Below are 144,179 nucleotides of genomic sequence, written 5' to 3'. Positions count from 1 at the left end.
CTAGGGATCATAGAACTTCCAATGAGTGAAAGAACATGCTCGTAGAACCCATGTACAAGAACATGAGCTACTGGAATTTGACTTCAATCCTACAACCAAAGTCTATGGATCATAGACTCCCCTATAGGTCTTAGAGACCTTTTATCCTGCATACTTTTGAAAAACCCAAAACTGTAGTCTCTGATTCTCCTTCTACAAGTCATCCTATGGTTCGTAAAACTTTCTATGGTTTGTAGGACCCTCTCGTCAAGTGGTTTGATACATGGAAAATTTTCCAAATCTCAGGGCCTTTCCTATGACCCCCTTCAATGATACATAGAAGCCATCCGAAACTCAGACCCCACACTTAGTAAATTTCCAACTTCCAAACCTTGCCTACGAGCCCCTTATACGGTAACACCATAGGTTAGCTTGTGGGACTCGCACTAGATCACCTTTTCTACAACTTTTCTTTTTTTTGACTTTCCAACTTCTAAGGTCTTACGCTATATCCCCTTAGGAACATCCGTCCTTGAGTGAGACTTAAGCCAACATGAATAGAGTATGGAAATAGATCTAAAAAACCGACATGAATGTAACAACACATAAAAATGCATAAACCAAGGAGTAATCAACCCAAGCAAAAACATGACTTAAAAGTCAATTTCAGGAAAATGTATGCATACGAAAACATGAGAATGACTAAAATGCATGAATTCGAATGGGTGTATGTGAGGAAGCTAAATACATCAAGCTGGAATAGAGGGTAAGAGATGAGGATAATGACACATCATATTAGCTTAGTTCTTATAGTCTAAGGAGTACCACTTTATTGGTACTTATACTACGCTTCTTCACCATGTAGGTCATAGTACAATTTCTCATCATTGACATGTTCCTCGTGAAAAGAAGGTTCTAGATTCGGAGCCTGGAGTGAGATCTTGATGTTCGGAGCTGCCATTTTTTACTAAAACTAGCCTTTATTTTTTATTCAGAAATAGTTTTGTAAATATATATTGGTATTTACTTTCATGCTTTGAGAGGGTACCCTAGGCATGGATGACACTCGAAGACCATTGCTGGTCTCCAAGCGAACCATTTGGACCGATCACACATTCAATCACTCAGTGAAAGACTCAAAAGGAATTTAAAAGACATTCAAGTGGGCCAGAAGGTGCCAATAACAAGTCCATGGCCACACAAAAGAATACTCAAAGAAAAGATAACTAATCCAGAGTGCCTCCGGATGCAAGGAGGACTCACCATATTTGAGAGTAGAAGTGATTGTCAATGATGCACCTATTGAGAATATCTAACACATGTATCTGCATCATGAAATAATGCAAGCCAAATAGTGTCAGTACATAGAATGTACGAGTATGCAAAATAGAGGGAAGGTAAAACAGTCAACAATACTTACCTCAAGCTTATCAATTAACTCAAAAGATATGCAAAAATTTAGAATTTAGGAAATATTTCTCTAATCAACTCAATCATATACAATCTCAATCAAACAATTCTATCATGCAAGATCATATCTTTGTTGGGAGTTTCTCTAACTAACAACCATCACCTATGATCCGGTGATGTACAGTAAAGCGGTGTCGTTGCCACACCCATCAAATACCTTTCCAGAGTAAAAGACGAATCACTACCATTCGATCCACAATCAATCAAAGTCTATTATTTTGAGACTTAAGAGGTTTAACCCTACATCTGATGTTGGTGATGTAGTTCAAGGGGATTGAGTTATAACTACACTCTTACCCAATTCGATAGCCGTGGGGATTGAGTTATAAACATCACCAAGGTTAGATTTTTGGCCTAATAAACCCCATATCAAGGAGATCTTTAATCTTCTCTTTCAAATATTTCAACTTGGCAAGAGCCATTCTATATGGCGGAATAGATATAGGCTACATTTTAGGAAGGACATCAATCCCAAAATATATCTCTCTAATAGGAGAGACTACAAGAAGATCCTGAAGAAACACTTTTGGTAACCCATTTACAATCAGTACTAACTCAACAGTAGGAGACTCAATACTATCATCCTTGACTCTAACGATGTGATAAATACACCCTTTAGAGATCAACTTCCTGGCTCAAAGGTAGGAGATAAATTTACCCTTTGGCATGACAAGACTACATTTCCACTCTATGACAGGCTCATTAGAAAACTGAACTTAACCATCTGAGTCCTATAATTGACAGAGGCATAACAAACGTAAATCCAGTCTATGCCAAGAATCACATCAAAATCAACCATATCTACCTCGACTAAGTCAGCCATGGTATCCTTGCAATGGATTGACATAATACAATCTCTATATACCATCGTTTTCACGACCTAACCCCGTAGGCCATGAATGGGGTCCGACGTGGACCCCCATCTACCTATCTGTCGACTATAGTCAAATTAGACTATGTATAATGTGATACTGCTCACAAAAACCTCAATAGGTTAAAACTTTTTCATGTTTATATAGCGTCCTAGATATAGAAACCAAACACATGAACCTAATGGGTGATAAAATATTCATATACGTGTAGCCTCTTTCATTTGCATCATGTCAGAAAAGGGAAAGCCAACCAATAAGGCTGCCATAACATAATAGCTTTTACAACATATCGCATAGGCATAACCGAAATAAACTCCTAAACAACCCACACACATATGTCTACAGACCTCTAAGAATAGGAACAACAACATATAGCGGGACAGGGCCCTGTCGTACCCCTACATAAACTAATATATACATCGCAGGACCAGTACCCAAAAGCTAGGCTCCGAAATAGTGGAGCACTTCCAACATAGCTGAGCTGAAATCCTAAGTTGGCGGATCTCCGAAATGAACATCTGTACATGCGGGCATGAAACGCAGCCCCCTAGAAAAAGAGAGGTCAGTATGATACAGTACTGAGTATATAAGCATACATAACTGAGATAACAACTAAGACAGGGATGCAGGAAACCAAGTATAGCATTTAATATGGTACTGTACTTGCATCTCATAAAACAAAGTCATGTATACCCTTATCACGTACCGTATCCGGCCCGCTCAAGGACTCAGTGTTACAAACACATCATCTATCATAATAGGCATATGCATATTATTAGCACTGTGGGACGTAAAACCCGATTCATGTATACAGTAAGCACCTGCCGAAGAACGACGGTCCGAACCATATATCATATGATAATGCTGAGGTACGATGGCCCAATCCATATATTACATGATGATGCTGAGGTACAACGGCCCGATCCATATAATGCATAATAATGCCGAGGTACGACGGCCTGATCTATATAATATATTAAAATGCTGAGGTAAGATGGCCCGATCCGTGTAATGCATAATCTATCGTGGAACGTACGACCCAATCCTTACATAGCAAAATATGCCGAGGTACGTCTGGCCCGATCCATATATATCATAATGCATATACGTGCATGAAAAACTCTGTAACATATCAAACATCCCTTAGATATCATCATAAAGCATGTTCAAGAGCCCCTAGGTATAGGAGCTTACACATCCCAACACTATTCAACCTATAGGAGGCTCAAGGGTCGTAGTTCAACTACTTCAGGGCCCTTATCATTCAAAAGTGGGTATAAGTCATGAGTTACATCCAGAATCTATAAATGGGGCTATATCCAAATCCATGTCCTATAGAACATTTAGTCTAGTCTTTCTAGAAGCAGGAAAAGACAAACTTTACATGCACCACTTCCTATCACATGGAAGACTTGAAAAGTAATGACTCAACTTGTTACAGGAGTTCTAATCAGTAGGAAGTGAACAAGAGTTTTAACTCACCCTCCGAGTTTTAAGAGTGGAATAACTTCAAACTTCATATACACAATACTTACATCTAAGTCATGCCAAAAGAGAGGAATAATAACCTTACATACACTACTTCTCAGTATATAGAAGACTTGAGGAATGGAAGCTTAACTACTTTAAGAGTCTTAACATTCAACAGTGAACACGAATTATGAATCATGAATCATGTTCATAGCTCATGAATAGAGTTACCCCAAGATTCATACACATATCACTTGTCACTTAGATCTAAGACATGCCCAAAAGAAAGAACAGATAGGATTTACATACTTCTACCAAAATATGCCAAAAGAAGGAATAGCTTTACATACCTTTTACGGATTAATGTTTACCGCGTTTGCCTCGTCGTCCTCTAAACCTATTTAATATGAAAGAAATATGAATGTCAACAACCCTAGACTTTTCAGCATCTTAAGTTATACATGAGTATTCGTAGAACTCCTTTCCTCGCTCGCTTCCTAGACTAGTTCCTTAGTTAGCTAGAAAGTTAACGGAAATCGGGCAGCACCTCCCCTATAACATGCCCTATCCGAATTTTCAATTATATCCCTAAGAAATACAGCCAACCAACAACAACAACCTGCAACATATATATAAGAAATTCACTTCAACATTACTTAATACAAACTCCAAGCGACTCGCTCAAAGCTACGATATCAAAATAGGGTTTTTAGTTTCTAGTTCGTAAAACCTTTAACCGTACGAAGCTGAGGGTCGTGTGGCTTCAACCAGAAGCTTCCCCACATATTTTAGAACACTTTTAGGCCCTGCAACACATCACCACACACCTGCATTCACACACCACAAGCACAACACCTTGCTTCGACTACAATTTAACTATAGCAACTCCAATTTGGTTGGTTTCGAACGTCAAGCATATTTATGGAATTTACCTATTTCCAGCCATTTACACAACATATAATACACTTCATAAATACACCATAAACTCTATATTTAAAGGAAAACCCTTACCTTAACCTAAACTCGTCAAACTCGCCAAAATTATCAAAACGTGAATTCTGGACAGCCTATTGTCTTGTATTGTCGCTTAGTTTCGAAGGGGTAATTGAGGGAACCGGGATTTGTATCCTCAATGAAAGTTATAGACCTATGTATTATGGTCGCATATAATTTTGAATCACCCCTACAGAAATTTTGTACAAAACGATATGCCCAAAATACCAACAGCAGTCCTTGTATAATTTCTAAACCAAAATCTGGGCAGCAGCTTCCCCATGCTTCACCACCCTTTTTCGAGCATATAAAAGCAAAACTGGGTTTTAGAGTCTAAATAAAAGTTATATGCCTATGAAATATCTTTACAAAACATTTTGAATCACTTGAAATGAAGCCTTACACAAGGAGTTATACTCATTTTACTAACAACAGTATCATTCAAAAACGGGTCTGTTAACAAGAACAAAAACCTCCTCTTTTCCCTAACGATAATTTTTATATTGTTAAACACCATCATATCACCGTAGGATACCTTAAATAATTAATTCACAGAAAGAAATTGGGGAACTTACCTCTTTTTTCCTCCTAAGCCGTCACCCTTTCCTCTCTTGGATTAGGGTTCTTATTTCATGTTGCTGCTAATTTGTTTTTGGCTAAGGACTGAAGCTAATAGTCATCATAAGGCATATATATGTACCTCTTTAGAAGGTTCCATGTGGCGGCCCCCTAAGGGTGACACATGGCAGCCTCCTAGGGTGCCACCTCAACCCATACGGCCAATCACATGCTGCCATATGGTAGTGGGGTCCACCCCAAGCAAGATGCATCACCCACTTGAGCCTAAGTAGGTGCATCACCTACTTTTCCAAGTAGGTGCATCATCTACTTGCTTTGAGTAGGCGCGTCATTTCCTTATTTCTCTTTTGTGGGTTCGTATTTTCGTCTTACTTCAAGAGCCTATGCATTCCTTTCTATTTAAGCTCGACGTGTACTCAAGTAGCTTAGTATGCAAAATGTTCTAAGTAATAGCTTTCACAAGTACGTAGAATCCTACGACTCACATGACGACTTCTAAGAAACTTAAAAGCCTTCCCAGACTTAAAAGGCTTACGAAGCATTCCAAGGTACTAAAGTACGGGGTGTAAAAATCTCTGCTAGGATAGACTCATCAATAGGGGTGGACATACTAAAAGGCTTAAGAAGACACTCAGGGATTCTATCAAACTTATTAGCTACATAAGGGGTCACAAATGACAATATGGCACCTGGGTCAAATAAAGCATAATAATAGAAAGAGAATACTCGAAACATACCAGTAATAACATCGGTGAATTCTCCTAATGTTGGTGATTAGACATAACATATGGGCGGTTTGGACCTCCACGCGTACCTATAGTGGTACCTCTCTAATTACCTCGAGTTGGGGGGTATTATAATAGAGGATTAGGCTCTATCTCCCTACATTGAACACTGCCATGGAAAATGGCCTATTTTCCCACATTTGTAGCAATCATTACTTCCATCTCAACATTCTCCTAAGTGGAGTTTGCCACATCTACTGCAACGTGGCTTTCTACTCAAACTAGGAGCCACACTAGCTTGGGATTGAGAACCCAGAGCTCTGAAGTTCTGGTGGTATTGTGCCTTTTGATCATACCTGTGGTTGGGGGAAGATGTACTTGTTGTCGACTTACATAGTTAGAAGACCTCTTTTGGAAGAAGGACATGTTGACCTTACCTTATCTCTGTTCATTCTCATGTCCAGCTGATTTGGCATTCTTGCTCAAGTGTTCTTCTTTTTATTTCTTCTTATCTTTCTCAACCTGATGGGAATACACCATCAACCTAGAAATATCCATATTAGAAATCAGTAATGATTCCTTACACTCTTTCTTCATATGCTTGCCCAGGCTGGAGATAAACTTTCTCATCTTTGATCTCATATCTAGGATCATTTTCGTAGCATATCTGGACAGCAGGATAAACTTTAGATCATATTCTCTCACTTTCAAAACCACTTGCTTCAAGTTCACGAACTCTTCTCCTTTCGCTTCCCTCAATTCTCTAGGAAGAAGTGATCAAGAAATGTTCCCTCGAACTTATCCCAAATAGCAGGCTCTGCATCCTCACCTCTACCTTTTTCCTACTGGTTATACCACACATTCTCCACATATTTGAGGTGATAGAAAACCAACTCAATCCCCTCAATCTCAGTAGCATGCATTACTTTTAATATTTTCCACATCGTATCAAAAAAGTTTTGGGGGTCCTTCTCAGCCTGAGAAACCAAGAAAACTGGTGGGTTCATCCCCAGGAAGTCTCTAATAGTCGTGGCAGGAGATGACTCTTGAGAACAAAATCTAGGAGCTAGTGAACCCTGGCTACCATTTTGGGCAGCTACTAATTGAGTGAGAATAGAAATCGCTCCTCAAAAATCGGCCTCTCTAGTTGGTACGGGATGAGTAGTAGGCACTTGGGTTTCCTCCGCAGATCAGGCAGGTCGACCCCTAGTTCTCACTCTAGAAGGTGAGGGCATCTCAGACTGAGGGATCTCAGTGCTGGTGGCATTTCTCTAACCAGCGGTACATTTTGGAGGCATTATTTGCAAATGTGTAATACACAGATTAGGAAGGGACTTTTTATAGTTATATTATTTTGCACAAACTCAAAATATGAATAAGTGAAACAATTCCTAATGTCCTATAGCCTCCTTAAAATATAAGTTTGGTGAACGACATACCCATAAGCAATAATCTACTATACATGGCTTCATAGACACCCTAGAACTCTTGAGCTCTGCTTTATGATATCAAGTTTGTCACGCCCCGAGAGGGTACCCTAGGTGTGGCTGGCACTAGAAGACTATTATTGGTCCCCAAGTGAACCACTTGGTCCGATCACATATTCAATCACTCAGTGGGAGACTCTAAATGAATTTAAAAGACATTCATGTAGGCTAACCAAATCAATATTTCTAGGAGAATAATGTAATTAAACAATTGTCAAATCAACTCCATATCACAAGGATATTTTTTAAAACTAAAACATCTACTCGACACTATCATCTATCTCTCTATGAAGCCTCTAGTACTATCCAGAATGTGCCAATGACAACTCCATAGCTAACCAAAAAAAATACTCAAAGAAAATATAACTAATCCAGAGTGCCTTCTAATGCAAGGAGGACTCACTATATCTGAGAGTAGAAGTGATATTCAATGATGCACCTGTTGAGGATCTCTAACACATATTTCTGTATCATGAAATGATGCAGGTCAAATGACATCAGTACATAGAATGTATGAGTATGTAAAATAGAGGGAAGGAGAAACAGTCAACAACACTTACCTCAAGCTCATCAATTAACTCAAAGGATATGCAAAAAATTAGAATTTAGCAAATGCTTATCAAATCGACTCAATCATCTACAATCTCAATCAAACAATCCTATCATGCAAGATCATATCCTAATTGAGAGTTTCTCTAACCAACTACTATTACCTATGAGCCGGTGATGTACAATGAAGCGGTATCGTTCGTACATCCCTCAAATACCTTGCCAGAGTAAATAATGAATCACTATCATTGGATCCACAATCAATCAAAGTCCATCATTTTAGGACTTAAGAGGTTTAACTCTTCATCCTACGCTGATGGCATAGTTCATAGGGATTGAGTTATAACTACACTCTTACCCAATTTAGTGCTCAACACTCCTCCCAAGACTCAATATGCTCATAAGACTCAAATCAATTAGTTTATACAAGTAAGTCCACTCAGATGTATTGGAATCTAATCAACTCAATCATTATCAAAATCATTTCTCCTTTCAATTACACATTCTTTTCAAGACCCATTCTTGACCCATCAGAACTCCAAATCAATAATCATTTAGACTTTTACTATCCAACTCAAGTTCAACTCATGCTCATTCAATATTCACCAATCAAACTTTTAGACTCGGTCATTGTGTAATACATTAAAATCTAATACTCAAACATGGTTCATGTAGGGAGAAACAAAATCATTTATTTTAAGTATTTAATTCATCAAAACTATCAATCATGCAAAGTTATGCAAAAATATCCTAGGATTTAAAGAGATCTTTCAAAGATTCATTCGTGGGTGACTTATATCACTTACTACTCAACCAATCATATACTTAGGGTACATGGGAGAACTTAAAACATGCTTTAGTTACCCTTACATACCTGTAACTCGAAGAGCAATCAAAAGTTTGGAAGATGGGAGTAAAAGCTTGAACCCTAGCTTCTTTCTCTTCTCCAATCCTGGCATTCAAATAAACTAAGTATTAATGAAGACTTAGGCACATAGAGTACTATTAAGGGTCAAAATAGTCCTAAAACATTGAGGTTTTAATTGAGAAAGGGTGGAAAAGGACCAAATTATCATTCATAAAAATCAGATTTTGGAAGTATATGGGTCATTTCTACGAGTCGTCATCTTTAATCGTGGAAACTGGGCTGAAAAATATTGGTTCCTATGACTCAAATCAACGTGTCATAAATCTGTCGATGAGTCATAAACATGACTCTTCCTACAGGTTTCTCAGAAACCTGAAATGATGAGTCTCTGAAGTTTCTCTATAGGGCATTTATACGACTTTTAGGAATTTCTACGGCTCATTATTTCAAATCGTAGGAGTGACTTCCCTTTCTAAACTTTAACCGTGTTAAGTGGATTCTACGAGTCATTTCTCGACTCGTACTCTTTCCTACAATTCATCCTGTCGAATCATATTAAAAGTATTGAGGCTAATATTTCTTAGAAGTCAAGCAACAATTTTATGACTGAGTCCTATAAGAGTCAATATCTTTACGAGGCGTAAGGTCAATTCATATGGAGTATTTTCAATTACAAAATGTCACTAAGTGTTGGAAGGATCTACAAGTCTTCTCTACGACTCGTAGAAACCTTTACGAATTGTAGAGGACACTCGTGGTCCTCAAACTCAGTCCTTGTCCTTAACTTTTTTCATCTTCATCAAGCCTAGTTTGGGTTAGGACAACACGGGGTGTTATATTTACCTTGTTCATATTGAAATTAGTAGCTCGGCTACCAACTGATACCAGGTCTTCGGGGTATTCTATGTATAATTGGATTTTGTATCTCTTTTTTAGTTGATATTGGGTCCTTGCTTTCCTAATGTTTCTTTTCCGTGTGATAGCATGTTACTTCTAGTTTTGGCCTATAGGTTCGGCTGGCCTACTTACAGGTGGGATATTGGTAAGTGCCATCACGACCAAAGATTTTAGGTTGTGATACTATTCCTATAAATATTTTAACTAATTTAGTGAGAAAAGTAAAAATATTATTGTTTTTACACAAAAAAAAAGTAAAAAGTTTTCCAGTATATTAGCGAGAATCTGTTTCCCACAATACATTTTTCTAGTGAGGTTGATATGTCTAGAAAATTATACTTTATAACGCAAATTTCACATTGATTCACGGTGGAAAAAAATCTCCATTTCTAGTAATTATGGAAGAAAATAAACAAATGAAATAAATTCAAAATTTCTAATAGTTGTATGTTTCTCTATATATGGATATATGGTTAGTTTTGTATTCATCAATATCATCTGTAAGTTTAATGAGTGATTTAACCTTTATTTACTTGAAATGCATGCATTTGATTTCTTTGTTGGTTGGTGAATACATAGGTTTTTTAGGATTGTTAGCTGATTTGCTATTTAATTACACATGTATTATTATGTCAAGCGTGTATTGATACCCCTTATTTGAGGATAATACTTTTATAAAAATACTCCAAATATAAGATATATTCTACATAAAGGGACCAAAGTCGTACAATTTAAATTAATTGAAGATTTAATGTGGTAAGTCATAAACCACAAGGACTAAAAGTTTGTTTGAGCTAAACTTAAGAATTTCAATAAAGTGAACCTCAATATTTTGATGCTCCTTGAAATTTTGAATAATAATTGAAAGACCTTTTAATAGGTTGTTCATACAATATATTATAGTAAGGGTAAGTTGGAAAAAGGAAAAATATTAAGTGTTCTTAATTTTTTAGAAATGACATTTATTTTGTAATATTCTTTATAAATGGCTTTAAAAAGTCATTTTGGAAGAATGCTCGCTAGAAAAAATTGAAATTATTTAGTGGGCTAAATAACATGAAATGGAGGGAGAGTATATGCCTTTAACTTTTCTGTTGAAAATGGTAGATATAGGAGTGGAGTCGGATAGGTTCATGTAGCATCCCCCAAGTTTGTTCCATTTTCATATTGCCTTCTTTGCCCTTTTTAGCTTACAAATGAAGTCATTTTCTCTTTAAAATGAGGAAATCATTTGGGAAATATTCCGTTACTTAAATGTGTGTTTTACGCTTGAAAAATGAAATGTATAACGCTTTGAAAGGACTTCACATTGAGATCCACACTGCACCTATCACCAAACTTTAGAGAGTGGAAAATATGTCGAATATAGGTATTCTACGCACAGCCCGCATCTCTAAGATGGAATAGTGTCAAGATGTTAAGGTTTGTACTATAGTCTAGCAAGTTGATTAAATATTGAATTTGATCTTTGAAAGTTGTGATAGAGAGCAAAGGAATGATTAAGTACATAAATATTGATATACTAAAATGTATACTATTCAATATGGGAGCGGAACATGTCATGTGGAAATCCATAAACGTCGAAGGATGGTTGCCGAAATCTCCATTTTTTCCAATGAAAAACATTGTAGATAAGTGGAAAAAAAGGAAAAAAAGAATTAGGGAAAAGATTAGAATGAACAGAAAATGAAAGTAAATACATTTAGTAATTAGATAAACAAATTAACTTTTTCCCTGACTGCGGGGGGGGGGGGGGAGATGGTTTGGCCGTGGTGAACCTAACAATATAAGCTATGTCGGAGGGGGGATGGGTTTTAGTTATGTAAGAGGATATGGTGCTGCCAGAAATGGAGTAACATTTTTGTATTCTCACGATCTCTTTAAGAAATTGAGATACACTTCCTTTGTTATGCTAGTGCTATAGGAGTAAGCCATTACACATTAAAATAGTTCAAGGGGTAATAGGATTTCCATACAAAAATGTGTGTCCCTGATATTTCAATTATTGTTTAGGGGAGTCTTATGCCTTTTCCCTTTTTTATTTAATTAAATTGTCATGATTTGTTGAATGTTTCATGTGAGGAATTCTATAATATACTCGTGAAATAATAAATAAAATGATCAAAGTTGGCTGGTTAGATTCATGGGCAAGAAGCATGATATATCATGTTTTGATTCTAACTTTCAAATTTTATCACATCGAGTTGCTTGAAATCTATCTAATGTGATAAAATGGTGAAGTCATATTCACAAATTGTTGCATTTAGGAGAATGTTTTTTTATAAGACCCCGTAAATATGAAAGATCCTAAACCAAGGAACCAAGGATGAATTTTCAGATAAGTTGCAGAAACTGGCACCTGAAGCCGACCGTGTAAGTCATCACGGATCGTGGTAAGGACCACAGACCGTGGTGAGCACCACGGGACGTGAAGACCTCCGTGGTGAGCCTTTCCCCACAACCCTCAGGAATTTTCTTAAGGCAGGATCCACGGACGCCCACCATGGTTTTGAAACTTTTCACAGAACGTGGTGAGTCCCCGTGGTGGACACTCTGCAGGTCCACTTGCAGACCTGCACCACGGCCACATTTCACGGCCCATAGTAAATCTTTATTGACCCTGAAGATGTCCCATGGTGAAACTTCAGAGACTACCCCTGCAGGCCCTTTTTGAGTTTTTCTTAGTCCCTCATCGCGGGACTCCACCACGGACCTTAGTGAGCACCATAGACTTTGAAGGGTCCCCGTGAAGTCCTTTCCGACCAAATTTTTAAAGGGGCATTTTAGTCTTTTCCTGCATTTTAATTCAAAATGGTGTCATTTTGGAGGCTGAATCATTCTATCTAAAGACCCTAAAACCTCTAAACCTTCATTCTTTATATTTAGACCCAATATACTAAATTCCCCTTCTCTCAAACTCTCCCAAGAGCTTCAACGCAAAGTTAGTGTTTCCAATTCAAGGCATTCAAGTCTCCATTCTTCCTCAAGTTCTTATAGGGATTTTGTGTCCCCAAGGTATGTGGGTTTTCAACCAAGGGTTTTTCCACCCATGGAGTCCAAATATTTTCTCAACTTAGCATCTTAATCTTTAATGATGAAATCTTATGGGCTTTTACATGATGATTCAAAATGCATATATTATGATATATTTGAAGTTTATTTACTTATATTGATATATATATATATATATATATATTGACTCTCAATTTCATGAAATGAATGATTTGCTAAAGTGCCTACATGAAGGCTTAAAGGTACGTTTAAAGTGTATATGGTGGGTTGTTTTAAGATGTGTAATTTGATACATTTTCCAACACTCTCATGCATGCAAGATTCCTTTATATACATTTGAAGGTTTTATGAAATGAACCCACCTAGTTTTGCTTACCTTAAAATAAAGTTGAATTGAAAGATTTGTCTCTAAATTAAAGTTTATGAAGAAAATGCCTATGTTTTGATTAAAGGGAGTCTTTATGAAATGATTGATTGGTGAAAGGGATTCTTAGCCAAAGTAAGGTTTCAATGTGAAAGGAAAATTCTCGCATTGAATGATGATTTATGTTAAAGTTATCCAAATGCTTATGTTATTATGGTGGCACACCGAATGTAGCATATAGATAGGGAGTCGGCCGAAGGGGTCCTTAAGTAAAGTCTCATTTTGCATTAACTATGTGCCACCATAGGGGCCCTTGTAGGCTATTTTAGGCTAAGTGGATCCACAAAAGCCCTTAAAGTTAAATTTGATGTTAAAGATTGAAGGAAAGATTTAATGGAGTGCTCCCTAGAGAGGTAACCTCCCTTTTCTTGGTGAAGGAGTTATCCACCTGCCCTGATGCAAGAGTCATTGGATTCCATATAATAGCTCACATGGTCTTAAATGTCGGTTATGGTCACTTTCCCATAAAATGAATGTTTTAAGGGTTTACACGACAATTTATCATGCATGCATCCACTTATGCATATTACTTATAAATGTCTCTCTTTATATTTCTTCATTTCATAGCATACTCACATACTTAGTACATTTAAAGTACTAACACATACTTTTGCCTATATAATATCACCATGTAGGAACCGACGTTGCCCCACACTCTCCTCCTCATGGATAGATTAATCGTCAAAGGCTACTACTAGTGGTGAGTTTCCTTGATCTGGGAACAATATTCCTACCTTTTTTAGCTTATATTATGTTGAGACATTGAGTTTCATTTTTGTATACTTGGTTAAATCTTGAGGGTGAGCTAGGGACATGTCTTATCCCCCCACAAGTCTTAAAATGTAGAAGGTATTGTTGGACATAGTAAGTGATGTTATGTTGTGTTTGACTCTTGTGTAATGTGAAGTCCCTTAGTCATGATTATCACCTTTATGTTTCCGCTTGCTGATTATCATTGCCGATGAATTGCTTGATAAATTTTAAGAGGCTTGGGTGAGGTACCTCCGGATGCTTCATTACCTTGTGATCTCTAATTTTTGACGTTGCTCCTATTAATCTAGACTCTAGAATAATATGGCATGTCAAGCTTTCCTATTTTGTGATAATTAAATTATATTAATACAAGGAAAAGGGGGAAAATGTACCCCTTAACTTTATAATTTAGAGTTGCTATAACCCTAGTAAAAAATAGCATGCATACACTGATCTTCTAAAACATTGAATATATTACTTTTTTCATTAACAAACTCATATTTACAGAATAAAAAAGATCTTTAATTTTTTCTTTTAATTTAAAAAATGCAACGTGGATTAAAAAAGTTACAACATGTAATGACTCTCTAGGTCATTTCTTTCATCTTCCAACCTTTTTAGCTTATTGATCATTCTTGTAGAGATCCCAAGTCATTTATAAATTGATGATATTGACTATTCGGTCACTTGATCTTTCGTTTGGATTTTAGGTTTATTTATCTATTTTGGAGATTTTATAACTTAATAAGTTGAGTTCGGTCATAACTTCAGGTAAATGACCATAGAATGCAATTCTAAAACTTTCATCAACTCTGGAATGATTAAATTATGCTAGTAGCATGGTCGGCACGAGTATTGAGACAATCAATATGAGTTTGGGGCCATTTAGCACTTTTGCCTTTGAAATTTAGCCAATGATTGACTTTGTCAATATTCTTTGAAAATGCGCTCGAATGAGAATTTCGTCAATGTAGTTATCTCCAGAATATCGAGTTTGGTCTAGAACGACCTTCTGTGTGGTTCCCAAGGCTTCCGATCTCATTCCAAGCCTCTTTGTGGATTTTAGCTGGAATTGGCGCTTGGGCATGGGACCACTTTTTGCCAAGATGAACTCCGATGAAAATTCTGAGTGCGCCATTGAGTCTAGAACATCGAATTTAGTGTGTTATCATATCTGGTTTATCTTTATCGAGTTCTAAATGAATCTCGAGGATTCGTTCGGAGACTTTAAATATAGCAAAAGCCGAAATCTGATGCAGCCCTTTTAGGGACCAGATTTTGAGCTTTTAAAGATAAGATTTTGACATTTTGCGACCAGATCCGTTTTTATTTAAAGCAAAAAATTAGCATTCGACCTTCATTTTCACAACACGATTTCTTGAACATTTCAAGTCCAAATTGAGTGATTCAAATGGCTATCTTGGTGGTTTTTTGAGAAGAACACCATGTAGTATCAAAATTGATCATGGGTGCTCTGTTCGAGGTAAATTTCAAGTTTTTACTAATGGTTCAGATGGTTTTTGATCTGATCTTTTTGAAAACTTGAGAAATTTATTATCAGGGCATTTCAGGTCTGAATTGAGTGGTTCTTGGGTCTAAATTGTGGTATTTTTCGTGAGTAACACATTGATAGGATCAAAAAGTGAATTAGGAGCATCGTTGGGGGTGATTTTCAAAATTCTAGTTGCTGCATTGTCCATTTTTGAATTGGAATTTGAGGGATTTTTGGAAAATCATATCTTGGTCAATATAGGTCCAAATTGGGTGATGCAAAGGTCCAAGTTGTGGGGTTTTTCATGAGGATCATCGTAGTGTGGATTCTTAAAACTTTAGGACCTTTTTTGAACTAATTTCTCAGTTTTAGTTGTTGTTCCTCTTTCTTGATTTTTTCTTTCCATTATTGAAGAACTATTTTGCATGGACCAATTTCTTCCATTTTGAGCTTTAAATTGTACCCCATTTTGGGTTACAAGTTTCTTTTTATTCTTATAAACTTTTTATTGAATTGATTTTAGGGTTTCCGTCGCAGGTCCCCCATTCCTATTTTAGACCCAATTTTGGGCCTGTCTCCGAAAAATGTGATATTGGTGTCAAAACATCCGTATTGATTAGGTGATTAATATTTTCTTAGCATGGCGGTGATTGGAGGTGATTCGAATGGTCGAGAGCTTTATTCTGGTAGATTCAGAGAGCCTGTGTTCTTCATGGAGGTAGGCTACGGTCTCCCCCTTTTAACTGAGTTCTTTTAGATATCGTCTAGTATCTTTTGCATATGATTTAGGTTTGTATTGGCTGGTTTTAGGGCCTTCCTCCTTTTGTGTTATTTCCTTGACTTCGGTTGGACCTTAGAATAGTGTAGTCTCTTGAGATTCTTATTTTAGGCTTGTGGTTTCGGTAGCATTATAGTTGGGTGAGATTATCCTTTTTAGGATTGGTATTAATGGTCTTGGGCTAGGGTTGAGCCTTAGATGCTTTAGTTTGTGTTCTAATTTCCTTATAGCTAGGTCCAACTTTCGATAGGGCTTGTGATGGCTGGTGTAACTTACTGCTATTGTTGGAGACTTCATCGTAGCCATAGGTTTCTCTTAGTTGTGCTCGTTAGGAGATGAGAAGGAATATTTTGGAGTAAGGCATCATTTCTAGAGATGGTTCTCCCCTATCTAATTATGAGTCATGTCTCGATTGTTTGCTTTTGGTTAGTGTTAGGATTATGATATCTTCTTATCTATTATTCCTTATTGGGCCCGAGGCCGTATTCGAGGAGCGATTGGACCCCAGGTTAGTTCTTTTGCCTTGTAGAATGGTATGACTTGTTGTACTTTTTAGACTCTGTGTACCTTGTTTGAATAATGGTGATGGCATGCTTCCATTTATTGAGAATATTCACTCATTTTATGGTATGATTTTGCATTCTTTATGGATTTTCACTACTATTTTGAGAAGACTTTCTCATGATTTTACCACTTTTAAACTAGTTTTAACGGAAGTCATACCACCAGGTTTACTTGGACAGTAGTTTTGAAACTTATGAGGCATTGAGGACTTACTCCTTTTTCTACTTGAGGCATTTGGGATGTACTTAGTTACTTGGATATTTGGCACAACGTCGCCCTTTCTTTACATACTGATGCCCCCAGATTTACTCTTACAATTTGGGTCGATGCCCCTGGAGTTTACTAGCTAGTTGAGCAGCCCCTTTTTAAGGTGCTCACGGTTTAAGATTACTTATTTACTGATAGCTGGCACGTCATCGCCTTTTCCACCTAATTTGACTACATATTCCTCCAGTACCATCGATAGAGATGACTTATATAAGACCTGGTTTGGACCCAGGCAGTGTATACAGACTTTTTGCATCCCTTATAGGTCTTTCTGGCCATGAGAACTTGTACAGGATGAGAGAGTTGTATGATTCCCACCTGGCTGGCTGAGAGTCAGGGTGGGTCTATATACTTTGGGTTAAAGGCCCTGATTAAAATGACATTTTGGGTTAAAGGCACTAGTTATAGATGACACAATGGGTTTTACTACAAACTTGCATACATTAGCATCGCCTATCACCACTATACTTGTATGGTGTGGTCCCTCAATTTATAGGGGTATATTTTCATTGTTTGTACCTCCTGGGGATATGGGCATCTGGTCGATTATTATTTGATCTTACTTGTACTTACCTTTGGTTGTATTTGTAGTTGGTCTATAAGTTATTTGAGTTGGATTATGGTTTGTACTTCTTACTAGGTTCACTTAGATTAGTTCTTAGGTGATTACGTGGTCAACATTGCTCGTTGGTAATGTATCATTATTTAGCAGACTCCTATGATGTCTTCTTCTTGTTAATAGGTTGTTGGATTGCATTTCAGGTGCGTTATTTGACTCGTCTCCTTTATCTATATCTCTAGTCTCTTTGTATTATTTCTTGTCATTATTGTAATAATTCTTGATTAGTTACTAGTGCAGTATTTACCTTTTTATATGTTATTTATATTTTCTTTATCTGCGGAGCTTAGTAAGACTATGCCTACTAAGTACTATTCATTTGTTACTCATACTATACTTCTGCCATAAGTATATCATAGTACAGATTTTCGCCATTGATTTGGACTAGTACAAAGCAGCTTTTGGTTTGAGATTTGGTGAGCTCCTGGATTTCCATCTATGACGGATTAGGACTAGTCTTTACTTTCTTTTGAAGATTGTCTATATTTATTTTATTTAAAAAAAAACCTTGTACTCCTATTTTAATTTAGATACTCAATTACTGAATGATGTCAGGCCTTGGGTTGGTTTCTTGTGTTTGTTTCAATTATTCTCTTTCTTCTTATTATTACTTGCTTTCTACTTTATTTATTCATCTTCCGCTTTATAGCCCATTGCCTCTGATTTCGGGCTAAGGGTTAAGGGTTAGGCTTATATATTGGTGGGTGTTACCGAGGGTCATCACGGTCTGAGAAATTAGGTCATAAAAAGTTGGTATCAAAGCTCTAGGTTGACCTACATCATTGGTGTGAGGGCAATGTCTAGTAGAGTTCTGTAGATCGGTGCGGATTAGTCTGTATCCTATCTTTGGTGACTATAAGGATATTTAGAGGAATTCTATTCTTGACTCCTTCTCGTATGTACTTTCTTTAAATAACCTCTAAACTAGTCATTTGTAATCCATTCGTTCTTAGATAAATAAGATGAGATTTTTGGTAGACGTGGTCAGAGCATCAGCAGGTTCTACCAGAGTTTGGAAAGATAGTTCTCAGGCTAGTGTTGGGTTGGTGGTTCCCCAATAGGGTCAATCATCAGTATTAAGTATGTCATGGAATTTCTTAAGTGGGCTAGGAATAACCCACATCATCCCTTATAGATTGAGATATGAGTTGGGAGTTTATTAGGGGATTGTCTTTGCTACTCCGACTGGCATTAGAGCACTTAATAGAGGTTGGGTTTACCTTCTCTCTGGTGGTTGGTCATGCAAAAGCCCTGGAGCAGGCATATTTTGGGGATTAAGGAAATAGTGGAAAAAATCCCCTCCATCAGTACAGTGGTGACGTGCAACTGGGTGGTTCTCTAGGCATTAGAGATGGACCATATTTCATTAGGGCCGCCAGAGGAATTCACCACATTCTTCACACCGAGCTTCAGACTTTAAAGGATGCTATGAATGTGGAGAGTTTGACCACTGGTCTAAAGAATGCCCCAAACGAGATTTGACATCTCAGACATTTTAGACTCTTCCTACTCACTAGGCTAGAGCCTTTAGACCTTGTCGTACCTGTGGAGAGATTAGTCATTGGTCTAGATAGTTCCCCCAGTGTAGGACTCATGTACAGTTTTATTTAGTCGGGTAGGTATCGTGGTTTTATGCTACCTCCAGTCAGAGGTAGTGCTGCTGGTGATGCTTCAGGTGCTCAGGGAGAGGTCGGTCATGATCCATTTCATACTTCTACAAGTCAGTCTAAGGCATAAGATCCAGGTATCTGTTGTATTTTCTTGATTTCCTTGTTTTCTCTATATTGCTCATTTTTGTGGTTTTGGAGTTTTCATACCCATACATGTCTATTTGTATTGAAAGTTACCTGCTGACTATTGTGGCTACCTTATATGGACTCATGTGTATGTGTTTTAGCTCTGTAGTTAATTTCTTTTAGTAGTGGATGGACTAGGTCAAGTTCCTATATTAGATAGTAGTGCTTGAGTAACTCCCTGTGCCTTGTCTTGGTTGTTTTGTTTCTAGTTTGCGGCCAAGCTAGTTAGCTTTCCCTTTTGCCTCCCTTATCGTTGATTTTATTGTGGTATCGATCATTGTTAGATAGGTGGCTAGACCAGATTTATTAGTTCTGAGAGCCGTGGTGCTGGTGGATTTGGGTAGATTAGAAGTTTGTCTTAGTTGCAGGTTGTCCTAGTGGGTTAGTGGTTTGATGGCATTTCTTACCATTGTGCATAGCCATCTTTTCTTTGTTTAGTAATCCTCCTCTGCCATTTTGGGTTTTCTTTGCTTAGACAACTGTCTCCATTGCTAGGCATTGTTTGTTCATAGTTGAAATATTGGTTGATGAGGTATTATATGAATGGAGTTATATCATCTTTGGGGTTGTGGTAGATTATGCATATTGATTCCTCCCTATACCTTATTGGTATTTTCAGCCCTTAGGTTGTGAAGTTGAAATGCTCTTGTTTGCCTACTTGGTTGGTTCCTTTGTAGAATTCTTAGGGCTTGGGTTTATTGGTCGCTAGGAGGAGTGTGACTGATGAGTTGTAAGGAAGGTTGTGTAGACTTTGGTGGTATTGTGGTAATCCTAGTTGCCCGCCTCTCCCCTCTGCCTTAGTCTTATTTTCGATTATATTACGATACTCTATTCGTTCAACCATTTGAAATCCTCTTTGTTGAAAGTTTTGGTGCCAGTTTTGGCTAGTTCGGATTTGGAAACATAGAACTTTTGTTGCATCTTGTTGTTGTTATCGTTGGTTCTTTACGTTTGGGTTGGTAGTTCTTGAGGTCTGAATTTTTTTATGGAGTACGAATGGTGGTGTCCCTTAGCAAGTTCATACTTATGCTTCGGTTGGCGAATTAGAAGTTGTTAGAAGGTTCATGTACAATATGGGGTCAAGTAAATCATGAAATATGGGATTTTGTACTTTGTTTAGGATTGAAGTTTTGCTTTTGGCATATTTTGTAGCTAGCGGTGTTTGTGAGTGAGAGTAAGTGCCCTTGGATCTTTACGGATCAGTTCTCCATGTTTGTACGCCGCCTACCGGCTTGATTTCCCTTGGACTAGGATGGTTGGCTCAGACTTAAGACGGCAAAGCGATTTGTGGGCACATGATGCTCGTTTTTCAGAAGTTCCTATGGTAGAAGCAAGTCACTGAGGTTGAACTCAGTGCGGTCTTGTCATTCGCGGAATAATCGTCTTTTGGAGTGGAGTGTTCATTTTCAAAAGGTGATTTTCGTCTTGGGGTCTTGGTTTTTGAAGTTGAGATTGGAATTTTAGGCTATGCCACGGGTTGGTTTCCTGGTCTTGGTTGTTTTCACCCCTTAAGGTTCAGTGGAAGTATGTGGCTTCCCTAAGGTTTGTGCGGTGTGTTCGGTAAGCAAGTATCGGATGGCTTAAGGGTTTTTAGGATAGCTAAGTACCGGGAAAACGCCCTTAGTGGCTTTGAGAAAGGGATTTGGAAGCATAAGACAAGTAATTGGAATTTTGAGTGAGTTGCATCTGCCATGGTCATGTATTGCTCATTTCGATGGTTTTTGATTAGTTTCGTCATCTTCAGTTGAAATCCGATGTTTTTAGTCAAGTTCGGGCTAAGCGAGCGAGAGTTGGAGCCCAAGAAGGAATTGTTGGAGTTGGAAGTGAATTTGAGGATTTTCCTCTCAACCTGAGTTATGTGATGGCATTGTTCGACCTGAGAGTGTGTCCGAGTGTCACGATCTGATTTTTCAGGTCATGATGGCGCCTACTATGACCCACCAGTAGGCAAGACGACCCATATCCCAGAACTATGAATAATGAGATGTCAGGATAGAAGACCAATAATTCAATCTAACAAAAGTAATGAAATAATAGGAATATAAATGAACGGGCAAAAGCAAAGCGAAATATATACAAATGAAAGTCTCTCCCAGAACCTAGAAGTCATATGTACAAAGCTACTACAAAAAGAGTACAAGTCCCAAAAGTGGACCACAGAAATAGGGTTGTCTCAAAAAGCAAAAGATAAGCAAAATATATGTACACAAGGAGATGGTTAAATCTAGAAAATGTAATAGGCTCACCATCTCCTCCGATCATGACCGCAGCTGACTCGAATCAATGTCGGTAGCTAGTACTCTGACCTGTATCAAAAAAATAGATGCAGAGTGTAGTAAAAGTACCAAAACAACAGGTACCCAGTATGCATCATAGGCCGACTGAGCAAGATAAGCAAGAGCAAACTGAAATGCGAGAAAATAACCACAACCAAGGACAAAAAAAGAAGTAAATGAAGGTATGTGCACGAGCGTACTCAACAAACAAGAGAATCAACTAGATAAATCCGCCAACCTCCCATAAACCCAATGGGTACGCTCGTGCATAAGTCTAATGTAACAACCTGAATGGGCCCCTATAAGCCTGACAGGAGCAAAGATAGTTGAAGTAAAAAGAACAAAGCCAATGGAGTTCCAATAATACTACAAATTTCCAAGACTTGAACCGAACTATCCCAAAAGCTTGAATTTGTAACCCAAAGTTGAGAGTAGATAAAGTCTTTAACCAAAGATTCATCAGAGAATGAGGGACCCAAATCTAGATCTTGAAAGCAACACAGACTTGAACTAGGTGACAGATAATTGTTGCTTTGATCCATATGTATGCTGGACCACAGACATGAATTGGGTAACTGTAGCTAGAAAGTCAAACACAAGTAAGATGGACCACGAACTTGAACTGGGTACTGTAGTTAAGGATTCGATCACAAGTAGTCTAGACCACGCACTTGAATCGGGTACTAGAGCAAAAAAGTCGATCACAAGTAAGCTAAACCACAGACTTGAACCAGGTACTGTAGCTAAAGAGTTGAAAAGAATTAGGATCAGCAGCCAACCAAGCATCATGGGGAGTGCCCCCAAATCAAGTACCATCAATACATCACTCTTGCCCGAACCATATTTAACCAAAATCATCGAGAGGACTCCAGAATCAAAAACCAAGCAGAACAGGACCAATAGGAGAATAAGGCATTATGGAGGTAAGGTCACTAGGTGTGTTACTGCCTAGCTAAAGCTCAAACTATCAGACTCAAGTCTGCTATATCAATCTATAGGGAGCTAACTATTTGAAATGATATCGGAGAAGTTCTAAGGCCTAACAACACAAATATTGTGCAAGTATAAGGTGACACTCTACCCCTATACTAAGGCCAAACATGCTTCAAAATATATAACCAAAGACACAGCACACACCAAAAGGTATGGATGATCAACAATAATCGAAGACATGCTTTAACAGTTCGACATTACCTTGAATATAACACCTAAGGCATGAAATCTAGGAATTAAGCATGCTCGACATCCAAAACCCATAAAACTCATACAATTCAATATACAAATGCCTAAACACGCTTAGTCTAAAGAGGATAAAACCTTAGCCTACCTAAAGTCCGGCCGCGCATGCTCTAATTCATGGAATCTGAGCTTTTCCCATCCGAATAGGCTCAGAACACTACCACGGTGTCAAATAAAAAATCACAATAGTGTTACGATCATTTTGACATTAAATGCACAATTTTCGAAGACAAACTAATTTTGAGGTCCAAAAGGGAAATGTGAGACCCACATTCGAAATTCCAGAATTGACCCCAAAAATTAGTCCAAAAAAGTACCCCAAGCTCAAAAATAAAATTAGAACACTGTCCGGAGTTGAGAAACAACATGAAATGAGCATGCAAAGAAATTCCAACATTTTCAACCTAAAAGAATGAATGAGGCAGCATCTATATGAAGTAATTTCTCAAAAACGAAACCCCCCCAACCCAAACCAAACATACTATATGATGTTTCTTGTGGAAAAACTCACAAGTTAGCCTCAAGAATTACTAAAAACTGAGCTAAGATGATTAAGTTACAAACCTCCAAAAACTCATGAAACTTCCAATCCAAAAAATGACAATAGCAGCAGCTAAAATAGACATATACCTCACACGAAGCTCCGAAATCACTTTTCGATAACACCAATGGATTCCCCACGAAATTCTCTTGAGTTTAGACCTTTTGAACACAAATTTGGTTGAGGAATGTAGGAAAAATCGAAGTTTGAAGAGGTGAGTTATGATAGAATTCGTCCTTAGTTTTTTAATAAAAGACCAAGGTTTTGGCCTTCGCGAATGCAGAGGTCAGGAACTTGGCCTTCGAGAACACGGACAGAGGCCCGCGAAAGCGGAGCCAAAAGAGACACACCTCTGTGAATGTGACCAAAGACACACAAAAGTGGAGGGATATTTTTGGGACCTCCACGAACACGCCCAAGGGCCCACAATCGCAGAGAACAAACTTGGCTTTACCAGATATCAGCTGAAATATTGATTTTCACCAAGTTTAAATATTTTGACGGGGTGCTCGAAATTTGTTCAAAATCCCGTGCGTGCAAACGAGATAAGCTACCCCACAAAATTTGATATTCCGCACTCAATGGCACATTCAAAATTCATATACAATTTTATTTTAATGAAAAGTGGGGCCAACACCCAAGTGCCATTTTGAGCCAAATTTTACTATAGGCCTCGAAATTAGATCAAATATCTCGGGAAGCAAATGAAGGGTCATTCTAGACCAAATTTAACATTCCAGAGCTAACTGCACTATCAAAATTTTCATCCGAGGGCATTTTCTAAGAATGCTGACCAAAGTCAACCATAGGCTAAATTTCAAAGGAAAAAGTGGTCAAATGGCCCCATGCTAGTACCAATTTCTTTGGTACTTCTGCCGACCATGCTACTAGTCTAATTTAGCCATTTTGGAGCTAATGGAACCGTTAGAATTCCATTTTGAGGTCATTTTAAGAATTTATGACCAAAGTCAACCTTTTAAGTTATAAAAGCTCCAAAATAGGGAAATGGGCCTAAAACCCAAACGAACGACTAGGCAATCGAACAATCAGTGCCAGAAAGTCATAAATTACTTGGGGTCGCTACAAGAATGCTCTAAATGGTGGAATGAATGCTTTAATTCAAAAATAAACTGGAGAGTCATTACAATATCCACTACTAAAAGAACTTTTGTTCGCGAAAGTAAGAGTCAATAAGTACCTAAAGGCTCAAATAAGTTGGGGAGTTGTGCCCGCATCTCATGCTCAGTCTCCCAGGTAGCCTCCTCGACTTGATAATGCGTGCAACGACCTTAACCATAGGAATGGATTTGGATCGCAACTACCTGACATCTATAAAAAAAATAGCAACTAGTCCTCAATATAGCTCAAATAATCATCTAAGTGAAATGCGTCATACTAAAGCACATGCAACTCATCTGGAATATATCGGTGCAGCATCGAAACATGAAAGACTGGGTGAATAGAATGAAAAGGCCAGAGGCAAAGCTAACTCATATGCAACCTCGCCAACTATCCTCAATATCTCAAAAGGGTCAATATACCTGGGGCTAACCTTCTCGTTCCTCTCAAATATCATCATTCCCTTCATGGGCGATACACGGAGGAATACTCTATCACCAATGACAAATCTCAACGGCCTACACCTATGGTCCGCATAACTCTGGTATCTACTCTGAGTTGTCCTGAGTCTATCCTAAATCACCCTCACATGATCTAAGGCTTCCTACATCAACTCTGTACTACATGGCCTAGGTTCAGTAAAATCAAATGAACCAACCAGAGAGTGACAATACTGCCATATAAGTCCTTAAATGGTGCCATCTGAATACTAGAGTGGTAGTTATTGTTGAACGCAAACCCCACAAAGGGAAAAAACTGATCCCACTGACCCTTAAACTCCATAACACAAGCCCGCAACATTTTCTAAAGCTCGATTACTAACTAATGTCAGGTCCTGGGATGGTTTCTTGTGTTTGTTTCAATTATTCTCTTTTTTATCAAAATATGGATTAGGGGGTCAAAACCTACGGAAAATAGTCTCGATGGATTTTTAGGACTCGTAGATCGAAAGATAGATTTCTCAAAGAAACTGCGCAAACCAGAAGATGTGCGGCAAGTCCACGTCATGAACCTAGCAATGGTTTTTTAGCCGAATTTAGTTTTTAGTAAGGGCACTTTAGACTATTCCCTAATTGTTAACTAATGAACCTAGATGTTTTTAGGACCTAATTCAGCTCTATGAATTGACCTAAACCTCTAACTCAATTCATTCTTCTACAAATCACCTACCCATATATTTCTCTCTACAAAAGATTCTCAAGGGCTCCATTGAAGATTTACCTAAATTCACTCAAGCTCTCCATCAAAACTCTCAAGTTCTTCAAAAGTATTTGTTTTTTTACTTAAGGTATGTGAGTATTGATTCATGGATTCTTTCATCCATGAAGCCCAATCAATTTCTCAAGTTTTCTATCAAATTGAAGTCTGGTATTTTATGGGTTTTATGATCTCTATTCCTATTGCATGAATTATGATTCAAATTATGATCATGAGTCTATTTTGATATAAATTGATGTTTATTGCCTTAAATTGAAAAGATTTTCCATTAATTCTCCTATTTTAATCTCTAGGGTTCATGATGTAATTATGAGTATTTTTAATTATACTTTCTAATGATACTATCTATATGAATTATGTATGGGATGATATAAATTTTATGATCATGCATGTTTTCAAGTCAATTACATGATTTTTCAAAGTCAATTGATTATGCAATAGAGTTCTACTCTAAGTTCTAGGTATGAATTTCATTCAAGTTATGAAGTAAGGTGACTTAGGGCCCTATGTGATGACCTAAGGCCTAAAAGAGGTGACTTAGGGACTTATGTGGTGAACTAAGGCCTAAGAATATGAATTATGAAAATATGATTGTAATGATGAAAGGACAATTCTCACATTACAAGTATGTTATGAAAATGAGCTACTCTTTGATTTCAAACCTATGATCATGACTATGATATATGTAATAATGATTTTTATGCTATGCATGTATTCCGTGGGATTTGACTTAACACCGAGTGGACTTGAGGTGGAGGCCCTACCAAAAGCCTTAGTAGCAGCCTCATGTCCCATAAACTACGTACCACTGTAGGTTGCCTTCATGGCCTAGCTATTGAATCCAGATATAGCATATGTATGACCCGCCTAGTAGGTAGAGTCTACCTTGGCAAGTAGATTCCCCTTTTTCTTCATTGTGTGAGGAGATAATAGAATTCTATATTATAGCTCGCATGGTCTTATTGTCGGTTATGGTTTCTATCCCACATATATATGATCTTGTATGTATGCTACGATTTTAAATTATGCTTTTTAAATGCCTTGGTCAATATGATTTTTCTCATGACTTTACTTACCTCATCTTATCATGTGGTTTACTTGACCATTGCATTCCATGATTTACGTTGCATGTCACGCCCTCATACTTAGTACATTCCAACGTACTAATACATACATTTTGCCTACATTATCTCATAATATATGGGTTGAGGTTAAAGATCATACTCATCTACGTGGCTAGTTAAGCTTTCCTATCCAGCGGTGTTTGTGGTGAGTCCTTATTTATTGGAGACTAGTTATCGAGTTAGTTATTGTTTTTAAAGAATTTTTCTATGTTTCATAGTGAGGGTGAGCTAGGGACATGTCTTATCATCTTCCCATATTCATGAGTAGAGGCATCTAGTTGGACAAATATTCGATTTTATGTTGTCATGTGACATTTTTAAATTTCTATTCATAGTTTAGACTCTCTTATGATGTTTCTGATTTTTCTTTATCTTATGTAAGCTTATGATATGTACAAGAGGCTTAGTTGGAGCTCTTTCAAGATTTTAATCATCGTGTTACGACTACGCCCTAGGTTGGTTCATGACAAACTTGGTATTAGAGTACAATATTTTTTTCAATTGTCCTAGGGTATCCAACATGCCGCGTCAAGTAGAGTGTCTTATTCATGGGTGTGAAGCGCACCACACTTATGAGTAGGAGGCTATGAGGCATTTTAGGAATTCTCACTTCTTTCATGATCCATGTCGTGCTATAGAGTTTACCGTAAGACTTTTCTTCCCTAACGGTCTTTTTTTACAATTTTTAGAAAAATGGCTCCAAGAAGACCACCATTTCCAATGGGAAGTAATGTTGATGAAGCCCAAGCTCCTCCGTCTCCTTAAGGCAATGGTCCCATACCGGATCAAGTGACTAATGCGGAGTTCTGAACCACCAATACTATGCTAGCCCGAGTGGTGATCAACCAAGGTATTGTGACTCATCCTAATGTTCCTACTCCGGCCTCAAGAGTAAGATACTTTGCACGAATGAATCCTCCGGAGTTTCATGGCTCAAAAGTTGATAAGGATCCTCAAGAGTTCATTGATGAGGTCTACAAGATAGTGAGTATTATGGGGGTGACTTCGGAAGAAAAAGCAGAGTTGGCGACTTACCAACTTAAGAGTGTTGCCCATGTTTGGTATACTTAATGGAGGTTGGAGAGGGTGGATGAAGGACCTATTGAACGGGATGCTTTCAAACTTGCTTTCCTTGATCACTTTTTCTCTCTTGAGAAAAGGGAGGTAAAGTGTTGGAGTTCATAAATCTTCGACAAGGCAATATGGGGATGAGGGACTATGCCCTCAATTTACTAAGCTATCCAAGTATGCTACTTCATTGGTTGTCGATCCACGTTCTCGAATGACTAAATTCATATGGAGGGTGTCTGACTTAGTTGTTAAGGAATGTCGCACTGCTATGCTTGTTAAGGAGATGGACACATCTCATCTCATGACTTTTGCCAAACAAATTAAAGGAGAAAATCTCAAGGAAATAAAAATGAGGGATTCTAAGAGGGCTTGGTATGAAGGTGGGTTCTCCAATACTAGGATCGTTGGTAGTAGTGGACGCTCTCAACAAGGTCAAAGCTCGAGGATGAAGTTTTCTAAATATATGGTACCATACCCTAAAGCTTAGGGAGAATTAGGTGTAAATGCTAATAACCCTTCTTTTCCTAAGTGTGAAAGGTATGGAAAGAATCATGGAAGAAAGTGCTTGATGGGAATGGGTGCTTGCTATGGATGTGGCAAGATGGTCCATAAGCAATCCGAGTGCCCTCTTGTTGCCAACAAGGGTGGAGAAGGTCGTCCTCTAGAAGTCCAAGTGCAACAAGGAACCCAATACCAACCTAAGGGTGGCCAATGCAATAACTGATTCTATGCTCTTCATGCTAGGCAAGAGGTTGATGAGGCTCTCGATGTGGTCATAGGTATGTTACGAGTCTTTAAATTTGATATTTGTGCATTTCTTAATCCGGGTTCCAACTTGTCTTTTTTTACTCCTTACATTGCTATGAGATTTGATGTGTGCCCCGAAATGTTAATAGAACCTTTTTTGGTTTATACTCCCGTTGGTGATTTGGTATTAGCCAACAGAGCTTATAGAAATTGTCTCATATGGGTTTTGCACAGAGTTATTCCATGTGACCTTGTTGAACTTGATATGACTAATTTTGAAATCATTCTTGGTATGGATTGGTTACATGCCACTTACGCATCTATATATTGTAGGACTCGTGTGGTTAAGTTTCACTTTCCTAATGAGCCTATTCTTGAATGAAAGGGTAATGATTCAGTGGTTAAGGATCGATTCATCTCATGTATTAAGGCCCGAAAAATGATTTCCAAAGGGTGCATTTATCATATTGTGAAAGGTAGGGACATCGATTTTAAAACTCCTACTCTTGAGTCGGTCCCTATAGTTAATGAGTTCTTTGATGTGTTTCCTGATGATTTTCCCGGTAGTCCTCTCGAAAGGGAAATTGACTTTGGCATAGATCTCCTTCCTGATACCTAACCTATTTCTATTCCTCTTTACCGTATGGCTCTAGCGGAACTTAAGGAGTTGAAAGAACAATTGAAGGATTTATTGGATAAGGGTTTTATAAGACCGTATATTTTACCATGGGATGCTCCTGTGTTATTTTTTAGGAAGAAAGATGGGTCACTCTAAATGTATATAGACTACCGGCAATTGAATAAAGTCACCATAAAGAACAAATATCCAATTCCAAGGATAGATGACTTGTTTGATCAATTACAAGGAGCAAGCTACTTTTCTAAGATTGACCTCTATTTCGGTTATCATCAATTGAGGGTAAGGGAGTGTGATATTCCCCAAATGGCTTTTCGGACAAGGTATGGTTATTTTGAATTTGTAATAATGTCATTTGGTTTGACTAATGCTCCCGCTATATTCATGGATTTGCTGAATCAGATTTTTAAGCCATATTTGGACATGTTTGTAATGGTGTTCATTGATGATATCTTAATTTATTCTCAAAATGAGGAAGATCATATGGGTCACTTTAGGATTGAGTTGCAAACATTGAGAGAAAATCAATTATTCACTAAATTTAGTAAGTGCGAATTTTGGCTGAGGGAGGCTGCATTTCTTGGCCATGTGGTGTCCGGTGATGGGATTAAAGTAGATCCAAAGAAACTGGAGGAGGTTAATAATTGGCCTAGACCATTATCTCCTTCATACATTAGAAGCTTTTTGGACTTAGCCGGATACCACAGAAGGTTTGTTTGAAGAGTTATTATCTATTGCTTCGCTTTTAACTAAGTTAACACCAAAGAAGGCAAAATTCCAATGGTCGGAAGAATATGAGAAAAGTTTCAAAATATTGAAGGATCATCTTACGTTGGCTCCTATTTTGACATTGCCCGAAGGTTTAGATGGGTTTGTTGTTTATTCTGATGCTTTGCTTGTTGGTTTGGGTTGTGTCTTGATGCAACATAGTAAGGTTATAGCCTATGCCTCTAGACAACTTAAAGTGCATGAAAGAAACTATCCAACCCATGATCTTGAACTTTCCATGATTGTGTTTGCATTGAAAATTTGGCGCCATTATCTTTATAGGGTTCATGTTGATGTGTTTATTGACCATAAAAGCTTGCAATACGTGTTTAGTCAAAGGGACTTGAACCTTAGGCAAAGGAGGTGGCTTGAACTCCTAAAAGACTATGATATGAGCATATTATACCATCCGGGTAAGGCAAATATTATAGCCGATGCTCTTAGTCAGTTATCTATGGGTAGTGTTGCACATGTTGAGGAACGTAAAAGGGAATTGGTTAAAAAGGTCCATAGATTGGCACATTTAGGTGTGAGTTTGGTTGATTCCAATGATGCAGGCGTTCTTATACATAATGGTTCGGAATTGTCTTTTAGGGCAGACGTTAAGGCCAAAGTAGACAATGATCCAATTTTTGTCGAATTGAAGAAGTCGGTTGCCAAAAAATCCGTTGAGGCTTTCTCCCTAAGAGAAGATCGGGTACTACATTACCAAGGTCGTTTGTGTGTTCCAAATATTGATGGATTAAGAGAGTTGATATTGAATGAGGCCTATAGTTCTCAGTATATCTTGGATCCACCAAGATGTATCGTGACTTCAGAGGAGTGTATTGGTGGAATGGCATGAAAAAAGACATAGCAGAGTTCGTGACTAAGTGTCCTAATTGTCAACAAATGAAAGTTGAACATCAAAGGACGGGAGGTCTCGCTCAAGAAATCGAAATTCCTACATGGAAGTGGGAAGATGTGTATATGGACTTTGTCACGGGTTTGCCTCGTACTAGAAGACAACATGTTTCTATTTGGGTCATTATGGACCGAATGACCAAATCGGCACATTTTCTACTAGTCAACACTTTTTATGGTGCTGAAGACTATGCTAAGTTATACATTCGTGAACTTGTGAAACTTCATGGTGTTCCTTTGTTGATTATATCGGATAGAGGTACTCAATTTAGTTCACATTTTTGGAAGTCATTCCAGAAAGGTCTTGGCACTAAAGTCAAGCTAAGTACCGCTTTCCATCCTCAAACCGATGGAAAAGCCAAAAAATAATTCAAACCTTGAAGGATATGTTAAGGGCATGTGTGATTGATCTTAGAGGAAGTTGGGATGACCATTTTCCATTGATTGAGTTTGCCTACAATAATAGTTATCACTCTAGCATCCAAATGGCTCCTTTTGAAGCCTTGTGTGGGAGAAGATGTAGGTCCCCGGTGGGGTGGTTTGAAGTAGGTAAGATGGCATTGATTGGTCCATATTTAGTAGTTGATGCAATTGAGAAAGTAAGCCTCATAAGAGAAAGATTGAAAATGGCTCAAAGTTGTCAAAAGTCCTATTCGGATACTAGGAGGAGAGAGCTTGAATTTGATGTGGATGATATGGTGTATTTGAAGATTTCACCTATGAAAAGGGTAATGCGGTTTGGTAAGAAAGGAAAGTTGAGCCCTAGATAAAAAGGGCCCTATAGGATATTGAAGCGCATTGGCAAAGTAGAATATGAGTTAGACTTGCCACTTGAGTTAGCTATGGTTCATTCTGTATTTCATGTGTCAATGTTGAGGAAGTTTATGGGTGATCCAAATTCTATTGTGCCAATGGATAATATAAGTATTGAAGAGAATTTGACTTATGAGGATGTCCCAATTGAGATTTTATACCGGCAAGTGAAAAGGTTAAGAAATAAAGACGTTGCATCCGTCAAAATGTTATAGAGGAATCAACAAGTAGAGAGTGCTATGTGAAAAGCAGAATCAGACATGATGAAGCATTATCCGTATCTCTTTTCTTTCACTCGAGCCTAAAGGTACTAAGATTTTCATGATCAAATCGATTAAACTTATATGTTTCAGTTCTATATCTCATCCATATGCATGCATGATTCATGAAAATGATTTTTTCTCAAGGACTATGTCACGACCCAACCCCGTAGGCCATGATAGGTGCCTGAAGTGGGCACTCGCGTATATCCCTGCTATCTGTAAGTAAATCTATCCCCTATTTAAGTTATAGCACATCAACAGGCAGAATAACATATAAGCCAATGAGGCTTATCATAGGCACCACTATACATACATGCATATACAACCCATACACAACCCACATACATGTCCACAGATCTCTAAGAGTAAGAACAGTAACATAAGATGGGATAAGGCCCCCACCGTCTCCGTGAAAAAATAAATATATACATCGAGGGTTAATACCAAAACTAGGCTCCGGCACAATGGAGCACTTCTGAACTGCTGAGTGGAACTCCTACACTGACGGATCCCCAACGTGTGTATCTGTACCTGCAGGCATAAATACAGCCCCTCCGAGAAAGGAGGGGTTAGTACGATATATGTACTAAGTATGTAAAACATAGATATCATAAGGAAATTACAGTTGGAGTAGGGATGTAGGGGGCAAGTATAACATTTAATCATTTATCGTACTCGCATCGTATAAAAGAAAGTCATACATATTACTATCACGTACTATGCCCGGCCTATTTTGGGGACTCGGTGTACCATCTACATCACTCTATCATCATATGCACATATATATTATTAGCGTTGTGGAATGTACAACCCGATCCATATATATAGTAAGTACATGCCGAGGAACATACGGCCTGATTCGCACATCGTACAATAATGACGAGGAATGTTCGGTCTGATCCACATATCATATAGTAATGCTGAGGAACATTCGGTCCGATCCAGATATCATATAGTAATGCCGAGGAACGTTCGGTCTGATCCTGATATCATATAAACATACGTGCCCGGCCCTCTAGTGAGGGACTCATGAGTTGTTCATATCATTGCATCATCATTTTCTCATATAGCATACCCGGCCCTTTAGTGAGGGACTTGGTGGATAATGCAGTATACTACGCATGATTACATACCCAGCTCGGGACTCAGTGATAGAAGGATTACTGTATACACGAGTAGAGTAGTGAGTAACCATATGCACTGTAGACCATCATTGGAGACTTGTTGAAATAATCAAGATGAACTATCATTCAAACATTAAGACAATAGCCAAAACAAGTACCTTTGGAGTGTCATTATGGTTTGCATCAAAGTAGCACTTTTGGAATCATCTACTTGTATCAAGGCATAATAAAATATCTTTTGGAAGTCAAGAAAATGGCCATCTTAGTGGCTTTGAGAATGGGGGCTTCCTTGGGAACACATATACTTTGTCTATATGTTTCATAAAGTTCATACCAAAAAAAAAGAAGATAAACTTTACCTACTTACTGCTTTCCATGGAATAGAAAAACTTGAGAAGCCTTAGTTCAATTATTGAAAGAGTTATAGCTTAAAGGAGTGAATAAGAGTCATGCTTTATACCACAACATAAATTATACTAACTTAGGATGGTTGGACACTTTCACATGAATCGAGGCAAAAGGACATAAGTTCTAGGAAATTAAAAACGTTAGCCATCATAGTGTACTTAAGAATAAGAGCTTCTTGTAGACTTTGTGCATTCTTCGTCCATTGGATTTCTATGGGTCATGTCAAAATAAGAAAGAATATAAGCTTTAAATACCCTCTACTTTCCCTCATACAGTCATTATATACATATATCATATCCGGTCCATCATGAACTCGGTATTATAACTTTTTCATTGCTTTACCATACCATCATATAACATACCCGACCCATGATGGGACTCGGTGAGTAATTATAGAATTATAATATCGTACATACGTCAAAGACATATCAAGAGGGAAGAAGGGTAGTTTTACATACTTGTGCCAAAACATGCCAAGAGAAAGCTCACATACCTTTTTCGGGATTAATTGAAATCCGGCTTGCCTTGATACCTTCTTAACCTATTTTACATGAAAGTAATACTAAGATTAATATCCTTTCACTTTCAAATATCCCACTCTACAACCAAATACTAATAGGAGTCATTTCCTTATCCATTACCCTCGACTAGTTTGTTACTAGTTTCGATGCTACCGAAAATCGGGCAGCATTTCCCCTGTAACTTCAATATCCCCAAGGTTTCAACTCGGCTACAATTCTAAAAACCATATCAAAAACAAAAACCAGCAGCATATATACAAGTAAACCACCTCAACATTATACAATACAACTCCAAACAACTAGCTCAAACTACAATACGAAAATAGAGTTTTTCATCTTTATTTTACAAAATCTTTAACCATACCAAATGGAGGGTCGTGTGGCTAAAACCAGAATCACCCACACATTTTTAAAAAACATTAAATCCCTATAACACGCAACCCAACCAGCTGCACCCGCAGCACCACAACGACAACCCACTACTCGACTTCGATTTAGCTATAACCACTTCAATTTAGTTTGTTTCTAACATCAAGAATACTTATGCAATTTTTCAAATTCCAACATTATTGAAGACTTTTAATATATATCTAACAACATCATAAGCCCCAATTTGAAAGGGAATCCCTTACCTTGCCCGAAACTCGTCAAACTCATTGAAATTTTCCCCAGAAGTTCTTTTAGCGCGACTAAAACTTTGTGTCTGTTTGCTATCATTTTGGGGCTGATTGAAACTATAAATTTACATTACTAACACCTTCATACCCTCTTGGTATACCCTATATAATTAATTCATGAAACAAAATTGGAGAACTCACCTTTTTCTCCCTAAAACCGTAGCTCTCTTTCTCTAGCTTCAAGTTTTCTCTTCTCTTCTTCTTTCTAGAATTTTCTTTTGATAAAGATGAACTAAAATATAAGGATGGGCTAAAAGTTATCAAACATACATATATAGGCTAATTTAGGGGTGACACGTGTCAACCCCTAAGTGGTGACACGTGCCAAGCCCTAAGTGGTGACACGTGTCAAGCCCTAAGTGGTGACATGTGTCAAGCCCTCATTGGGCCAACACACCCCTTTCCTCCAATTACAGGCAGCCATATGGCATGTGAGGTCACCACCCTTGCTCCAGCAAATACCATATGGGACTCTCTTATGTTGCCATATGGCACTCTCTCATGCTGCTATGTGGCACTCTCTCATGCTGCCATATGGCACTCTCTTTTCCCCCTAATGGGTTTGTAATCTCGTCTTACTTTATAAACTTATGTAATCCTTGCTACGTAAGCTTGGTAAGTACTCTAGTAGCTTAAGTATATAAGATTTCTAAGTAGGTAGCTTACTTAAATAAGTCGTGTCCTACGACTCATTATTCGGTCTCCAACTTCTTCTGAATTCTTATAACTCTATTTTTAATCTTCTCTACTATAGGGTATCGCATTCTCCTTTCCTTAGAGTTTGTTGATAGCCTTATAGATTACCCGGCTTAAATGGTAACTCTTAAGAAGGCTTAAGAAGCTTTAATAAGCTTTAAGAAACTTTAGAAAACCTTAAGAAACTTAAGAGGCTTACGATCCTTCCCAGAACTTAAGAGCCTTTCAAAAGACTTAAGAACGCGTTCCAAAGTACAAAAGTACGGGGTGTAACAACCTTCCCCCCTTTAGGACATTTATCCTCTAATGTGAACGAAAACCTTCCTTAAGATCTTATACAGATTATATGGAAACTCCTGTCTATTGCAATAACACATACTTTTATCAAGCTATCACTATTAAAGTACCAAAGGTTAGGATTACCTGTAGCGTAAGGAGTAGGTACGGATACTTGTGTTTCATTTCCTCCTCCACTTCTCAGGTCATCTCTTCATGATTTTTATTTTGCCACAATACCTTGATGGAAGCTATGTCCTTAGTTTATAATCTTCTACTTCGCCAACCCAGGATGGCGATAGGTTGCTTCTCATAAGATAACTCCTCTGTGACCTGGATACCCTCTACAGGATATACCCGAGTTAGATTACCAACATACTTTCAAAGTATTGATACATGGAAGACTAGATGTACCGCTTCCATATTCGCTGGTAAGTCCAGCTCATAGGCAACCTTGCCTATTCGGCAGAGGATCTGATAAGGTCAATGTATCTGGGACTAAGGTCCCCTTTCCTACTGGATCTCATTACTTTCTCTGTGGATGACACTTTTGAGAGTGCTTAATTATAACTTAAAACTCTAGAGATTGACATCGATTATCTACGTATGACTTCTGTTGACTCGGAGCTGCTAATAATCTCTCCTGAATAAACTTCACCTTTTATACCGCTTATTAAAACACATTTGGGCGTATTAGTCGTGTTTTACTATCATCAAACCAATTAATTGGTGACCTACACTATCAGTCATACCAAGTCTCGTACGGGGCCATCTGGATACTAGAATGATAGTTAATATCATAAGTACATTTGACAGGTAGTAGGCAATTGTCCGAGCTACCTTTGGAGTCAACCATATAGGCCTGCAACATATCGTCTAACGTTTAGCTAGTAAACTTAGTCTGTCTAGTAGTTTGAGGGTAAAATGGTGTACGAAGACCTATCTGTCTTCCCAATCTTTTCATAAACTGATCTTCGATAGTTAACTGTAACTTGGTCTCCTTCATCTAGGACAATAGCTATGGGAATTCTGTAAGGTCCTACCACCCTCTTGGCCTATAATTTCATACAATCTCGGCTGAGCAGGTAGTCTTTGATTGGAGGAACATGGGTTGATCTTGTTAATTTGCAGATAACATTTCATATAGAATTATCTATCTAGGGAGTGCAAGGTGAGTCTTGTAGCCAAGGTCGTGTTGTGGAATCTTCAACCTCGAATATTACTTATTGCCTTCTTTAGATAACATCAACTCGTACCCTCGCCTTTTGGGGTTTTGCTTTTTGCCCATCAGAGTCGGCTACTAAGTTGTGCTGAAGTCCCATCACACAATGACCTGTATAGATATTTCGTGGTTTGCCTATCATTAACAGGTATTATGTTGAAGAACTATGGCATACAAGTGCGTTATTTGTTAGTAATCAGCTAATCCTGCTTGCTTTGCTTAAGCCCTTTTTTAATTCCCTTAACATAATTTATAACACTCTAGATACATAATCTCATATCGTTGCTTCACCGCTAGTTCGGATTCTTCCATTTCGTACGATCATAGTAGCACTAACACACCCGATCCCACCAGAAATTTTGAAGTTAAATGTGCTTGGGCAAGAGTAGTACTAGGATGGATAACCCTCCCGGGAAGTCTTCGTGTCACATTCCATTGCAATCCTTGCAATAATGTGCGAAGGCACTCAACCTAGCCCAAGATTTACCTTAGCATCTTCTCGCTAGTCTTCATGCTTTGCCTTGGCCTCTCCTCTTTAATCTTACAACCGGTATTGTGGTAGATCTTTAGTTCCACCACGACCATGTCTTATTTCTCCCTTAGTACTAATTCCATTTAGGTAGTTTGTCTTAAACCCTTTTTGCATCTCTCTATAACGTGTCCAAAATATCATAACTATATTGTCCTTCTTGAACCCTTACTCCTTTTATCATCTACTTACTCACTTGGCCCTATACGTAACACATATATATTCATAGGTTTCATAACCATTTTGATACAACTTGTATGAGGTGAACGTACTCTTTTCGTTTCCTGGATCATTCTGCTGTATTTATCTTATTTACATTGAAACTCGCTCATCCCATCTTATCATACTTATTTCTCTTCCTTTATTCACTATTTGCTCATCTCGCCTCCTATCATCAGAATTTTTCTGTTCCATTTCCTTGGTTATTTATCCATCACAACATCATTTGCGACCAACTATATAGCCAACATCTTAGCTTTTGACCCAGCATGGTATTGGTATCCTTCATACGATCTCTTGAGTTATTCGATACCATTTCCTAGTCGTACCTTTTCCTTTGTATACACACTCGTCTTTTAACATTATGTCATGCAGGGTCTTGCCAAAAACTTCTTAACACCGCCCTAAATACCATGTTGACTTCTACCCGATTATTGGTGGTTTTCAGACCTTCCTAACTGGTTTCAGCAAGGGATCTTATTGAAGTTTCAGCATCCATGTCCAATATATTGTAGTGTCCATTGTTTCCATCTCACGCTTGCATTTCCCTTACCCACTTCCCCCTTTTAAGGGGTACTTATACCTTTATCCGTTTATACCTTTCTCTATGTCTCTATATCTAGTCTTAAATTTATCTAATCCGTCTCCCCATCTACTTGGTACTATATCACACACACATCTTTCTTTACAAATTATAACGTGATTATCCACGTGCGAAGCCTTGACTAAATCACAAGGTGACGAGAGCCTTCCCATACATAATGTGATATCTCATCCACAACTCATCCAAGGCCACATTCTCCTTATCTTTGTCAAAGGTTAATTCACACTTATAATCATTACCATTTTAATTAGGCAACACTTGTATTCCGACAATGATTGTCCAAGGTTCTCTTAGAGTAGTAGCTTTATCCCAATCTATATGCTTTGTTTCTTGGGGTGAACGTAAGTTGCACTATTTATTTCTTAAGTTTTCCTTCTTTTTCTCTTAAGGGTTCCATTATTTTTGGGGCGACATTGTGTGCACGCATCATTCCTTTATACCTTATGCCCCTTGCCCTTACTGTGTACCCAACACAGGTTTTTTAATCTAGTCAACACATACCACGTGTACCTTACTAGCAGTCTTACCTTATTCCCGTATTTTTGTACCACACCTTTAAACTCATACTTGCATATTCAATTACTGACATCTATCTGGGGTGCTTCTGTTCAAATTTCCTCTCATAGATTCCATCTTCAATTAGTTGGTGAAGGGCTAATAAAGTGTTATCCTAAAGCATATTCCAATCACCATCAGCAGGGAACTAAAATCCAATGAGCATCCCAGTGCTCCTTAGTGCTTGACTCACATGGACTCCCTCTAGATCTATTCTTGAGTCGTAAATGACTTATCTTGTCCTCAAATAATAGTTGAGGGTTCTGTACTTTCCAATAAGAATGAAACTCCATCATCGGGCATATTGCCCCTCAACATGAGCTTTCCCTAAGGTGAAATACAGCTGAAGATACCTTAGTCTGAACTTTGCTGCTCAAATAGGCTATTGTTTCTTCGGAAAAAAAATCTCAAGTAAAAAGGGTGCCCCTTATCGATGACCTGGAGGGTACTTTTATAGCTTTAGTTCAACATAATAGGGGTACTCGGTATCAAATTCCAAGACATATTAAGAATCTATGTTTCATTCCCCTTTTTTTTTATTCTGGGAAAATTTCGGCAGAGTTTCCTCTATACTCCTTACTATCCCCAAAACCTGCACACAGGAAATACCAACAATGCCTCACAGGGCCAACATATATATATATATATATATATATTCATATCATATCACATCCACACAGGGCTTTCAATATCAATAATAGTATGAAAATGATGGACTTACCTCATGTGTCTAACTCAACCTGCATCTGTTACACTTTCCGGTCTACTTTCCTTTTAGTTTTTGAATTTACATTTCAATCATGTGTCAATACCTTACCTAACAGATATCTTTCATTCCTTTGCTTACTTGTGTGCTTCGTAACTTCCAATGTCGTCAATTACTTCCTCCGGTTGATGTCGTTCTTCTGCTAAAATCCAAGGTTAATATAAGGACTTTTCCTATGACTCGGATCTATAGCACGATCTTAGATATAAAAGAAAGGTAACACCCTAAATGCCCTGTAGCCTCCTGTTTATAGATGTGGTGTGCAATACACTTATAAATAAGACCCTACTAAACACAGTCTATAGACATTCCGAGGAAGGACCACTCTGATACTATTTTTGTCACAACCAAACTCCATAGGCCATGATGGGTACCCGAACTGGGCACTCGCGTATATCCCTGCTATCTGTAAGTAAATCTGTCACCCGTTTAAGTTATAGCACATCAACAGGCAGAATAACATATAATCCGGCGAGGTTTATTATAGTCACTATTGTACATACATGCATATACAACCCATACACAACTCACATACATGTCCACAGACCTCTAAGGGTAAGAACATAAGGCAGGATAGGGCCCTCACCGTACCCATGAATAAATAAATATATACATCGAGAGTTAATACTAAAACTAGGCTCTAGCACAATGGAGCGCTTCTGAAGTACTGAGTGGAACTCCTACGCTGACGGATCCCCAAAGTGTGTATCTATACCTGCGGGCATGAACGCAGCCCTCTGAGAAAGGAGGAGTCAGTACGACATATGTACTGAGTATGTAAAGCATAGACATCATAAAGAAATTATAGGTGGCGTAGGGATGCAGGGAGAAAGTATAACATTTAACCATTTACCGTACTCGCATCGTATAAAAGAAAGTCATACATATTACCATCACGTACTGTGCCCGGCCCATTTTGGGGACTCGGTGTACCATCTACATCACTCTATCATCATATGTATATATATATTATTAGCGTTGTATAATGTACATCCCGATCCATATATATAGTAAGTACATACCGAGGAACGTATGTCCTGATCCGCATATCGTACAATAATGACGAGGAATGTTCGGTCCGATCCACATATCATATAGTAATGCTGAGGAACATTCGGTCCGCTCCAGATATCATATAGTAATATCGAGGAACGTTCGGTCTGATCCAGATATCATATAAATATATGTACCCGGCCCTCTAGTGAGGGACTCGGTGAATCATAATTGTATGACCATTATAGGTTCTGGCGCCATTACCACCTTATCACATCACATCATCATACATATATATATACATACGTACCCAGCCCTCTAGTGAGGGACTCGTGAGTTATTCATGTCATTGCATCATCATTTTCTCATATAGCATACCCGGCCCTTTAGTGAGGGACTTTGTGGATAATATAGTGAACTGCACACGATTACGTACCCGGTCCGAGTCTCGGTGATAGAAGGGTTACATATACACGAGTAGAATAATGAGTAACCATATGTATTTTAGACCATCATTGGAGACTTGTTGAAATAATCAAGATGAACTATCATTCAAAAATTAAGACAATAGCCATAACAAGTACCTTTGGAGTGTCATTATGGTTTGCATCAAAGTAGCACTTTTGGAATCATCTACTCCTATCAAGGCGTAATAAAATATATTTTGGAAGTCAAAAAAATGGCCATCTTAGTGGCTTTGAGAATGGGGGCTTCCTTGGGAACACATATACTTCGTCTATATGTTTCATAAAGTTCATGCCAAAAAAAAGAAGATAAACTTTACCTACTTACTGCTTTCCATGGTATAGAAAAACTTGAGAAGCCTTAGTTCAATTATTGAAAGAGTTATAGCTTAAAGGAGTGAATAAGAGTCATGCTTTATACCACAACATAAATTAACCAACTTCGGATGGTTGGACACTTTCACATGAATTGAGGCAAAAGGACATAAGTTCTAGGAAATTAAAAACGTCAGCCATCCTAGTGTACTTAAGAATAAGAGCTTCTTGTAGACTTTGTGCATTCTTTGTCCGTTGGCTTTCTATGGGTCATGCCAAAATAAGAAAGAATATAAGCTTTACATACCCTCTAATTTCCCTCATACAGTCATTATATACATATATCGTATCTGGTCCGTCATGAACTCAGTATCATAACTTTTTCATTGCTTTACCATACCATCATATAACATACCCGACCCATGCTGGGACTCGGTGAGTAATTATAGCATTATAATATCGTACGTATGTCAAAGACATATCAAGAGGGAAGAAGGGTAGCTTTACATACTAGTGCCAAAACATGCCAAGAGAAAGTTTCACATACCTTTTTCGGGATTAATCGAAATTCGGCTTGCCTTGATACCTTCTTAACCTATTTTACATGAAAGTAATACTAAGATTAATATCCTTTCACTTTCAAATATCCCACTCTACAACCAAATACTAATAGGAGTCATTTCCTTATCCATTACCCTCGACTAGTTTGTTGCTAGTTTCGAATCTACCGAAAATCAGGCAGCATTTCCCCTGTAACTTCAACATCCCTGAGGTTTCAACTCGGTCACAATGCCAACAATCATACCAACAATAAAAACCAACAACATATATACAAGTAAACTACCTCAACATTATACAATACAACTCCAAATAACTAGCTCAAACTACGATATAAAAATTGAGTTTTTAATCAACATCAGAAGCCCCAATTTGAAAGGGAATCCCTTACCTTGCCCGAAACTCGTCAAACTCATTAAAACTTTCCCCAGAAGTTCCTTCAGCGCGACTAAAACTGTATCTATTTGCTATCCTTTTGGGGCTGCTTGAAACCATAAATTTACATTACTAACACCTTTATACCCTCGTGGTATACCCTATATAATTAATTCACAGAATGAAATTGGAGAACTCACCTTTTTCTCCCCAAAATCGTAGCTTTCTTTCTCTAGCTTCAAGTTTTCTCTTCTCTTCTTCTTTCTAGAATTTTCTTTTGATAAAGATCAACTAAAAAATAAGGATGGGCTAAAAGTCATCAAACATACATATATAGGCTACTTTAGGGGGTGACCCATGTCAACCCCTAAGTGGTGACACGTGCCAAGCCCTAAGTGGTGACATATGTCAAGCTCTCATTGGGCCAACCCACCCCTTTCCTCCAATCACAGGCTACCACATGGCATGTGGGGGTCCACCACCCTTGCTCCAACTGCTGCCACATGGCACTCTCTCATGTTTCCATGTGGCACTCTATTTTCCCCTCGTGGATTTATAATCTCGTCTTACTTTATGAACCTATGTAATTGTTGCTACGTAAGTTTGGTATGTACTCTAGTAGCTTAAGTATGTAAGATTTCCAAGTTGGTATCTTACGTGAATAAGTTATGTCCTACGACTCATTATTCGGTCTCCAACTTCTTCTGGATTCTTATAACTCTATTTTCAATCTTCTCTACTATGGGGTATCGCATTCTCCTTTCGTTAAAGTTGTTTGATAGCCTTATAGATTACCCGTCTCATATGGTAACTCTTAAGAAGCTTAAGAGTTCCTAAGAAGCTTTAAAAAGCTTTAAGAAACTTTAGGAAACCTTAAAAACCTTAAGAGGCTTACGATCCTTCCAAGAATTTAAAAGCCTTTCAAGAAACTTAAGGACGCATTCCAAAGTACAAAAGTATGGAGTGTAACAGACTATGTCTTATGTTAAGTATGATGTTTACATGTTCTATGCATTTTTTCAAAGTGTGCTCATGTCTATGTTAGGTTTCTAAGTTCTTTTTCCATGTCCTTCCTGTATTAGTTAGATCTCATTCGAGGACGAATGTTCCCGGGGGGTATTGTAATATCCCTCAAAATGCTCATAATTATCTTAAGAATGCCTTGGAAATAGGCCACTCATTTAATGCATTATTCTTAATCTTTTTGAAAAATTCAAGTTTGGAATATCGATCAGGGGGTCAAAACCTACGAAAAATAGTCTCGGTGGATTTTTAGGACCCATAGATTGAAAGATAGATTTCTCAAAGGAACTGTACAAACTAGTAAGGTTTTCAGCAAGTCCGTGTCACAGACTTACTTGCCTCCGCATCGCGAACCTGGCAGTGGTTTTCTAGCCGAATTTAGTTTTTAGTAAGGGCACTTTAGAGTATTCCCTAATTGTTAGCTAATGAACCTAGACATTTTAGGACCTAATTCATCTCTATAAATTGACCTAAACCTCTAACTCTATTCATTCTTCTACAATTCACCTACTCAAATATTTCTCTCTCTACAAAAGACTGTCAAGGGCTCCATTGAAGACTTCAAGTAAATTCACTCAAGCTCTCTATCAAAACTCTCAAGTTCTTCCAAATTATTTGGTCTTCTCACTTAAGGTATATGGGTATTGATTCATGGATTCTTTCATCCATGAAGCCCAATCAATTTCTCAAGTTTTCTATCAAATTAAAGTATAATATTTTATGAGTTTTATGATCTCTACTCCTATTGCATGAATTATGATTCAAAGTATGATCATGAGTCTATTTTAATATAAATTGAAGAGTTTTTCCATGAATTCTTCTACTTTGATCTCTAGTGTTCATGATGTAAATTAGGAGTATTTTTAATTATACTTCCTAATGATACTATCTATATGAATTATGTATGGGCTGATATAAAGTTTATGATCATGCATGTTTTCAAGTCAATTACATGATTTTTCAAAGTCAATTGATTATGCAATAGATTACTACTCTAAGTTCAAGGTATGAATTTCATGCAAGTTATGAACAAGGGTGACTTAGGGCACTATGTGATGACCTAAGGCCTAAAAGACTTAGGGCCCTATGTGGTGACCTAAGGCCTAACGATATAAATTATGCAAATATGATTGTAATGATGAAAGGACAATTCCCACATTACATTTACGTTATGAAAATGAGCTACTCTATGATTTCAAACCTATGATCATGACTATGATATATGTAATTATGATTTCTATGCTATGCATGTATTCTATGGGATTTGACTTAGCATCGAGTGGACTTGAGGTGGGGTCCCTACCAAAAGCCTTAGTAGCAGCCTCATGTCCCATAAACTATGCTCCACCGTAGGTTGCCTTCATGGTCTAACTATTGGATCCACATATAGCGTATGTATGACCCGCCTAGCGGGATAGAGTCTACCTTGGCAAGTAGATTCCCCTTTTTCTTCCTTGTTTGGGGAAACAACGGGATTCCATTTTATAGCTCGCATGGTCTTATTGTCGGTTATGGTTCTTATCCCACATATGTATGATCTATTATGTATGCTATAATTTTTAAATTATGCTTTTAAAATGCTTTGTCAATATGATTTTTCCCATAACTTTACTTACCTCATCTTATTATGTGATTTACTTGACCATTGTATTTCATGATTTTCGTTGCATGTCACGCCCTCATACTTAGTATGTTCCGACGTACTAATGCATACTTTTTACCTACATTGTCTCATAGTGTAGGGGTTGAGGTTGAAGATCATACTTATCTACGTGGCTAGTTAAGCTTTCCTTCCAGTGGTGTTTGTGGTGAGTCCTCATTTATCGGGGACTAGTTATCGAGTTAGTTATTATTTTTAAAAACTTTTTCTATGTTTTATATTGAGGGTGAGCTAGGGACATGTCTTAGCCCCCGCCCATATTCATGCGAATTGCATGTAGAGATCCGTAGGGGCCCATATTCATGAGTAGAGACATCTAATTGGACAAATATTCGAGTTTATGTTGTTATGTGACGTTCTTAAATTTCTATTCATAGTTTAGACTCTCTTATGATGTTTTTGCTTTTGTTTTACCTTATGTATGCTTATGATATGTACAAGAGGCTTGGTTGGAGCCCATTAGGGATTTCAATCGTCGTGTTACAACTAGGTCCTAGATCGGGTCGTGACTGTAACTTTCTTTCCTCATTTATTAGACAAATACAATGCTTTGCTTGTTTGTTTTTCAATGTAATGTTTCAGTTCTTTGTAGTTAACTATGGAACTTTAAGGAAATAATGATTGTCTTGTATGTGTTTAATTATGTGTGCTTGAATTCATATAAAAATAATAATTATTATTTTTGGATATTAAAGTTAAACAAGTAATTAGAGGATATAAAATCTAGCTAAAAACAATTATAATGAAATAGGGATGTTCACGGTTTGGATAAAAATCAATTCAAATTGAAAAATCAAATCAAATCGTTTTTTTATTTAGTTTGGTTTGATTTGGTTTCACATTTTTAAAAAACAATAATATTTATTTTGATTTTGGTTTCGTTCAAAAGAACCGAAGAAATAATCAAAATGATCGACAAATTATATACATTTTTTTTTATAATTATATATACATAATATATTATTTCTTATGAATACTTTTTTATGCAAAAAAATGCAGCACAATAATTTAAAATAGTAAGAAATGATTCATCTTTTATTTGTATAATCATATCATTAGTTTATGCCTAAATCAACAATTTATGTTGTTTAGTACATTGAATTAGCAAATAATATAAGCAGAAAGTTAAACATAATTAAAGTTCTGGTATAACAATTATAAGATCAAAAATGGCACAAGAATATTTTTTTTTTCTCTTTTGAATGAATTGTTTCTTTAATTTTATTTTTGTGTATGGTTAATAACCGAATAATTGAACCAAACCAAACCGAAATCGATAACAACCAAACCGATGGATGTATGTTTTATTTGGTTTGGTTTTATTTGGTTTGGTTTTATTTTAATAATTTTAAAAACTGATTAAATTAATTTGGTTTTGATTTAAACCAATAATCAACCCAAACTGGCCCGTGAAACACAACCCCCCCCCCCCCCCCATAATGAATTGATTTGCTATCTCCACTAAAGGATTTTAACAGCTAGAATATTAATCAAGGAAGAAAAAATTTGGTCAATAAAAATGGAATATAACAATCGAAATTTATGTCATCGTTAAAGAATCTCTAATGACCAAATCCAATAATTAACTTTTAACGATCAAATTTCTTCTTCTTATTATCATAAATCTCTTGAGCGTTTTTAGGCTCTTAAGAATAATTTGCGTGTGCAATGCTTTTTGAATATATGTGTATCTTCTCAATTTTTCTTATCCAACTCAACTAGGCTAGCCATGGACCTCTTTTTTTTTTTTTTTAACACACTCGACAAAAGAAAATTTTATTATTCATTAAAATAGGCACACAATTAATTAGTTATCCATTTTAGTCATATTAGTATGTGTGCATTAGATTTTATATTTGTTAGAGATTTATATGTCAATTCAATTATTTCGACATTTAATTACTCATAAAACATTAAGTTTGTACATTACCTCATGTTTGATGATAATATAGTTTGTAAATAATTAAAATAACATATTTTTCACATGAAACGATAAAAATTAGACATTTTAATTTATTAAATGTTCAAATGCTACATCGTATATTATAAAGATAAAAAAAATCAATAATTTAAGAACAAAAAATGTTACAAAAAAAAATTAAATCTTACAATATTAAACATATATCATTCTCTCATAATAAAATACTTCTTAAAAAAAGGATAAAAATTTTAAAACAAAGAAACCAATGTATATTAGTCCAGATGTACGTAATACTCCTTTTTTAAATGTTGAACGGTCAAAGCATTTTGAAACAAAATAACCTATGTATATTAGTCAAGATTTACGTAATACTCCTTTTTTAATTGCTGAACTGTCAAAGCATTTTAAAACAAGGAAACCAATTTGCGAGGCATCAAAATCATGGCTTCCATAGAGTTGAGACATGAGAAGAAGACAATGGAAGAAGCTTAGACGACAGAATCAGTAAGCTGCCGGATTCACTCCTCATTCAAATTCTCTCTCTTTTGCCGATGACAAAGGATGCATTCAGAACTTGTCTTCTCTCAAAAAGGTGGAAGTATCCCGACTTTAATTGATAGCTTGAATTTCTCTTGTTTAAATTGTCGGCCAAGAGAAAACATCTTCTTTATTGATAATGCATTAGCTCATTCCATCTTCTCCAAATTAAAAAAATTCCAACTCAAATTCACTGACTGCAACTTGTGTCTGTTAGTCGATCGTTGTTCCAATCCCTGATCTGAATATGATTCCCTAGTCGATCGTTGTGTAAGTTTTGTTGTAGAGAGAAAAGTGGAAAATGCTGTGTTGTGGTTATATGGTAACGGGTGCACATTACCTGAATCTCTATACACATGTCCATCCTTGGTATCTTTATATAGATGTTCAACGTTGCGGCTTTGGACTTCCCCGCGGTCATATCATGGAACTCTCTAAAGAGCATAAAGTTGGGGTATTTGGTGATAAATGATGACCAAATTGTGAAATTATTGTCAGGTTGTCCTGCATTGGAATCTATGGAATTATATATGTTTGAGGGTTTCCATTTCTTGAAAATTAATTCTTTAAGATTAAAGAAATTGAAGCTGAAACATTATTTTTTTTGGGGAAGATGGAGAAGACTTAGAAATTTTGGCTCCATATCTTAAGTATTTGGAAATATCTGTAGATTTTTATAATCTCAAATGTAGACTTGTGGATGTGTCGTTTGTGGTTAGTGTAAAGCTTACTTTCAACATCATATGCATCAGACTACAATTTTATTATTCATGAAGAATTAGATGAGGAAAACGGTTGTCGTGACTATCATCAAGATTTTAGGACCCTTGTCCAAGATTATCTTCAGAAGTTATCTCATGCAACTGAGCTATATAACAATTGGAACTTGGTTCACAGAGGTTAGTCTTTAACTCGAAAATCCTTAGAAAGTTAATCTTTTGCACATAGATGTACAATCTATCTCTCTGATGTGAAGTACATCTTTTTGTTGTTGTTACTTTCTCCTTTCTTCTACTAGTTTCATTGGGATTAATGTAACAGGTCATGTGCATGTTGCAGTTCAAAGGGGTGTTGATTCCATAATTTAAATGCAAATATCTAACACTGGATTTGCATATGAAAAAATTTAATTTGTACGGAGTGGCTGGCTTTTTGAGAGCCTCGTCTCATGTGGAGACACTCAACATAAATATGGAAACTACGCCGGTAATCTCTTCTTTTTACATCGATTCATTTGGTTAATTTTTTAACACCCCTCCACTTTGCTTCTAAAGAAGAATGCAAATATGTCCTTAATTATCAGTAAGAAGCTTTGCTAACGTCACTGTAAAGCTTCATGTTTCCATGGTTATTATTTTTATGATAGGAACACTTCCCAAGTACCACTAATAATTGTTGGATCTAAAATTTTTACCGTAACGAATACTTCTATGGAATTATTTTTTTTCTTATTTGTGCAATTTATATTCATTGACCTGCATTTGACCCCAATTATATTCCATGTCTCCAGTCAGATGAATCCCTTAGCCACTTTGTCGAAAATTCCCTCTGCAAATTTGAGTTACTTGATTTGGCCAAAGGAGATAATATGGATTTGCAAAGTTGGGTTTCAAGCTTTAATTTTCCCAATCTCAAGAAGGTTAAGATTGTCATCTCCTCGGAGCGGTGCTTGAAGGATCATGTCAAATGGGGCTTTGACAAGCTCTTTAACCTTTTGGAAATTCTCCTAAAGAATGCAACTGTTTTGGAGAAGTTTGATATCATATCAATGAGAAGAATGTGCAACATATGTTCAATGAACTATTTGTCCCAATATTTATCTCGATTGGTTGAGAAACTGTCATGTTGCCCTAGATCCTCCACCAAGTTTATGATTATCTCCATGTTACTAATTACTGCTCTTTTGGAGTTACCTTTATGCATACCAAATGTTATGGTTGCTTGGTTTCTCATTAGGATTTTTGTTTGTTGCACATTAGGTGTTGTTGATGTGCATTGGGACCTGGTAAGCCAAATCCCAACATAACTACATGTACAGATACATTAAAAAACATGAATGAAATGTTTCTAGAAGAACTTTCCATGCTGGCTATTTGGAATACTTGGTTGACGTTCAATGGTATTACACCCTTAATTTCTTTTTCTTCGGTATAAATGGAAACATTTTCTTGTGATAATATTTGTAAAATAATTGTTTGACGGGTGCTTTCTTATTTGAGCTTCATCAATTAGAAGGAAAAATCAAACAACTGGAAAAACTACAATATACAATTTGGTGTGGTACCTAATAGAGAGCTTAAAAACCATACTTTTCGTACAATACCTCCTATTTCTCAATCAATCATTTCTTGTAAAGGCTTCACCAAAACAGAAACAAAGTGATCTCTGGATTGGATTACCCGTTCAAAATATCTTAAGCCTTTAGAGTTTATTGCACCGTCAGTAAACAAGATTTTTTTGCACCATCGGATAACTGAAAAGATAATTGCCATAATCTTTTCATGTAATTAATATTTGCACCTTTTTAAAAAAATTATAAGTTTATGTTTAGAAAAACATTAAAGTAATTTGAATCCTAACTGTACTATAATCCATATTTATTCCTAGTTTTTAGAAATTTTTTTCTAGTCCACCATTTTTTTAATTTCAAAAAACCTTAATTAATGAAATTCACATTTATATTAATTATAATATAATTTCAGGTTCTTAAAAAATATTATAATATAATGTGTAACCAGGAACAAGATTTGAAAGAGATGAAAGATGAAGGGAATTATCCAAAAAAAATCATGTTCTATGGGAAATACAACAATGGAAAAATGAAATTGGCACTTCAAAAAACACTTAAGTTTCATGGGAAAATGTTGGGTTTTAAAGGTGCGAATGAAATTAAAAGGTTGTAACCTTTATGAAAAGTTGTATTTTCTAAAGGATTGTGACCGTTCTAAAAGGTTGTGACTTTTCCAAACAGTTGTGACTTTCTTGAAGAGTTGCAACTTTTCTGAAAGGTTGTGACTTTTCCGATAAGCCACAATAAGCAATTGTTCACACTACCCTTTGTTGTTTATAAATAGAGGATTTTCCTCTCATCATTGAACATCAAATTTCTCCCTCTTCTGCATATATTTTCTTACAAACAAAGTTGAGTCTTTGTGTAATTTTGTTGTTGGCTTTTGAGTTCGTTGAAATTATTGAAGTTTGAGGTACCGCTACTTCTTTAATAGTTTATCCATGTTATCTTGTGAGGAAATAATCCATAACTTCTGATACAATGAGGGGACTAAATTCCTTAAGAGCACAAATTGAATTTTATGAATTCGGATATTGTTTTTTATTTCAGCTTTATTATTTCTGATTTGCTGACTTTGATACAGGAATAACAAGTTTAAGGAATTAAGTATTTTTTTCCTTTATCTGAAATTTTTGATTGGGGCACGATAGATCTTAGAAGCTATTTTCATGGTATTTATATGATTCTGCTATGTCTAAGTAAGTACAATATGAAGGAATCTTAGACTTGATACTACAAAGTAGAATTTGTTTTTCTTACCATAATCTTGGTCAAATTAAAGATGATTAAGTTAAATAATGTGTTATTGTCTTAATGGTTTTCACAAACTATTTTCAAGGTTTTTTTATCTGTTGTGATAAAATTGGGTGTATTGGAGGCATCTTTCAAAGATCTTAATCCAAGAATGTAGATGGCAAGACTTTTTTCAGAAAAGAAGAAGAAAAGAAAATTTTAATATTCGATTTGAAGAATATAAAAACTTCGTCGAATATTAATATTTTTCCAGAAAAGAAAATATTATTTGTTATGACTAAGTGGAAGCTCTATAGAATTTAACATTCATAGATTTGAAGTCAGTCCAACAAACTTGGTAACGAGGGAAAGCTTTTCGAAAAGAAAATCATATCCTTATGATTTTCTAATTCTGTTTTGGAGACTAAAACTTGTGTAGTTTTCTACTCCGTATGAAGTTAGATTGTGTCTGATGTTTGGAGACTAAAATCTTTTAATTTTCTACTCCTTTGGTTTGAAGAATATAAAAACTTCACCAATTTATTAAACACTCTGTTTGAATGAGTGTTCCGATTTCAAAAATATAAAATCTTCATCGTTAACTAGAAACAGTATTTTATTTTTTATTTCTGGAGATTAAAACCTCTTGATTTTCTGCTCTGTCTAAATTTAAAATTAATTTTTTTTATTTTAACGATCCATGAGGGGGTCAGGGATGAGCAACACCCCCAGGTCTTAACATAAATTAAAAAAACAAATAAAAATACAATGAGGGGGACATAAACCTTACCTCTTATCCTAGGGTGGTTCATAAGTCGACTAACCTACTAAGATCGATCGACTTATCCCCAATACTATGAAAATGTAAACCTAGAAACTATGCACCTAAAAGAGAGTACTCCTCTCGATGCAAGAATTCTTGGAAAACATAAAAAAGGGAGACTCATCCATTACAAAAGTAAGAAAAGAAAAAACTACACTAATCCTATTCAATATAGCTATATTCTTCAACAAAATAGACAAACTGAAAAGGGGGGAGTTGAAGCAAAAGATAGTACAGAGAACATCTATACCAATACTAAAGAGAATACGAAAAAGTTCAGGGAGGTTTCTTCACTCTCTTCAACTTTCTTCTCCTGAAGTTAGCTATTCCTAACTTTTCCAGCATGTAACTTCCTTTTGCCTCTGTAGGTAGTTTCTGCTGAGTATAAAAGTATTGTGGAATGTCCAGTGTGTGGCTCCATTTTGATAGATAATCTGCAGTACTATTACCTTCCCTGTATGTGTGTGTACATTGGAAGAAATCAAGTTGAGTGGTGAGCTCATATATTTGCTGTTGAATCTTCCATGGTAAAGTGGTCCTAGAACTGATCCATTTAGTGAGAAGTGTTGAGTCAACCTCAAGAATTATTCTCCTATAACCATGTTGATAACACCATTGAATCCCAAAAGTAGCATCTTTTATTTCAGCCTGGTTATTGGAACCTATTCCCAGAGGCACTGCATAAACATAGATCATATTCCCAAGGTGATCCCTTAGGATTCCTCCCACTCCTATTTTTCTCGGATTATTAAGAGCACTTCCATCTATATTGAGCTTAAAAATATTGTTAGGGGTCTACTCTAAGTGACTGTGAGTATCCTCATTTACTGTTTGCATCTCTCAACCATAATAATCAGATCTCTCCAATTATCAGGCCACTTCAGATAGGGGAACACAATAATAGGAAGTTGAGTAGTGTCCCTGAGAATTAAGTAATTGATCCTAGATATGTTTCATGTTTTTCCTCCATACTTTGCTGCACACCTATTCTTCCATAGGTTCCAGCAAATAAAAATGGGAAGGGCATGAAGCAAAATTTTATGCACTTCATTTAGAGGTTTCATAATCCACCATCTCATTAACTAATTTCTCAATGGAGTGTGACTGTGAATAACTCCAAAATATGCAGAAAATTGAAGCCAAATATGGTTAGCAAAATAACCAGTGATGAAGATATGATCCACAGTATCCAAACCAGGTTTGATGCAACAAGAACACCTAACTAGTTCCTTTCCAAAGGTAATAACTTTTTCATTGGTGGGGATCTTTTCTCTTAATACTCTCCACAACAAAAAGAATACCTTGAAAGGAATATTCTTCTGCCATATATAGGTATTGGTCATGGTCCTATTTCTCTTTTTTCTGATGAGTTCTCATGCTGAAGCACATGTAAAGTCCCCTTTCTCATTAGGATACCATATAGGAATATCATGGACCACTTCTTAAAAGTGAATAACAATGTTAAGGATTTTTGGGACCAAAAGGGGAGGGACCTGCTATCTTACCAGAATTTCATTCCAATTTCCATTCATCAGGAAGTGAGAAACTTTGGTGTATTAAGTCTATTGTTGCTGGTACATTTTTTGGCCAAAGCTCCATCTCTCATCCAGTCATTTCACTAGAAGTAGCTATTACCTGACTCAATTTTCCACTTGATTTATTCTTCTACAGTTTGTTTGTTCCTTTTCATGTAATTCCACACTAGAGATTGTCCAGTGTGCCACTTCTTGGCAACTGGATTAGCTCTTAGACAATATTTAGCCTTTAAAAATTGCCCCATAAAAAATTCTTGGTTCTAAAAATCCACCATTGCTTGTATTGTAAAGATATGCAAATATCAGTAAGCTGTCTTACACCAATACCTCTCTCCTCATAAGGATAACTCAGCGTCTCCCAGAAAGTCCAGTGATATTTTTCTCTCTCTTTGTCCCATCCCAGAAGAAATCAGTTGTCACCTTCTTAATGTATTTGATAGTAGTTTTGGGAGCTAATATTGCAGAGAGGGTATGAATAGGAATGGATTGAAGGACATGTTTCACTAAAGTGACTTTTCCTCCAAAACTTAAGATTCTAGATTGTCATCCACTAATCTTCTTAATCACTTTAGCCACCAACTATAAATAGTAGATAATTCTTTTTCTATCAATTTATAAAGGGCAACCTAAGTATGTAATAGGACTCTCCTTTTGCGAGAAGCCAATAATTTCCTTGATCATCTCCATAGTGTCATGTGGAGTTTTGGAAGTGACCATAAAGTGACTCTTCTTCTTGTTGACCAGTTGATCTGAAATAGCTTCATAGGATGACAGTTTTCATAATCAACTGAATAAAATTCCTGTTTGCAAAAGTAAATATGATGATATCATCTACAAAGCTGAGGTAATTTATCTGAGAACCCCTGCTCTCCATGTGGAACCCTTTATACAATTAGTTCTGATATAGGAAGTTTAGCATCCTTGGTAGAACTTCAGCTCCCAATATGAACAATGCAGGGGATAAAGGATCCCCTTGTTTGAGACCCTTGGTAGAATGGAAGAAACCAAGCCTTGTTCCATTAATAATGATGGAATACCAATTATTACTCATGATCCTCTAGATCATATCAATAAAACACTCCCCGAAACTAAATTTTCTCAAAACCAGACAAACGAAAGCCCATGAAACCCTATCATATGCCTTAGTCATATCCAGTTTGATAACCACATTCTCACCTTTTTTTGGTTTTTTGATATTATGAATAATTTTCTATGCAAGCATAATATTCTCATAAATACATCTACCTTTGACAAAACCAGATTTGTTTGATGAGATAAGAGTTGGTAGTATAGGAGCCAATCTGAGACATAGAAGTTTTGAAATAAGTTTTTTGGATGCTCAACTTTGGGAAGCAAAACTAAAAAGGCATGTGTCATGAATCTTGGCATGATATTACCATAAAAGAAGTAATGAACAGCAACTAATAGATCATCTTTAATGATTTTCCAGCAAATTTGAAAAAAAATTCCACTCATATCATTAGGGCCAGCAGCTGAGTTTGGATTCATAGAGAACACTACATGCTTCAGCTCTTCAATACTAGGCACTATCTGCAAAATCTGATTGTCTTTAGGAGTAACTAGTCTAGGAATGCACCAAAGAATATCTTCATTAATCTTAATCTCTTTGCCAGTAAAGATATGTTGGAAATGGTCACATATTGCTTTTGCTATGTTATCATCCCTTTGTATCTAGTTTTCATTATCACCACAGATTCTATGGATGAACAATTTCCTCTTTCTCCCCCTCATAAGAGCATGAAAGTACTTTGAGTTGACATCCCCTTTCTTAAACAACTAGAGCTGAGTTTTCTGCCTGAGAATAGACTCTTCAATCTTCAAGTACCTGATATATTTAGCATTGACTTTGTGGAACTTTATTCTATTCTCTTCAGTGTTTTTATGATAATTTCCTCTTCAGCAACTTTGACCCTCTTTTCATAGTCCCTGACAGAAGCAAATATGCCTCCAAATTCTATCTTGGACCAGCTGCTAAGTATGGATGATAACCTCTTCATTTTCTGATGCAATATCCACATGAGATTACCAGATGTCTCTCTAGTCCAGCACTTGTTCACAATGTCCATAAAATTCTCATCATCAACCCAGAAGTGTAGGAATTTGAAGTATCTAGTCCTAGTATCTTGTCTCACCACCATCTCCATTAATAAAAGACTGTGATCAGAAGCTACTGTTGGAAGGTGTGAAATAACTGTTTGAGGCATAGTTTTCAATCACTTATAATTCACCATGGACCTATTTAATCTCTTCCAAACTCTAGCTACCTCACCCCTTTGATTGCACCATGTGAAAGGTTGACCATTGCAGCTAAAATCAATCAAATCACATGCTTCTATCACACTGATAAATTCAAAACTTATTTTCATATTATACAATAACCCCCCTTTCTTCTATTCAATGGAAGTAATAACATTAAAATTTCCAATAGCACACCAAGGTGTGTTTAGGTTTGAGAAATGAAGCAACCGTTTCCACAAAGTCCTTCTCAGTTGTTCTCTACATTTTGCATAAATAAATGAAACTAAGAAGATATCAGTAAACTCCACATGCTTCAAATTACACGTGACTTGTTGTTCATCAGATTCCATCACACTGCAAGTGTAGTCATTGGTCTAAAAAATCTAAATCTTCTCATTTTGATTACAAAAGGCATTATCCATATTAAGATGTATCATGAAGTTATTGAGTTGAGAACTATCTGAAAATGATTCAAAAATAGAAATCAAAGTTAGATTATAGGCTTTTTTGAGATTTAGGAGTCTTTCAAGATATCCTTTGGTGTTGATGCTTCTAGCATTCCAGCAAATAGCTTTAATCATTAAATACCTCTGCTCTTAGATCTATTGTGGTGTCTTCTAGGATTAGCAGATGTACTAGTAAAGATTTTTCTATTGTTCTGTCTTTGGATTTTTCTACCCCTTGATTTGAAGTCAAAAAAACTTCATTATCATTCAAAGTTCATTCGGTTGACGATTTGAAGAATATAAAAACTTCACTAATAAGTAGAAACCAATCGTACAAAAATGCAGTCTTTACTATTAGTATTTTAAATACTAAGCGGTCTGTCTAATTGTGACAGAAGGGAAAAAAAACATACTAGTGACATAAAATTAATGATTTTATGCCTACAATGGATGCCTCTATGAATTAAACTTTTACAATATGTAAAGATTGTTAAAGGAAATGGAAGCACTACAATTCTTTTGTAGAATATTATCTTTAAAAGAGGCTTTATGTTGCCAATATGTATTTTGATAGTATACATTTGAAAACATGAAAAAACAAATATGTGAAAAATTATTTTCAATTACTTAAAAAATATTTTTGATATCATATTTAAAATGTGGGGGTTCTTTGCTTGTGATAGAGACAAAATTAGAATTGGTGTTTAATCTAAATGTGAAAGCACAAGATATAAAATTGAATGACATTCTTGTATTATATTAGATCCACAAAATTCTTGAAGTATATTTTGGTCATTGAGTTTCTCTTCTACTAGTATATAATATGATATGACTAGTATGAAACTATCAAATTAAATATTTATATATATATATATATATATATATATATATATATATATATATATATATATATATATATATATATATATACATACTTGTTCAAAAGAGTTGTGTTCTCTTATGAAAATGTGCCACTTAAAATGTTGTGATCTTTCATGAAAATACATGTCTACTAAAATACAATTATTTGTATAGACAAGAATATTTGTTAAAAAAATCATTTGTCATGTCGTTTTTTGATCTACCTCTGAAACCTAAGTCCATCTTTTTAAATGGCTAATGCCTAGATTAGATCTGGTTCATATGCTCTTATTGGACCCGATGAGACTATGTTCATGGGTAATTCTGCAACAACCAAAATTGAAGGTTATGGAAAAGTCCTCTTGAAAAGACATCTAACAAGGTGTTGACTTTAAACAATATTTGTATTTGACAAAGTTGTAACAAGTAAGAACAAAATATTTGGAGGAAAAGGTTAACCTCACGGAGTGTCTTTTCAAACTCAATATTTTTGGTCTTTCTTACTTTCTTGAGTCAAATTGTTTATGGCATTAATGTTTGATAATGTCAATTAAAAAACCTTATGAGAACTGATCAACTTAGAAGTTTTACCTAATTTTGAGTGCAATAAATTAAAATATCAAGTTTGTGTTGAATCTAAGCATGCTAAGCATCCTTATAAATATATTGAAAGGAATTTATATCCCTTAGAGTTGATTCACACTGACATTTGTGATATAAAGTCAACACCATCTCGTGGTGAGAAAAAATATTTCATAACTTTTATTGACGATTGCATTATTGTTATATCTATTTGTTGAATAATAATGATGAAGAAATAGAAGTCTTTAGGCAATACAAAACTAAAGTTGAAAATCAGTTGGGTAAAAACATAAAAATGATAAGAAGTGATAGAAGTGGAGAGTATAAATTTCATTTTGCCTAAATATGTTTGGAAGATGAAATCATTCATCAAACTACTGCCCCTTACTCACCTCAATCTAATGGAATTGCAGAAAGGGAAAAATAGAACTTTTAAAAAAATAATGAATGTCTTACTTATATGTTCAGGTTTACTACAAAATTTGTGGGGGAAAGCCATCCTTACAGCAAATCAAATACTCAATGGAGTTCCCTATAGCAAAACACAGCCTACTCCATATGAGAAATGGAAAGGGAGAAAGCCCAACTTGAAATATTTCAAAGTGTAGGAGTGTCTAGCCAAAGTCCAAGTTCCTAAACCTAAAAGGGTCACAATAAGACCTAAGACAGTGGATTTTGGCTTTTGTTGGATATGCTACAAACAGTAAAGTATATTTATTATTCGTTCATAAGTGTGAACATCCAGAAATTCATGAAAATACAGTAATTGAATCAGATAATGCTAAATTCTTTGACATATCTATCCATATAAAACTAGAATTGAATTGTCTAGTGAAGGGTCTAAACGATCTCGAAAAGAACCAAAGGAGAACATACATGATAAAGAGATTCCAAGACATAGTAATCGTCAAAGGACATCTACTTCCTTTAGATTTGATTTCGTAACATTTTTTCTGGAATATGATCCTTAAACATTCAAAGAAGCTATGTCTTCTACGTACTCAAAATTTTGGAAAGAGGCTGTCAATAGTGAGATTTGGTCAATATTGAGCAACCATACTAGAGAGTTGGTTGATCTTCCACTAGAAAATAAACTTTTTTGTTCAAAATGTGTAATGACCTTCAGGGTCATTTTCATCTCTTTCCAACCTTTTTAGTGTTTAGAGTCTTTCTATAGTGACTCTAAGTCATTTATGACTTGCTTCATTGACAATTTGGTCGACTGGTCGTTCGTTTGGGTTTTATGATCGATTCTCTATTCTGAAGCTCTTGGATCTTGAATGGTTGACTTCGGTCAAAAGTCTATATAGACGACCTCAGCATGTAATTTTGACAATTTCATCAGCTCTGAAATGGACAAATTAGGCTAGTAGCCTAGTCAGCAAAAGCATCGAGCCTTACAGTGTGAGTTGGAGCCATTAGGCATTTTAGCCTTTAAGCTTTAGCCTAAGGTTGACTTTGGTCAACATTCTTACTAAATGCACTCGGATTGAAATTCCGTCAACGCGATCAACTCAGAAATATTGAGTTTTGTCTAGAACAATCTTTTGTTCATGTCCTGAGTCTTTCGATCTCATTTCGATCCTCTTTGTAGAATTGGCAAAAATTATGCTTAGGTGTGGGACCCATATTTTTTTCGAGACGATCTCGAATGGAAATTTTAATTGTGCCATTGAGTCTGAAAGGTCGAATTTGGTGGGGTAGCATAGTCCGTTTGCCCGCACAGAATTCCGAACGAATCTCGATCACCCTATCAGAATAGTTTCCAACTCCAAGTTAAGCTAGTGCAGCCCTTACGAGTGCACCTATGATTTGGTTTTTGCGTTCGCGGACATTTCCACAGGTTCGCGGAGAAGAAGAAAGTTTTCCTCCACATTTACATACCTGGTCCCCGCGTTCAAGGAGAAGAATGAACTTTTCCTCTACATTCGCGAACCTGGTCCCCGCGTTCGTGGAGATTTGTTGGCTGGTCTTTTAATTAAGACCAACAACCTTTCAACCCCGATCCCCCTTCTCTCTTTTGCTATATTGTAAGCTATAGAGCTCCAAATTGAGCTATTCCAATGCTACAGGTTCGTATTAATCATGGCTATGTGTTGGTAGGTTAGGGGAAGAGTGCAAGGCAACGTTTTGAGGTAAATTCCACCCCAAAGGGGCTGCCCTAGCTTAGATTTAAGCTTCAATAGTGAAATTTATTGTCGGACTAATTTCTCTTATTTTGAGCATCGATTTGCACCCCATTTTGGGGTACAAGCTCAATAATACGTTTAGAATATTTTCACGGAGTCATATTTGGGATTTCCATCGTGAGTCTCACAATCCCGTTTTAGACTCAATTTTGGGTACATCTTTGAAAAATACAATTTTGGTGTCAAAATGTTTGTAATGACGAGGTGATCAATATTTTGATAGCGTGGGGGAATTTGGAGTCATTTTTGGAGTGAAAAAATAGTGGAAAGTAGATTTGGAGCGCGCGTGTTCGGCTTTGAGGTAGGCTACAGTCTCGTATTCTTTGATTGAGCTTCAATAAGTATTGTTTAGTATAATTTTCTTATGGTTTGGATTGTATTTGATGGGTTAGCCTTGACTTCTAAGTTATTGTCTTGTTGTCCCGGTATGAGTCTTAGGCTAGTTTGCCTTTATGAGATTTCCCGTCTAGTTAGTAAGATTATTGATTATGACTTAGCATAGCCTTGATTAGCCTATTTTAGGTGACATGATTGATGTTTATGGTGGTTGGCAGATTTTCTCCTTAGGATTGATTTTTGTATGCAACTTAGTTGATGTAGCCGTTGTTGGTTGGAATTTATGAGACTTAGGGTCCTTCACTATTATAGCACCTATCTTAAAGCCTTAGTGTAGAGATTTCCACTGGTTAGGCTTTTGAATTGTTGTTGGATCCCATTTCTTAATTTAGAGATAGAATCCCCTATGCTTTCTGTTATCACTTGGCGGGTCTAGCTTTGTTCGAAATTTTGAGGTTGTATTCCCAGCTGGATCTTGAAGTATTGATTGACTAGCTGAACACCTATTTCCTCATTCCCTCTTCCTTGTTACCCAGTTAGGTTGAGTTCTCTTTTGGGTTTTGTGGTTGAGTTAGAGGAGTAGATTTGAGCTTTAGGCCCTGATTAGAGGTCGATTGTAATTGTGAGCCCTATTTGTATGCTCTAGAGGTTAAGGTGCTTGTGAAGTCATTATTGTATGCGATTGTGTGTATTGTTTAGTTTTTGGTGATAGCATGTATAATATTGGATCATTGTTTTCTCGATGCATGCATTGGTTCATAGTATTAATTTGAGCAAGCTGGGTTGTAACACAAACTATTTTATACTGATTTTTGAAGAGGGGTCATACTACCTTTATTACTAGTATTTTTAGAGGACTAGAGGCATCGAAGATGCACTCATTTTATGATACTAGCCCGGTTGTAGAGATTTACGACCCTTTCTATACTGATTTGATTATTTATCTTCGGTCATCGAGATGGAGTGGATTTTGTAATCGGATACAGATATATTTAAGACCTAGATCGGGACCAAGTAGGTATATAGGGGCATTCCCGAGCCCCCTATAGAGATCCCATAAAAACACATGGGTCCTACTTTCTGGCCAAAATTGGAAGTAGGTATATATATCTTGGTATGAGGCACCTGGCATTAGTGGTACTACTAGTTTTACTGCATGACTTTCATTCGTAGATGCATTGCCTATCACCAGCATAGTTGTTTGTACCTGTCGGTAGTATGGGATGCCATGCCGATTTACTGTTTGTGAGTGAACTTTCTAGGCACACAGGGGTTCAGGAGGTATTGTCTTACTATTTTCGAACTTGTGGCGGTATAAAGGGTGGTCTTTGTTTAAAGGTAGTTACTGCCCTTGTTCTTATTTATCTATCTTTTGTGCAGGGATTTAGTGATACGGTCCTTTGGGCCTTTATGTGATATTTGTGTTTACTTCTATTAGTAGGGTGTCACTTAGTTATTCCCCCTTCATAGTGTGTCGTCGTGTTTAGGTCTTGGGCTGACTCCACCAGCTACATCCTTGCTTGTTTCCTATTTTCTCTCTTTTCCTTACATCTGATGTTTCTTATTGCAGGTTTTCGTATTAATCCTGATAGTTACTTGTGATATATACTCTTTTCTTACATGCTCTTTATACTTGCTTTATCTTTGGAGCTCAGTCGATCGATGCCTACTGAGTTTCACTTGTTGGTACTCATACTACACTTCTGCACCCTGCATATCATAGTACTAGTCTTCATTACTGATTTGGATATTGTGCGAAGAAACTCTTGGATTTTTGAAACTTGGGTAAGCTCTTGGCGTTCGGAGTTGCCTATCTCTCTCTATTTTTGCCTAGACTAGTCTTTACTTGGTATTCATAGACAATATGTACTATTATAATTATTATTATTATTGTATATGTATAAATCTTGTGCTTTCTTATTTGGTTTAGTGGCTTGACTACCAACTGATACCAGGTCTTGGGACTTATCTTGTTGTATTATTATTATTATTATTCATTTCTCTTCTTTCACTTGTGATGATCTGTTGCCTATGGTATCAGACTGTGGGGTTAGGCTTACCTACTTGTGGATTAATAGTAGGTGTCATCATGACTAGAAAAATTGGGTTGTGACAAAATGGATCTTCAAAAAGAAAATGAAATTTGATGGAACTATTGACAATTATAAAGCAAGACTTGTTGACAAAGGCTAGACAAAAAGAAGGTCTTGATTGTTTTCAACATTTTCCCGACAGTAATTAGGATTACATCCATTCGGATGTTAATTGCATTAGATGTGGTATATGACCTTTAAATTCATCAAATGAATGTGAAAACAACTTTCTTAAATAAAAAATTAGAGGAAGAAATTTATACGAAACAACCCAATGGCTTTATGGTTCCTGGTAAATGAAAGAAAGTGTGCAAATTTGTTAAGTCACTTTATGGACTAAAACAAGCACCCATACAATGACATGTAAAGTTTAACCAAATCATGTTAGCAAATGGATTCAAGAATGATAAGTATGATAAATGTATTCACATTACAGACACTCCAAATAACAAAATCATTGTTTGTTTGTATGTTGATGACATGTTGATCATTATAAAGACACTTATGACATAAATGCTACTAAATGTATGATAGAAACTAACTTTGATGTAAAATATCTTGGAGTTGCTGATGAGATCTTAGGTATAAGAATCCTTAAAACTCCACAATGTTTAAAATTGTTATAGTCTCACTATATTGTAAAAGGTACTTACACAAGTACAAGAATTTGAATTTTTAGTACTTCTAAGACTCCAATAGATGTGAGCTTTGCACTTAAAAGAATGAAGGTGAAGGTGATTCACATTGGATCAGGCAGGACTATTAAGAAGTATGATGTATATCATGAAGTGTACGCAATAAGATATAGCATGTGCTATTAGCAAATTGAGTTGGTTGACGAGTAATTCAAATAAACTCATTGGATGGCAATGAAAAGAGTTTTGGTGTAGTTAAACATATTCAAAACTATGTTTTGCATTATAATATCCACTAGTATTGAAAGGATATAGTGATGCAAATTGGATCACTGGGTCAAATGAAGTAAAATCCACAAGTGGATATGTATTTACTCTTCGTTGAGGAGCAGTCTCTTGAAAGTTTCCAAACAGACATGTATCGCTCGCTCTATAATGAAATCTGAGCTTATCACTCTAAATAAGGTAGGTGAAGAAGCTCAATGGCTCTAAAATTTCTTGAAAGATATTCTTTTTTATCCCAAGTAGTTGGCACCAGTATGCATGCATTGTGATAGTCAAATTACAATATGTAGGGAAGGGAGCATAACATATAACGAAAAGTCTCGTCATATACGAAGAATACACAATACCATTATACAACTACTCTCTAGTAGAATTATCACAATTGACTATTTAAATTCAAAGGATAATATGTCAGATCCACTTACAAAAGGCCTAACTAGAGAGGGAGTTGAGAGATCATCAACGGGAATAGTACTATGGTCGAGGAGAAATCATCGTGGCGGTAACTCTACCTAAAAGACTGGATATCCCAAGATCTAGGTTCAAGGAGATCAAACAAAATCATTGATCATTGTTCAAAATTATCAAAATAATTTATAATTGTCTATTCTCATGATGAGACAATGTTCAGTAACAAGGATAAAGGTATTAAGACTTTTTAATAATTTTTAAGTTTGATACAGGGTATATCAAATGTTGTATCTACGGTATAACATATTTACAAATCACCTATGTAAGTGTGATGTGTAATCCGCTTTAAGGAGAATCTAGTTAGGCCAATTCTCTACACACTTATGAACTAAGAAATGTTCATGACTAAAACAAACAAAACAATGAGAACCAAAAATAATTAAAGGGTTGACTGTGTGACTTATGTTGTCTAGGTATACACCAAAGCTCGACGGTTCAAAGTTATCAAATCTACCGATTGACTGAGTATATCCGATATATGTTCACAATAGAAAGTTCAAAGGAAAACCTACTTATCCAGATGCAATTACTCCTTACTTACAAATAACACAGTTTTTCATGCATATGTTTTAACAATAGTCATTTTCCATTCATGTGGGGGATTGTTGGGTTTTAAAGGTGTGAATGAGAAATAAAAGGTTGTGCCATTTACGAAAGGTTATGCCATTTCTAAAGGGTCACACATCATATTAGGGCAGGATGGATGAAATGGAGGATTGCTTTTGGTGTACTATGTGACAAGAAGGTACCACCAAAACTTAAGGACAAGTTCTACAAAGTGGTGGTTAGACCGGCTATGTTATATGAGGCAGAGTGTTGGCCAGTTAAGGTCTCTCACGTTCAAAAGATGAAAGTAGCCGAGATAAGAATGTTGAGATGGATGTGTGGGCATACCAGGAGTGACAGGATTAGAAATGAGGCTATTCGAGACAAGGTAGGAGTGGCCTCGATGGAAGACAAGATGCGGGAAATGCGATTGAGATGGTTTGGGCATGTGAAGAGGAGAGACACAGATGCCCCAGTGCGGAGTTCTGAGAGGTTAGCCATGGATAGTTTTAGAAGAGGTAGGGGTAGGACGAAAAAATATTGGAGAGAGGTGATTAGATAGAACATGGCGTAGTTACAGCTTAAAGAGGACAGGACCTTAGATAGGAGGGTATGGAGGACCCATATTAAGGTAGAAGGCTAGTACATAGTCTCGTTATTCTTCCGTATTAGTAGGCACATTAGCGCACTATAATTTCTTGTGCTCTGACTTCTGTTATTATCTCTCTATTACTTTTTGTACTTTGATTACTCTATTTTATCTGTGTCGCTTTCGTTATTTGCGTTATTCGTTATTTGCTTTCTCATATCGCTTTGAATTTCTTAGCCTTATCTGACCTCTTTTTATGCTTCTTTTGAGCCGAGGGTCTCTCAGAAACAGCTGTCCTACCTTGGTAGGAGTAAGTTCTGCGTATACTTTACCCTCCCCAGACCCCACGTTGTGGGATTTCACTGGGTTGGTGTTGGTGTTGTTGTTGTTGTGCCATTTCTAAAGGGTTGTAACCATTCTAAAAGGTTGTGACTTTTCGAAAGGTTGTGACTTTCCCAAAAAGTTATGACTTTCTTGAACAGTTACGATTTTTCTGAAAGGTTGTGACTTTTGCAAAGAGTTCTGACATTTTTCATAAGCACTTGTTCACACTACCCTTTGTTGTCTATAAATAGAGGATTTTCCTCTCATCTTTGAATATCAATTTTCTCCCTCTTCTGCATATATTTCTTACAAACAAAGTTGAGTCTTTGTATGATTTTGTTGTTGGCTTTTGAGTTCGCTGAAGTTTGAAGTACTGCTACTTCTTTAATAGTTTATTCATTTTATCTTGGGAGAAAATAATCTATAACTTCAGGTACAGTGAGAGGATTAAATTCTTTAAGGACACACAGTGAATTCTGTGGACTCAGATATTATTTTTATTTTCAACTTTATTGTTTCTGATTTTCTAACTTTGATACAGGAATAACAAAAATTACTAATAAAACCTTGGTATTTAATCCTGAGGAAGACAGATGGAGAAGAAAGAGAAAAAAATATCAATGTTTCATTTTTTTACCAAATAAATGAATAAATAAAAATTACTAAAAAAGAATTAGTAACTTGTAATAGCAGATCAATATTACTTGATGGTGTAAGAAAACAATACACTGACAGCGTACTAAAGTTAAACGCTAAGGCTTTAAATGATGTGATCACACAATCATTGCCGGTCAAAGATGCCTTCCATATATAGGCAAGGGTCCATGGATTTGCTAACCAGATGAAGTTGTTGTTGCATCCTCGTTATTTACTGTTAATTATAGCATTAGCTTAGTTTGATCTCTTCCTAACTTTCTACTAAGCCATTAAAATGAATGATTAACAGATTGATGTTATATTACTCAACAACAATGTTGAAGTGCAATCAGTCTTCTCGAGCTAGTAATCAGTAACCCCACAGGTTGATTCAACTTTATGATGTCCACATTCACCAAGTTTGCGAGCTAATGGAAATTGAAGCATCACTAAATTATTCTCAATAGATGAATATGAAACGATTTAATACAGAAAATATCTCATTAGCATATATCCTTATAAGTTTCAGCTTTCACTTTAAGGGTCGTTTGGTTTGAATACAAGTTATGTTGGATAAGTTATGATGGGATAAGTTATGTTGGGATTAGTTATACTGGAATTGGTTATCCTGCCTTTATTTTTTATTGACTGTTTGGTTTATTGTACTAAAAATAATATTTTCTAAAAATAAGTTAAATGTTCACAAAAATACCCTCTTGTTTAGCTTTTTGTATATGTTTTTTTGTAGATCTTTAGTTATTCATTCTTAAAAACAAAACCTCCACCTTATTTAGTTTAATTATTTTTATGTGTGAATTCTCATGAATTTTCTTTGTGTTGCCAATTTTGGAGGAACGACGCTTATTATTTTTCGGATTTTGGAACTCTAGAAGGAAGAACTATGCCTTCGAATATCTTTACAAATTAGCTATAAAAATGCCTTCTTTTCTTTCTACTTTCCCAGCTAACATAAATGCTATATACAGTGCATTGTTGTAAGTTTCTCCTCAAGTATGTGTTGTTAATTTCAGGTTCTTCAACCATCAAACTCAAATATGAGGAAGGTTCTGGTAGCGCATATACCGTGGCTTCTCACAATAACTAATTATGTTAGCATTTACATCGAGAATTCATGTACTATATACATCCCATAACAATGAACTTGCAAAATTGACTTGTTTATTATAATGAGATTCGTCGTTCCTAACCATTTTCAGATGCTTCTTTGGCATATCAATAGTTTCTCTTCTGTGCTTTAACATGTAAGAACCATTCATATAGAAGCTGGTCAAGTATTTATCTTTAATTTCTGTTGGGATGTCCGATAGATGATTATAGATGGAAAATATATTCGATGAGTTTCTTAACATAAATATATTGTTTGAGCAAAACTTAGTGAGTTCGACTAAATTCATATCTGAGCTTCAAGCTCCGCTCCTAAACAAGATCTTGATATTTCTCTCTAAGATCAAAGTTATGGACTTACTTATGTAGTAAACAAATCTCATTTTGATAACAATAATATGAAAAATAATAATCACACACGTAAGTTAATGACGTTATATAATGAAAAAAATGAGTGAAAAATAAAAATATATATTAAGATAATTTGCTCATAACGAAATTCGAAAATTTATCTACGCAATTGAAAATAAAGAAGAGTGAGAAGTCTATAAACATATACTCATGCAAAATTTTCTTACAAGAAAAAGAACAGAACAAAACAACAAAATAGCTACTACTATTACATACACTAGAGAAAGAATTATTACAGTGAAACTGATCATAAGAACTAAAGCAAATGGAAATTAAGACAGAGAAATGAATCCACACTTGGACATGGTAAAAATTTACCAACACCTAGACGCAACTGCCCATGGTTAACTGATTTAAGGAGGTAAAAATATATATTAACCATAGTTGAGTAAGGAAATTCGATGTGCAAACACATGTCATGCATTCATTGATTTGGGGTAAGCGCCTAGTGCGAGGCAAGTTTTTACTATTTCTTCTTTGATTTTGATCCTCCAACAGCTTTCTTCTCTTCTTTGTCTGGCACAAACCTTGTTAATGTCATTACTGTGTTCACACGAGATACCCCATTGAGAGCAGACCATTCTTTCCCAGTCTTAGGTAGCAACTCGTCCTGTTCTGAGGCTTCCTCGTTGCTGACTGCTGAAACCTCCTCACCTTCTCGAACAGTACAGGAACGACTCAATGCAGGTGGACTAAAGGCACCATCTGTATTGTTGCTAACTTCATTCGTTTCCATTGAGACGAAAGTCTTGTCATTTTCTTTTGTAGTAGAAGCAGTAGAGAAATTATTTGAGTTTGAATCGAGGAAGAGGCAGACAACTGCTCAGTCATCGACTTTAGAAGTTAGGTATGTGATCTTCCAGGCTCAAACGGCTTCTTCAACAAGTGATCGAGCTGCATATGAATGAGATGAAGCCGAATCCACAATATTTACTACTTCATCATTTGAAGGCACGTCCCAAATCTGTAATCATATCAAATTAATTCAACTAGCAACGAGATAAATACTGAATCTAAGTAATGCTAAAGCAGGATTCAAGTGCCATACCCCATCTGTCTCCGGAACAATGAGTTCATCTTTCTCGGATAAATGCCTATAAGAAATTTCAGGCACTGAGATGACACCAAAATCCTTGAGGCAAAAATCTCCAAAAGCAAGAGCCATGGCTTAGTCCAGGAGAGTTGCTATTTGGTATCCACACTCTTGCAACATCCGGTTCGTCTTGAAGAGAAAACACTCGCCCTTTACATTTGAGAATCCTCTCAAACTCCGCTGTAAATTTAGAAAGCAGATTTAACAAAACACTATAGTGAGGCAAGCATTAGTAGAAAGCAGTCAGCATCACCTATCAAAAAAGGAAAATTTCTGCTTCCAAGAATACTGTTGCATGGAAAAGAATTCTAAAGAATTTATCGCAGTATAATATATTTGGTAGTTATTTGATAATATTTGGTAGCATATTTGTAAGGAAATAATTAGTTTTCCTTAATATTTGGTAGCATGTTTATAAGAAAATAATTAGTTTTCTTATTTTAATATTGTATCACATATATTTTTCCTTGGAGGAATGAATCAAAGCAAGTCAGATTGTTAAGTTCTTTTTATGGTATCAGAGCCTCTACGATCTTGGTAGTGAATTAAAGAGCTTTCGTTGTCGGCGGGCGGCTATTACCCATATATGCTGCCCGTCTGGCCCATGGTTATGTTAACAAAAGTAGGATCAATGTTATATGTATGAATCTCATATGCAAGGAAAGAAAATTCAATCAGACAGGTCACTGTGCATCTTTTCAGTGACTATTTTCTTGTTTCAATAGGGTCGTGGCATCAAGCCGACCCTATCCATATAATTTCTTAGGTTGTTTTGTGTCAACCCTATATCCCTCAGTGTTTGTGTAGCACCGTGCCATCTTTCCGGTTACTACTTTCTCATATCCAATTGGCGTAGCACCGTGCCATCTTTTTGGTGACTATTTGCTTGTTTCAGTAGGATCGTGCCATCAAGCCGATCCTATCCATATAATTTCTATTTTCTAGTAAGGTCATCCCACCAAAGTTTTTTTTTCATCGTAAATTTTCATGGCTGGTGAGGACGTACCTCCTCCACCACCACCTAAAATTGAGTTTAATTCTCCCTATTTTTGGCCCTCAAGACCGACCCAGGAACTGTATCACGCCTACTCATTTCAAGGACGACAATTTTAATGAATAGACAGCCGACATACAATCAAAGCTCTCGGCAAAACTCAGTTTGACTTCTTGCTTTCTAAGTTGGGCATTTTTTATTCCCATGCTCCAACTTGAAAGGGGGTATTGGAGTATAATATATTTGGTATTATTTGATAATATTTGGTAGCATATTTATAAGAAAATAATTAGTTTTCCTTAATATTTGATAGCATATTTATAAGGAAATAATTAGTTTCCTTATTTCAATATTGTATCACATATATATTTTCCCTTGAAAGAATGAATCAAAGCAAGTCAGATTGTTAAGTTCTTTTCAAAATTGTACCACATTCCTTTTGTTTTACATGTTTACATTGTGATAAAACAATTGCGCAACATAACTGTGATTGAAGTACATAATTAATCATAGAATAAAAGGCGGTATAACTACCTATTCACTTCTCACATCAAAGAGAAGTCGAAAAACTTTTTGAAAGGGAGAGGTGTTGGAATACATCCCATGCCACAAATATTTTTTTCTTTGTTGAAAAGTTTAAAATTAGATAGTAAAAAAATATGGATTTGGAAGTTGGCAAATTTCAAAAGATCACCATGTTTGTTAAACCAAATCTCACTATTTTTTCTTACTGAGAAACCTAACATCGAATTTTTGTTTCTAATTGATGTCATCAATGACATCAAAGGTAACAAATTTTCCCTATAAATAGGGCACACTTTCTCATTTGTTAAACACACCAAGATAAGTGAGAAAAATATTAGATAGCAAAGTGAGGTATTTCATAGTGTAATGACCTTGAGGGTCATTTTCAGAAATTTATGTGAAATTACCATTTTACCCCTATCATTAGTACCCTGAGTATTATTTGCTTAGTTTGTATGGTTGAATGTGTTAAAGTCTTAATAGATAGTGAATTGGGCAAATTCTTGAGTTCTATGGAGTTAAGTTATGAAAAAATGGTTTTTGGGACCAAACGGAGCTACGGGTCTCGGAATGGGATCTCGTCGGTTCCATCAGCTTCGAAATGTAGAAATTGGTCTAGAAAAGTCATTTGAAATCGATTTGGGGTTGATATGTGAATTTGAGGTCTTAAGTTGAAAAGTGACGTTTTAAATGAGTTAGTTTGACTTTGGTAAGCAAATCGAGTTCAGCGATACAAATTGAATTTCTAATGATTTCAATGGTTTCGAGGGGTGATTCTAATGCTAGAAATAGTTTTTTTTATTTTTTAGAGATTCTGAGGGCATTTTGGGTATTTCAAGTGCCAAAACTAGTTTAATTGTGACTTATCGAATTCCAGGTCAAAGAGACCTCGAATTCAAAATCTGATGGTTCCATTGAGTCTAGAACATTGAATTTAGTAGGAGTGCATATAAGATTTGTGTTTACAGGATTCCGAATGATTTTCGAGGTCCAACCGAGAGCATTTTAGACTTGGCAAAAATTGCAAATTTTCATCTTCTAGTGCAGGCATTTTGTTCATCGCAGTGCGACTTCAGGTCACACGATCGAATGAGTCCGAACTATGGTCTTCGCGATTATGATGGGGTAATTCATGATCGCGATGAGTTAGTCCATCCCATGTCTTTCGCGATCACGAATTTAAATGGACCGCGATTGTGATGTAAATTCTCGCCTAAATAGTGTTCAACTTCTGGAGAAACCCCATTTTCACCATTTTTGAGTTCTTGAGCTTGTTAGGGAAATTTTGAGAAGAGGTATTCGAGTAAAATCATTGGGTAAGTGATTTTTAATCTAAATTTTAGTTTCAAACTTCAAAACCTCTTGTTCTTCCCTAATTCGAAGTTATGGAAAATGGACGATTTCTAACTCATTTTGAACTATATTTTTATAGGTTTTTCACCTGTGAACTCCAATTTTTGTGTAGAAGCTGATTTTGAAATAAAATTACAGCTTTGACCCTTTTTGAAATTTATCAATTTTAGACTGTTTTACCTCCGGTTCTGAAACCTATCAATATGGGTGTCATTGGACTCCTTATGACACATATGTTTTATTATTGATAATGGGCTATCATTTCGGGCATTGAATTCAAAGGTCGTTCTGGTAGAGCGTTAGAGTGCGATTTCGATAATTGAGGTAGGTTTGACTATGCTTCTTGGGGCTGAGTTGAGGTAATTAGTCAAATTCTATATTGTAGGCTTTGGGATGGAGTCGTACTATAGTTTGAGAATGATAATTGATATTGTGATGCCCGTGTGGGGGCTTATATATGTTGTGTAGCCCGTGTGGGGGCCTTATGTGATATTTTATCTCTAATTGAGATAGTATAATCTATGACTTAACTGAGTGGAACTGAAAAAAGGTTAATTGAATTGCAATGCCCGTCTGAGGGGTAGGGTTGGGGGTTTTGAGCATGCCTTAGTATTAAGATATTGTTGAGATAGGGGTAAACACTTAATTTGATGTGTGTTTTTCCCATTTCCGTCTATAGAGGGTGAATATTATGATTAGGTTAAGTTTTGATAACTTTGAACCTTGAACTACATGTTGAGTTGAATATTGCCTCCATTCCTTATAAATCGTGATTACATTCATCCTCATTCATACTATTACTGATCTTTGGGAAGTTGAAAACTGTGAAAACCCTTTTGAGAAAGAAAATGTGATATCTTTTGTATCCTTAACCACGAGATAGATAGCAAGCGAATGAGACATTAGTATCATGAGTCCTTGGCCATGAGTTGGGTGGTAAGGTAGTTTACACAATGAGATTGTGATGAGATATATGGTATGCGAGACATCCATAGGTCCTGCTTGGTAGCACAACTCAACAGGTATATACAACAGGTTGTGTGATAGTCTTGATCCTACTGTACCATCATATCATTACATCATCATAGTGCATTGTATTGCATTGATACCTTGATAATTGTTTTATCTGTTTGATTGTGATATTGAACTGTAATTATGTATTTACTTTATTCATTCTTTCTATATAAATTGGCACAGCGTAGCTGGAGTGGGACTTTTCTGCATGCAGGTAGAAACGTTCCTTAGTTTATTTCATAGCTTTTGATTAATTCTTTATACTCAGTAGGTTAAAACTACTGAATACATGTGGATTGTACTCACCCCTACTTCTGTGTTCCTTTTGATGTAAATACTAGTCGGGGTACCCAGTGTTGTAGTTCATTCTAGCTGATATATCATCATCAGATAGTGGTGAGATCTTGGGATCCAGATCGTTGCTAGTCCATCTTTCATTTATAGTCTTTTCTATATTCAAAAACTTAAACTGTCTATTCAGATTCAAATTTTGTATCTAGATACTCTTTATAATTATTGCACCAGGTGTTGGGATATTTTGTTGTCGTCCTTTATTTTGCATTTATTTTTGGTTTGACTTTCCTTTGGGAGTCTTGTATGGTTTTTACTTTTCAACTTAAGCATCGGGATGGGGTTTGGGATACGTGCCATCATGACCTCAGTTTATAGGTTGTGACAAATTGGGATTAGAGCGCTAGGTTCACCGGTCTCATAAGTTAAAGAGCTGGGTGTCTAGTAAAGTCTTGCGGATTGGTACATCGACATCCATACTTATCTTCGAGAGGCTATAAGAGACTTGTTAGGATAAATTCCCTTTTTTGATTCCTTTCATTTGAGTTATTCATATCAAGTGTGGTATACCTCTAATCTATTTCTTCTTTGCAAATGGTGAGAACTAGAGCCGAAGATGTTGAGAGTAAGGTTGTACCTGCAACTTGAGCCTCAGTTTGCGGGTGAAGTAGAGAATGTAGTGGAGTCAGGGGATGAGGTTGAGCTAGGGGAGAAACACCTACTCGTGGCTGAGCTAGAAAGTCATCGCCTGAGCCGTTGTATGAGCATGAGGATGATTATGAGCAGAAGGCTGAGGAGTAGAGGCCAACCCAGGCTCCAGCGATCCCCAACATTGCTCCGATGCTTTAGTAGTTATTGATTAGATTATTGGCTAGATTGGATGGTGCTCCGACTCCTGGTGTTCTTCCAGGTACTTTAGGATCTACTATCGTAGTTGATATTACTCCACCAGTTTAGGGTCCTAGTGTTGAGTTTCAGACCCCAGAATCTTCTTCTATGCATTCTATCATACCCCCGATATTTACAGCTCCTTTAGTTTTTAATAGTACTATCATATCGGTAGTTGAGCAGAAGAGCTTTGAGAGATTTGTTCGGTTGGCACCTTCCAGATTTGATGATATAGAGAGGGAGAAGGCTTATGATTTTTTGACTGAGTGCTAGGATAGGTTGTTCAACCTAGGTATTCTTGAGGCACATGGAGTAGCCTATACTTTATATCAGTTCACAAGGGTGGCCAAGGAGTGGTGGAGATTGGTTATTGCCCCTAGACTTACTGGTTACCTTATGATGAGTTGGGAGCAGTTTTCAGAGGTTCCCTGAGAGGTTTATGCCTTATAGCCTCTGTGACCAACGCTGAGATGAGTTTGATAGATTAGAGCTGGCTCTTTATCTGTATCTTAGTATGAGTCTCTCTTTCATGAGCTGTCTCGTTGTGCCATATCTAGTATTCCTACTGAGTTTGAGTGGATCCACAAGATGGTGAAGGGATTCGGGGGTTATCTCCAAAAGGCTATAGCTTCTCTTGTGTTATTCGGTGGTGCCTTCTAGAGTGTTATTGACCATGCCAGGATGACTGAGACCATTCGACGTGCTAGATAGGGCGGGGCCAAGAGATTCCGTCAGCAGGGTCAGTTTAGTGGTCACTCCTTCTGAGGCAGGGAGTATTTGGGTTCAAGTACCCACGGCTATCATGGGCAGACCAATCCAGACGGCTATTCAGATGATACAGGTGGATGTAGGTTGGGCCAGATAGGTTATAGTGGTTCTTCGGGCTTTAGAGGCCGTATTAACACTATTAGTTATCCTCCACAAGGTTGAGGACCTCGAGGTTTTTTTGTATGTGATGAGTTTGGGCATAAGGCCTAAGATTGCCCCAGACGTGCTCCTTCTATTTGGTGGCCCGGGACACCAATTGTTCTCTCTACTCCTACTCCAGCTATCCGAAGTACTACATAGGGCACTAGAGGTGGTGCTAAGGGTGCCAATGGTTGAGCTAAATGTGGTACTCGGGGTGGTTCACAGGCAAGAGGGGACTGTCAGTTGTGATATGCTATACCAGGTAGATCTGAGGCAGAAGCCTCTGATGCATTTATTATAGGTATTGTTTTGATTTGCCACCATCCTGCTTTTATATTATTTGATCCAGGGTCTAACTATACTTATGTGTCAACATATTTTGATATGGATAGCGATTATGTGTGTGAGCCTATTACTGTTTCTATCCCAGTAGGTGAGTCCTTAGTAGTGGATCGGGTATATCGAGGGTGTTTGGTGATATTTTCAGGTAGAAATACTCGTGAGACTTAATTTTATTAGACATGATTGAATTTGATATGATATTGGATATGGACTGGTTATCTACTTATTATGCTATATTAGATTGTTATGCAAAGATTGTGACCTTAGCTTATCTCGGTATGCCTAGCTTATTATGGAAGGGTAATGCGAGTTTGTATCCGAAGGGGGTGATATCTTATATTTGTGCTCGTCGCCTAATAGATAATGGTTTTTTGTCTTATTTGGATCATGTACGTGATGTCACTATAGAGTCTCCTCCTTTGAAGACTACAAGGGTGGTGAGATTTTATGAATGTATTTCCCACAAACTTGTCGGGTGTTGCTCCTAACTATGATATCAATTTTGTGATTGATTTGGAGCCGGGCACCAATCCCATCTCTATTTCTCGTTATCGGATGGCTCCGACAGATTTGAAGGAGTTAAAAGAACAATTGAAAGACAAGTTAAAGAAGGGGTTTATTTGCCAATTATATCGCTGTCGGGTGCACCAGTATTATTTGTGAAGAAGAAGGATGGTACTATGAGGATGTGTATTAACTATCAATAGTTAAACAAAGTCACCATCAAGAACAAGTACCCTCTTTCTCGCATCAATGATTTATTTGACCAACTTTAGGGTGCATTAGTGTTTTCCAAAATTAATTTAAGGTCGGATTATCATCAGTTGAGAGTTTGGGACTCTGATATCCCGAAGACTGGCTTCAAGACACATTATGGTCATTATAAGTTTGTGGTTATGCTGTTGGGGTTGACTAATGCCCGGGCTGCTTTTATGGAGTTAATGAATCAGGTATTCCGGCCTTATTTAGACTCATTTGTGATCGTGTTTATTGATGACATCTTGGCTTATTCCAAGAATGAGGCAGACCATGTTAAGCACTTGAGGACAGTCCTTCAGAGATTGAGAGAGGAGAAGTTGTATGCAAAATTCTCCAAATATGAGTTTTGGCTCGAGTCTGTGGCGTTCTTGGGTCATGTGGTGACCAAGGATGGTATTATGGTCAATCCGTCCGAGATTGCAGCAGTTCGTGATTGGGTTAGGCCTATTTCGCCTATCAAGATTTGGAGTTTTATTTGGTTGGCAGAGTATTATTGTTGGTTTATCCAAGGCTTCTCTTTTATTACATCCCCATTGACTAGTCTATTCAAAAGACTGTGGCATTTTAGTAGACCGATGAGTATCAGATGAGCTTTCAATATCCCAAGAAGTTATTGACTTTGGCACCTATTCTAGCCTTACTCGAGGAGGGTGTGGCCTTTATCGTGTTTTGTAATGCTTCAAGAGTCAGCTAGGGTGATGTTTTGATGCAAAAGGGTAGAGTATAACTTATGCTTCTTGATAGTTAAAGGTACATGAGAAGAACTATCCTACCCATGACCTAGAGTTGGCAGGGTGGTGTTCGTTCTGAAGTTGTGGAGGCACTACCTCTATGGTGTGCATTGTGAGGTCTTTACTGACCATTGTAGCCTTAAGTATATCTTTTCCCAATCGAATCTGAACACGAGGCAGCGTAGGTGGTTAGAGTTATTGAAAGACTATGACATGACCATTCTTTATCATCCGGGCAAAGCTAATATGGTAGTGGATGAGGTAGTTTGGCCTTTCTTAAGGCAGATGAGAGGCCTTTGGCTTTGGAGGTTCTATCATTGGCTAGGCAGTTGGTCCGACTTGATATTTTTACACATCCTAGCATTTTGTCCTTTGTGGATGCTAGGTCTACCTTGGTGGACTAGATTCGAGAAAACCAGTTTGAGGATGACAAGTTGAGGACCATTCGAGATAAAGTATTGACCGGTGAAGAAAATCAGGCTCTTTTGATCTAGAGGAAGTTTTGAGGATTAATGATCGTATTTGTGTGCCTAAGTTTTGTATCGGGTACATATGATATTAGAGGAGGATCATTGTTCCAAGTATTTGATTCACCCAAGAGTGGCAAAGATGTTTCATGACTTGAAACAACACTATTGGTGGTGTGGCATGAAGAGGGACATTGTTGATTTTGGGGCTAAGTGTCTGAATTGCCAATAGGTGAAGTATGAGCATCAAAAATCGGGTGGTTCTATGCAAAGAATGCCCATTCCCAAGTGGAAGTGGGAGCGTATTACTATGGATTTCATGTTTGGATTACCCATGGCATTGGGTAAGTATGACTTTATTTGGGTGATTGTGGACTGATGACCAAATCGACCGATTTTTTTTCTAGTGAGACTAGCTACAATGCGGAGTAGTTATCTAGGATCTATCTTCGAGAGATTGTTAGGTTGCATGTGGTGCCTATCACTATTATGTCGGATCGGGGTTCAGTGTTCACCTCTCACTTTTGGGAGGCACACATGTGTTTTGGGTACGTAGATAGAGATGAGTTCAATATTCCATCCCCAGACCGATGGCCACTCCGAGCGAACTATTCAAGTGTTGGAGGATATGCTTAGGGCCTGTGTGATTGATTTTAGTGCCCAATGGGACCAAGACTTTCCCTTAGCTAAGTTTGCCTATAATAACAGTTATCACTCCAGCATTAAGATGGCAACATTTGAGGTATTGTATGGTCGTAGGTGACAGTCACCCATTAGGTGGTTTGATTCAGTTGAAGTTGATACATTGGATACTGACTTACTCAGAGATGCTATGGAGAGGGTACATTTGATACAGGGTCAACTATTAACAGCCCAGAGTCTTTAGAAGAGCTATGCTAACAAGGGGGTTCAACCCTTAGATTTCATGGTGGGTGATTGTGTGTGGCTTAAAATATCGCCCATGAAAAGTGTGATGTGGTTGGGGAAGAAAGGCAAGCTTAGCCCGAGGTTTTTGAGTTCTTGAGCTTCTTGGGGCGATTTTGAGAAGAGGTATTCAAGTAAAATCATTAGGTAAGTGATTTTAACCTAAAACCTTCCTTTTTCATTAATCATTTGACGATTTTAACTCCTAAATTTTAGTTTCAAACTCCAAAACCTTTTGTTCTTCCCTAATTCAAAGTTAAGGAAAATTGGTAATTTCTAACTCATTTTGAACACCATTTTTATGGTGTTTTTACCAGCGAACTCCAATTTTAGTGTAGAAGTTGATTTTGAAATAAAATTCCAAATTTACCCTTTTTCAAATTTATCAATTTTTGAACTATTCTACCCCAGTTTCAAAACCTATCAATATGGATGTCATTGGACTCCTTATAACACGTATGTTTCATTCTTGATAGTAGGCTATCATTTCAGGAGTTGAATTTAAAGGTCTTCATCCGATAGAGCATTCGAGTGTGGTTTCTGCAATTGAGGTAGGTTTGTTTATCCTTCTTGGGGCTGAGTTGGGGTAATTAGTCAAATTCTATGTTGTAGGCTTTGAAATGGGGACATAGTATAGTTTGGGACTGATAATTGATATTGTAATGCTCATATAGGGGCTTATATATGTTGTATAGCCCATATGGGGGCCTTATGTGATATTTTATCTATGATTAAGAATGTCTAATTTATTACTTAACTGAGTGGAACTAAAAAGAGGTTAATTGAAATGTAATACCCATCTGAGGGGTAGGGTTGGGGGTTCTGAGCCTACCTTAGTATTAAGATATTGGTGAGAAAGGGGTAAAAACTTAATTTGATGTATTTCCTTTCCAATACTGTCTATTGAGAGTGAATATTATGATTAGGTTAGGTTTGGAGAACTTTGAACTTTGAACTACATGTTGAGTTGAATATTTCCTTCATACCTTATAAATCATGATTACATTCATCCTCATTCATACTATTACTGATCTTTGGGAAGTTGAGAACTGTGGAAACCCTTTTGAGAAAGAAAATGTGACATCTTTTGTATCCTTGACCACGAGATAGCTAGCAAGCAAATGAGACATTAGTATCATGAGTCCTTGGTAATTAGTTAGGTGGTGAGGTAGTTGTTACATTGATATTTTAATGAGGTATATGGTTTGCGATACCTCCATGAGTACTGCTTGGTAGAACAGCTCAGCAAGTGTATACGTCATATTGTGCGACAGCTTTGATCCCACCGTACCATCATATCATTACATCATCATAGTACATTGCATTGCATTGATACCTGTGATAATTGTTTTATCTATTTAATTGTGATACTGAACTTTAATTATGTATTTACTTTATTCATATCGTTCTATATAAATATGCAGCAGCGTAGTCGGAGTAGAATTTTTCTGCGTGCAGGTAGAAGTGTTCCTTAGTTTATTTCATAGCCTTTGATTAATTCCTTGTACTCAGTCGATTAAACCAATTGAGTACATATGAATTGTACTCATCCCTACTTCTGTGTCCCTTTTGATGTAGATACTAGTCAGAGTACCCAGCGCTATAGTTGATTCTAATTGATACATCATCATCAGATTAGTGGTAAGATCTTGGGATCTAGATCACCGCTAGTCCATATTTCATTTACAGTCTTTTCTATATTTAGAGACTTAAACTGTGTATTCAAATTCAGATTTTGTATCTAGATGTTCTTTACACTTATGACACCAGGTTTTGGGATATTTTTAATGTCTTACTTCATTTTGCATTTATTTGTGGCCTGACTTTTCTTTGGGAGTCTCATATGGTTTTACTTTTTGGCTTACGCATTGGGATGGGGTTTGGGATCTGTGCCATTATAACCTCAATTTTATGGTTGTAACACATATATTATAAGAAAATAGTCTGTGAAAAAAATAGAGTGTGAGCTATATATTTTTGTAAGGTAGTAGATCAAAAAAGTATTTTTCATTTTGAGTGTGTTATGATCACTTTGACTATTGTACTCGTGACTACCTAGTGTAAAAATTTTTACTATAGTGATATCAGTTGCTCCTCTTTTCCGTGGTTGTTTCCTTATTTAAAAGGGTTTTCACGTAAAATTCTTGGTGTCATTATTTTTTTATTTTATTTTCACTATTGACCATATATGTTTTATGTTAGTCCACGTTTTCCCAAAAACTAGTATCAGAGCAAGGTTTTATCTGAGTATGCTCTGTGGTTGCAGCATAGTCTGAACTTTCATATCAGAAAGAATTTATTATGGTTTGGAATAGTTATATATATTTTGGGGAAAAACAATAGAAGCCAACACTAGTAGAATGAGTACTTTGAATGGTGTTAATTATGCCATTTGGAAGGAGAAAATGGAAAAATTATTTTATGTCAAGAATTTTTTTCAACCAGTCTTTACCATTGTAAAGCCTAAAAATAAAACAGATGAAAAGTGGGATCTGCTGCACAGACAGGTTTGTGGATTTATTAGGCAATGGATTGATGATAATATGTTTTGGAGCTATTCCCATTAGGCTGCTTTCTCCTCGCCTTGTCGATATAGAGCTGTTGAACCATACTTCTAGGGAGACACATGCTCGTATCCTATGAGAGCATCTTGAAAGCTTGTATGCTCCGAAAACTAGAAATAACAAAATGTTCTTAATAAAGTAAATATTAAGTTTAAAATATCATAATAGTTCTCCGATGACAGATCACCTGAATAATTTTTAGGGAATCATGAACTAGTTATTTGCTATGGCAATAAATTTGACAAGGAAATTAAAGGTTTTCTTTTACTTGGTTTCCTACCAAACTCTTGGAAAATATTTTAGAACTTCATTGTCAAATTCTTCTCTGTATGGTGTGATCTCTATGGATTCTGCCAAGAGTAGTATCTTGAATGAAGAGATGATAAGAAAATCTCAAGGTTCTTCTTCGTTGGATGTCCTAGTAACTGGCTCCAGGGAAGAAATAAAAATCATGGTTCTCAGATAGAGAATATAGCAGAAGAAAATTTAGAGGCAGAATTAAGAATATTGAGTGCTATCATTGTGGCATGAAAGGACACACAAAGAAGTACTGTCGGAAATTGAAGAGGGAGAACAAAGACAGAGGAAAATAAAGAAGATGGAAATAAAAATTATCTAGCCACCGTCTTCACTGAAGATCTTGTTACAGTCCTTGATGTAGGTTTGATAAATATTGCTTTTGATGAGTCAAGCTGGGTTGTGGACACTGGTGCTACATCTCATGTGACATCAAGGAAGAATTGTTTCTCCTCATATACTCCTGGTGACTTTGGAACTTGAGTATGGGTAACGAGACTATATCTAGGGTAGTTGGTGTTGGAAATGCTTGAAAACTAGTATTGCAACTAAACTAGTTTTAGAAAATGTAAAACATACACATGATTTTCTTCTGCACCTAATTTCTGTTGGTGTTCTAGATGATGAAGGATATGTTAGTACCAATGGTAGAGAAAAGTGGAAACTGATTATGGTTTCCTTGGTTGTGGCTCGTGATAACAAACATCATGTTCTATACTGGACTACAGCTTCTACTTATGCCAATATGGTGAATGACGTTGAGAGAGAGAACTCTTCAACATTGTGGCACAAGAGGGTTAGTCACATCAGTGAGAAAGGGTTTAGTCAAAGGAATGGTATTGACTTTGATAAATATTTTCTCTTATTATGAAAATGTCCTCTATTCGTATAGTTCTTGGTTTGGATGCTATTCTTAATTTAGAGATTGAGCAGATGGATATAAAGACGGATTTTCTTCACGGTGACCTATATGAGGATATTTATATGGAAAAACCTAAGGGTTTCAAAGTAAATGGTATGTCTGTTAGCACACCTCTTGTTGGTCAAGAAAACTACATTGAACGTGTACTGAATCGCTTCAATATGAAGAATGTTATGTCTATTAGCACATCTCTTGTTGGTCATATGAAGTTGAGCAAGAAGATGAGCCCTACAGCTCGGGAGGAAAAAGAGAGCATGGCCAAAGTTCCATATTCCTCCATCGTCGGATATTTAATGCATACAATGGTATACACTAGACCTGATATTGCTCATGCACTTGGTGTTTTCAACAAGTTTCTCAATAATCCAGGAAAACAACATTGGGAGAATGTAAAGTGGATAGGTATCTGAGAGGAAGCTCAGATAAATGTTTGTGTTTTGGAGGATAAAATCCAATCTTGAAGGGCTATACAGATGTCGATATGGCAGGTGACTTTGATAACAGAAAATCCACTACTGGATATTTATTTACTTTTTCAGGAGGAGCTATATTATGGTAGTCAAAATTACAGAAGTGTGTTGCATTGTCTACAACTGAAGCTGAGTATATTGCAACTACTGAAGCTGGCAAGGAGATGATATGGCTCAAATAATTTCTTCAAGAACTTAACTTGCATCAGAAAGAGTATGTCGTCTATTGTGACAGTCAAAGTGCAATGAACTTGAGCAAGAACTCCATGTACTATGCAAGGATGAAACACATAGATGTGAGATATCACAGGATTCAAAGAAATATAGAAGACGAATCTATGCAGGTTGAAAAGATATATACAAATGAGAATCCTGCAGATATGCTGACCAAAGTGGTAACAAGGGACAAGTTTGAATTGTGCAAAAAACTTGTTGGCATGAGCTATCTTTTAGAAGATGAATGTACCTCTTTCTGGTGCATGTGAATGGAGGGGGAGATTTGTTGGAATCCATCCCATGCCACAAATATTTTTTACTTTGTTGCAAAGTTTAAAATTAGATAGTCAAAAATATGGATTTGGTAGTTGGCAAATTTCAAAAGATCACCATTTTTGTCAAACCAAATCTCACTATTATTTTCTTACCAAGAAACCTAACTTTGAATTTTGATTTCTAATTAATGTAATCAATTACATCAAAGGTAATAATTTTTTCCTATAAATAGGGCACTCTTGCTCATTTGTTAAACACAATAAGATAGGTGGAAAAAATATTAAAGAAAAAAGTGAGGTATTCCATAGACTATAAAAAATAGTCTGTGAAGAAAAATAAAGTGTGAGCGATATTTTTTAGTAAAGTGGGAGATCAAAAGAGTGATTTTATTTTTAAGTATGTTGTGGTCACTTTGAGTATTATACTCGTGACTATCCAGTGAAAATTTCTTACTATAGTAATATCAGTTGCTCTTCTTGGCCCGTGGTTTTTTCTTTATGTAAAAGAGTTTTTACGTAAAATTCTTGGTGTCATTCTTTTTCCATTTTATTTCCACTATTTTGACCATATATATTTTTGTGTTAGTCCGCATTTTTCCAACAAACTGATAACAGAGCAGAGTTTTATCTGAGTATGCTCTGTAGTTGTAGCATAGTCTAAACTTCTACATCAGAAATGATTTACTTTGGTTCAAAATAGTTATATATTTTTGGGGGGGAAATGATGAAAGTCAACACTAGTAGAATGGATACTTTTAATGGTGTTAATTATTCCATTTGGAAGGGGGAAATGGAATATTTACTTTATGTCAAGAATGTTTATCAATCAGTCTTTACCACTGTTAAGCCTGAAAATAATACAGATAAAGAGTGGAATCTGTTGCATAGACAGGCTTATGGATTTATTAGGCAATGGGCTGACGACAATGTGTTGAACCATATTTCTAGGGAGACACATGCTCATAACCTATGGAAGCATCTTGAAAGCTTGTATGATCGAAAGAATGGAAATAACAAAATGATCTTAATAAAGTAAATGTTAACTTTAAAATATCATGATGATCTCCGATGATAGATCACCTGAATAATTTTCAGGGAATCATGAACTAGCTATTTGCTATGGGTATTAAATTTTACGAAAATATTCAAGGCTTTCTTTTACTTGCTTCCCTACCAGACTCTTGAGAAACATTTAGAATTTTATTGTCAAATTCTCCTCCGGATGGTGTGTTCTCTATGGATTCCACCAAGAGTAATGTCTTGAACGAAGAGATGAGAAGAAAATCTCAAGGTTCTTCTTCATCGGATGTCCTGGTAACTGGATCCATGGGGAGAAATAAAAATCATGGTTCTCAGAATAGAGAACATAGAAGGAGCAAATCCATAAGCAGACTTAAGGATATTGAGTGCTATCATTGTGGTAAAAAAGGGCACACAAAGAAGTTCTGCCGGAAATAGGGAGAACAAAGATAAAGAGGAAAATAAAGAAGATGGAAATAAAAATTTCCTAGCCACCGTCTCCACCAAAGATCTTGTTATAGTCCTTAATACAGGTCTGATAAATATTGTTGGTAATGAGTCCAGCTAGGTTGTGGACACTGGTACTGCATCTTATGTGACATCAAAGAAGAATTTTTTCTCTTCCTATACTCTTGGTGACTTTAGAACCTTGAGTATGGGTAATGAGATTGTATCTAGGGTGATTGATGTTAGTACAATTTGCTTGGAAACTAGTGTAGTGCCCCTCCAGGGAGGATGCTACTACTTTTAAAAAAATGTATATAAAATTCGTGACAAAAAAAAAACTTTCCGAAAGGCATACTTATGAAATCTAGCGGTGAAATTTGGCCCATTTAAAAATTTGTTAAAGGTGTAAAGTTTTAGCCAATTTAAAATTATTTGATCTCACTTAAATCAAATAAGATTTCCAATTTAGGATGGGGCAACTTTTCAAAATAATTTAAGAAATTAACTTACGAGACATCCACGTATTATTTCTTATCACTACAATTCATGCTATGAACTATTAACAACTTATAAGTACCAAAGGTTAACTAATTCATGCTTCATCCAAATATTCCAACTCCAAAGGTAAATTTAGTACATCAAAAGACTTGGAAATTTACATGCCCCAAAATGACAAAACAAGCAACCAACTTTAAGTTACAACCCATGGTGTCATGAATGGATCAACCCTCATAAATAAATACGTAAATGCTTATACACAAGCACCCCATAGTTCATATATATGTCCCAAAGTACTATAAAATATAAATGCCTATATGAAAATGTGATCTTCCTTTAAGCTCCCAAAACTTTATCTCCAATGGCCAACCTCAAGCATCTTCTCGGACATTTTCTATGATAGAAACAACTATCGCTAAGCATAAAGCTTTGTGGTGCAAAACTACAAGTTTGAAGCCTTTATGTTCTCCACCTTATTTTCTCAAGTCATGAGCAGCAAAAATGTACAGATAATAATTAAATCAAGACAACAACTAAATCACAAGTATCAAGTTCTATATGTAAAAGTGTAAGTGTCAATAATTCATAAAAGCACATTTACAAGATTTAGCACCAAGTTTCGCCCAATATGTATGTCATACCATCAACCAAACATGACCAGGTATCAATAAGGATCGGAGCCCTACATCAAGAAGGGTAGAGACACAATAATCAAGAGAACCAGGAATCATATTTAAAATGGCTTCCTAATTCATAATTAAAATGGACAACTTCCATACTTAAGATGAACTAAAAATCCATAATCAAGATGGAAAAGGGTCTGAAACAAGAGGCATGCCAATAGTGAAAAAGTCACAGCCATAAGAAGGACAAAGTCCACAAGAATGTCAAGTGATCGAGCAATCCGTACAAGTGGGCGAGTTAAGCAAGTGTCTTGCAAATTTCCAAAGATACCAACATGACAAGACAGATTTCAAGACAATAACAACCATAACAAGATAGGATTTCAATATATTAGTAGGTAACAAGATTTTATACAAAAACCTCAGCCTTTTAGAATACCACAATCCAATACGACTTCAGGAGTTCAAACCGTAGACCAATCCGTGTCTCAAGTTCCTCAATTTGTACACGATATAAACAATCTTGAAAATACCATTAAATGCCCTCTTTAATTTCCAAGATCTCCATAATATTGACATAAAATAAGATTTATCATTAAAAATAAGCCTAGAATATTTCCACCCGAACTATGTTACTAAAACAGTAAATTTGGAAATTCAAGAACTTCAGGTTGTAATTAACTTTTGGAACTGAAAACGGCACAACTAGTCTTTATTCCCTTCATAAAACTTTTAAATCTAAGTCTTAAGTTTGCAACTCAAAAGAAATCAATGAAAAACGCATTTTGTACAAAGATATATCATCAAAACAATAACAGCTACACATGACGGGTTTCAAAAAAAATGAGAATCTGGACAAACACATTTGTCCGGTTGTATCTAAGTTTGGGAACTGAAAGCGAAAAAACTAGACTTCATGACCTTCACAAAACTTTTATATCTATGTCTTAAGTTTCCAATTTAATAAAAATGAATGTAAAATTCATTTTGTACAAAAAGATATCATCAAAACACTAACAGCAGTACAAATAGAGTTTGCATAAACAGAATTCTGGGCAGCACCTGCCTTGTACTTCCACGCCCAATTTCAAGTAAATAAAAGAAATATTGAGTTCTGAGACCTGAACAAAAGTTTTAGGCAGATAAAATTCTTTCTAGAACATCTTGAATAACTTAAAATGGAGTTTTACACAAGGGATTATACTAAAAACATTAATAACAGTCAAATTCAAAAACGGGTTTGTAGCTTACCTCAATCATGTAGAGTTGTTTGGGGCTCAACCTAGGCAAATCTTGATGATTGATAAAGTGAATGGATATTGTGAGAGAAGAGGTGTTTTGGTGTCTTGTCTTTCTTGAAGAAACAAAAATTGAAGGGTTGGTAGTGGAGAGGATAAGAACCAAGGTGTGAATAGGATAAAGATGAGACTAGTCAAATAAAATAAAATGCCCATACAACCAAAAGCTATCCACTTTTGTAAATATCTAGTCCATTTAATATATTAAATAAGATAATCATAGTAGGAGTAGTTTATATAACTATACCATAACACTTTAAACAAGATTCAATGTCGTCATGTTCACATTCAGGAAGTGCAAAGTAAAATATACCCTTACTATCGAGATACGATAAATCAAAAATTCAAGTATTTACTAAAAACTTTTGGGGAGTTACAACTAGTATTAAAACTAAACTAGTTTTGAATAATGTAAAACATGCACCTGATATTCGTCTGTACCTAATTTCTATTGGTGTTCTAGATGATGAAGGATATGTTAGTAACAATGATGGAGGAAAGTGGAAAATGATTAAGGGTTCATTGGTTGTGGCTCATGGTAACAAACTTTGTGATCTATACTGGACTACGACTTCTACTTGTGCCAATATGGTGAATACCGTTGAGAGCGATAGCTCTTCAACGTTGTGGCACAAAAGACTTAACCACATCAATGAGAAAGTGCTTAATGTTCTAGCCAAGAAGAAATTATTGTCGGATTTCCAATGTGCTAAATTAGAAAAGTGTGAGCTCTGCTTTGCTGGAAAACAAAACAGAGTTTCCTTTAAGTCTAACCCTCCCTCAAAAAAGACAGAGTTGCTTGAGTTGGTGCACTCTGATTTATGTGATCCAATAAAGACAAGAACTCTGGGTGGTGCACTCTACTTTGTCACTTTTATTGATGACTGCTCTAAAAAGTTTTGGGTCTATATCTTAAAGATTAAAGACCAAGTATTGGTTGTCTTTAAGCAGTTTCAAGCTTCAGTTGGAAGAGAAACTAGAAAGAAACTGAAATATATTTATATTGATAATAGTGGTAAATATTGTGGACCATTTGACGAATACTGTAAGCATCAAGTTATTAGACACTAGAAGACTCCTTCAAAGACTCCTCAGCTTAATGGGTTGGCTGAGAGGATGAACAAGACCTTGATGGAAAGAGTTAGATGTTTGCTTTCTAAAGCAAACTTGTCGAACTCCTTTTGGGGTGAGCTCTTATTGACCACTGCACACGTTATTAACTTATCTCCTTCTATTACTTTGCAAAGTGATGTTCCAAATAGAGTTTGGTATGAAAAGGATGTTTCTTATGACCATTTGAGAGTATTTGGCTGCAAAGCATTTGTACATGTACTGAAATATGATAGGTAAAAGTTAGATGATAAGACAAGGCAGTGAATCTTTGTTGGATACGTCCTTGATGAATTTGGTTATAGTCTATATGATCTAATCGTAAAGAAGCTTTTAAGAAGCCGCAATATCGTCTTCATGGAGAATCAAACCATTAAAGATATTGACAAAGCGGAGAAGCTGAAATCTTCAAGTTCAGATGGAGTAGTCCATCTTGATCAAGTTCCTCATACAAGTGTGCATGATATTTTTTTTTTCTGGGAACAGACCCTACACGAGGCTCCCACCTCTCGTGCACAGTCAGGGGTTGAGCAACACCCCCAAGCCTTAACATAAATAAATAAAGTAAAAATACACGGAGGGGGACATAAACCTTACCTCCGATCCTATGTTGGTTCATAAGTCGGCTAACCTACTAAGGTTGGCTAACTCATTCCCATTACAAAATAAAGACTAACTAAAAAATAGAAAGCATTAAACCTATGGGAGAACTCCTCCCGGTACAAATCGACTAAGTAAGCATAAATGAGGGAGACTCTCCCCTTCCATGAGAAGAACAAGAAAGTAACCTACACTAGTCCTCTTCAACTACGCGACGAATCACATAGTTAAACTGAAACAGAACGTGTTACCTAGGCATGAGAGCTTTGAAGAACAACTGTGCATGATATTTATAGGTCTGATGATCATGGTGTTGCCTAGAATCATGTACCCGATCAATATATATTATTGATAATAATAATAATGATGTTGTTATTGATAATAATAATAATAATAATGTTGTTATTGATGATGCTCCTACTCATGAAGTTGTGGATGAATCAAAATATTCCTCTTAAAAGGTCTACAAGACAATGTATTCCTTCCTCTCATTATTCACCTAAAGAGTATGTGCTACTCACTGACGGGGTGAAACTAAGTGTTATGAGGAGGCCATGGAAGATGAGCATATGGATCAATGAATTGAAGTCATGCAAGATGAGATGAAATCTTTACATGAGAACCACACTTATGAGTTGGTGAAATTACCTAGGCATGAGAGCTTTGAAGAACAAGTAGGTGTTCAAAGTTAAAGTTGAAGAACACAACTTGAAGCCCAGATACAAAACTACATTGATTGTTAAGGAATTTAGTGAAAGAAAGGGTATTGACTTTGACAAAATATTTTTTCTTGTTGTAAAAATGTCTTGAATGTGAAGACGGTTTTTCTTCACAGTTATCTAGAAGAGGAGATTTTTATGGAACAAACTGATTGCTTCAAAGTAAATGGTAAAGAAAAATTTATGTGCAGACTCAAAAAGAGTCTCTATGGGCTAAAGCAAGCTTTTAGACAGTGGTACAAGAAGTTTGAATCTATAATGGGGGAGCGGGACTACAAGAAGCCTTCCTCAGATCACTGTGTTTGTACAAAAATTTTCTGACGGTGATTTTATCATCCTCTTACTATATGTGGAGGATATGTTAATTGCATCAAGATATTTCCAAGATTGACGAGTTAAAGAAAGAGTTGTGTAAGTCTTTTACCATGAAAGACTTAGGCCATGCGAAGAAAATTTTGGGCATAAGGTTTACTCATCTCAGAGATGAAAGGAAGATTTATATATCACATGAAGTACATTGAACATGAACTAGAGCGCTTCAACATGAAGAATGTTATGTAACACCCCCCAAAATTCTTCGCTAGGATTCGAACCCTTCTTCGTATACGTGTAGGATCAAACCCGACTGTTGTGAAGTGTATGCATGAGTTAGGATGAGTTCCCAAGGAATTGAAGAGTGTTAAAGGTGATCTGGGGTCATAAAGGATCCCTCGAACCAAGCTAAGTTCAAAGAATTTGTCTTGGCTAAGTTTTAGAATGCGTTCGTATAAGGGGTCGAATTCTAACGACCATATCTTTTGAAATGTGATGATCTAGGTGGCTCATGACCTATTAAATCAAATATCTTTGAGTCTTCTTTCCAATGCCGCAAATATTGTAATTTTTGGAGTTTGGAGTCAAAAGTTATAACTATTCTAAGACGATCTAGTACTGCAGGAATTTCAGGCCTGGGTGACAACTGCTGGAAACCTGGGCTTGGCGCCGCAGTGGCGCGATGCGCCACTATCGCGCATGGAACAAGCCTCAGTAGTTTAGTCCCTGGAGCGGCGTGCCACTAGAAGATGTGCAGGGTTTTCAAGCCTATTTTCCAGAACCCAAAAAATATGGGCTTGGCGCTGTAAGGGTGCGATGCGCCATTATCGCGCCACAAAATAGCCTTAGTAGTTTGGTCCTTGGCGCAACGCGCCACTATCAGATGTGCAGATTTTAAGCCTAAATTCGACTTGGTGTCGTAGTGGCGCGATGCGCCACTATCGTACCAAGAGTGTTTTAGCCGTTTTTTTTCAGATTTTCGAAGAAAGGGCAATTGGGGTATTTCCCAAATTATATATACACAAGCCTTGAACGTTTTTGGATTATTATTTCAGTCCCTTTCTCTCTCTCTAAAAGCCCTAGAAATTTCCCTCTCTTCCTCTTCTTCTCCATTTCCAACAAGGATTGCTTCAAGAGCTTCAAAGATTCAAGCTTTCCATTAAAGACCCAACATCAAGGTTTTCTTCAAGGCTTCACTAAGGTATGTAAGGCTACTCAAAGCATGGGTTGATTCCACCCATGTGCCCTACATCTTCTTTTGATTTATTGTCCATAAGAATGAAGCATATTAATAGAGGTAGGTCCAAATAGGTCATTTTCATCTATTACCCTAATTTCTATTATGTGGATGTTGTGGAGTCGAGAAAGTGATGTGCTTCATGTTGTTATGAGTTGATTGAGATGAGATGTCAATCATATATTGTTAATTTCTTAACTATGCTGATTATGATAAAGAATGTCAATTTTCTTAAATATGTTGCTTATTCTTGAATTGTTGATTTAAAACCTTGGAGTTGTGTTGAGTCCCAAAAGATACGATTGTGATTGATCGGATAGTATGATTGGGAGATATTTGATTGTGATAGAGTTGATGAGTTGACAAGGTTGTAAATAAAACTTGTCGATATGATTTGATTGAGTTGATTGGATGGAGTTTTATGAGCATTGAGTCTTGGGAGGAGTATCGAGCATCGAAGTGGGTAAGAGTATAGTTCATACTCGAATCCCATGAACTACGCCGCCAACGTAGGAAGGGATTGAACTATTAAAGTCGGATGTTTCTCATTTTATTATCCTGAAATGATAGGACTTGACTGATCGATGGAATCCATGATTGGTTGATTCGTTCATACTCTGGCAAAGTATGAATGGACGCAGCAATAACGTCGGTTTGTTGTACTGTCACTGGCTCATAAGTGATAGTTATCGGATAAGAGAAACTCCCATATAGGTCTTGATAGTACTCTGAGTCGGATTGAGTTGAATGGTATGTGATCGGTCCCATCTAAACTATATTCTTGTTTAGACTTAGGACACTTGATTGAGTTGTTATTTCTTTTGAGTTGAGATTTCAAGTTGATTTGATTCTTCCTTGGTGTTTGTTTCATTCGGCCATTTTACATACTCGTACATTCCATGTACTGATGCCATTTGGCCTGCATTATTTCATGATGTAGACACAGGTACTAGAGATCATTGACTGACGCACCGTTGAAGATCTCCCCACTTCCCGCTGGTTGGTGAGTCCTCCTAGTCTTCGGAGGATGCCGAGATTATCTTTATAGCATTATTTGGTCTCTTTTATTTTGATTGTTGGTAGCCATGGGCTTGTCATCGGCACCTCCTAGATTGTTGATAGAGGCTTCATAGACTAGAGTGTGGAAATGAGGAGTCATTCGTTTGACTAGTTTTATTCTAGATGATTATTGATTTGATAGTTGTTTGTCCTTTGGCCCTATATTATGGATAGTATTCCTATGATTGATTCTTCCGCTGATAGAATGTGAATGAATGAAAGTGTGACTGGACCAAGTGGTTCGCTTGGAGGACAGAAATGGCTTTCGAGTGTCAGCCACGCCTAGGGTACCCTCCCGAGGCATGACAAACATAGTATTAGAGCCCAGAGTTCAAGAGTCCTAGGGAGTCTATGAAGCCGTGTCTAGTAGAGTCTTGCTTATGGTGTGTTGTGCACCACACTTATAATCAGGAGGCTATAAGACATTAAGAATTGTTTCACTTCTTTCATACTCTAAATTTGTGCGATAGAGTTAAACTCTATAAAACTTCCTTTCTAATCCATGCGTTTGTACATTACAAATAATGCCTTCTAAGCATACTGCTAGCTAGAGGAATGCTGATAACATAGAGATGCCACAGTCAGAGGTACGCCCATCGAGGGCTAGGGGTCGACCTGCGAGGTATGCGGAGGCACCTCAAATGCCTACTACTCCGCTTGCACCAATGTCGGAAGAAGACTTTCGATGAGCAATTGCCATGCTCACTCAACTAGTGGCTGCCCGAAATGGTAACCAGAGTTCGCCAACTCTTAGCTCTAGTTCCTAAGAGTCGTCTATTTCCACCAGAATTAGAGACTTTCTGAGAATGAATCCGCCAGCATTCACGGGTTCCAAGGTTGATGAAGACCTCCCAAATTTTATTGATGAGATGTGGAAGATCCTGAAAGCTATGCATACTATGGAAATCGAGGGGGTTGAGTTGGTGTCTTATCAACTCAAAGATGTGGAAAACATTTGGTATAACTAATAGGAATAAGGTAGAGGTGAGGATGCTGAACCTGCTATGTGGGATAAATTTGAGGGAGCCTTTCTTGACCATTTCTTTCCCAGAGAATTAAGGAAGCGAAGGTGGAAGAGTTTGTGAATCTGAAACAAGAAAGTATGACCGTTAAGGAGTATAATCTAAAGTTCACCTAGTTGTCTAGATATACTCCAGAGATGATCCCAGATGCGAGGTCGAAGATGAGGAAGTTCGTCTCCGGATTGGGAAGATATGTGAAGAAGGAGTGCAAAGCGGCATTGTTGATCTCAGACATGGATACTTCCATATTAATGGTGTATACTCAACAGGTAGAGGATGAGAAGAGGAAAGACAGAGAGGAGCATCTGAGCAAGAAGGCAAAATCAGCGGGGCATGAGAATGAATAGAGTCAAAACAAGGGCAACAGGTCCTTCTTCTAGAAGAGGCCTTCCAACTATGCCTCATCTACCGCCAGTGCACCTATGCCGCAGAACAGGTATGATCGGCAGGGATAGAGTCACCAGAATTTCAGACCCCAGGGTCCTCAATCTCAGGTTAGCGTGGGTCAAGGTTCGAAAGGGAAGCCACCATGCGGCAAGTGCGGTAAGCTCCACTTGGGAGAGTGGAAAGTGGGAAGGGTTGGTTGTTATAAATGAGGCCAAATGGACCATTTTTAGAGGGAGTGTCCAATAGGGGGGAACAGAGCCCAGTATTCTACCACCACACCACCTACTAGAGGTAATCATAGGGGTGCTTCTTCAGGTTCGAGTGGAGGTACAAACCGTCTATATGCCATGGGTAGTCGCCAAGATCAGGAGGACTCCCGAAACATCATGACGGGTATGATTCGAGTCCTTTCTCTTGACTATTATATTTTGATGGATCCGGATGCCACACTATCTTTTGTGACTCTTTACATGGAAAGTAAATTCAATAGAATTCCTGAATGTCTTCGTGAGCCTTTCTGCATAGCTACTCTTGTCGGTGATTCTGTCTTAGCTGAGAAAGTCTATAGAGATTGCACTGTGACAATCCATCACAGGGATACCTTGGCTAACTTAGTTGAGTTGGACATGGTTGAATTTGATGTGATCCTTGGCATGAACTGGCTTTATGTCTGTTATGCCTCTATTGATTGTAGGACTCAGATTGTCAAGTTCAAATTCCTGAATGAGGTTATCATAGAGTGGAAGGGTAGTCCTTTCGTGCCTAAGGGTATGTTTATTTCATTCCTTAGGGCCAGGAAGCTAATCTCAAAAGGGTGTATTTATCACATTGTCCGAGTGAAAAATGACAATGTTGAGTCTTTATCCCTCGAATCGACTTTGGGATTGATGTTTTTCCTGATACCCAGCCTATCTCAATCCCTCCATATAGAATGGCTCCGGCTGAGTTGAAAGAGTTGAAAGAACAGTTGAAGGACTTGTTAGATAAGGGATTCATTAGGCCGAGTGTCTCACCATGGGGTGCTCTTGTCCTATTCATGCGAAATAAAGATGGGTCTCTTAGGATGTGTATTGATTACAGGCAGCTGAACAAGGTCACCATAAAGAACAAATACCCTCTCCCCAGGATAGATGATTTATTTGACCAACTTTAGGGTACCACCTGTTTCTCAAAGATAGACCTAAGATCGGGCTACCATCAGTTGAAGGTGAGGGAGTGTGATATCCCAAAGACAGCTTTTTGGACCCGCTACGGCCATTTTGAGTTCTTGGTGATGTCCTTCGGGTTGACTAATGTCCCTGCAGCTTTTATGGACCTCATGAACCAAGTATTTAAACCATATCTTGATATATTTGTGATTGTATTCATAGATGATATTTTGGTTTACTCCAAGAATGAGGAGGAGCATGCTCATCATCTTAGAGTCATCTTGCAAACTTTGAAAGACCAGGTATTGAATGCAAAGTTCTCCAAATGTGAATTTTGGCTTGCATTAGTGGCTTTTCTAGGACACATTGTATCTGGAGATGGTATTCGGGTTGATGCTCAGAAGATTGAGACAGTGAAAAATTGGCCCAGACCCACCTCCCCGATAGAGATCAGAAGCTTCTTGGGTCTGGCCGGCTATTATCGAAGGTTTGTAGAGGGATTCTCATCCATATCGTCACTATTGACCAAGCTGACCCAAAATAAGGCTAAGTTCCAATGGTCCGATGATTGTGAGGAGCGTTTCCAGAAATTGAAGACCAAGCTAACCACTGCTCCTATTCTAACTTTGTCCGATGGAACAGAGGGTTTTGTGATATATTGTGATGCATCTAGGATCGGTTTAGGTTGTGTGTTGATGCAGAGGGGGAAGGTGATAGCCTATGCTTCAAGACAGCTTAAGGTTCATGAGAGGAATTACCCAACTCATGACCTTGAGCTGGCCGCTGTGGTATTTGCGCTTAAAATTTGGCGCCACTACTTGTATGGAATTCATGTTGATGTGTTCATCGACCATAAGAGTTTATAATATGTCTTCATTCAGAAAGAACTCAATCTGAGGCAAAGGAGATGGCTCGAGCAACTCAAAGACTATGATATGAGCATCCTCTACCACCCAGATAAAGCTAAATATTGTTTCTAATGCTCTTAGCAGGTTGTCTATGGGTAGCACTGCCCATATAGAGGAGAGAAGGAAAGAATTGGCGAAGGAGGTACATAGGTTAGCTCGATTAGGAGTTTGTTTTGAAGAGAACAATGAAGGCGGAGTTAATGTCTAGGATGGGTCTACATCCTCACTTATCACAGAGGTGAAAGAGAAGCAAGACCAAGATCTCATCCTTCTCCAGTTGAAGAAAGTTGTTCACAAGCAAGAGGTGGTGGTGTTTAACAAAGGGGGAGATGGTGTGCTAAGGTACCAAAATAGATTATGTGTACCAGATATCGATGATGTTCGAGAGAGGATTATGGCCGAAGCGCTTAGTTCCAAATACTCTATTCATCCTGGCTCTATAAATATGTACCATGACTTGAGGGAAGTTTATTAGTGGAGTGGAATGAAGAGAGATATCGCGGAATTTATTTCCAAGTGCCCAAATTGCCAACAGGTTAAAGTTGAGCATCAAAGGCTATGTGGGTTGGCTCAAAATATAGAGATTCTAGAATGAAAGTGTTAGATGATCAATATGGACTTTATTACAGGTTTGCCGAGGTCCCGAAAGCAACATGATTCGATTTGGGTAATTGTGGATAGAATGGCGAAATCAGCTCACTTCTTGGCAGTTAGGACTACTGACACCGCAGAAGATTATGCAAAATTATACATTCAGGAGACCGTCAGATTGCACGGGGTTCCCCTGTCTATCATCTCAGACCGAGAAGCTCAATTCACTTCCTAATTTTGGAGATCCTTTCATAAGGGACTGGGTTCGAAAGTGAACCTTAGTACAGCCTTTCATCCCCAGACAGATGGCCAAGCAGAGCGCACCATCCAGACGTTGGAGGATATGTTGAGGGCATGTGTACTTGACTTCAAAGGAAATTGGGATGATCACTTACCTCTCATAGAGTTTGCATATAATAATAGCTATCATGCAAGCATTCAAATGGCTCCTTATGAAGCTTTGTATGGGAGGAGGTATAGATCACCAATTGGGTGGTTTGAAGTTGGTGAAGCTGAGTTGATTGGGCCTGATTTTGTTCACCAAGCCATGGAGAAGGTGAGAGTTATTCAGATAGGCTAAAGACAGCCCAAAGCCGTCAAAAATATTACACCGATGTGAGGAGGAGAGACTTAGAGTTTAAGGTGGATGATTGGGTGTACCTGAAAGTATCACCCATGAAGGGCGTCATGAGGTTTGAAAGGAAGGGAAAGCTTAGTCCTCGATACATTGGTCCTTACCAGGTTGTGAGGAGGATAGGAAGTATCGCTTATGCATTGGAGTTACCCTCGGAGCTAGCCACCATTCATCTGGTATTTCATGTTTCGATGTTGAAGAAATGCTTGGGAGATCCCTCGCTGGTAGTCCCCATTGATAGTATAGGAGTTAAGGATAGCTTGTCCTATGAAGAGGTTCCAATCCAAATTCTTGATCGCCAAATTTGCAAATTGAGGAACAAAGAGATCGTCTCAATCAAAGTCCTATGGAGAAATCAGTTTTTTGAGGAAGCCACATGGGAGGCGGAGGAAGCTATGAAATCTAAATATCCGCATCTATTCATGCCTACCGATGAGAATGTTGAAGGTAAGGAGTCCTCTCATAGATTTAACGCTTTTCTAGTACATAGATAGCACATTTGTACCAGGGATAAGTATGCCGACCTTAAAGCCGGCTTCTCATCCATCTTGTTTTTGGAGGTAAGGCTTTTCATGCCCCCCTCCTTGTACTTGTTCTTTCGTTCTGCTTTATATAATGAGGAAAATTTCGATTAAAAAAAATTCATTTGTGCATATTGAGTTTGGATAGTAATTACTTTGAGAATTTGACTGGTTGTATGACTAAAGTCTGATTGTGATTTGTACCCTAAGTCCATCCTTGGTTTACTCATCATTCGAGGACGAATGATCCCAAGGGGGAGATAATGTAACACCCCCCAAAATTCTTCGCTAGGATTAGAACCCTTCTTCGTATATGTGTAGGATCAAACCCGACTGTTGTGAAGTGTATGCATGAGTTAGGATGAGTTCCCAAAGAATTAAAGAGTGTTAAAGGTGATCTGGGGTCATAAAGGATCCCTAGAACCAAGCTAAGTCCAAAGAATTCGTCTTGGCTAAGTTTTAGGATGAGTTCGTATAAGGGGTCGACTTCTAATGACCATATCTTTTGAAATGTGATGATCTGGGTGGCTCATGACCTATTGAATCAAATGTCTTCGAGTCTTCTTTCCAACGCTGCCAAGATTGTAATTTTTGGAGTTCGGAGTCAAAAGTTATAACTATCCTAAGACGATCTAGTACTGCAGGAATTTCAGGCCTGGGTGACAACTGCTGAAAACCTGGGCTTGGCGCCGCAGTGGCGCGACGTGCCACTATCGCGCATGGAACAAGCCTCAGTAGTTTGGTCCCTTGCGTGGTGCGCCACTAGAAGATGTGCAGGGTTTTTAAGCCTATTTTCCAGAACCTAGAAAATATAAGCTTGGCGCTGTAAGGGGGCGACGCGCCACTATCGCACCATAAAACAGCCTCAGTAGTTTGGTCTTTGGCGCGACGCGCCACTATCAGATGTGCAGGTTTTAAGCCTAAATTCGACTTGGTGTCGTAGTGGCGCGATGCGCCACTATCGTGCCAAGAGTGTTTTAGCCATTTTTTTTCAGATTTTCGAAGAAAGGGCAATTGGGGTATTTCCCAAATTATATATACACAAGCCTTGAATGTTTTTGGATTATTATTTCAGTCCCTTTCTCTCTCTCTAAAAGCCCTAGAAATTTCCCTCTCTTCCTCTTCTTCTCCATTTCCAACAAGGATTGCTTCAAGAGCTTCAAAGATTCAAGCTTTCCATTAAAGACCCAACATCAAGGTTTTCTTCAAGGCTTCACTAAGGTATGTAAGGCTACTCAAAGCATGGGTTGAGTCCACCCATGTGCCCTACATCTTCTTTTGATTTATTGTCCATAAGAATGAAGCATATTAATAGAGGTAGGTCCAAATAGGTCATTTTCATCTATTACCCTAATTTCTATTATGTGGATGTGGTGGAGTCGAGAAAGTGATGTGCTTCATGTTGTTATGAGTTGATTGAGATGAGATGTCAATCATATATTGTTAATTTCTTAACTATGTTGATTATGATAAAGAATGTCAATTTTCTTAAATATGTTGCTTATTCTTGAATTGTTGATTTAAAACCTTGGAGTTGTGTTGAGTCCCAAAAGATACGATTGGGATTGATCGGATAGTATGATTGGGAGATATTTGATTGTGATAGAGTTGATGAGTTGACAAGGTTGTAAATAAAACTTGTCGATATGATTTGATTGAGTTGATTGGATGGAGTTTTATGAGCATTGAGTCTTGGGAGGAGTATCGAGCATCGAAGTGGGTAAGAGTATAGTTCATACTCGAATCCCATGAACTACGCCGCCAACGTAGGAAGGGATTGAACTATTAAAGTCGGATGTTTCTCATTTTATTATCCTGAAATGATAGGACTTGACTGATCGATGGAATCCATGATTGGTTGATTCGTTCATACTTTGGCAAAGTATGAATGGACGCAGCAATAACGTCGGTTTGTTGTACTGTCACTGGCTCATAAGTGATAGTTATCGGATAAGAGAAACTCCCATATAGGTCTTGATAGTACTCTGAGTCGGATTGAGTTGAATGGTATGTGATCGGTCCCATCTAAACTATATTCTTGTTTAGACTTAGGACACTTGATTGAGTTGTTATTTCTTTTGAGTTGAGATTTCAAGTTGATTTGATTCTTCCTTGGTGTTTGTTTCATTCGGCCATTTTACATACTCGTACATTCCATGTACTGATGCCATTTGGCCTGCATCATTTCATGATGTAGACACAGGTACTAGAGATCATTGACTGACGCACCGTTGAAGATCTCCCCACTTCCCGCTGGTTGGTGAGTCCTCCTAGTCTTCGGAGGATGCCGAGATTATCTTTATAGCATTATTTGGTCTCTTTTATTTTGATTGTTGGTAGCCATGGGCTTGTCATCGGCACCTCCTAGATTGTTGATAGAGGCTTCATAGACTAGAGTGTGGAAATGAGGAGTCATTCGTTTGACTAGTTTTATTCTAGTTGATTATTGATTTGATAGTTGTTTGTCCTTTGGCCCTATATTATGGATAGTATTCCTATGATTGATTCTTCCGCCGATAGAATGTGAATGAATGAAAGTGTGACTGGACCAAGTGGTTCGCTTGGAGGACAGAAATGGCTTTCGAGTGTCGGTCACGCCTAGGGTACCCTCCCGGGGCATGACATGTTATGTCTGTTAGCACTTTTTGCTGGTCATATGAAGTTGAGCAAGAAGAAGTTCCCTACAGCTCGGGAGGAAAAAAAGAGCATGGACAAAGTTCCATAATCCTCTGTCGTTAGAATTTTAATGTATGCAATTGTATGCTCTAGACTGATATTGCTCACGCACTTGGTGTTGTCAGCGGGTTTCTCAAAAATACAGGAAAACAACATTGGGAGGCTGTAAGTGGATATTCAGGTATTTGAGAGTTATCTCACATTAATACTTGTGTTTTGAACGATCAAATCCAATCTTGAAGGGCTATATAGATGCTGATATGGCAGGTGACCTTGATAACAGAAAATCCATTATTTACTTTTTTAGGGTAAAGCTAAGTATATTGCAACTACTAAAGCTGGCAAGGAGATGATATGGCTCAAACAATTTCTTTAAGAACTTGGCTTGCATCAGGAGTATGTCGTCTATTATGACAGTCAAAGTGCAATAGACTTGAGCAAGAACTCCATATACCATGCAAGGATGAAACACATAGATGTGAGATATCACAGGATTCGAAGAAAGATAGAAGTCGAATCTATGCAGGTTGAAAAGATCTCTACAAATGAGAATCCTGCAGATATGTTGACCAAAATGGTAACAAGGGACAAGTTTGAATTGTACAAAGAACTTGTTGGCATGAGCTATCTTTGAGAAGATGAATGTACCTCCTTCTGGTGCATGTGACTGGAGGGGGAGATTTATTGGAATCCATCCCATGCCACAAATATTTTTTACTTTGTTTCAAAGTTTAAAATTAGATAGTCAAAAATATGGATTTTGGTAGTTGAAAAATTTCAAAAGATCACCATTTTTGTCAAACCAAATCTCACTATTTTTTTCTTACCAAGAAACCTAACTTTGAATTTTGATTTCTAATTAATGTAATCAATGACGTCAAAGGTAATAATTTTTTCCTATAAATAGGGCACTCTTGCTCATTTGTTAAACACAATAAGATAGGTGGAAAAAATATTAGAGAGAAAAGTGAGGTATTCCATAAACTAAAAGAAAATCATCTATGAAGAAAAATAAAGTGTGAGCGATATTTTTTAGTAATGTGGAAGATCAAAAGAGTGTTTTTTTAGTGTGTTGTGGTCTCTTTGAGTATTGCACTCGTGACTAACCAGTGTAAAATTCTTTACTATAGTAATATCAGTTGCTCCTCTTAGCCCGTGGTTTTTTCCTTATTTAAAAGAGTTTCCACGTAAAATTCTTGGTGTCATTGTTTTCCTATTTTATTTCCACTATTTTGACCATATATATTGTGTTAGTCCACATTTTCTCAACTAGATGTGGAGGAAGCTTCCATCTCCTCTTAATTTAAAGAAGCTGAATAAATCGATTTAGGTTTGTCTAAACATTTCTTCAAGAGATTCATATGATGGAGATTGAGTATAAGAATGAGACCGCACATACTTAGCTAGAAACATACAAAATATAGGCAACCTCAACTACTTTTAGACTAGAGTTGATATAATCAATCCCCTCAGAAAGAATCTTACCCATTGATAGATGAGATCCTAATCTTGCTGCATCACTTTAAACAATGAGCCAGAAAGTTCACAGTTTTGACCATTATAACTTATCTCAAATAACTAACAATTATGTTTTCTTGATTTCGTCATCAGTCTGAAAAGGCTCGACCGAAAGCTGAAATTTGTACAGATGCATAAGGGCCATAACGGCCGGGCAGGGCGGGGCGGGGCAGGGCGAGGGGAGGAAGATATAATACGTAAGGATATTTTTTTTCTTGGGAAGGGTATGCATGAATGTTTAAGATTGCAACATGGTGTCACGTCAAATATGATGGCTATTTACAGCAGTTTAGCTCAGAACAGTTGACATAAAATTTATCGGCAGATAGATTAGTTCATTAAAGAACAGAAGCTAAGTGGTAATTTAGTTGATCAACACAATATCAAAAAAAGAAGTGTCCATATGCAGGCAGCAAGACACAGACACGTATGCACCTGATAAGTCGGGCGTAAGATCTACTGTCAATTGCACTACAGTGAGAGAATCATCCTCGCCTCTCGTACCAAGCACAGCTCTAGAGTCCCCAATATTATCAGTAACAAGATTCTTATCCTACCAACAAACAAAATAATAGAGTTCATCTTCAGAACAAAATGGCATAAAATCTAGTTGGCTTCAACTTTTTGAATATGTCAACAAACCTATTTAACTAGGGTTACTAAAGTTGTTCCGCTACAGAAGCAATCGATACTGGTATAGCTTCTCAGTTCTCTATCCATAACCTTGTAAGATTTCAGAAATGACCCCTTCAACGTTTGATGTAGTAGTTACAAGTGACTAGACCTCCATTCAACTGATGCAGAGAAACAGAGGCACCAACTGAATGTACTTCTCTAAACAACTTTCTTCAATCTTCATAGACTCATGCAACACTGAAATTTCCTTTTTGAAACCTCAGAGTTTCTTTTTCACCAATTACAGTAAATCACCATAGCAAAAGCACAACTACCGATTGATGCAATTTCTATAGCAAACCAACTAAAACAGTGGCTAAAACGGGAGTGAAAATTCAGTAAATATGCACCAAAACATCTACCGAAACTGGAATAAGAGCTCACTAAAAATTGCATCAAAGCAACAGAAAAAATTAGACTAAAAACTGGTCTAACATAGCAGAAAAATGAGACCGAAAGTGTAGTGAAACATTAACAACTGCACAAAAAACTAATAACCAACAACATACTTACAATAAACTTAACTTTTACATGAGGGTTAATCTATTTAATGGATTTTAGATATACAAAAGATTCTACCATACCCATGACCTACATCAGTCATAGACAAAAGAGTGTGAACATAACCAAAGGATTAAAAAATTACATCCCATTCAAACTTTGAAACTATTAGTCGAACAAAAACTGTCACACTAATACCACCACTTATATACACAAGTTTATCATACTTCAAAACTTATCATTGACAACCATAAACATCATTGTCTGGCGCTCAAGTTCACCCATATGCAAAAAGATTTTCATATTTTTGATATCACTTCAGATAACCTTTTTAGCTTTGATACGTTGTTCTATGATGTACAAATTGAATGTGGGAGATTCAATAATGGAATAAACTTGACCACACATATCAGAGTGGTCACTAATTCCAATCTTTTCAATTAAGGAACCAATTCTTTTGTCTTGACTTTCAGTAAAGCTTTTCAGAACTTTCGCCATAGTCTTCAGAAATGTTTCATTAACATCCTCCAGAATTCTTTTTCTTTTTTTGCTTCTCTTTTTCATTGACACTAGAAAAAGACTTTTTAGCATTCTCGCCTTTTTTTCTTGATGCTCTTGTATGTTCATGAGGAGATCCTCTAGCATATTCATTTTCAGATGCCCCAGTAAAATTAGGTCTTGTATCATTTTCAACTTCTTCAGTAGGTGCATTAGGTTCATGACTAGCTTCATCTTCATATTCATCTCCATCAACATTGATAAGAAATCTCAAACTCATATCATTAGAAAGTCCTGATGTTTGACTCTTTAAGATATCCTCAATAGCATCCAATGGCCCATCTGCATACTCTCCAATTGCCCTATCTTTGCCAAAAATTTCCTTCCAATTCACAAACATTGGCCAATTTTTAGTATTCATATTTCTTGCACCAGGATCATCCTAGCCAAACAATGAAAGAAAGACGAGAATGTTATATGTATTAATTATTCTAATAAAAAAAAGCAAAATATTAATTACCTTTATAAATTTATCCCATTCCTTTGGATCATCAACAAGTATGGTTCCGTCACTATATTGAAATCCCAAACCACTTAGACTCTTTAGTAAACTTATGCTTGCATAACTTTTCTTCCACGCTTTTAATTTAGAATTGACATGTGGTTCGCCTTTCAAGCCACTTTGAGGATGACGTTCACGCAAATAGTGCTCCAACTCCATCAGGTATCCTGGCCTAAAGGTTCCATTATCGTCTCTCCAACCATTAACACATAACTCTTTCAAACCGTTTATAAAAGAGCTCTCTTCTGGAGGAGTCCATGTCCTTCGGGTTGAAGGTGATGATCATTTTAATCTTTTTGGTGGATTCAATGAAGATTTTTGGCTATCCATTTTGTCTGTATAATCTTGTGAAACAAATCATCGTTAGTATTAGTTAACGTCATAAGAAGCAAAAGTATCTCCAACCCATTACTTAGCACTATTAAAAAAATCATACACTTTACAAATTAAAAAAAATAGAAACATGAAGTACTAACACATCACAAAAAAGAAATAAATTAAACATACAGTAGCTTTAACAAATTAATGTAAATACTTATTTCTTATACTACAAAAAGGTAAAAGTTGATACACCTTACAATAATAGCAAAAGTTAAATTACTATATTTTTCTTTGCCCATTAATTTTAACGGTTACAGAACTAAAAGTATCACCGTCAAATGACTTACAAAAATAAGAAATATGATCAATTTGATAGCAGCAAAGCACCAAGGAAATTTTCTCTAGCCTCGTTGCATATAACTAAGGCAATTTTGTAATTGACAAGTGAAATTTTGGTAAAACTGTGGAAACTGAGAGCGGCATAGTAAAAATGTGAATATTTGTATATTATTAGTGCAGTTTTATCTCTAATACTAACATGTTACCTTTTTTATGAACTAGCAATTACGTAGTGTTCATAGTATAATTGAATTTACATATATCGTAACTACATAATAGGCATAAATAATTTTGAAATATTAATAAAATCTTGCTATTGGGCATGTAGACTGATGGCATTCACAGTTGTAGTTTTGAGTATTTAACCTCTAGTTTAAGTCACCAAATGGAGGTGTTGTATGAATATTTTGAAGTGTAACTATTAGAGTTCAACAATCTTTTTCATTTGGTTAGGTGCCTTTGTTTTTGTTGTTCAAAATATAGTTAATAAATCAACTTTCTGTTATTTCTTCAGTTTTCGATTTGGATTTTTTTGTACTTGTGATTTTTAGTAAGTTTTGTTGTTTGTTTCTTTAGAAAAAATAAATAATTAATTGTACAACATGTCTAACTTTACAAAGATTCGCTGCTGGGCATGTTCCTCCTATTCGTATTGGCATTGGTTCTCTCAGACAATGACACAAACAAATAATCATTACATTTTTATGTGTCAAGTAATAACAAGCGGTAACAATAACCAGATAATTATTAAGATAAATGAAGTAAAAGAAACAATCAAGTAGTACTAATATCTAAGAATAAAGCAAACGTAAAATTGACACTAATACTCCTAGTATGAAAAAGAAATACTCTTACCAACCTACTATCCTTTCATCCTAAAACTCGACCTCCATACTTTTTTATCAAAAATTATTCCTTCGATAAATTAAAGTTACACTATATCATGTCTAATCTTCTCTCTCAAGACTTCTTGGCCTACCACTCCCTCAACTTAGGCCCATCAAGCCCAACCCCTCTCGCCTCCTCATTTGGGACATCTGCACATTGCTTTTGCACATATTCCAACTAACTCAACACAAATATATTCTTCATTATCAGTAAGAGAGACTTTGCTTGTGTTACGGGTGGCAATTGGGCGGGTTGGGTCAAGTTTGAATGGGTCATAATGGGTTAAGATAATAATTGAGTCAAAACCCAACTCAATTCAAATTAGTTTGGGTCAAAATATGTTAGGTAATGGGTTATATAATGGGTCAAGACCCAACTCAATCCAATTTTTACTAAGCTTAATTATTTTATTAGTTTTTTAATCTATTTTAGTACTTAATAAAATTATTTTTTTTCTTTATGGCTATATAACATATCAAATTGAAAAAATAAATAAAAAATATTTTAACAAAAATTTTCATGAGCCAATTCGGATTACAAAATAATTCAATTTTTAATGGATTGAATTGGATTTTGGCACTCTGGGGTGCAGAATAGACCAGCTGAAGATGGAAGAGTGAACGTTGTCGAGCCTAGCTTATGTCACTGTAAAGCTTCATGATATAGTTGTGGTCTTGTTGCTTTCTTGTGGCAAATGTGCTCTGAAACAAAAAGGATTATTGTTCTATTAATTTTTGGGTACCAACGCCTGTAGGAATAGCCATTATAATCATTTTCCAGGTATCATTAAATTTATTGGCTCTGAAATATTTCTGTACCAGCGGACACTTTTACCGCTAGGGTATTACTATTAATCATTGATTTAGATATAGTATTTTAATAATTTTTAAGATTAAACATTTAAGTGGGAGATTGTTAGGGTATATACTATTAACCATGCATTTAGATATAGTATACTATAACAATTGTGATGGTTAAAAGTCTAAGTGGGAGATTGTTGGGATATGTACTATTAACCATGAAATATATATTATTAACCATGAGTTTAGATATAGTATTTATTATAGAATAATTGTTTATTCAATTTTAATAAAAGCTTTAATAGATCATATATTTGTTTATGTGTCCATTTACTAATATAGTAGATGATTTAGGGTATAGAGTTTTAGCTTATACACAGAGGATTAAATCATTGATTCTTATAAGTATAAAGTTTTTTTTGTTCACAATCTAAGATGAAAATTGGACAAGCCATCGGTATTATTGTAGCACAAGATTATATGTAATTTATCTTGATTATGGAACGGTATTGTTCCAACTTCTTGTGCTAGTGCATTTTGTATGTATTGAACGGGACCGAGTAGAGATAGTTATTTTAGACTGACAGACAAAAAACATAGTCTCTAAACTGTTAGATGTACTTATATTCTCAATCTTGATATAACTATTATGATCTGTATATATTAATTATTGTTTTGATTTATTAAAAGGTGAGATTCTGAGATGGTCAATATGTCTGGTAGATTGGATGATAATAATATATATTGGTAAAATAATAAGTTAGTTGAAGGAATTCATGTCTCAATATAGAGATTGATGATATGCCCTTTCGAGAAGCCTATAAGTTTTAATTGTGTCAAACCTTGCAAGTGGATTAATGAATCCGACATATGAAATAAGTTAAGCAACGCTCTAAATGAAATTAATCATTGAATTGAATTCGTCAGTAATTTAATTTATTGATTAGTATCTGTAATCTTAACATGGGGAATTATATAAATGTTTAATGGGAATTTAGAAATATAAATGGAGGAGTACAATTACGAATTTCTAGTGGAATGATTTGTAATTTATTATGGTAAGAATAATTCAAATTATTATTTTGAATTATTTCCATAATAAGGAGCCTCACTAATTAATTTTGTGGTCCAGTGCTAATATTTAACTAGAACTCAAAATCTTATTCTTGGGAGAAAAGGAGAATACATGTTTTTAGTTTCATGTTTGGATTGGGAAAAGGTCCCTATAAATAAGGGTTCTCCTAACCTAAAAAAAAACTATAGATATAGAGTTTTTTATGCGATACTTGTCCACCCAAACTTGGGATCACTGTAGAAGACCACAGAACTGCAATCTAACTTGTGGATTCACTTGAAGGTATCTGTTCATGCTTCAAGAGGTATTTATCGAATTAAATTTCAAAAGGTTTATGTGTTCTAGCATAAACGTATGTGTTATCTATTATTCATGTAAGCAGTATTTATCAAATTAAATTTCAAAAGGTTAATGTGTTCTAGCATAATAGTATGTGTTCTAGCATAAACGTATGTGTTATCTATTATTCATGTAAGCAGTATGATTCTCGTATGGTTCCGCTGGGCATATATTTTTCCTACTGCAAAGCTATTTTCTTCACTTTGGCGCAATTTTCATTAGGCTGACATGCATCTGGACCTGATCGTATTCTATCTCCAGCCTAACATTACCTTCTACTGCTGTGGGTTACAAAATTTGGTTAAAGGAGATATTATTGATTTGCAGAGTTGGATTTCAAAATTTGTGTTTTCCAATCTCAAGAATGTTAAAATTGCCATCAGGATATGCTTGACGGATCATCTCAAATGGTCCTATGTCAAGAATCTTTTCAAACTTTCAGAATTTCTTTTAAAAAATACATCAGTTTTAGAGAAGTTGATTATCGTATCAAAGAGAAAGTGTGAAACATGTTCGATGACGCATAACAAAATTTATTTTCATGGACTGAAAAATATTTTCTAAAGTTCCCCAAAATTATCCACCAATTATGGGATTATCTTTCTCGAGTGAGCTTTTCATGACTGCGTTGCAAGGAAAGAAGTTCGTCTCAGGGTACAAGAAGTGTCGAGCCTTATTTTGAGTTATTAATAAATTGCTCCATGCAACCATGTGTAATGACCCTCGCATTCATTTGATTTCTTTCATGTTTATTTCCTATTTTACCCAATAACACTCCGTTCTATTCTAACTTGAATCGATTCTGAGAATTCAGAGAAAACTGAGAAAGGGTCATTGTTTCAGTGGATTACGAGTACCACCTACGGTCCGTAGACGGCCCATTTCAATTCTAAATGAATGGTAGTTTGATCTTTTCCTACCTTTTTCAAATCAAAACTCTAACGTTTTGGGACTAATTTATGTCCCTTATCAATATCCTACGTGCCTTTTCTCTCATTAACACTTAGAATATTTTGAGAGTAAGGATTGGAGAGGAGAAAAGTTGGGGTTCAAGCGTTTCATCGAAATTCTTCAAATTTCACTTAGATAATCAATTTTCCAAGTATGTAAGGCTAATCACAACGTTGGACTGAGTTCGTCCTCATGCCCTACATCTTCGTTCGGTTAGTATGAGTTTGAGTAGTAGTTTCAATCCCGTTAAATTGAGTTCTAAGTTATTTATCTAATCTCTTATTGATTTCTCTATGTATTTATTTCAATTGTGATGATTATCGTGATTTGAGTTCTTGAATTATCGTTCATGTATACACATGAATCCTAATTGAGTATATCTAAATTGCTTACTTTTATGCATTATTTTGAGATAAAAAATGATATATATATATATATATATATATATATATATATATATATATATATATATATATATATATATATTTTGTCTTTAATTAAGAAAGAGTTTGAGTATGAGTTTGAGTTGAGAAGTTTTCATTCACTGATTTTGAGCATGATTATTATCAAGCCTAAATGAGTTTGGAAAATAATACATTTAAATCTTTATCTTGAGACTGAATTGAGAAACTATAGCTATATTTTATGCATTCATTGAGTTGATGAGTAAAACTATTTTAAAGAGAAGTTAGGAGTTGAGAAGAGTTGAGTTAAATTGAGAAAAGTCCAATGAGACTAATGAGATAATATTTTGAGTACTTACACTCAATGAGTTCATGAGCATAATAAATATATTTTGGGAGTAATATTGAGTACCGATTTGGGTAAGAATTTAAAACAACTCAAATTTCATAAACTATATAGCCAGCGTAGGATAGGATCGTATCATTGGTTCGGATGACTCATCACTTCAATCCTTGATACAGACTGTTATTGGATCCATGAGATGAGTTATTCCCTTACCTGATCAAGGTATTGGACGGTTATGGCAATGAGAGCAGTTTGTTTTATTATCACAAGGCTCATAGTGATGGTTGTCAGTTAGAGAAATTCTCTAATGAGTAAAATATTATTTTTATACTGAGTTGCATTATTTATTTATATTTTGTAAAGCATTGTGTTATTAATATATTGCATGCTTTATTGAGTTGAGTTATTTCAGCATTGATGTAATGCCCCTCAAAATTTTTCCCTAAGATTCGGACCTTTCTTATACACGTGTAAGGTCGAACTCGAGTATTGTGAAGCAATTGCATGAGTAATATGAGTCTTTGAGAAATTGAGCAACGTTAGAGGTGATGTGGGGTCATGAAGGACCCCTAGGAGCAAGCTAAGTCCAAAAGATCCGTCGTGGCTAAGCTTCAGGATGAGTTCGTAAAAGGGATCGACTTCTAACGACCCTATCTTTTGCAAGACGACGATCTGGGTGGCCCACGACCTATCAAATTAAAGGTCGTCGAGTCTTCTTTCCAACGCCACCAAGAATGTAATTTTCGGAGTTCAGAGTCGAAGGATATGACAATCCTAAGATGAACTAGTACAGCAGAATTTCAGGCCTGGATTGCACTTGCTGGAAAATTGGGCTTGGCGCCGTAGTGGCGCGACGCGCCACTATCACGCCAGAAACATGCCTCAGTAGTTTGGGCTCTGGCGCGGCGCGCCACTAAAAGGTGTGCAGGGTTTTTCAAGCCAAATTTCCAAGACCCAGGAACAATGGCCTTGGCGCTGTAAGGGCGCGACGCGCCACTATCGCGCCAGAAACATGCCTCAGTAGTTTGGTCTCTGGCGCGTGCGCCACTACGAAGTGTGCAGGTTTTTAGGCGAAATTATCCTGGCGATGCAATGGCGCGACGCGCCACTATCGCGCCAAGAGCATTTTTGGCCTATTTTCAGAACTTTTGAGGAGGGGCAATTTGGGAACTTACCCAAATTATATATGTATTACCCTTGGTCTTTTGGGAACACATTTTACAGCCTCACTCTCCCTCTAAAATCCCTAGGAGCTTCTCTCTCTCTTCTTCTTCTTCTTCTTCTTCTTCTCTATTTCCAACAAGAAGAGTTCCAAGAGCTTCAAGACTTCAAGCTTTCCATTGAAGACCCAACAACAAGGTTTCTTCAAGAGTCTATTCTAAGGTATGTAAGGCTATCCAAAACATGGGTTGAGTCCACCCATGTGCCCTACTCTTGCTTTGAGGTTAGATGTCCATGAAAATGGAGTTTCTTGATATGGTTTATGGTTGAATGAGTTTTGTCCCCAATTTATTTGATTCTATATGTGTTGATGTTGTTGAGCTAGGAAGTTCCTAAAATGAGCCCTTATGTGAGTATGAGTTGATGGAAATGAGTTGTTAAAATATGTTTTATTGATCTTCTTAACTATGTGGATTATGATAAAAGATGTTATTTTCTTAAGAAGTGTTGCCTATTTTAAAGTGTGATTTAAAGTCTTGAAGTTGTGATGAGTCTCAAGGATTTCTCAAATGGATGGAGTAAATGATTAGTTATGTCTATATGTTGCTATAAATGTGCTTTTAAATTTCTTTTGAAAGATATGATTGAGATTGATCGGATAGTATGATTGAGAGAGATTTGATCATGATAGAGTTGATGAGTTGACAAGATTTTAATGAGACTTGTCGATGTAATTTGATTGAGTTGATTTGATGGGGTTTTATGAGCATTGAGTCTTGGGAGGAGTATCGAGCACCGAATTGGGCAAGAGTATAGTCCATACTCGAACCCAATAACTACGTCGCCAAACGTAGGGGGGATTGAACCGTTAAAGTCGGATGTTTCCCCGAGATGTTTGTCCTGACATTATAAGACTTGGTTGGATTGGATCTATGATTGGTTGATTCGTTCATACCCTGGCAAAGTATGAACGGATGCTGCAACAACGTCGGTTTATTGTACTTTCACTGGCTCATAAGTGATGGTTGTCGGGTAAGAGAAACTCCCAAATAGGCCTTGCTAGTATTCTGAGTCAGATTGAGTTGAATTGTGTATGAGTGGTCCCGTCTAAATCATATTCTTGTTTAGACTTAGGACATGTGATTGAGTTGTTATCCCTTTTGAGTTGGGATTCCGAGTTGATTGATTCTTCCTTGATGTTTATTGCATTTGTCCATTTTACATACTCGTACATTTCATGTACTGACGTCATTTGGCCTGCATCATTTCATGATGTAGAGACAGGTACTAGAGATCATCAACCGGCGCTCCGTTGAAGATCCACATACACTCCCATCTAGTTGGTGAGTCCTCCTAGTTTCCGGAGGATGTTGAGCTTTCTTGTATAGTGTGTTGTCGTTTCCTTTATTTTGATTATTGGTAGCCATGGACTTGTCATTGGTACCTCTTAGACTTTGATAGAGGCTTCATAGACTGGAGTGTGGGGAGGTTGAACTGTTATTTTGAGGAGCCTTATTATATTGTTTTGTTGGGTTGAAAATGCTTGGCCTTCGGCCCCCATATATATATGAACTGTATTTCATTAATTGAGTTTTCCGCTAAGAGAACATCATTGAATGAATGTGTGACTGAACCAGGTGGTTCGCTCGGAGGTCAGAAATGGCCTTCGAGTGCCGGCCACGCCTAGGGTACCCTCCCGGGGCGTGACAATTGATTCCATTGAATATTCTTGAGTACGTTTCCTTTCAGTTATTTTACATACTATATATTCCGTGTACTGACGCCACTTGATGCTGCATCGTTTTATGATGCATATACAAGCAATGGAGATCCTCAATAGGCGCATCATTGAAGATCAGTTTTTCATTTAGCTTTTGGTGAGATCTCTTTGCTTTCCGAGGAGCTCTTAGTCATTTCATTTAGTCTTTACTTATTAGTCTTTTGAGGTAGCTCTTAGTCATTACATTCAGTTCTCTGTAAGGACTAATCCCCAACAGCTATTTCCTAAGTGTTTACTCTCACGCTCCTCAACTATGGACCCGCTGGACGACACCGCTCCAACGCATCTGGATGGGAATCCTACTCCTCTCACAGGGGTGAATGGATTACCATAGCAATCTAAAAATAAGGGCATCTATCTAAATATTTTCGTACACCACAGAGCCTCACACCTCGGCATGAAAAAATATACGTTAGCGAGTAATTATAAATTAAAAAAAATATAAATTAGCGAATATATTACTCCATCTACTATCTTTTCTTTTTAATACTTTATTTACCTAAGCTCCTACTATCTCTCTATTAAACAATTTTTTTAATGAATAGACATAAAATTGAACACACTAAAGAAAGAAAAAAATAATAGTTATATACTATAGAATAGTCATACACTTCTAATGGCATTTAATCAAAAAAATTATAACTAGTCCGCTTGACTAATATTCATAACTAGTTAATCAATTTTTTCCCAAGTCCTCAATCCACTAGACTTGATATTCTTCAGGCATGTGGACAAACATTTTTTGAATACTAAGATTAAGAAAGTGTGGCACCGCTAGTGAAAATTGCCTTTTATCGATACCGTGCTTATTCATGAGATTTTCCAGTTGAATAATTACAACTTGCTCAGAGTAGATATCACTCTCATTATGTGTTGGCGATTGTGCTTGTTTCCGTTCTTGTTTCTCTTTTTCTTTTGCTTCGTCTCTATCTCTCTTCCACTTTAAGTGTTTCTTCAAATCATTAAATAGGCCATCGATTGTTGTAGGTCAATTTTTTTTACGACACGAAGGTGTGATACTATCAGGTGAAATAGATGCATCACACATAGTTCGCTTTCCACTGCCATTATCGCTATCATTGTTCACGCTCATAGGCTGATATATGTTTTCAATACTGGCAGTGTTATCATCAAAAGCAAATACGTCAGCCTCCACTTCAGTAGGTTCACCTATTGTTGTTTGTGAAACATGCATTGTATTGTATACAACATGATTACCCGTGACAATAGATTTTTCAAAAATCTTATCCAATAATTCATACTGATTAAGTCCTTTTTGTTTGAATTTGCTGAAAAAAATATAAAATAAAGCATCACATTTTATGAAAGTTTATATAGTCAGAAGGAAAATACTCAATACTAATCACACAAGCTTACCGCCACATGTTGCGCCCAAATATCAAATAGAAAAGTTATTGTGTTAGTTTCATGATCCCAACCGTATTCGGAGCAAGACTAAAGTAAGTCCTTGAAATTCTTTAGATCCTTCCTTAATCCTCTACATTTCGTCTTAATACGAGTTTCATCATAATTGTCTTACTTGCTAGTTTTAGTCCAAAACTCATCGATGATTGACCTCCAGCGTGGACCGCTGATTGCAGAACTATTAAACACATATTTTCTTGCAATGTAATGTAGGACCTCGATGAGGACTGGTATGTCATTGTTTGTCCATTTTTCAGCATTTGATCCACGGGGTTTACTAATTTTTTTTACATTTCTACAATATAACAATAGTATGATAACAAACTGTATTCGCTTTGTTCACTTCGATTTACATAATATTTGAAAACTTGCTTCACATTAACACCAAAAAATGAATTAAAATTTTAGCATATGATTACCTTGTTAATCGGGGGAGGCGCAACCACTGAATTTTCGTCTGAAATTTCAAAATCATCTTGACAAGTTATGTGCATTGTACTCTAATTTCAGAAAAATATAACAAAGTAACTAGGATAAATATAGTTTATTCCTAAATCTAGTCAACTAAATTAGAAACACTATAAATTTTCATAGAAATAAAAAATTGAAAGAGTAGAGAATATTTAACTCACCTTTAAAAATGATAGAAGAATTGGTTAAATTGATCTCCCTTTTTTATTCAAATGGACTGAACTATGAGTTGCTATATATATAGAACGGTAGAAATAGTATATCTTCCACTGAACGGTAAAATGGACCAAACAAATGTTGATGTAAATGAAGTGCATAATAAATTTATTACTCAATTACCGGTTGGCGTGAGTAAAGATAGTGGCTATAAAGTATATCTTATCCCACTGTGATAGTAATCCATTGTGGTGGTTATAAAGTATATCTTATCACATTGTGAAATTAATGTCATTGTTGTGAGTCTTTCTTATCCCACTGGGATATTAATGTCATTGTGGTGGTTATAAAGTATATCTTATCCCATTGTGAAATTAATGTTATTGTTGTGAGTCTTGTCCACTCAATATAATGATGCAAAATTAGTTTTCATGAAATGTTGATTTGAATGAAGTAGTAAAAAATTTGATTAAAAATAATGAATTTGGTGAATTAAATGTAAAATAGGAATTAATTTTATTTACATATGAAACAAATGGTAAGTAGATATAAATGTGGTTGTTTTTATAAAATATAAACTTGTGGGTCAACTTTTGTATTTGAAAAATCCCAAAACATGATTTGAAATTCTCAAATCATGATTTTTGAAGAATTTGGAATTTCATCTCATGAGATGAAATCAATGTGAAATTGCTTGTCCAAACGTTGATTTCATCTCATGATTTCATATTGGGATTTCATATCGCATGTCATTTAAAATCCCCCTTGCTAAGCAAAAATGATTGTTAGTTAGATAATCAGTTCAACTTTTAATTGTTCCTCCTATCAGCACTAGAGACGAACTTTACCTAATAATTTGCTGAAATTATGAATGTTAAAACCTTTTCACAAAATAAGCAAAACACAAATTTTGACATCAGGTTCAGGAACTACATGGATAAATGCTCAAATGGACAAAGCTATTTCACAGTAGACAAACATGGCAAAGTAAGACTCAATTCGCTGAAGTCGCTAAGAAGCTGACTGGAAATCAATAGCCCCACCTAAAAAGTACAATCACAGAGAGTTCAGATTTTGGTTTTCTTGAAGTACAGGAAATGCCTAACTATGTTTGGAGGAAGGAGTAAAAAACGAAGAGTTGGAGTAGCAGAATGCATGTTTGATGGTTCCAATCCTTTCCAGCTATTTGCTTTCCGCTTTCATTGCCACAACACCTTCTGCTGTTGTAATTTACATAATGAGTAATGCTGATCAAAGTGGATATGTTTGCAAGAATCACATGCACTTCTTAATTGTAATTACAGGCATCATTTTGTAGGAATTAATTGTGTGAGTGCTACTCTTTTCTTTCTATGGACTCTTTTTGGATCAGTTAAGTATAACATGAATAAATGAGCATTGTCATGTGTCGCTGGAATTGTATCACATTCAAAACATGGTCACACTTAATTTATAGGGTTCAAGATAGTTTTTAACATAAAAAGTTATAAGTCGGGCAACTCAGAAGTTTAGCTTATTTTAGCTTAAAACACTTTTGGTGTTTGGCAAACACCAAAATAATTTTAAAAAGAATATTTTTAATCTAGTTTGACTGACTTTTGAACCAATCCAAATGCCCTCCAAAGGCCGCTTGATAAAACCCACACGATTGAATGTACTTTTTTCCTTGGATGCACAGTAAGAATCCATTGCTATTCCTTTCCTTCTTAGATAAAGGTGCATCCCAAGTTACAACAACAATCTCTATTTTTTTTAATTCTCTTCTCTTCATTATGGTAATGCAATTCAAGAGGTCAGAAATCTATCGATATCATTTCTTGAGCCAGGAAATAGGTCATTGATAAAGCCTTTAAATTATGTGTAATTTACATAAATAGTGTCAAGAGCTAATTATATTATTTATCAACTTTTTTCCAAATTACAAAAATTCCTCAAAATTTATGAATTTCAGACATATCATTATATTTCCGAATACATCAACAAACATCTAAATACATAAAGGAGGATATATTAGAAAGGGGATAAAGATGTTTCAGAGAGGGAATAGGACATCCAAATACATAGGAGAGTGATGTATCCAAGAGGGGGATAGGAGAAGTGATATATCTGATAGGGAATTTTTGAAACTTATTAAAATTGTAGAGAATTTTAGATATTATGATAAAATAATATGTGTATTTAGATATTTTTTCCCTTAAATTATACCCCGAACTCCTAGGACGAAAAACCATCAGCCAGAGATCATCAACTCAATTATTCTCATTTTTCTTTTTGTGGTAGTACAAGTAAATAGGCTTTCAATAGCTTATCCAAGGATCATGCAGAAGCTCAATAATAAAAAGACCAGGAATATTTAAACATTATGAGAATTGTTGAGCAAAATAGTATCATGGGTATTTGACGATGGAAGGAGCCAACTGAAGAAGCCAGCTCCAGTTTCTCCCCTCAATCTCTGGACGGAATATTCAATCAACATATTCCAAAGCTCCCCAACAGTCCACTCCTGTGAAGATATCCATTGAGACACCTACACAAGGTTGTCAACAAAGAAAATTTCACAAAGAAATATATACACACACTCCCAAGTCTTGAAGATGTTTGTGCTTTACACATAAGAATATAGAAGACGGGATAGCTAACAGAACCTAGCACAAAGTTAGTGATGAGATACAGCAAACAAGTCAAGATTTCCTAATTCGCAAATCCACGGATCTATCTTATGCACCAACATAAGGACCAATATGAAAAGGCGGTACCAACATTTCCAGATTTGTTCAGGACAAACCTCAATTACCATTTCTACAATTAGGAAAGGCATACACCAAGGCACCTCACCTTGTATTTGTCTTGTCAATTGATCCATCACCAGGGCAAATAGAAACAGGCTAAGAGTCAATCCCTGGTGCAACCCCATCGTAACAGGAAAGTGCTCCGAGTCCCCTCCTACCGTCCTTACCCTGGTCTTAGCTCCATCATACATGTATTTAATCGCTCTAATGTACGCCACAGGTATACATTTCGCCTCCAAGCATCTCCATAGGACCTCTCTTGGAACTTTGCCATAGGCCTTTTCTAGGTCAATGAATATCATGTGTAAGTCCCTTTTTCGCTCCCTATACTGCTCCACCAATCTCCTTAAAATATGAATGGCTTTTGTAGTCGAGCGCCCCGGCATGAATCCAAACTGGTTCTCTGAAATAGACACACTACTCCTCACCCTCATTTCTATCACCCTTTCCCACACTTTCATAGTGTGACTTAGCAGCTTGATACCTCTATAGTTGGTGCAGCTTTGAATGTCTCTCTTGTTCTTGTACACGGGAATGATTGTACTCCACCTCCATTCTTCCGGCATCTTCGATGTCCTGAAAATGACATTAAATAGCGCAGTCAGCCACTCCAATCCTATCCTACCTGCATTCTTCCAAAATTCCTCAGGGATCTCGTCAGGTCCGGTGGCTTTTCCCCTGCTCATCCTACGAACAGCTCCCTTAACCTCCTCAACCTTTATTCTCCTACAATACCCAAAGTCGCGACGCCTATCCAAGTGCTCCAAGTCTCCCAACACAAAGTCTCTGTCCCCTCCTTCGTTCAAGAGTTCGTGAAAGTATGACTGTCATCTCTGTCTAATGCGGGATTCCTGTACCAGTACTTGACCATCCTCGTCCTTGATGTACTTCACTTGATCCAAGTCGCGTGCCTTCCTCTCTCTTGCCTTGGCAAGCTTAAATAGCTTCTTATCCCCGCCTTTTTCCCCTAGTTCTGCATAAAGGCGTTCAAAGGCTGCCGTTTTAGCCGCCGAAACTGCCATCTTCGCCTCCTTATTCGCCATCTTATACTTTTTCCTGTTCGTTTGCTTCTCTTCATCATCCTTGCTATCTACCAACTTTACATATGCCTGCTTCTTTGCTTCTACCTTTCCCTGGACTTTTCCATTCCACCACCAATCCCCTCAGTGCCCACCATGGCGGCCTCGTGAGACCCCCAGCACCTCTCTAGCTGTTTCCCTAATGCAGCTGGCCGTCCTATCTCAAATATTGCTCACCTCCCCCCTACTATCCCACGCCCCTATAGCCATCAGCTTCTCCCCCATCTCTAGGGAACTAGACGGAGTCAAACGACCCCACCTAATCCTCGGTCGGTCATCCATGACCCTCTTCTTCTTCTTCCTTCTTATCTCCAAGTCCATGACCAATAGTTTATGTTGGGTCGTAAGATTCTCACTTGGTATGACCTTGCAGTCCTTACAGAGGCTTTTATCATCTTTTCTAAGGAGCCAGAAGTCTATTTGCGTCGCCCCCCTCGAGCTACGAAAGGTTACCAAGTGCTCCTCCTTCTTTGGGAAACTCGAGTTGGCCACCCTTAAACCAAAAGATTTTGCGAAATCCAGGAGTGAGGCTCCTCCACTATTCCTGCACCTGAAGCCAAATCCTCCATGCACCTCGTTATAGCCCGTCGAAACAGACCCAATGTGCCCATTGAAATCTCCTCCTATGAATAGCTTCTCAGTAGGTGGTATACTGACCACCACTTCGTCCAAGTCCTCCCAAAAGCGCCTTTTTGTCTCCTCATCCAACCCCACTTGCGGCGCATAGGCACTAATAATGTTCAAGGTGAGTCCTCCAACGACTAACTTAATCGTCATCATCCTATCATTGGTCCTCCTAACCTCTACCACCTGATCTCTAAGCTCGCTATCTACTAAGATCCCTACTCCATTCTTAAACCTCGACTTGCCAGAAAACCAAAGTTTGTACCCATCCACCTCCTTAGCTTTAGGTCCTACTCATTTAGTCTCTTGGACGCAAGCTATATTAATCTTCCTCTTCTTAAGAATCTTAACTAACTCTATGGACTTTCCCGATAAGGTCCCAATATTCCAAGACCCTACTCTCAATCTAGAAGCTCCCTCAGCCCCCTTAGCCCTCCCAACCCTGGCCCTCGATCCCAACCGAGAACATGACCCTAGTCTACCATCGCTCACTAAAGCCAGAAAAGCAGAAATACGCTACTGAAAGGGTACTCTCAGATAAACGGACGATCAATAGTATAGCACAAGTTAGCAATTGTTTAATAACAGTGAGACAGGTACTTAATTTGGCACTGCAATAAATATTTATAGGCTAAAATATCGGAAATGGGCTATTGGAGGTACCAACTACAAGTTAGTAAAACATGTTCACTGTCGAAACACTGTTCACTCCGGAAAAGCACTGTTCACCGCCGGAGCACTGTTCACTCGCCGGAAAACTGGATACAAATATATGGTCAGCCTCGGAATGCAAAGGCGACCACCCTGGGAGAAAAAATGGAGTCGAAAAATGGCCGGAAACTGCCACACGCGCCGGCGCGTGCAGCGCGTAGCGTCGCAGATCTGCGGCTTCTGGCAGCGCGTGACGGCGCGTGGCTGAGCAGATCTCAGAGGAGCTAACTGGGGTTTGCTCGCCTGAGTGTTCCGCACCTCGTGGTGTTGTTGGTTTTGGCAGCAAGCGCAGAAAAATTGAAGAGAGTTTGTAAGCGCGTAAGTAATTCCTATTTTGAATAGGTTTAGGAATTCCTTTTCCTATAGGATTTCGAACTATATTTTGAATAGGTTTCCTTTCAAGCAGAAAACCTTAAAAGAATATCTCATAGTAATTTAGAAGACTAGTACCTGACCCAGAATCTGCAATGCTTCCAAGTCAAACGTATAATACAGGATGAAAGGTCTCAATGCCTGTGAGAAAAGAAAGGAAAGAAAAATTAGGAAAAGTAGTTCTACGGAAAAAATCAGCACTCACGCTCCACATCAATATATTCATTAAAAGCGCTGATGCATGGGATGTAAAGTATTTATATATTACCAGCATCCATTTTATATGACGTGATGGTATGAAGAGTGGAGAAGTGAAGAAAAATAAAAAACTCAGACATCTGATAAAGTCTTGAACATAAAGCATGAGAATTATATCTAAAAGGACATAAGCAAAAGACTGCTCTTTGCCTCATACGAGAGCAAAAATGCCTGTAATAAAATGCTGGAAAAATTTCCAACGAGAGAATAACCTGAGACGCAGCAAGCCATTGAAGCATAGCTTTAACTTGAGGATCCCCACCGAAAGCACCACAACCCCAATTTCCAGTCACAACTCCAATTTCTTGTTGATAGTCTAAATGTGAACAATAGTGTGCCTCATGATTTCTGAGCAACTGGTTAGCCAAAGTTTCCTCAATTGTTTGAGATGATGTTGAAGGATTTTCTTGAGACTATTGGACAGGATTAAAAAATAGCCAAAAAAATAAGTCAAATAAAAAAGGATAAAAAATATTGACATGGATAGTGCAATTGGAAAGATACCGGAAAAAAGGGGACAAAGGGGGAGAAGCAGTGAAGAAAATGAGAAAAGTAGGAGGATCTAAAAATACTAAGAAGGGAGGTACTACCAAATGATAAACTTCAGAATGTCCAAATGATCCATTAACATTGGGATCATGCTGACTTCCCATGTCTTGAAAAAACTTTTGATACTGATGACACTTTAAATGATCCAAAAAACCACAAAGAGCCTTGTTAATTTCCCTAAAACAAGAAATTAAAAGGACCCAGTGTTGTCAAAGGGTGAAAGGGGACGAAAAATGTTCTGACTTTAAGAGTAAAGCACAATTACAGCTTAAGAAAGGCGCAGATGAAAAAAGTACATAAACATATATCATGTAAGAAAATAAATTGCAATTCAGCATGCAAGGAGAGAACAAAATGGCAAGTAGAACTATGACATACCCATATGAAACCCTAAACTCAGTCAAGTCATTCACCAGCAAATGTACTAAATGAATTCCACCCTGCTTAATCTAATTTCTGTATCTAACACTATCCACAAGGTTTTATCAAAATGAAAATTGTGCATTGCTCTCATCCCTCAACACTGTTAAGTATAAATCGCAACAATTTCATGGTTTGATGAAACAATGATCATTTAATCCAAACAAGTATGTTTTGAGCTCACTTTAAATTTGGACCAATCAATTCAGCATAAAGCCTATATGAGCAAACACAAAAGTGTTATTCTATTGAACAATTACTCTTCAAGCATGTTATATTCATTCGAGGACAGCAAAAACTAGCAGAGAAAACAGAAGCTTGAGAATTCTCACTTCAAGAAAAACTTGAAAATTGGTGAATAAAAATTATTCACATTCCAACACAGTGTACAGTGACTATAGCACAGCCTCAGACTACAAATGATGAACAAAAAGTACATTCCTGTTGGATATGTCATCCACTAACATGTAACACAGTAGCTTGGATGCTAATTCATGAGGGACATGTCAGTACAACTATAATAACTACTTTGTCCAACTTTAATTGAGGCTTGGATTGTTGAAGAAATCAAACAGCCAACAAAAAAATCTACAGATGAACTTACCAAACTCTCAATTTTGATACACAATAATCAGGAGAACAATTAAAGCAACAAGTAGACTCCAACTAATTCGAACAACATGTAAATACAAGTATCATGAACCAAAGACAAAGCAGATATGTTTATTTGATTTTATGTTTGTAAGATTTGTAAGACAAATTAGAAATCTTTTGAAGTTGATCAACAGGATTAATCATTTAATTGTACATCCAAATTTCAATCAATTTTTTTTTTGAAGCTGGTAATGTGGCCAAATGTCAATCAAATTGAATATGTAAGTTTGCAATTTTAAACACAGCTAAGGGACGAAGGAAACTATACCAAATACATCATTTCTAAAACTAAAATAGATTAAAAGCAGCTGATACTGGTATGAATCTCGGTGATTTTTTTTTCCATATTCCTACTAAATCATATGACCTAAACTCAAATGGTGTTACAAAATAAAACAGTCCCACTGAAGATATATTGTAGATACTGAAATACTTAGATCCAGGTCATCCACTTCTTGCCTTATTCAGAATCACTCAATCAACATATCTCAAAAGTAAACCATCTCTCCTCTTAGGAACTTCTGGATTAAGCACTATCTGTGCCAATTCTGGTGAATTTCATGGCTAAGGCAAGCCTGACAGGCAAGGATTAACGTAGAAGATAGTTTCGCAGATGATATGGATATGTACTAATCCATTCATTTCTTATCAAAGATGCAGGTGGAATAGAATGTAAACTCCTGATTGACTACATCTAACTGACAGACACTTTATCTCACATCAACTCCGCAACGTCAACTCATAAACTTTTACTTCCTTCTCAGCTTTGATTATGCTAAACCTCACAAATACTTCCTAATGAAAAAGAACCCAATTGGAGCTTAAAGATCAAAGTGCTGACAGGTTGACCGCAAACTGGTTTATGGTCCAATTGAAATTGAGAAAGAATCTTACTCTAAATAAGATTTCTAAAAAGTAATAAACACTCACATACCTTAGGAGGCATTCAACCCGGTACTGCCTTTTTCCAGGGCTGTTTAGTGCATCTATTGCGATTATTCTGCTCTTACGCCTTCCAAGAACATCAATTTCTTTTTTGTCCACGTGGTCACCATTAAAACGGAATGAAGAAGCATATCTACACCATTCAAAAAACATTTAACGTTAGATTAAAAATATTAATAAATTGTGGAATTGCAGTCAAAGGTAAAAAATGTCAACAACACTTTTATGTAAAAGAGGCAATGTCAGCTAAAATTAATTAGCAAGCAACTTTGGTCACAAGTTAAGTTGCTTATGTAATAAGCAACAAATTCTCCATCTAAGCTCACCCGGTGTAATTTGAGAACCTCTCTGTGCCAACAATTTCAATTGCTTCATTGTCGGCCATACAAGGCAAGAAAAGGATGCCAGCAATTAACTCTGGATTGATCATAAAGCGAATCTCTTCCTAAGCAAGGAAATTCAACAAAACATTTTAAGAATTTGCAAATAAATATATGTCTCAAAGAGACGGATAGAGTTTGCATGAACTTACAATGGAAACGAACAACAGAAATGCAAATTAAATCAGCAAATTTGATATATTTAATTAAGAGACCAGTAAATAATATCTTCTTTAAATTAAGAGCCTGTTTGACTGATCATTTTGAAAAGCACTTTTGTCAAAAACAGCTTTTTAGAAAAAAACTTTTCGAGAGAAGTAGTTTGTGTTTGGCCAATTCGTTTCAGAAATTATTTTTTCAGTATTTGATAAGCAGATTGCATTTGGATAATCTTTTCAGAAGTGTTTTCGAGTGTCAAATTACAAAAAGGGACGAGTATCAAGGTGCTACGTTGAGCAGCCTATTAAAACTCCCTACCACAACCGTGTCAACAAGTCATGGGTATGGGTTTGCGATCGATACATGATTTGGTGAACCTACCTTGGGTACTTTGACCACATTCTATGACTGATAAATATAGATTAATTGGGTATTTGGTTTGACTTTATATTTATATATATATATATATATATATATATGCGTTAAGAAGAAAATATTGGTGTTTATGAGGAATGAAGTTTTATTAGGTTTAAATCCAATAACTTTAACTAATCGGAATACATATTATATATGTCGTGATATACATTTATTGGCCGTATCCCAGCACCAGTATCTGCACTCGGATCCATACACCTGAATCCTAGAATTTATGTGAGATACAGGAGAAAAATATTATTGAATTGTGTTACTACCTTATTACACACTACACAGAGACCCAATTTATAGACAATACAATACAATCCTTTACCAAGTAGGACTATTCCTATTCCTATTGTAAGTAGGAATGTACATACCTATTCATATTCTAACACATATAATTATTTGGAGTTCAATATCAATTATTGGTAGGGAAGTCCCCTCCATGATGTATTGATGAAATTAAAAATCTTGTCAAAGAACATAAGGAGGATTAATAGTACAGAAAAGTGGCGCCTTTTGAAGCTACTTTTCAGGAAGTGGAATGCGGATTTTCTCTGCCATCAACAAACAGAAGTTCAGCACTTCCCACGACATTTTTCCAGTCAGTTGGAACCTGGTTGAAGGGGCATATTTTCTGCCTTTGGAGGTTGAGGTTTCAAAAAAGAGTTTGAGTAGGTTCTTTCTGGGGTTTACTCTCCTAGGGAAAATTCCGACAAATCACTTGTGTGGCTTGAGTAGTCACTGACACAATTCTCCTTGATATTAGAGCTATATAAGAAGCATTGAGATTTTTCTCTAATGAATCTTGAGTGTTGTAAATGATTGGTCGCCATGATAATATACGAGTTGATTGTACACTAAAAACTTCTTGTAGAGATCCATGGTGAAACCATCTCTACTTGGAGCTTTGTCATCAATGCAATCTACGATAACACCCTGGGATCTCAGCAATACAATCTATTGTGCCCTCATATGGACTTTGCATGTACTGGTTCTCTTCCTCTGAAATGGTTAGCATATTGTACAAGTCCAAGAAGGTTTTCATGAGCCAAGGCCTTGTATAAGGATTCATAAATTCTCAGAATCCAATTATCCTCCTTCAAAATTTCTCCATTTACATCTTTTGTGAGTGTTTGCCATGTTGTGGAAGAATCTAGTGTATTTTTCCCTGAGCTCTAACCATAAACACCTTGACTTCTATCTCCACAAAATTTTCTCGAATCTTGCAATTCCATGGAAGATTCATCTTTCATCAACATTCTTTCTCCAGGAAATCTAGGGACATTTAGTCACCACAAATTACCTAAGGCTTGGAAGAAAGATCCTTGATTATTGACAACAGAAAAAGGTTTGGGACAACGTGACCCTCTTTCACCTTTCTTATCCACTTTGGTTGTGGAAAGATTGAGTACAATGCTAACTACGACTCTACCCTGTGAATGAAATTCCCGATCTACATGAAGTTGTAGGAACCCTGGCTTGCAATGTTTGCTCTAATCCAGCTAAATATCTTGGTCTTCCTTTGGGTGAAAAAGCAAAAACATCTGCAGTTTGGGATGGCATATCGGAAAGTGTGAAAGAAAGTTGTCTTTGTTGGAAGAGAAAATACATCTCCCTAGGTGGCAAGCTTATGTTGATCAACAGTGTTCTTGACTCTCTACCAGCGTATACCATGTCATTGTTCTCTGTACTAGTTTCAGTACTCAAAAGGTTGGACAAACTTTTTTTCTGGATAAGGTAAATAATTTTACTGATAACTAGTACCAAGAAGGTACATAAAAATTAAAAAAGACCATTACTATTTTAGGGCATCCCATGATTTTGACACATTTCATATTATACAAATTAAAAAAATTCAAATTCATAAATATTCAAATTTTAAACTTTTGATGCTTGCTTCCAACTACTACTTCGAAATTTTCTTCTTCTTCTTCTACTACTACTATATATACACACACACACACACGAAACACTCCCTCCGTCGCAATTGTAATGGTCTCTTACTGGTATGAAGTTTATGAAAGAAAGGAAGACTTTTGAAACCTGTAGCCTAAATAAGTCATAAATATTTGTGTGACTATAAATTTACCTTAATTTGAAAGTCAAATTATTACAAAATATAGAAAGGTGTCCTTCATTCTTTTTGGGACTTACTAGCAAGGAAAATGTGTCACATACATAGGAGTACATATATATGTAAAGCTAACATCTTAAACTACTGCCGAGTCAAATATCATATTATAAAACGGGAAGTAGGGATTAATAGACTAATTGTCAACAAATATATCAAAAAATAAAACTGAAAATATGTTTAGAAATAAAAGAAACCTGTATACAGCCCCTATTGAGAGCACCACCTCCAAGATACTTGTTCGCAAAATCCACTTCAATAGCTTCTCTTGATTGATCTTCAATTAAGCCTGAATTGGAAATCTATAAAGAAGCAAAAAGAAGTCATCCCTTCGCAAACTAACATCTTCTATCACAAAAAAGAGAAAATATAGTTTCATTTATTACCTTAAAAGGGCAAAGAGAAATACTGGATTGGCTCCAGAAATTTTCCTTTGGATAAGGAAAAGAAAATGTACCATGTTCTAGAGCAAGAACTTTTCGCTCAAAGGAGATGTAGCCCGCAGGTATCAATGAGCCAATCCTCTCAAAATAGTGAAGAATACACTTCAGTTTATTTTCAAGTTTCTCGTCATACTGATCATACAGATACCTGAAAGACATGTTTTTTACCAGATGAACTTCCTTTCTGCATTCAGAGAATCTGACACATAAAATGGCATGTTGCAACCATAAAAGAGCATAAGGCAACATCTTCAGTAGATACTATCTATAAATAGCTTCAGAACTGCAAAGCTATACTCTGCTTTTTACCGGTGTGGGTTACTCCTGATTAACCATAGTTAGGATGCTATCCTAGACCCTTTTTTCTTGTGAAATAGCTTGGCAGCCATTCTCTGTCTCAGATTGCTTTGGTCAAACTCCTCACTAAGTGATTGCTATGAGTACAAAATGTCAGTATCTTGTAAAGGTCTCAATTTCAACATGCTTCGTTTGATTACACAATTTTGTTCTCTCAAACATTTAAATGGACACTTTTTAATCAGCAAAAAACAACACTCAGATGTAGAAACATAATATATATTAAATAAAATTCTGAAGTACTGAAAGAAAACGACTCACAAGTGACTTGATTCGTCATTCTCCATAAGATGTTCTGCTTAAGAATTCTACAACTTATTTGAAGACTTCAATTTAATTATCAACTAACGCCACTAATACAGTAAACTGTCTCCTCAGTGTTTAACAAAATGGTTAACCACATTAACCACTTTCAGAATTCAGAAAAGACTGTTTCTTTTAGTGCTCTTGTAACTTCTAATTATCGTGAATCCATTTTTATAAGCTGATAGTACATACTAAGGCATATGCTTTCAGCTTATCAATGCTACATCTGGTGTTAAATGGGGCTTCTGGGAAGTGGAACCCCTATGATATGTCTTGCTTTCTTTCATAGAAGAGTCACGTATACTCTTGGTAATCAGTAAATCTAGAGTCTAGACATATTAAGTAGTGCAGTATTGGTTCTTGAAACTCCACCATTTACTAGAAACAAACAGAAGGAAATCTATGTTTCTATCTCGCAGTTACATTTATGATGTGCAACTTTTGCGCATAAAACACAGAAAAAAAGTGGATGGCTGAAACATGCTGGATGGAACTCAAAAGCACTGCAAAACAACAGTGGTAGGATTGCGAAAGGCCACAGTACTGGTAGAGAAGATCGCATCAGAAAACATGACATTCAACTCTCCCATATTATTTCCAATACAGTCACAACAAACACAAAATACTCATGAACAAACTCTTCTCAAGTTAAAGTTATTGAAATGGAGAAGCTGTTCTTTGAGAAAAGTTCAACAATTATCGCTATATCAGAATCAAGTGAAGTAGGACAAAGTGAGGGGATGTATAGCCTGCAAGTAGGCTCAAGCTAAGTTCCTCGGACTCGGTGCGCGTGTACGGTACGGGTGTGGATCTAGAGGCCGGAACCTCTATGATCTAAATTTTAAGATTTAGGGATATGGATACGGGTGTGGGGATTCAGCTAAAAATAATTCAAATATCTAAAAGTAGAGTTACAAAACCTAAATTATGAGATATTATGTGAAAAAATTGAGGAGAAAATATTGATCAATAGGAGAATACTGGAAGGAGATAAAAGGAAATGGAGTGACAATAGAAATTTATATATACAAGGTATTCTATTTTCTTCAATTTCATCTTTAATTACAGAAATCATTGAATCTGTCCAGAATTTTTCCCTTGAATTTGGTCAAAGTACCCAAAACCGGTTGACTAGATTGGATACGGGATACGGATCGCACACCCACGCCCATGTCATGTTGACATGGTGTGGAACCAAAAGTGAAGAGTCCGAGCAGCTGAGGGCTCTAGTGCTATATATAAATTTGGCTTGTTTTGTAGCTGATTTGAAAGGAGATTATTGGAAATCAAGGATTCAAACATAGAGATTAGTGAAATATGGTTCTGTTTGTGGATCCAGTTATCCAACAGCTGAAAAGAAATAAGATTGTGTTCGAAAACCTTAACACAGAACATAGAACACAATATGAAAGACAGATGAAAGAACCATTCTGAGAGATAAGTACAACAGCTATAAAAAGAAATATACTTTATCATTCTCCAAAAAAAAGCAGATATAAAAAGATAGACAGCCGATAAAACATACGCAAGCAAATGATCAAAGTTGATCATCGAGAGATGTTTGGCACCTCTATCATTGGTAGGGAATAGACAAAAGAAGGAACATGCAAGAAGAGCACCGACTAATTCCTGAAAGAAAAAGATTGACAATCATGATCACTTTACGCTATAAATACTTGCTGCAAAGTTAAGAATCAAATTCCAATTCACACTATAATGCAACTTTATCAAAATTGCAACTCATGTTGACATTTTTTAAATTTCAAAGAGAACTACACCATTCATTCAACCGCATGCCACCATCATCTGCACGTCGGCCTGTGAATTTTGCTAGTAAAAAGCTTAGCATTGTGTTCATTTACAATTCAGTGTTTTCCAGGAGTACTTTTGAGTCATTTTACTCTGGTTTCATGTGAAAATAGAGAACTCTAATTTCTAGACAGTGTTTTAAGGGCGGATATGGGGCATGGGACAAGACATTTTATATAAAACAAGGTGAGGCATAAGTCCAAAGACATGGGCGTACGCCCCATGGATCTTTAAATTTTGTTAATTTATATATTCATTAAAACAAAAGTTGAAAAAATGTAAAAAGCATTAAAATTATAAAATTAAGAAGTCAAATGAAGTGCTGAAAATTTTAACAAAAATTCTAAAAGTTCACAGTCTCAAAAAAAATATTCTAGAAGTTCTAACAAAACCATGATTTATACAAAAGTTTATAAGTTAAAGTACCATGACAAACGAATCAACCACGTCCTAATAATCCAAACATTAAAAGAAAAGAAACACCATCTTAGGAAGAAAATGTTATCTATAACTCCTGATAAGTAAATGAACACAGAAGCCTTTTTCAGTTAATACTATAATTTAAATTTTTTTTCTTAAAGAGATTACTCATGTCATTATTGAACTTTTTGTTTGAGATACAACTAAGTTACAAATAAATTAGAAAATGAAATTTAGTCTTATATCAATTGTGGCAGATGTTCATCCACAAGAGGAAGATCAAGTAGACAAAGCCAGGGAGAATTATAGAAGTCCTACAATGCTGGAACAGGATGAAAATGCAGGAAAAAAGGAGAAGAGATGGAGGATTGTCCCAGCTTGCATTAGGTGGACAATTTGGAAGGAAAGGAATCAAAGATGTTTTGAAGGAAAGCAGAACAACATTCAGAAGATAAAAACAAACTGCCTAAGGCTTTACTATTTTTGGTGTAAGCAAGTAGTGATAGGAGACACTGAAGATATGTTTAATGTTATTGATTGGCTGTAACTAAGAGATCTTAGGAATGATGCAAGTAAAACTTTTTGGAGGGGGACTACACATTGATGTATTATACCTGTGGATATATAGAAGTAAATGCTATCTTTCTCAAAAAAGAATGTCACAATTACATAATACAACTTAGAACTGTGTGCTTTCAACAAGCTGATAAATTAACAAACAATTCATACTATAATTCAATACAAAAATTACATTCGGTGAATGTAAGTATTTGTAAATTTTTACTCCCTGACACTTAACTATTAAATAGCAAGTTCATAATCATGGTACACAAAAAGGGAAATACTATTATAAAATAAAATAGAATATCAAACAAGTTGAAGATTAAACTTGTAGGAAATTGGGTAATGAAGACAAAACAAAAGTTTAAACATGAAGATTCTTCATTCGAAAAGTCCCATCAAACTTCACTTTCACAAATACTAGGTCTACTATTTCTACCTTTTATGTTTTCAACTTCAAGCCTTGGAAACAGCCTCTGGCAGAAATGCAAGGCAAGGCTGCGTACAATAGACCCTTGTGGTCAGGCCCTTCCCCGGACCCCGCGCATAGCGGGAGCTTTAGTGCACCGGGCTGCCCTTTTTTTTTTATGTTCTCAACTTCTGATATGTGATAAATAAAGAGGGCTCTTGAAGAGTCAATGGTTAGTTAATAAAATTTTGAGGATCTACAAGGCAAATTATGATTGCACAACAACTGTGGAGTGAGCCCCATGTGTAGGCGTTGGACGCATCCCAAGCTTATGTACATGCACTTTAGGCATAAGTCTAGTGAGACAAGAGCCCCATATGTTAGACCAGGGCATTTTAGGAGTGCCTCATCCCGGGGCAGTCCCAATTCTGCTTTCTAAAACATTGTTTCAACAGATCCTAATTTGCTTTAAAAGACATTCTTTTTGACATTGGAATGAAATAGGTCATAATAGTTATAGATTGAGGCACAGTTACAATGATTAATTGAGTTCTATTAGAGATCAATACTGTGAATTACCAAATATTCCTAAATGTTAATTAACCTTAGAAAAATAATCACAAAACCTGACTGAGGAAAACAATGCCAGGCTGTTGTGATTCCAATAAGCGAAGACCAGTGTTGACTCCTTTAACAATTCCACCATCAGCTTTCTCATAGTGAGTCTCTAATAAAGAAGGCAACCGCAATAGCAAATCTGCCATTTTCGGCACCACTTCTTCGAACCACTTAATAGCTTCATCCCTAGGAATTAACTGCACCAGCATTTCGAGTATTCAGTTCAAAAAGACCATACAATAAACAAACAGAGAAGATCAAAAGTGAAAGGTTTACATCATCGAATAAGAGGGAAAATCCGTCTGAAGCAGAAGAGGAAATTGAAGAATCAGGTAACGAGAGGGAGTTCCGAATGTCGGAGATTGCGAGGAAGAGGACATGACCGGAGTTAACATTGCTGTAATGAGGGCCTTGAGAGAGGAATTTCAGTGCTTCAACAACTGGCGGTGGCCAGAAAAGGGAAGATGATCGGAGATACAGTGGCAACAAAGGAAGGATTGACGTCAGGTCTTCTCTATTCTTCATTGATGGACCTTACCTTTGTTTCTCAACGCTTCTCTTACATTTATTATTTGTTTTCTGTTGGTTGAATTAAAACTTGAGGGATCAGTTTAATCATTTTCTCGAATCTTAAAAATGACAATCCCTTAAGTTTGAGATGGGGTTCAATGTAGTTCTTTAGTATGGACTAACAGTTTTAATTTTTTAAGTTTATCAAAAGTTCAACATTTTTAACCTTCGTCAAATATTTATAAAACTAATCTATATGTTATATTTGATAGAAGTTATCGAGAAAATGTAATTATAAATATTGAAAAAGTTTTATCATATTCTAAAATATGCAATATAAAAAATCTAAATTATACATTGAAAAAATTATAAAAACAATAGAGAAAATCACAAAAAATTGTACCTATATATGTGACTTTCCGCTAATTTCCTCTTCTTTTTTTTTTTCATAATTACCATCCAATCTAACATATAGAGTTCAGTAAATATTTGATGAAGATTAAAAATATAAAATTTAGGCAACTTAAGGAATCAAAGTTATTACGTCATATTTAAGTAACTATTTTGAACCTACCTTCAAACTCAATGGATCATTTTGTTATTTTCTCAAATTCAAGCACTATATTCTATGTAAACTGCAAAGCCCTTCTCTTCTCATGCCTTTTCCCTTTTAACTTGATATAAAAATTTAGTGTTTTATTTTGTCACATTCCAACTGATGAGGCGGACATTTCTATTGGACATAATAACCTGACACACATATGTATATAGAAAAAGTAATTGAAATATATAGAGTAATTGTGATATATAAAGAGAGTTTGATATATTTAAAGAAACTTTTAATGAGCAGTTTGAAATTGAAATGTTCAAATATGTTGTAAAATCTTATTTAGTACTTCTAGAAAGTGATTTAAATATATAGAGTAATTGTGATATATAAAGAGAGTTTGATATTTTTAAAGAAAATTTTAACGAGCAGTTTGAAATCAGAGTGTGCAAATATGTTGTAAAATTCAACTTAGTATTCCCTCTCTTGTATAGTCATATCACGTTTTAGCCTTTTCATTATTGAAATTAACATATATTCTCCCCTTTTTAATAGATTTAGTAATAAATTTTAGTAATAAGGTTCAAGAACAAGATAAAATTATAATAAGATTTTTAGAAGTAGTAGAGACCACTCTAAATAGGCGGAAAAAGAAACTAGAAAAATTAGAACAAAATTTTGATTTTTTAAAAATCACAAGAACTAGAAATAGATAGAAAACTTCAATATTTAAATATTAAGTTTAATTTAGAAAAAATACCTATAAAAATTGAAATAGAAAAATTAATTAAGACAATAACAAAAAAGCCTAAGGAATTAGAAATCAAAAATATCCAATGTAACAAAAATAACTGGATAGGTAGAAGCGATAACTAGTGATATAAGTGAATTAAAAAAGAATAATTCAATAGTTAGAAGAAATTTCTCTTTCATGAACGAAGAAGATCACTTAATATATAAAAAGGCAATAAATTTCACAACCAAGTTACAGACAGAACCAATAGGCTTTTCAAATTAACAATCAACAAGTATTTCAGACAAAATTATAGTGAAACAAAATAACGTCATAATAGCCTTACTATCAGAATTGAATACAAATATAGAAAAACTAGTTAAAGAGAAGGGAACTGAAAAGACAATATCTAAAAATACTGAAATAGACAAATTAATTACTCAATTAAAAAGAGCTGAAATAACTCCGCAAAAAAAAAAACCAAAGGTAACTAAAAGACAATAAAAATGGACTATCTTTCAAGTAGCTCAAGAAGAATCATAGAAGAAGAAAGACCAAGAGTAAGTTTTTCGAATAATAGAATAGGAAATAACTTTATATCTAGAATATTATCAAAAAAAATTCAAACAACGAACAAGAACAAGAATTAAATCAAATAATAGATGTAGACAAGGATTTACAAATTTTCCAACATAATCAGTTTAAATTATTAGATCCTAATAGATTATATAACTCAAATTATTTTTCTAATAATGACAATTTATACATACACTATAGAGAATAACAATTATCAGCTATATGAGATAACATAGCAATATTAAATTTAGTAAATCCAGAATCTTTAAAAAAAATAATGAATACAAGAATGACGTTAATGCATGTGGGCTTAATTGTTATAGGAATTAAAGGATTAACTAGAAAAATTTTAGGAACCAAAGTACTAATTGTATTATATGATGATAGATGATCTGATTTAAAGAAATCTATAATAGGATTAACAGAAGTAGATATTGTTAATAATGGAGGAATATTCTACATCAGTCCAGACTTTATGATAAATTTAAAAGAATTTGGAAAGAATATTAAAATAGGAATACAAACTAAAGGATATGAGGACATGAATAATGGAAATAATTTATTAATGTGCGTAGGATTTTTAGGGAAAATGATTTTAAGTAGTAATGCACAATTTAAACTTAAAGTAAATGATGTAGTTGAAATAATGGGAAATAGAGGTATAAAACTAATAAAACCAATAAAAATAAATTTAGAAGAATATGCAGGTTTAGAATGGAACTTAGAAAAATTTAATAAGCTCAAGTATTCACGCCTGAATCTCATCCAATGTATACTAACATGAAAGGAGAAACATCAATAAGATTTACAGACTATAAGAAGGGAAACACTTCCAAAAAAACCAAGTTATAATATTAAAACAGTGTCTGAAATCTTAGTCCTGAAAAAGGGACTAGAACATAGAAGAGTCCATGACAGCTTGAAACAAACAGCTCACCTTTGAACTCGAACAAGCTCACTCTTCTAACCGATGTCTCTCCGCAGCCAGCTGAATATGCTCTATACTCAACAAAATGACAGATCAAGAATAGTATCAGTACAAAAAAATAACGATGTACTGTAGGATCACGCGGTTAGCCAGTAAGCAGATTATAGACAAATAAATTCGACTATATTCAACAATATTATAACTCAATATCCTCCACATACTATAACTTCACACAGAGGTCCTCTCAGGGGATCTACAAACAATCAACTTTGTGTCGAAACGTGACACCCGGTCTAAATATATATCAGAATGTGACACCTAATCCAATTATGTGTTGGAATGTGACACCCAATCTAATTATGTGTCAGAAACATGATACCAGATCCAAATATGTGTCGGAACGTGACACCCGATCCAAGCATACCACAATCACAATTATATTCAGTATTTACAATATTTATATCACCAAAAATAGGTTCATCACAAAAACAGGCCAGCAAGTGATCATTTCACACATAATCTAGCATGTTTCCCTATTCATATAAACATGTGCATATCATGAAGCAATTTAACAAGTATATGAAACACATATGGGAAATTAGACTATCACCTACCTCAAATTCACACTTCAACAACCTTACAATGCAAGAGTCTTCCCTTTCCGGGTTCGTTCTTCTCGTTCTTGATTTAGAAAACAATAAGTATATATAAAGGATCAACACAATGAACTAACTATCATGAAATATAACACAATTCACACCCTAGTCCAAACCCATGATCCTAACTTCACCCTAGGTCTATTTTCCACCATAGATTTTCAGTTCAACCCCCCCCTCAATGATTACCCACCATACTTTCTAGGTTCTAGGAATCAAAGTATGAATTTAGGGAGTAAAATCCTTACCTTAAACGTGAAAATCCATGAAAACTTGATAGAATTTGCCCTAGGTCGCCTCTCAAAGTCCAAGAAACTGATTTTGCATAAAAATACCATTTCTGGACTTTGTCACAATTTAAATCGCGACTGTCCCGCTCTGACGGAACCCATCCCACTCTGACGGGACCCATCCCACTCTGGTTGCCCCACTCTGGCAGAAATAATACCGCTCTGGCGGGATATGCGGAAATAGTAGAGCTTAGAGTTTGTGCTCCAAGCCCTATTTCACAACACACCTTCTTCCAAAGACATATTTATACCCTTTACGCCAACTTCGATTCTGGGAGTTTTACTCGCCGGAATGCGATTTCGCATAGCCATAAATGCTCTGTATCATCCTTCCTATCAGCCTATTCAATCAAATTAGAAGTTTTACCTCATATAATTCACATGATCACCCTAGATTTTACCTGACTCAGAATTCATCCAAGTTTGTCTAGGCTAAGTTTTTTCGAAGTTACTAACCGAGTTTTCTGGATCAAAATCCTTTCTCATTGGCCTATTTCTAATAACGTAAATATGGCGTTACAAGATGTGGACCTCAGCACTAATGGAGGAATACTAGATAAAGACATCAGTAATAATGGAGCAAGAATGAATGATAGAGATTCATTCTAAGGAGATAAGAAGATACGATAGGAGACATGGCTAAATTAGTACCACTTACTATGTAAATAAATAAAAGTATTTCATGTGGGTATGCCCACATTTGTCATGTGAGTGCTTACTTTATCACTACCCTCTAAAAAAGGGGAAAAACTAATAAGCACGTGTCTCTCAGTGTCAAAAAAATAATAAATAATGCATGTGACAATGGGACCCAATGCGCACCCGATTTGCATTATATGGAATCTTATTTGATTTTTGTCGGCCAATTATTTTTAGGCCACGTTTATTGTTTTTAAACCACCAATTTCTTTATCTTAGGTCTATATAAGAGGTAGTAATTCATTAGAAGGAAGATGGAACTGAGAGTACTTAGCAAGAAAACAAAGCCAAACACACAACAAATTCCCCTTTCCTTCATGTTTCCAACTACTATCCAAAAACTAACTACCCTCTTTGTATAGTCAAGACTTGTGTAATATCTAAGTTTGTTTAATAAAGTTTTTTCAAGTTTGTAAAAGTTCTTTGGGGGGTTTCGAAAGGGAAACCTCTCTCAGTTTAATCATGTAAGTCTTTAAAAGATTGTTAATTTTTCTATACTCTCCCCCCCAAAAAAAAAATATGTTTTATTTGATTATGTTAAGTTTACTTATTGTATATTACTATTTTGAATTATGAATTACCCTTAGTAGATGGTTAACCTCTTAATCTCTTAATAAAAACGATGGATTAACCTGTAAATTCTTAAGAAAAATTTGAAGGTTTAGCTTAAAGTCCGCTTGAATTAAAAGGACATATTTGTTTCCATACGCCATATCCGGGGTGTGGTTAAAGAAAGAATTGTTAAGAATACAGGTTAAGAGAGAGAGATGAACAGGGTAAACTAATAAATCTATAACAAGAGACAACAGTATTATCGTTAAATATTTATCTCCATGCAAAGAGCCATAGCTAGCTTGATTGACAGGTTGGATAGACCAGGCAACATAATAGGGCCCATGACTAGTTGGAGGCACCTATATGGATTTAGATTATTGAAAACAAGGATGTATCCTTGAGAAGTCCTAAGGTTGAAACCACAAACAAAAATCACATCTAGTTTTAAGGAATCGTTAAATGTATTGGGTGAAAATTCTTAAAGCATTGTGAGCTCTAGAACATTCAACTTTGAACTTTAGGGAACTAGAGATTTATATAAGGATGACATGATCAATACATGATACAATACCGTATTATTAAGAATGCTGACGGGATCAACACAATTGTCATGAGGCAATTTCCTAATATTTATAGATCATATCTTCCTTGATAGTTGAAAGTCTAACTTGATAAGGAATTTATGAAATTTGTTCATACAGATTGCACCGATAGTGTAACACCCCAGAATTTTTTTTCGCAAAGACTCGAACACTTTTCCACGTGTGTGTAGACTCGAACCGTATGACTTGTAATTATATCTATGAGTTAGAATTAATTCCTAAGTATTTGGAGTGTGTTATATGTGTTTAGGGGTCATAAGGGATCTCTAGCACCAAATCGAGTCCAAAGATTTCGATTCGATTAAGTGTTCGGATGAGTTAGTATAAGGGTCAACTTCAAACGACCATATCTCCTAGGTTATAATGAACTGGGTGGACCATGACCTACAAAATTAAAGGTCTTTGAGTCTTCTTTCCAACGCCACTACGATTGCAATTTTTGGAGTTCGGAGTCAAAAGTTATGACCATTTTACTATAGACTAGTACTGCAGGAATTTCAGGCTTGGGTGACCACTGCAGGAAATTTAGGCTTGGCGCTTCAGTGGCGCGACGCGCCACTAGAGCGCCAGAAAACAGCCTCAGTAGTTTGGTCTTTGGCACGACGCGCCACTATTAGATGTGCAGGGTTTTAAGCCAATTTTGGCTTGGCGCTACAGTGGCGCGACGAGCCACTATAGTGCCAGCAAGATTTTTGCCCAGTTTTCCAGATTTTTGAAGAGGGGCAACTTGGACTTTTTCCCTAATTATATATACCCTCACTTGGAATGTTTTGGGATAATTTTTTAGCCTCATCACCTCCCAAAAACCCTAATCTTCATCCCCTCTTCTCTTCCAAACATCTCCAACAAGAATTTGCCCTCAAAAGCTCAAGGATTCAAGCTTCCCATTGAAGACCCAACAACAAGGTTTCTTCAAAATCTACTCTAAGGTATGTAAGGCTAACCTAAAATATGGATTGAGTTCTTCCATATGCCCTTAGATGTGTTGGATAGGAGTTGTGAAAGAGTTGAGCTTTCTAGGAAGGTTTTCTTGAAAATTTTTCCTAAACTATAGGATAATTTTTATCTACTATTAATTGATCGAGGATTTTCATGACTTGAGTTACTAAATAGTTATCTTTCATATTATAGATTACAAGTGAATTGTTGTATATAAATTAAGGTGTATTGATGTTATTCTTGAGTTGAGTTTTGTTGAGAGTATGGATTCATGCTTCATTCACATGAACCCAAGATGAGATTTCTTTTGTCATAATTGTCCGGAGGTTGAGATGGATGATTTTGTGTATATATGTATTGATTGGAATGAAAAGAATAAATTGGATAGTTAAGAATGCCCTTTTGTCTCCATAAATTGAACATAGGATTAAAATGAGGATTTGTGGAGGAGATGTTTGACAATGATGTGATGATAATATTTGAATTGAGGTGATGATAATATTTGACGGTGATGTGGAATGATGGTTTTGATGATGGTGTGAATGATGATGTGAATGGTGGTTATTTGACATATGTAGAATGATTGATGAAGAGGTATGTTGATGATGATGCTTGAGATGAAATGGATTGGAGTCTAATGTGACTACATAATATGTGACTTGTATAATTTGATTTGATTGGAGTTATATGAGTATAAATTATGGTTTGAGAAGGAGTTTTAAATAAATGATTTGTGAGCATTTTTGCATAAACCATTTATCCACTATTTTGGGTTTAAAGAATGATTATTTTTCATCTATGATTTAAAAATAGTTTAAGCATGAGTTGAGTTTGAAAAGTCTTTTAATTATTTTTGAATATGAGTATTTTGAGTATAAACGACTTAAGTATTTCTTTTATAAAAAAATGTTTATTTTGAGTTTGAGTTGAGGAGTTGAAATTAGGTTCTAAATACATCTAATATTTTTCTACATCCATTGAGTTGAAATGGTATCAAATTTGAAGAGAAGAGTTTGATGATTGAGATGAGTCGATTTGAAAGAGGGTCCAATGAGCTAGACTGATTGAGTTTTGAAAAGAGTCCAATGAGACTAAATGAGTTGATTTGAAATTAAGTCCTAAGAGACTAAATGGGTATTTTAAATATTTTACTCACTAAATATCTAGGTGCGTATTGAGTCTTGGGAGGAGTATTGAGCACTGAATTTGTAACAACCCCTAAAATGTTGTATGTTGGTATTTCAATTCTCGACGAAAATAATACAACCTCTGTATTTTGGGCATAACTTTTCATAGGTTGGTCCAAATTAGGTGATTCAAATTTCAGGGTAACCATAACATCCTTACCTACAATTTTCATGAAGAACATATCTTAAGATTCGGAGTATAAGTAGGTCAAATAGATTAATCTTTGCAAGATATAGTACTGTGACGGAATTGAGTGTTTATAGAAGAAAATTCATATCTCACTGTAGTTGCTCCAAATTGGTTGATTCTTGAACGATATGAAACTAGACTTCCATATCTACAATTTGTATGAAGACACCAAATCCTAATAAGGAATTTATCTTATTCAAACGCAGCTTCGAAAAAGAGTATTCTGTTAAAAATAACTCATCTTACCTACCATGGAAACATCTAGATACATTTGACATCATTCATGACATAAATTGTCCTCCATTTAACATCATCCATGATATCAATATATTTCATTAAATTTTCAGATTTTTCTTTATAATTATTTTATTTATTGTTAGGTCCCTTTTTCCCACCTATAAATACCCACCTTATTTCCTCATTTTATTCATCAAGCTTTCTTAAGCATTTCTTCTCTCTATATACTTCTTCTCAAATATAGTTTTAGTTTTAGTAGTATAAAAAATACTACTCCGGTGATTCTTATACTCCGGGTAGTACACAAAATGCTTCGGCGAGAAGAAAAGGCTAGGGGTCCAAGAGTGTTCCAATTCGGAGTAAACCTTCGGATTTAAGGTATGTAAGGCTTTCATAGCATTGGATTGATTTCGTCCATGCGCCCAATATTTAAATTAATTATAATTGAGTTATAGTTGAGTTTTATCCAAATCTTGAATTCTAGATGAATTAATTCTTCTTCTATTGAGTTTGATATATTTATGCATTAATATTTTTATTATTGTTATCTCTCATATTATTGGAATTATTGTTAATGGCTACTTTCCCATGAATCCTAATTGATTTGATGTTCATGAATATTTTTACATATGTTTTGAGTAAAGATGTTGACTTTTTATTATTTTCATTGATAAAAAGAAAGTTATATGAATTAATACTATATATGTATTTTATTGAGTTTTAAAAGGGCAAAAGAGTTGAGTTTGAATGAATTTGAGCAAATGATATTTTGAGCAAGATGTTTTGATGAGATATAAATGATGTTTTTTTGGAAGTATAATAATTGATGAACATGAAATGAGATGAGTTTGATGATTTAAATTAAAGTCCAATGAGACTAGATGATGAGTTTAATATGAGCACATATTTTGGGAGTAGTATTGAGCACCGAGCTGGGTAAGAGTTTAATTGACTCAAACCCCAGAACTACGTAGCCAGCGTAGGATGGAGGCTATGCCTCTTAAGTCCCAAAAAGAGGACTTTGATGAGTGGATCCAAGATGGTGATGTCCTTTACCCTGGCAAGGTATTGGATGGATGTGGCAACGACATCGCTTCGTTGTATCATCGCTAGCTCATAAGTGATGGTTGTCGGTTAGAGAAACTCCCAACTGAGTAAGCATTGCTTATTACTATTATTTTTATTATTATATTTTAAACTTGCATTACATATTGATGTTGAGATGATGTTGAGTTTTGAGCTGAGTTTTCTTGAGAGTAGTTTATTGATATCTGTCCTTATCTTCCTGCCATTTTACATACTCGTACATTCCACGTACTGGCGTCATTCGACCTGCATCGTTTTATGATGCAGATACAGGTGTTAGAGATCCTCAATAGGTGTTTCATTGAAGATCATTATTTTTCAGCTATTTGGTGAGTCCTTCTTGTATTCGGAGGAACTCTTTATCCTTTAATTATTGTTGAGTGTGATGTTTCTTTTAAGGTAGCCATGGACATGTCATTGACACCATCTAAGAGTATTAGAGGCTTCATAGACAGAGTTTGATGATGTAATCGGAGTAGTTCTCCTTAGAAAGTACTTCTTCTAAGAATTATCTATTTTTTCTTTGATTATGACAAGCCCACATTAGTATTATTAAGTCTTCCGCTGATGAACAAATGAGTAATGAGACCAAGTGGTTCTCTCGGAAGCCAGAGATGGTTTCTGAGTGCCGGCCACGCCTAGGGTACCCTCTCGGGGCGTGACAGAATTGGGTAAGAGTATAGTCCATACTCGAATCCCATAAACTACACCGTCAACGTAGGAAGGGATTGTACCGTGTCGGATGTTTCCTTATTTCATTGTCATGAAATGATAGCACTTGATTGATTGACGGATCCATGATTGGTTTGAGTCGTTCATACCCTGGCAAGTATGAACAGACGGAGCAACGGCGTGACTCGTTGTGCATCACCTATATATAGGTGGTGGGATTGTTGTCGGTTAGAGAAACTCCCAAATTGAGTGGATTATACATTGATTTGATTGGTTTGATTGAGCTTGTTGATAATTGAGTTGGATTATATCACATTACTAAGTTCTAATTTGGATATTTATTGAGTTGAGTCCTTGGACTTAATTGTTGAGTTGTTTGTTGAGTTGATTGTATATGATTGAATTGGATTGGATGATATATGATTGGATTGTGTATGATTGGATTGGAGTAGGTGATATGTGGTGGATTGGATTAAATGATATGTGATCAGTTAGTGTACGATTGGATTGGATTGTATGGAATGTGATTGGTCTTTATCTAAAAATGCATTCTTACTTTAGACTTATGACACTTTGATTGAGTCTCTCTTATCTTTTTGAATTGAGATATTTGAATCAATGTTACTCTTCCTGATGTATGTTTTCATTCTGCCATATTACATACTCGTACATTCCATGTACTGACGTCCATTTGGACCTACATCATTTCATGATGCAGAGATAGGTTTAAGAGATCGTCAGTAGGAGCACCATCGAGGATCTATGCACACTCAGTGTATTGGTGAGTCCTCCCTTACATTCAGAGGACACCGCTTATGTTATTCTTGCATCGAGTTAGCCCTTTTCATTTTGATTTGAGGTAGCCATGAACATGTCATTGTCACCAATTAGATAGTAGTGATAGAGGCTTCATAGACTAGATAGTGATGGGTCGATTGAGTATTTTCTTTCCTTGAATTATTCTTGTCAAACTATTTTAATGACAAAGATCGGAGTTTGATTTGTTGGCTCATGACCTTTCTTTCTTGAGTTAGATCATTGATTTGGATTGTCCGCCAAATTATTTCTTTATTTTAAACTTTCCGCTGGTTGATTGATATTGAATAGATGTGTGATTGGACTAAGTGGTTCGCTTGGGGACCAAAAATGGTCTTCAAGTGCCGGTCACGTCTAAGGTACCCTCCCGGGGCGTGACAGATAGAAAACCTCAGATTTCTCTGAACAAGTTAGATATGTTCCCTACTTATTGTCTAAAGAAGTATTTCAGATTTAATGATTTGTTTAAAAGCTGGTTAGACCTTAAACAACCCCACATAAGAAGATTTTAACTTATTTTGAGGTAGTTGACATTGGTAAAAAGATTGGGAATATGTAACATGATAATTGGGTGATCAAACATTCACTCAAGAAGGCCAAAAACCAAGAAATTTTTCTATTTAAATTTTAATACAAGTCAATGTGTTAAAAATTATGAATACTTAAGACATTGGACAATACTTTTACTGAATGCTACTCCCGTGGGAATATTATTTTGTTGTACATGTATTCAAAGCTTCTTAGGTTTGAGGTGTGAGAAGGGATAGCGTGACTAGTCTGATTGTATTTATATGGTTAATTTTAGTATGCCGTTGAATATGAATGGGCATCTTCTTCCCAAAATATTTCAATTAGTCTGAAAAGATAGTTATTTGAGAAAACCAATGCATCTATTTTTTTTTGAAGAAGAAGTGAAATGGAGTTACAGAAATAGGAAATGTTTTATCTTTTATTGTTATGACTTAGTGACTAGTGAAAAAAATTTATATGCTTCCTATCTATAGTAAAATAAATAACATGCTCACTTATAGGGGCGGACCCAAGGCAAGTTCAGGGGGTTCATCCGAACCCCCTTCGTTAAAAAATTATACTGTATATATAATATAATTTTTTTAATTTATGTGTATATATTTAACATTGAACCCCCTGAGCATAAGCCAAAGGACTAGCTCAGTGGCAAATGGGGTTCAATATTTTGTCTTAGCTTGTCTCAGCTCGCGGGTTCGAATCCGAATAAGCATATTTTTTTCTAATTAGCGTATTTAATTTTTTTTGAACCCCCTTCATAAAATTTCTGAGTCCGCCACTGCTCACTTATCTATGGTATGACATGAAATAAATCACACACCTAGTTGGAAAAGTATCATTAGTGAGAGAATTATATTTTGTGCATATTCTATGAATTTTTCACGATCACTACATATACGAGAAGTAGATTTTTGATAATGATTGACACTTGACACCTAGCCAATATTGATACCTCCAATCATATGTCACCAATGGAGTAGAAAGAGCTAATAAATAAATGTCCAACCTATTGGAAGGGGCTTTATAGAATCCAATTGTACACAATTATCTTTGTGAAAAAAAATCCAAAATTTTGTGGATGGAGAAATTTGAGTAGAGCTTACAGATGCTCAAGACATATTGACCACTATACCAATGTTAGTGCTACTGTTAGGTTTTGGAGAATCATAGTGCTTGGTGATACTTTGATGGTGGAATTAGGATATTTTCTCATATAGAATGGTCGTGCAATAGCTCATATTTCGAGAAAGCTAAGTTAGTAGAAATAGAACTATCCTGCTCCTAATATAAAAATAGTCTCAACGATCTTTGCTGTAGAAATTTAGATGCATTATTTATACAATGAAGCCAATAAGATATATATAGACTATGAGATCTTGATATTTATGTTCCAGCAGAAGATTTGATTCTTCAATTCACACCACTAGATGAAATTACAATGACTGTAAAATTTAGTATTAGTGTCATCTGGAAAACGAAATGTTAAGGCAAATGCATTTGAGAAGTAAATCCATGGTCTATTTGACATTCAACTCTTGCAAATGGACTTTTGACCTAAGGTATGCGCACAATCGAGGATATGGGTATCAAATTAGCATGAGGAACTCAACGACAATGTTGGCTTATGTTCAGGACAAGTCTTTATTGGTATAACACTTCGAGGCCACCTAATACAAGGATGAGAATTGTGTGAATACTCAAATAAGGTTCTAGTGAATAAATACACGAATATGAGTATTGATTGTTATATTGCTTTTGGACCAAGAAGCCGATTATGATAATAAAACATAGACGATGTGAGAGATGTTATTCTTGAGAAAGCCGTAACTTTATATACATTGTAGATACTGAACCCACTAAGACGTATCATTACCTGAAGCAAGTGTACTGGTGGGAACATATAAATAAAGATGTTGCTAACTTTGTTTCTCGTTGGTTGGCTTGTGATCATGTTAAAGATGCGTATAAGCAACCTATAGGACAACTACTACAGTTTGAGATTTCAGAATGGAAATTGAAAAGAGTTACTATTGACTTTATGACCAAACTACCCCAAATCCTTGGAGTTTATGACCCTGTGTACGTTTATAGATCAACTTATATGGCTAACACACTTCTTACTGTTAAAAAACCTGATAAAATGGAGAAACATCCATAGAAATTTGCAAGAATAAAATTGTTTGACTCCATGAGTTCTAGCGTCCATCATATTTGACGGAGTATCACTGACTACTTCACGCTTTTGAAAAGCTTTCCAAGAAATATTGGGTACACGAATAGATCTTAGTACTGCATTTATTTATAGGTGGACGTACATTTGAGTGTACATTACAAATCTCAGAGGATATATTAAGAGCTTGTATTCTTGATTTTAATGTAGTTGGGATGTTTACTTACCATTAGCTAAATTTGCCTACAAAAAAAACATTCAATCAAGCTTTCAGAGGGCCCTTTACAAAGCTTTATATGGTAGGTAATGTCGTTTCCCCATGAAATGGTTCAAAGTTGATGAGGACAATGTATTAGGATTTAGGA

At 36.3% G+C, this 144,179-nt stretch overlaps 1 protein-coding gene and 2 pseudogenes across 1 annotated transcript; 1 reads left to right on the top strand and 2 right to left on the bottom strand.

Annotated features, from left to right (window-relative positions):
* The first annotated feature begins 48,139 nt into the window (after positions 1 to 48,139).
* LOC129869731 (probable F-box protein At1g60180) lies at positions 48,140 to 51,136 on the top strand (annotated as a pseudogene).
* A 16,405-nt stretch (positions 51,137 to 67,541) lies between these two features.
* On the bottom strand, positions 67,542 to 102,461 carry LOC129869730 (probable protein phosphatase 2C 33; annotated as a pseudogene).
* Positions 102,462 to 115,720: 13,259 nt separating this feature from the next.
* On the bottom strand, positions 115,721 to 130,538 carry LOC129870605 (poly(ADP-ribose) glycohydrolase 1-like). The gene is made up of 11 exons (XM_055945424.1): positions 130,170 to 130,538; positions 129,902 to 130,090; positions 127,602 to 127,705; positions 125,357 to 125,561; positions 125,168 to 125,272; positions 122,207 to 122,325; positions 121,870 to 122,013; positions 119,903 to 120,038; positions 119,525 to 119,725; positions 119,133 to 119,195; positions 115,721 to 116,006 (listed from the first exon to the last, which is right to left on the bottom strand). Exons 1-11 carry the CDS (start codon positions 130,416 to 130,418, stop codon positions 115,833 to 115,835), a joined length of 1,689 nt encoding a protein of 562 aa, XP_055801399.1. The 5' UTR covers positions 130,419 to 130,538; the 3' UTR covers positions 115,721 to 115,832.
* Between the last annotated feature and the right edge of the window lie 13,641 nt (positions 130,539 to 144,179).

The sequence above is a fragment of the Solanum dulcamara genome, chromosome 10, assembly GCF_947179165.1.
Source record: "Solanum dulcamara chromosome 10, daSolDulc1.2, whole genome shotgun sequence".
Classification (NCBI taxonomy): Eukaryota; Viridiplantae; Streptophyta; class Magnoliopsida; order Solanales; family Solanaceae; genus Solanum; species Solanum dulcamara.
The sequence above is the reverse complement of the archived record's forward strand: the minus strand, read 5'-3'. Positions and strand labels throughout refer to the sequence as shown.

Excerpts from the sequence above, each read along its gene's own strand:
- LOC129870605 (XM_055945424.1), bottom strand. The coding sequence starts at position 130,418 with ATGAAGAATAGAGAAGACCTGACGTCAATCCTTCCTTTGTTGCCACTG. Across the intron at positions 122,326-125,167 it reads TCAATAGGGGCTGTATACAG|GAAGAGATTCGCTTTATGAT; the intron begins GTTTCTTTTATT and ends TTCCTTGCTTAG. Across the intron at positions 119,196-119,524 it reads AATGGCTTGCTGCGTCTCAG|GCATTGAGACCTTTCATCCT; the intron begins GTTATTCTCTCG and ends CTTTTCTCACAG.